Raw genomic sequence first — 144,179 nt, 5'->3', positions numbered from 1 at the left:
TTCCATGGTGCTAGCATATTATTTGAGTCATCATTCCTCATTATTTGCTTGTGATTTATTCTATATTATTTGGCACTTATATCTTATTCTCACTAAAGGATTGCTTGCATGTTTACTTTAATACTTTCTATGCCTTATTTACCATGCATGCTATGTGTTTGTGAAAAGGCCCGTATGGCATCATGCACTTTTCTACATTATCCTACCATACTATTCCATGCATGTTTTTCACAACATTCCTTTACTGTTTTATCAATCGAATTTAATTGCCAATACAAATTATTACTTTGTTACGAAGTGGTGCTTGATCTATGCTACTCATTCCCTTGCCAGCATGCCAATAATCATCTTGCATCTACTTCCCTTTTTGTGCACCTATCCTATTTCCTTTCTTGATCTTTTCACATGTTGTCTAGACCATGTGTTTAGTTCATTCATTTTTACCGTGTACTGATTATTACCCACCCCATCTTCTCCCTTGCTATTTATCTATTTGAACTTAATTTACTTTCTCTTCCCTTTTTCAAGATGGCCACCAAGAAAGGAAAGGAGAAAGCAAATCCTAAACCCCCAGCAAGAAGAGGAACTAAAAGAGCATTAGTGGCAGAGCCCCCTTCAACCGCAATCAAGCCCTCAACAAAGAGAGTTAAGAGGATAATAAAAGTTGATGAAAAGGAGAAAGCCTTTCCCGCAAAGGACACTGCGCGATTTCCCAATCGTTACTGTGAGTAGATGTTCCCTATCCTCGCAGAAAAGAACTATAACAATGAATACCTTCTTATCCTCCCGTCCAATATTGCTTCTTTTGTTGAGCCGCAAATTGAACGAAGACAATGGGGTTTCCTACGGAGACAGTCGAGACAGGTCAATCTTTCTTGGGTGGTTGAGTTCTACTCTAACTTCTACATGCCAACCCTGCAATCTGTTTATGTCCGGCAGAAACAAGTCCCCATTACAGAAGAGGCTATTCAGCAAGCTCTGAGTCTTCCCCCTATTCCAGAAGGAATGGACGCCTTCCAAGAAGCCGCACTTAAGCGCCAGAGGTACCAATTTGACTGGGACTCCGTTCTCGGAGTTATCGCATTACCTGGCAGCCGTTGGATCTACGGATACCACCATACCCACCCTAAGGGAATATTGGCTTAAGCACTTACTTTGGAGGCTCGCGTATGGGCACAGATCATGTCCCATTACGTCTTTTCGAGCACTCACGAGTCCTCCTTCACTGCAGACATGGCCGTTCTGCTATGGTGCATTCTTACAGACCTACCTCTGAATCTCTCACACCATATCTGGAATGCTATGGGACACGTACAAATTGCGGGCAATTTACCTTTTCCCGCCTTGGTCTCCGATCTTGTCTCAGCAGCCGGAGTCTCCTACAGAGCTGGGGACACCAAGGCCATGCTTCCACGGAATGATCAGTTTGTCCCTAACGGGAAATACCTCAGACTTCCAGCAGCCACTACAAGTCTTCCTACTGCTCCAGTTGAAGATAATCATTCTTCGACCCCACAAGCACCTACAACTGATGCATTGCTCCAGCAGATAATCCAAAGGTTGGATCGGCAAGAACGCAAAGCTAAGTTGAGAGAGCGCCACAACAACCGAAGATTCAAACACCTCAGGCAGCTACTTAGAGGAGATTGCAAAGACTCAGACACCCCGGACACCACATCCTTCTCCAGCACCGGGAGCCATGACGGCCCCAACTGCGGAGACACTGCCACCTGATGACATGTCATCATATACCCATTTTCTATGCTTTTTCATACAAGAAATTGATGATTTGTGCTTAAATATTGAATGCTTTTTGTACTTAAATGATAGATTTCCTTGATCTTTTAATTTTATAAATCTTGTAGGAAATAAGAAGAAAAAGAAGCAAAGAAGCACAAAAAAAAGGAGAAAAAAAGAGCTTTGGGACACACTTTGAAGTTGGGGTACACTTTGGAGCTTTAGGCCACGCTTTTAAAAGCGTGGCCCATGACCAAATCAAGGAAGATAAGCAATCAGCGCACATTGCCCTGCCCTTGCCAAGGGCAGGGCAGAATCGTGATGCAAAATTGAGATTGGGAGCAAGAATTTGGCTAAGTCAAAATCTGGGCGCTCACAGCATGACCATGCCTACTTCAAAGGGCTATAACTTGAGCTACAGACGTCCGATTGATGTGCTTCCAGTTGCGTTGGAAAGCTGACATTCAGAGCTTTCCAACGATATATAGCAATCCATATTTGGCGTCCAATTGAGGCAGGAACAAAAGGCATCTTTAAGGGCCAAAAACAAGCGAAAATAAACTAAAGTGCCTCCATCAAGGCTCGAAGCTGGAACCTCACTCCAACACAATGTGGCGCTCAATTTTCTGCCCTGCCCTCTTGGAGAGCAGGGCAATGTCGTGCTCTTCATGGAAAATCAAGAAAAAATTTATCCTCAAGTGCTTTCACCAAGTTTCGAACCAAGCACCTAAGGGGAGTGAGGAGAGCATCATGGCACGGTCAAGGAAGTGGCGCGCGCACCAACACAATTTTGGCGCACCAAACTCTTCCTGCCCTGCCCTTGGCGCGGGCAGGGCAGCATCCTTGCGCACCAACAAGCATCCCACGCACCAAGGCCGCACCAATTTCTAGCGCCATGCATCAATTTTCTGCCCTGCCCTCCACAAGGGCAGGGCAGCCTCCTGGAAGTGTCATGGGCCAAAAATCAACCAAAATTCAATTTAATTCAATTCCTCTCCAAATTGAATCAAGGCCAACCAAACCCATTTCTCCTCAAATCCAAAGCAAGAAAAGCCCACATCATCACTCAAAGGCACATGGATCAATTAGATTAGGATTTTCATTTTAATTGTAATTTGTTTTAATTTTTCACTTTTAAAGCCTATATAAAGGCATCAATTCCGTCTCACTGGGAGAGCTCTCTTAGTTTTTCATTCTAGCTTTGGATCTTGGGTGAAGAATTGAAGAAATTCTGTTTCAATCTCACCTTGAGATCTCTTGTTTACTTTTTCTGCATAATTGAAATTCACATACTGCTTCATCTTCTCTTTAATTCTGCAATTTATTTTTTCTTCTTTCTTCTGCAAATTGTTCTCTGAATTGATCAAGGAAGGGCTTGAGATCTAGACTTGTTCTCTAGTCTCATTGATTCCCTGAGATCTTGTCTCTTTAAATTTCACAATTGAGCTGAGTTACATTCTGTGTTGCTTCTTCAAGCAATTTTTCATTTCTGTTTAAATCTACTTCACTTATTCCATCTTTTAATTCTCTGCTTGATTGCTCTTTACTTTTTCTTGTTGAAGTTTTAATTCCCAGCACCCAATCCCTTTTACTTTTCATGCAATTTAATTATTCTGCAATTATTTTAAGTGCTGCTTATTGCTTTCCTTTAAATTTCCTGCACCCAATCCCCTTTACATTTCCTGCAATTTACATTTCTTGTCATTTAAGTTTCTGCAATTTACATTGCTTGTTCTTTAAGCTTCCTGCCTATTTACATTCTGCACTTTAAGTTCATTGCTATTTACATTTTGCTGCCACAATTCTCACTTAAATGTTAGCTTGACTAAACTAATCACCCACTAAAGTTGCTTGATCCATCAATCCCTGTGGGATCGACCTCACTCTATGTGAGTTATTACTACTTGATGCGACCCGGTATATTTGCCGGTTGGATTTGTGTGTTGGAAATTCATTTTTCCACAAAAACACCATCAAGTTTTTGGCGCCGTTGCCGGGGATTGATTAGATCAACAATGATTAAGTGGGTGAGAAGTCTAGATCAAGCATTTTTTTTGTTTTTATTCTCTGTTTTAACTTGAAACCAAGGTGTTTGTGTTTTTGCCTCACTAAGAAATTCTGTCTCTGTGACATGAATTTCAATTTTCAATGGTGTTGTGTTTTGCAAAATACAAATGGAGTTCAACTCATCTTGCAGTCAAACAAAATTTTTCAGGATATCACCCACCATCACCAACCTCTAATGGTGGTTGGGGATATCACCAAGAATTAACAGATTCTGAGCACTCCAATCCATGGAGAATTGCTTCAGAGACACAAGATGAGCAAGAGAATCATATGTGACACTTCCCAGAGACACAATATGATCCAGATTTTTATGAGTCTAACAACTACTCATATTGTGACTGGGAAAGTCAAAATCAAAGAAATCTTAGCAATCCATACTGTGATGAGTTCAACAATTCTTCAAATTGTGATTCAGAGGATCTCCTTCAAAAGTCCAGAGAATTTTTTGAAAGACAAGAACAATCCTGGAAATGGCAAGAAGCTCTCTTCAAAAAATTAAATGGAGATTTAGAGAACATAGAGGAAAAGCTCATGGAGCCACCAATTCACAAGGCTCTGGATGAATACAAAACTCCAATAATCACACAGCAACCAAGTCATGGATTCAAGGAAGTGAAGGCAATTAACAAAAGCACCAAGAAGAGGATTGTGACCAAGATATCAAAGACAATATTCAAGAAAAGGTCAACTGCAAACAATCCTCCCCCTGATCAAGCAAGCAAGCTCAATCAAGCCAATTTCAAAAGAAAGCTTGCTGAGAGGAAACCAAGACAAGGGACACTAGCTGAATCTTTCCCTCCTTTGAGGTCATTCCTCTTAACAAACTGGAAGAAGAGGAAGAAAGTGAAGAACAACATGTCAAGCTAATGACACTAAAAGAGCACTTGTTGGGAGGTAACCCAACCGTAGGTATAATTTCTCTTCTCCGCTTTGTTTTCTTTCTTTACTTTGTTTAAATTCAATAAATTGGCATATGGTTACATTCTAAGTTTGGTGTTGCCATGCAACACATTTTCAATCTTTTTGGATGATTGCATCAAATCAAAAATGAAAGTGACACATCAAGATTCTAAGTTTGGTGTGCCACTTATTTTCTATGCAAATCATTCTAGCAACATCACTTGTCTGCATAATCATATTGCCTTTTGCAGTGTTATTTTTCTTCTTCTTAGTTGGATAATTTTTGTTTTCTCTTTGTTTCATTTATTTACTTATTTTTAATGCTTCTTTCATTAACTGTTTTTGTTAATACATCACCAAAACATCCTTATTCATGACAGATTCTTCACTTGGTGATTGTATTCAACAAATAACAGTTTCTTTTGTTTAGTTTTAGTTCAAATAAATTCACATATGGTTGCATTCTAAGTTTGGTGTTGCTATGCAACAAAATTTGGTTCCAATATCTATTAGATACTTGCATCAATTCCGAGTGAAAGTGTCACACTAAGTTTGGTGTGCCACTTATTCTTTATGCAAAGTATTGTGCACACCTTCTTATGCTTGCAATCAAATGTCGCTGTCTCTTGTGCCTTGATTGTTATTTTTCATTTTTGCTTGCTTAAAACACATGGGCTACTAACATTTCATTGTGTAAGACATTCATGATCCATCTTAGCCCCATAGCCATTGTTCTAATTGTTGCTTGAGGATGAGCAAGCACTCTAAGTTGGCAAGGGAAAGGGAAGAATTGGAGAAAAAGGACAATAATAATGAAGATGGACTACAAGGTTGTAAAGTTCCTTTTCCTCTCATTTATTTCCAACACTTTAAATTGCATGATTGTCTTTATATTTTCTGTATACATGTGTGGTATGACTAAGCATAGCTTGAATTTGATTTGAAATATGTTGTTGTGACATTATGACTACCAACTTGAGTTTTGTGAATTCAAAAGCAAAAAGCATCATGATCATAAACAAACAAGGAATTAAAGAAGAATTTAGCATGTGCATACAAGTATTGGAAAGCTAGTATGATTGATTGTTGCTCAATTGCATTGGATTTTATTTAATTGAAGTTTTTCATCTAGTACATTTTGTGAAATCTTTTGAAATCATGAAAACCTTGAAGAAGCAAATACAATTAAAGCAAGAAAAGAAAAAGGGAAAGAATGAGAAAGCTGAAGGCTCTGAGTACCAATGGCAATTTATTTGCTAAGTGCTTGTGGTGTTTATGTATCAAGCCAAATGCTTGAAAACAAAACACTTAGAAGTCAAGGCTAGGCTCAAGTGCAAAAGCACTCCCTCAAAGCTCAAGGCTCTGAGCATCAATGATTAGAGAGTCAAGAAAAGAAAAGAAAAAATGAGCTTAATGAAGTCCTCTAATTAAATGCTTGTGGTGCTTATGTATCAAGTGGTAATACTTGAAAACAAAGCATTTAGAAGTCGTAGCTTTGTTATTAACTCATGGGGCAAAGCACCCAAAAGAAAAAAAAAAATCAAAAGCTTGTTTCAAGGAAGAATTATAAGAAAAAGATTTCATAAAATAAGCTAGATAGAAGCATCAATCATTTACATCTCTTTTGTAATTGTAGCATGCATAGAAAACTAGCTTGCCATGAATATTGAGTTGCTATTCTTCTTACCTTGGATTGTCAATCTTTATTGCATGATTCTTTTCTTGCTTGGGGACAAGCAAGATTTAAGTTTGGTGTTGTGATGACATGTCATCATATACCCATTTTCTATGCTTTTTCATACAAGAAATTGATGATTTGTGCTTAAATATTGAATGCTTTTTGTACTTAAATGATAGATTTCCTTGATCTTTTAATTTTATAAATCTTGTAGGAAATAAGAAGAAAAAGAAGCAAAGAAGCACAAAAAAAAGGAGAAAAAAAGAGCTTTGGGACACACTTTGAAGTTGGGGTACACTTTGGAGCTTTAGGCCACGCTTTTAAAAGCGTGGCCCATGACCAAATCAAGGAAGATAAGCAATCAGCGCACATTGCCCTGCCCTTGCCAAGGGCAGGGCAGAATCGTGATGCAAAATTGAGATTGGGAGCAAGAATTTGGCTAAGTCAAAATCTGGGCGCTCACAGCATGACCATGCCTACTTCAAAGGGCTATAACTTGAGCTACAGACGTCCGATTGATGTGCTTCCAGTTGCGTTGGAAAGCTGACATTCAGAGCTTTCCAACGATATATAGCAATCCATATTTGGCGTCCAATTGAGGCAGGAACAAAAGGCATCTTTAAGGGCCAAAAACAAGCGAAAATAAACTAAAGTGCCTCCATCAAGGCTCGAAGCTGGAACCTCACTCCAACACAATGTGGCGCTCAATTTTCTGCCCTGCCCTCTTGGAGAGCAGGGCAATGTCGTGCTCTTCATGGAAAATCAAGAAAAAAATTTATCCTCAAGTGCTTTCACCAAGTTTCGAACCAAGCACCTAAGGGGAGTGAGGAGAGCATCATGGCACGGTCAAGGAAGTGGCGCGCGCACCAACACAATTTTGGCGCACCAAACTCTTCCTGCCCTGCCCTTGGCGCGGGCAGGGCAGCATCCTTGCGCACCAACAAGCATCCCACGCACCAAGGCCGCACCAATTTCTAGCGCCATGCATCAATTTTCTGCCCTGCCCTCCACAAGGGCAGGGCAGCCTCCTGGAAGTGTCATGGGCCAAAAATCAACCAAAATTCAATTTAATTCAATTCCTCTCCAAATTGAATCAAGGCCAACCAAACCCATTTCTCCTCAAATCCAAAGCAAGAAAAGCCCACATCATCACTCAAAGGCACATGGATCAATTAGATTAGGATTTTCATTTTAATTGTAATTTGTTTTAATTTTTCACTTTTAAAGCCTATATAAAGGCATCAATTCCGTCTCACTGGGAGAGCTCTCTTAGTTTTTCATTCTAGCTTTGGATCTTGGGTGAAGAATTGAAGAAATTCTGTTTCAATCTCACCTTGAGATCTCTTGTTTACTTTTTCTGCATAATTGAAATTCACATACTGCTTCATCTTCTCTTTAATTCTGCAATTTATTTTTTCTTCTTTCTTCTGCAAATTGTTCTCTGAATTGATCAAGGAAGGGCTTGAGATCTAGACTTGTTCTCTAGTCTCATTGATTCCCTGAGATCTTGTCTCTTTAAATTTCACAATTGAGCTGAGTTACATTCTGTGTTGCTTCTTCAAGCAATTTTTCATTTCTGTTTAAATCTACTTCACTTATTCCATCTTTTAATTCTCTGCTTGATTGCTCTTTACTTTTTCTTGTTGAAGTTTTAATTCCCAGCACCCAATCCCTTTTACTTTTCATGCAATTTAATTATTCTGCAATTATTTTAAGTGCTGCTTATTGCTTTCCTTTAAATTTCCTGCACCCAATCCCCTTTACATTTCCTGCAATTTACATTTCTTGTCATTTAAGTTTCTGCAATTTACATTGCTTGTTCTTTAAGCTTCCTGCCTATTTACATTCTGCACTTTAAGTTCATTGCTATTTACATTTTGCTGCCACAATTCTCACTTAAATGTTAGCTTGACTAAACTAATCACCCACTAAAGTTGCTTGATCCATCAATCCCTGTGGGATCGACCTCACTCTATATGAGTTATTACTACTTGATGCGACCCGGTATACTTGCCGGTTGGATTTGTGTGTTGGAAATTCATTTTTCCACAAAAACACCATCACCACCAGCCCACCATTGTTCTTGACAGATGGCACCGAGGACGGTGCAAAGCCTTAAGTGTGGGGAGGTCGGTCAGTATCTGACTTCCGGAGGTAAATTCTCTTCCCTAGCACCAATAATTAGGATATTTTTAGTTAGATTTTCTTTCTTTTATAGAATAGTATAATTTGCATAGGTTAGGATAGTTACATGCATGTTCTACTTGATTGAAAAGACAATAAGTTTCTTCTAAGACCTTATCTTTGGAACAAAAATTCCACTAATTTTTCAAAAAATTTTATGATAAAATTGCTTGAGTTGTATTTGGAACATGATGTTTGAGCTAAAGAACACACAACCTGGGAAAGATTTGAGCCTTTATGCATGGTTACATTATTTAACCATAATTATTTTATTCTTGTGTGTTTACTTCTCTATGACTGTAATCTATGTTTTGTCTCATCCTATATGTCCAATAGTTATTATGTTTATATGCTTGCATGTGATTGAGGCCATTATTTGTTTACACTCACTTATCCAAATTAAGCCTACCCTTTTTAATTACCTGTGTTAACCACTTTGAGCCTAAAAAAATCCCATTTGTTCTGTATTTTACCACACTACTAGCCTTAAGCGGAAAAACAATTGTATATCCCAAATTGAATCTTTGGTTAGCTCAAGATAGAATTGTGTATGCTAGTTGAGTATGGGAATTTGTGGGAACAAAAATTATTAAGGGAATGCGTCATGATAATATAATGGAAATTTGGGTACCTACTCATGTGAAGTTATAAGAATTACAAATCTATGTGCATTGATAAGCTATGTTTAATTTTTCTATATATATATATATATATATATATATATATATATATATATATATATATATATATATATATATATAAATAAATAAATAAGGGGACAAAATTACCCCGAGGTTAAATTCAGAATTCAAGGATCAATGCACATATGATAGAATCAAAATACAAAAGTGATACATGAGTATGGATTGAAAACAAGGAAATTCTGGGTAGCTAGGTATGAACTTTAAGATTACATCAAAAATATACAGGTTAGGTTGAAGCTTGGGTTAATTAAAGATTCAATTTATCAGCTCACTTAACCATATGTATACCCGTACCTATACCTTGGCCCCATTACAACTTTGAAAAGACCTCATGATGTTTGCATTGGTATATTAACTATTGTTGATTGATTAGGAGAAAAACAAAGGTTAGAAAGCATGATTAGAGAAGGATAGAGTGATTACCCTATACACTAGAGAGATTAGAGTGACATACACTACCAGTGAGGGTTCAAGGCTTGAATTTTCGTGTCCCCTGCCTTCATAGGCCATTCTCTTGCATTTTTATCTATTTTACTGTATAAAGGTAGAATTAGTGAAATTTGATTTGTAATTGTTTCGAAGAACTTATTTACTTTTGATCAAGTGGGCAAGAATCATATAGTTACATTTATTTACAAATATAGGATTGCATTGCATTTCATGAGTTTCTACATGTTCATACTTGTCTACTTTATCTCCTTCAATTAAACATGAGGACATGCTAATGTTTAAGTGCGGGGAGGTTGATAAACCACTATTTTATGATTTATATTGTGTTTAATTGTGTGGTTTTATCATGATCTTTATCCACTCTATTGCTCCTTTACTTTCAAAAACTTGTATCCCTTAAGACAAAAATATTATCCATTTAGAGATGGAGCCTCGACTGGGACTATCAACCACTCAGCCATCTCTCCAACCAAAAAGCCAATTTCTATTTTATCTTTATTCTACTGAATATTTAGCATGCATTTATATTTCCTTCATGGAATTATTACATGGTTGAAAACTGCTCCCTAGAGACTCTTTATTATGCATTTTAGTTCTCCCTTGTTCCATTCGATGCCGTGATCTGTGTGTTAAGTGTTTCAGGCTTTATAGGGCATGGATGAGTTGGAGATTGGAAGGGAAGCTAGTAAAAAAAATAGAAGGAACACAAGAAATTGAGGAGACAACCAGCGAGAAGCGACGCGGCCGCATGGCTCACGCGTTCGCGCGGTAGAGGAGAAATCGCGTCGACGCGGCCGCATGGCTCAAGCGACCGCGTGGAAAGGAACTGCATAAGTGACGCGGAGGCGTGGACGATGCGAACGCGTGGCATGAAAAGAATGCGAATGACGCGTCCGCGTGGACGACGCGATCGCGTGACATGCGCGATCTGCACAATCTGCAGAATTTGCTGGGGGGCGATTTTGGGCCCGGTTTTGACCCGGTTCTCGGCCCAGAACAGCAGACTAGAGCCAAGGAACATGCAGAAACGAAAGACACATTCATTTTACACAGTTTTGAGTTTTTAGATCTAGTTTTCACTCCTCCTCTAGGTTTTTCTTTTTAGGTTTTAGAATTTAATTTTCAATTGGTCTTAGCATTGGAACATTGAGAAGAGTTATTTCCTCATCAAGACTTCCTCATTCTAGTTCGTTCTCTTAACTTGGTTTATTTCTTCCATGTTCTTTGCTTTGTTCAATTTTGTCATTTGAATACTTTTATGATTATTTAATACAAGAATTATTTCTTTCATTTTAATCCTTTTTACATTCCAATAATCATGTCTTCTTTTAATTCCCTTTCATATGTTATGGATTTATTATTTACAATGAGCGAGTAGTTCCCCTCACTTGATGGGGAGTTGATTGAAAGGAACTCTTGAGTTGGAAGGATTGAAAGAGAATTTGTAATTGGGTTAATTGTTGGATTGCTATCTTGTCACTAACACCAATCCCTTTGAACTAAGTGGGTTGCAACTCGTGAACAGATCTATCATTCCAACTTGTTTGACTTTCCTTTACCTAGTAAAGAATAACTAAACAGAACAACCATTAATTATAAATTAATCCTAAAATCACTCCATCAATAATAGAGATTCCAACTAATCAACTCCCAGTCAAGGCTTTTATTTATATTATTCAAATTTCCTCAATTTAATTTTCCATCTACTTAACTCAACTTTTTGGAAACATCTAATTAATAAAATAGCACACTTTCCTGCAACTCGTTGGGAGACGACCTGGGATTCATACTCCCAGTAATTTTTAATTTAAATTTTTCGTGACACATTTTAAATTAATAGGCAGATTTTTGGTGAGTTAAGAACTATACTTACAACGTAACCATTTTAATAATTTTTAATTCACCAACTTCTGTGTTCCATCAGTGCCTCAAGGGATGCAATTTCCCCCACAGTTATTGGGAGCAACTCAACACTTCTTTAGAAAGCTTGAGTTACAACATGGACCAATTAAGGGTGGAACACCAAGAACACTCCATCATTCTCCATGAGATTAGAGAAGATCAAAGAGCTATGAGAGAGGAGCAACAAAGGTAAGAAAGAGACATAGAGGAGCTCAAGAGCACCATTGGTTCTTCAAGAGGAGGAACACGCCACCCTCACTAAGGTGGACTCATTCCTTAATCTCATTGTCTATTTATTTTTCTGTTTTCGACTTTATGCTGTAGGTTCTATCTATGTTTGTGTCTTCACTACATGATCTTTAGTGTCTAGTGTCTATGCCTTAAATCTATGAATAACTCCAGGAATCCTTCACCTCTCTTAAATGAAAAATATGCTTAATTACAAAAGAACAAGAAGTACTTGGATTTCAAATTTTATCTTGAAATTAGTTTAATTATTTTGATGTGGTGGCAATACTTTTTGTTCTCTGAATGAATGCTTAAACATTGCATATTTTTGATATTGTTGTTTATGAATGTTAAAGTTGTTGGCTCTTGAAAGAATAATGAACAAAGAGAAATGTTATTGATAATCTGAAAAATCATGAAATTGATTCTTGAAGCAAGAAAAAGCAGTGAAAAAAATGGCAAAAAAAGGAGTAAAGAAAAAGAAAAATCATGTAGAAAAAGCCAATAGCCCTTTAAACCAAAAGGCAAGGGTAAAAAGGATCCAAGGCTTTGAGCATTAATGGATAGGAGGGCCTAAAGGAATAAAATCCAGGCCTAAGCAGCTAAATCAAGCTGTCCCTAACCATGTGCTTGTGGCATGCAGGTCCAAGTGAAAAGCTTAAGATTGAGTGGTTAAAGTCGTGATTCAAAGCAAAAGAGTGTGCTTAAGAACTCTGGACACCTCTAACTGGGGACTTTAGCAAAGCTGAGTCACAATTTGGAAAGGTTCACCCAGTTATGTGTCTGTGGCATTTATGTATCCGGTGGTAATACTGGAAAATAAAGTGCTTAGGGTCACGGCCAAGACTCATGAAGTAGCTGTGTTCTAGAATCAACGCACTGAACTAGGAGAATCAATAACATTATCTAAAATTCTAAGTTCCTATAGATGCCAATCATTCTGAATTTCAAAGGAAAAAGTGAGATGCCAAAATTGTTGAGAAGCAAAAAGCTACAAGCCCCGCTCATCTAATTAGGACTAAGTTTCATTGATACTGTGGGATTCATTGTATATTCTCTTCTTTTTATCCTATTTTGTTTTTAATTGCTTGGGGACAAGCAACAATTTAAGTTTGGTGTTGTGATGAGCGGATAATTTATACGCTTTTTGGCACTGTTTTTATATAGTTTTTAGTATATTTTTATTAGTTTTTAAGAAAAATTCATATTTCTGGACTTTACTATGAGTTTGTGTGTTTTTCTGTGATTTCAGATATTTTCTGGCTGAAAATGAGGGACTTGAGCAAAAATCTGATTCAGAGACTAACAAAGGACTGCAGATGCTGTTGGATTCTGACCTCCCTGCACTCGAAGTGGATTTTCTGGAGCTACAGAACTTCAAATGGCGCGCTCTCAATTGCGTTGGAAAGTAGACATCCAGGGATTTCTAGCAATATATAATAGTTTATACTTTGCGCGAGTTTTGATGACGTATAATGGCGTCAAAACGCCAGCTCTCTACCCTTTTCTGGCGTGAAAATGCCAGAACTGGCATAAAAGATGGAGTTAGACGCTCAAATTGGCACCAAAGCTGGTGTTTAATGCCAATGAAGACTTCTACACGTGAAAGCTTCAATGCTCAGCCCAAGCACACACCAAGTGGGTCCGGAAGTGGATTTCTGCATCAATCACCTATTTCTGTAAACCCTAGTAGCTAGTTTCATTATAAATAGGACCTTTTACTATTGTATTTTCATCTTCGGATCATAGAGACATTCTGGATGATACATCTTCATATTTGGGGAGGCTGGCCATTCGGCCATGCCTGGACCTCCAGACTACTTATGTATTTTCAACGGTGGAGTTTCTACACACCATCGATTAAGGTTTGGAGCTCTGCTGTTCCTCGAGTATTAATGCAAAGTACTATTGTTCTTCTATTTAATTAATGCTTATTCCTATTCTAAGATACTCGCTTGCACTTCAACATGATGAATGTGATGATCCGTGACACTCATCACTATTCTCAACCTATGAACGCGTGCCTGACAACCACTTCCGTTCTACCTTAGATCGAGCGCATATCTTTTAGCCTCCATTCCGAAAGATCGGAGTCTTCGTGGTATAAGCTAGAATTATTGGCGGCCATTCCTGAGATCCGAAAAGTCTAAACCTTGTTTGTGGTATTCCGAGTAGGATCTGGGAAGGGATGAATGTGACGAGCTTTAAACTCACGAGTGTTGGGCGTAGTGACAGACGCAAAAGAATCACTGGATTCTATTCCAATATGATCGAGAACCGACAGATGATTAGCCGTGCGGTGACAACGCATTTGGACGATTTTCACTGAGAAGGCGGGAAGTAGCCATTGACAACGGTGATGCCCAACATACAGCTTGCCATGGAAAGGAGTATGAAGGATTGGATGAAGGCAGTAGGAAAGCAGAGATTCAACAGGAACAAAGCATCTCTATGCACTTATCTGAAATTCTCACCAATGAATTACATAAGTATCTCTATCTTTACTTTATGTTTTATTTCTCTTTTTAATTCTTAAAACTCCATAACCATTTGAATCCGCCTGACTGAGATTTACAAGGTGACCATAGCTTGCTTCAAGCCGACAATCTCCGTGGGATCGACCCTTACTCACGTAAGGTTTATTACTTGGACGACCCAGTGCACTTGCTAGTTAGTTGTCCGAAGTTGTGAAGAAGAGTTAAGATTACAATTGTACGACCAAGTTGTTGGTGCCATTGTGTATCACAATTTCGTGCACCACCGATCTATCCGTGCGAATATCGCAGAGGCAGTTCACGCACCATGATCCTACTCAAAACGCCACAGATAAAGTCGGATCTTCCGGATTAGAGAACGCTGCTCCTTTGATTCTAGCCTATACCACAAAGTCCCTAATTGCCCCGTACTTCAGCTGAACTGATGTCTCCAAGTACACAACGAAGTCGTGGATTAGCCGTCTAAGAGATGTATAATCAAACTTGTAGTTCACTACTATCCCATCAAGGACTCGCAATAACCCATATGAAATAGGGATAACGGTCAAGTTACACTCTCAATTCATTAGGATGAAGACCGAAGATACATCTTAGAATGGAATCAAGCATATATTGAAATAGAATAGTGATATTATTAATACAAAAGAATCAGCAGAGCTCCTAACTTTAACCTAGGATGTTAGTGACTCATACTGTACAGAAAATAATAGTGAAAGGTTCGAATGGGCAAATAAGATAAACAAGTCCTGTAGTGTGAAAATCTACTTTCTGGGCCCACTTGGTGAGTGTTTGGGCTGAGCTTGAGTGAAGCCACGAGTTGGTGCTCCCTTTGGGGCGTTGGATGCCAGCTTTGGACTCCTGAATGGGAGTTGGATGCCAGCTGCTCCCTTTTGGGCATTGGACGCCAGGAATGGGGTTGGTGGCTGGCATTGAATGCCAGTTTTGGGCCTTCATTTCCAAAGCAAAGTATAGACTATTATATATTTCTGAGAAGTCTTGAATGTTAGCTTTCCATAGCTATTGCGAGCGCGCCATTTGGAATTTTGTAGCCCCAGAAATGCTCTTTCGAGTGCATGGAGGTCAAAATCTGATAGCATTTGTAGTCCTTTCTCTGTCTCTGAATCAGACTTTGCCAAAACTCCTCAATTTCATCCAGAAAATAGTTGAAATCATTATAAAACACAACAACTCAAAGTAGATTCTCAAAATATGAATTTTGCACTAAAACCTATGAAAATAAAATAAAACTTAAACAAAATATAATAAAAACTATATGAAAATGATGCCAAAAAGTGTATAAAATATCCTCTCATCAGAATGCCAAACTTAAATTGTTGCTTGTCCCTAAACAACCAAAAACAAAGTAAGATTAAAAAGAAGAGAAGGATACAATAAATCTCAGAGTTTCCAAGGCGGTTCAGTTTCAATTAGATGAGCGGGACTAGTGGCTATTCACTGAATAGTTTTGGCATCTCACTTTCCTTTGAAGCTCAGAATAATTGGCATCTTTAGGAACTTAGAATCCAGATAATACTATTGATTCTCCTAGTTTAATTTTTTTTATTCTTGAACACAGCTGCTTTTGAATCTTCGCCGTGACCCTAAGCGCTTTGTTTTCCAGTATTACCATCGGATACATAAATGCCACAGACACTTAAATAGGTGAACCCTTTAGGATTGTGATTCAGCTTTGCTAGAATCCCCAGCCAGTGGTGTCCAGAGTTCTTAAGCACATTCTTTTGTTTTGGATTACGACTTTAACTGCTCAGTCCCAAGCTTTTCACTTGACACCTTCACACCTCAAGCATACTATAGTTAGGGAGGCAGCTCATTTGAACTGTTTAGGATAAGATTTTTCTTCTTTTAGGACCTCTTAACCATTGATGCTCAAAGCCTTGGATCCTTGCTCTTGCCTTTTGATTTAAAGAACTATTGGCTTTTTCTTTTTTTTTTCGCATATATAACATTTTTTCTTTTACTGCTTTTTGCTACTTTTTCTTACTTCAAGAATCAATTTTTTTTTGGAATTTTGAGATTCTCAATAATATTTCGTTTTTATCATCATTTTTAAGAGCCAACATTCTTAACTCCAACATCAAATATGCACTGTTCATTCATGTCAGAAAATAAAAGCAATGCCACCACATCAAATAATTGAACTATTTTTAATATATAAATCGAAATTTATTCATCTTACTTTTCTTTTTCAAATAAAATTTTTTTTCTTTTAAGTAAGGTGAGAGATGTATGGAATATTTTATAGCTTTAAGACATAAAATAAATATGATCATGCACTAGAAACAGACAATAAAAAAATACATGTAAACAGATAAATGACATAGGCAAAAAGGAAGTATGGAACGTGACTAACAAAGAGAATTCATCGTCGATCTAGATTTTCACAAAGTAGAATTCCATCGTTGAAAGTATAGTCTCGACCAACAATTAATTCCCACATCAAATGTTTTAAATTCAAATCATAATAACCGAGATCGAGAGTAATTCAACCTCGGGTCGTTCTCCCTAGGAGTTGCAATGAAACGTACATTTATTGGCTATGAGAGAGCATGGAAAATTGAGAATGCAAGAGAGCAAGAGATGTAAATAGTAAGAGAGCAAATAATCATGCAAGGAATTAAAAGAAAGCAAGTAAAGGTAATGAAAATGGAAATTAAGTGCTAAAAATGACTCTTGGTGATAATTGGGGAATTTAGGATTCCTATCCTAGTTATGGACCACAAACATGGCAATTGTGTGGAATCAATGTAAACTAGTCAATCCTCCTTGAGAATTAGTCAAAAGGGAATAATTGATCTCAATCCAAAGTCCTAATCAACTCACTAATTACTTAGTGAAAGACTAGCGTCAATAGAAACCAAACCAATTAGCCATTCCCACACAATGCAGAATGGACATCCACAACTCAATTTCACCCAAACCACACAATTTCTAAACTAAGAGTGTGAAAACTAATCATGCAAGAAATTAAATGAAAAGTAATAAAGGTCAAAGCAATAAAAGTCAAAAGCAATAGAATGCAAGGAAAGGAAACTTCAAATGCAAGAAAACAACTTGGCATGTAATTGAGAGCTAAGGTTACCTATCCCAGCCATTGACCACAAACACATGATGATTATGAAGAGTTAATCCTACTTAGTCAACCTTACATCAAATATAAGTCAAGTAGGCATATTTGATTTCAATCCCTAAGTCCTATGTCAATACTAATGGGTCACATAGAGTCAAGGGAGACCAAATCAACTAACTACTCTAATGTATCAAACAAGAATGGACATTAATAGCTCAAGTATCACCAAAGTCTTCAATTTCAAGCCAAGAGTGAAGAAAAACTAAGTAGAAACTAAGCCAAGCATTTTATCAAATACTTGGTATGCATGGGAATAAAATAATATTAAATTGCAAAGAAAATAAAAGTTAACTACCAAAAGCAAGAAAATGACAATAACAATTAAAGAAAGCATTAAATGAGCATAAAACATAAAATGCATTAATTGAAAATTAAAATAAAAAGAGTGTGCATAAACATGAAAATGAGAAAATAAAGGAAAATAACAAGAGAAATGAAGAAGAACAAAGATGCAATAACAATAAATGACAAGGAAAAGTAAATGAAAACAAGAATTAAAAGTAGAAATTACAAAAAATTAAACTAAAGAACCCTAATTCTAGAGAGAGGGGGAGCTTCTCTCTCTAAAAACTAAGAGAAAAATATGTAAAAGCTAAACCTAATTGACCTACCTTCATCCTTCTTCAATTTGGCCTTAAATAGCTTCAAAAAATGAGTTGGATTGGGTTTTGGGGGGTCCAAAAATCACTACCAGCGAGTTGCCATTAATCAGGTCACGTGCAGGGATCTGTGCGGACGCACAAACGTGTGCATCCGCACACATGCTGAATTCTGACTTGTGCGTATGCACAAGTACCTATGCATACGCACACTTAGACTTATGTCCACTATAGCAAATTGCATATCATTTTGAAGCCTCGGACGTTAGCTTTCCAATGCCATTGGAACCGCCTCATTTGGACCTCTGTAGCTCAAGTTATGACCAATTTAGTACAGAGAGGTAGGACTGGCAGCTTTCCAAATCCTTCATTTCTTGAATTCTTCCCTTTTACATGCTCATTTCCTCACTTCTTCAACCCATACTTGCCTTGGAAACCTAAAAATCACTTAACAAATACATCAAGGCACCAAATGGGATTAAAGTTAATAAAATTGACTAAATTAAGCACAAAAGAGCATGTTTTCACTTTCAAGCACAATTTAGGAAAAAATCTCAAAAGCATGCTATTTAGGTGAATAAATATGGGTTTATGTAATGGAGTCCACTAAAATCAAACTAAAATACATCGTAAAATATGGTCTCATCAATTCTCCCGCACTTAAACAATAGCATGTCCTCATGCTAAACCAACCAAAGGAGAATGCAACTACCTATATGCAAGAAACTATGCTAAATGCTATCTATCTACATCTATACTATGATTTCTAATGAAGTTGGTAAAAACAAACAAGAGAATCTCAATCAATCCATAGTAAAAACTTAGGGCCAAGATAAAGCAAATATAGTAATATGATCAATATCCAAAGATTTGATTTGAAATTTTCACAAATTAACAAGTAACTTGCAAGAAGATACAAGATAAGGGATGAAATCATAGAATTGAGCAATTGAACCCCTCACCGGATGTATATCCACTTAATTCGCTCAGTGTTTAGGGCTTAATCACTCAATTCTCCTTTAATCATGTTTTCCAAGATTTGCTAGTCATCTAACAATCAACAAATATTTGATGCATGAATGCAAATATCATGAGGACTTTTGTGGGTTATAATGAGGTTAGGGTAAGGGTAGGATTAATATGGTTAAGTGGGCTAATAGATTGAATCTTTGATTAGCTCAAGTATCCCACCTAATCCTATATCATCCTATATACATAACAAAATAATCTAACTACCCATTTATCCCCTTTTCTCACATTCATTCATGCATCCTCTTTCTAATTCAACCACATATGCATCTCTTGTTTACATTCTTATTATCATTTCTTTTCTTTTCTTTTTTTCTTTTTTTCTTTTTCTTTTTTTTTTCTATACAAAGTATATACACCAATTTTTTTTATCAACAAGAAGAGATGCATATGTTTCAAGTAATAGATGCATGAGTATTTACCCATTTTTCCAAATATTCTCAATGAACACCCAAAGTAAACTAACTACCAATGTCTTCCCACAAATTTCCTCCACACTTGATTAACACACACACACTCAAACTAAGATAATCAAAGATACAATTCATGGACATAATGGTTTTTCACTTAGGGTGAATGATATGCTTATAATGAGAACAAAGGGGGATTAAAAGGCTCAAAAGTGGTTTACAAGGGTAGATGTAAGGGTTGGCCATATGGGTGTGTGAGTTCATTTTCAAAGATGGCCTCAATCATACTAAATACATCCAAAACATCAAATATAGGACATAGAGATTAAAGCAAATCTAAGATCACAATCATAAAAAGGAGTATAACACACAAGAACAAATTTGGGGTTGAAAATGTGCAACCACACAATCAAAGCTCAAATCTCACTTGGTATTTGTTCAAGCTCTTTTATATGTTCCATATAAAAGTTACTTCAAGCAATTGATAAAATAATTTTTTTTTTCAAATCCAATCAATGGAACACCCTAAAAGAGATTTCTTGAAAATTCTTTGTTGTTTTACCAAACTTATTTACTCTACCATGCAACATGCAAAAATTTACCAAAAATAAACTATAACAAGATAAGATATATACAAGCAAACTAAACAAAGTATAATGCAATAAAACACTAACAAATATTCACAAAAACATAACTATCAAAACAAGAAATTAGTGCAAGTGTTGAGAAAGAGAGAATTTATGCCCCAAATTTGCGAATCCTCCCCTACACTTAAACGTTGCACGGTCCTCCGTGCATGCACTCAATCCGGGGGTGAAGAGATGCTCTAATAAGTGACTCCACCTTCAGCTGGTGGCCACTGGGGATTCGGGTTGCTGTAGAAAACAAGAATTGAGGAGAAGGTCATAGTAGTATGGTATGATAAAAGACAATGTGTGTATTCTAAATCCGCACACAATTTAGAACACAACACATTGGTCGGGTAAAAATGATAACCACATAAGCAAAAGAAATAGCATGGTCCTCAATCAAGTGGCCTAGGTTGCAAGCAAAGCATAAGCAAAACTTAAGGCACAAGTAACCCTAGGTAACCGCAAAAGTGAATTGAGTATATGAGGTATCGGATATTGAAATTGTGCAAGTGAAAGCTCAAAATTAATAGAAAATGGCACAATTAACAATAACCAATTCAATGATAAAAAGAGACCACTTATCCATCCTTAGGAATAATGAAATAATCACATGTATAAGGTGCTTCTTACAAAAAGTGACAAGTCTTTATAGGAATCAAGTCAAGTCGACTCAAAAATATACAAAGCATTAACAAGGAACAAATACCTTGTCATGTGATTATATTCACTTTAAGAACCATGATGACTAAGTAGTTCAACTCAATTCACTAAGGTAAAAGTGCACAATTCATGATTAAGATGCCAAATAAGGATATAGCCTAACACATATGGTAGCTACAACACATGCATTAAACTAGCAATTCAATTAGGCAATCACACAAGGACTTAATGCTTAGTGCACATATTCATTAAATCAAAATTCAAGCAAAAAGAAACCCAACAATCATCAACCAAACACTTGCAACTTATTCAGTTCATAAACAACTAAACAAAAACTAACATAATTACTAAAATAAAAAAATAAAATGCAAACAAAGCAAAGTAAAGCAAGTGGGGAAGAATGCAAAAGCAAGAGAAGAAAGGGGTGGAAGAGAGAAGAAGAGAAAAAGTAGAGAGAAGAGGAGAAAAGAAGTGTAATGGTGGGGAAACAAGGGTGTGCATATGCACAGGTGCGTGTGCGTACGCACACTAGGTGAAACAGGGGAGGTGTGCGCTCGCACAAGGTGTGCGGGTGCTCTAAACAGAGAGGGAATCAAGATGTGTGCGCACGCACAGTAGGTAAAGAAATGGAGGGTGAGCGGACGCATAAGTGTGTGCGAGCGCTCTAAACAGAGAGGAGATTAGAAGGTGTGCGTACGCACAAGCGTGTGTGCACGCACAGAACACTCTTTTTTTTCGAAAAAAATATGAAACGTCAAAATTGCTAGCTATCTCGCCATTTGTGCATACGCACACAGGTCCGTGCGCACGCACAAGATGGATAAAGAAGGGGATGCGGACGTACAAAGCATGCGGACGCCCCCAGCAGAAGAGGTGTAAGCTAGTGTGCGCATGCACAGGTGGGTGCACCGGCACAAAACACAAAAAATGGGGTTGTGTGCGTACGCACAGGTGTGTGCGCACGCACATGCTCTGTTTTTCACAAAAAATTTTAGTGCTCTAAGCACCAAACTTGATGTCCAAAATAGCATTTTTAACCCCAAAACTTATTCTACCCTAAAACTACAAGATCAATACAAAATTTCTATCAAACTAAGCTAACTAAAAGAAGCAAAAATTAAACAAACAAGTGCTCATAGAGAGGGTTAGGAAGGTGTTACCATGGTGGGGTGTCTCCCACCTAGCACTTCTATTTAGAGTCCTTAAGTTGAACTTTATTGAGAAGCTCTAACAATGCTTGGGTCTCCAAACTCTCCATTGATTGCACCAAGCTTTGATGGAGTGTCCCACAAGCCATGAGCTCCAAACAAGAAAAACAAAAAGCAAACAAGAGAAACATATTCTCAAAATCAACATATTCACAATAGCAACCAAAAAGCAAGCAATTCACATATTAATATATTTACAAAAACCAAAAACAAGCAAGCAACATAGGTACAACCAACCAAAAACAAGCTATTTACAATATTCACATATGCACAATAGCCAAAAATATACACCATTGCAACTCCCCGGTAACGGCGCCAAATTTGACAAAGAGAATTCATCGTCGATCTAGATTTTCACAAAGTAGAATTCCATCATTGAAAGTATAGTCTAGACCAACAATTAATTCCTACATCAAATGTTTTAAATTCAAATCATAATAACCGAGATCGAGAGTAATTCAACCTCGGGTCGTTCTCCCTAGGAGTTGCAATGAAATGTACATTTATTGGCTATGAGAGAGCATGGGAAATTGGGAATGCAAGAGAGCAAGAGATGTAAATAGTAAGAGAGCAAATAATCATGCAAGGAATTAAAAGCAAGCAAGTAAAGGCAATGAAAATGGAAATTAAGTGCTAAAAATGACTCTTGGTGATAATTGGGGAATTTAGGCTTCCTATCCTAGTTATGGACCACAAACATGGAAATTGTATGGAATCAATGCAAACTAGTCAATCCTCCTTGAGAATTAGTCAAAAGGGCATAATTGATCTCAATCCATAAGTCCTAATCAACTCACTAATTACTTAGTGAAAGACTAGCGTCAATAGAAACCAAACCAATTAGCCATTCCCACACAATGCGGAATGGACATCTACAACTCAATTTCACCCAAACCACACAATTTCTCAACCAAGAGTGTGAAAACTAAAGATGTAAGAAATTAAATGAAAATCAATAAAGGTCAAAGCAATAAAAGTCAAAAGCAATAGAATACAAGGAAAGGAAACTTCAAATGCAAGAAAACATCTTGGCATGTAATTGAGAGCTAAGGTTACCTATCATAGCCATTGACCACAGACACATGATGATTATGAAGAGTTAATACTACTTAGTCAACCTTACATCGAAGATAAGTCAAGTAGGCATATTTGATTTTAATCCCTAAGTCCTATGTCAACACTAATGGATCAAATAGAGTCAAGGGAGACTAAATCAACTAACTACTCTAATGTATCAAACAAGAATGGACATCAATAGCTCAAGTATCACCAAAGTCGTCAATTTCAAGTCAAGAACGAAGAAAAACTAAGTAGAAACTAAGCCAAACATTTTATCAAACACTTGGTGTGCATGAGAAAAAAATAATATTAAATTGCATAGAAAATAAAATCTAACTAACAAAAGCAAGAAAATGACAATAACAATTAAAGAAAGCATTAAATGAACATAAAACATAAATTGCATTAATTGGAAATTAAAATAACAAGAGTGTGCATAAACATGAAAATGACAAAATAAAGAAAAATAACAAGAGAAATGAAGAAGAACGAATATGCAATAACAATAAATGACAAGAAAAAGTAAATGAAAACAAGAATTAAAAGTAAAAATTACAAGAAATTAAACTAAAAAATCCTAATTCTAGAGAGAGGGGGGGAGCTTCTCTTTCTAGAAACTACGAGAAAAACATGTAAAAGCTAAACCTAATTGCCCCCTTCATCCTTCTTCAATTTGGCCTTAAATAGCTTCAAAAAATGAGTTGGATTGGGTTTTAGGGGCCCAGAAATCGCTGCCAGCGAGTTGCCATTAATGAGGTCACGTGCAGGGACCTGTGCGGACGCACAAACGTGTGCATCCGCACACATGCTGAATTTCGACTTGTGCGTACACACACTTAGACTTATGTCCACTATAGCAAATTGCATATCATTTTGAAGCCTCGGATGTTAGCTTTCCAATACCGCTGGAACCGCCTTATTTGGTCCTCTATAACTCAAGTTATGACCAATTTAGTACAGAGAGGTCAGGGTTGGTAGATTTCCAAATCCTTCATTTCTTGAAAATTTCCCTTTTACATGCTCATTTCCTCACTTCTTCAACCCATACTTGCCTTGAAAACCTAAAAATCACTTAATAAATACATCAAGGCACCAAATGGGATTAAAGTGAATAAAATTGACTAAATTAAGCACAAAAGAGCATGTTTTCACTTTCAAGCACAATTTAGGAAGAAATCTCAAAAGCATGCTATTTAGGTGAATAAATGTGGGTTTATGTGATGGAATCCACTCAAATTAAACTAAAATACATCGTAAAATATGGACTCATCAGTGACCATCTTAGTGACGGTGGCTGCTACTTCCTCTTTGGAAACCAATTAAGCACTTGATGTCTTCTATGTCACACCCCTGTCTCTGTTGTTCTTCTCTCATGGCTCTTTGATCTTCTCTTATTTCATGGAGGATGGTGGAATGCTCTTGATGTCCCACCCTCAGCTGATCCATGTTGGAGCTTAATTCTCCTAGAGAAGTATGAAATTTGTCCCAGTATCCTTGGAGAGGAAAATGCATCCCTTGAGGCATCTCAGGAATCTTTTGTTGAGGCATCTCTACATGCTCTTATTGAGATGCATGCGTAGGCTCTCTTATTTGCTCCATGTTTTTTTTAGTGATGAGCTTGTCCTCCTCAATGGAGATGTCTCCTTCTATGAAAATTTTAACTAAATTGCATAAGTGACATATAAGGTGGGGAAAAGCCAACCTTGCTAAGGTGGAAGGATTTTAAGCTTTCTTGTACAATTCCTGAGGTATTACCTCATGTACCTCCACCTCACTTCCAATCATGATGCAATGAATCATGATGGCTCTATCAATGGTCACTTCTAATCAATTACTAGTAGGGATTATAGAGCGTTGGATAAATTCCAACTATCCTCTAGCTACAGGCTTGAGGTCAAGCCTTTTTAGTTGGACAGGCTTGCCTTGAGCATCCCCTCTTCCACTGAGCTCCTTCCACACAAATGTCTGAAAGAACTTGATCCAGTCTTTGATCAAAATTGACTCTTCTAGTGTAAGGATGTGGGTCTTCTTGCATTATTGGCAAATGGAGCGCCATCCTTACACTTTCCGGGCTGAAATCTAAAGGTCGCCCTTGGACCAGGTTCTCCAATTTTTGGGGCTTGTGTCAAAACTTGTATCATGATGTTTAGTGACCCATGCATTGGTATAGAACTCTTGGACCATTGAGATTCCAACTTCCGGGATAGAATTGGTTAGAACTTCCCAACCCCTTCTCCGGATTTCTCGTCGGATCTCTGAGTACTCATTCTTTTTTAGCCTAAAGGGGACTTCAATAATCACCTTTTTCTTTGCCACTACTTCATACAAGTGGTCTTGATGAGCTTTGGTAATAAATCTCTCCATCTCCCAAGGTTCAGAGGTGGAAGCAACATCTTTCCCTTTCCTCTTTCTAGAGAATTCTCCGACTTTGGGTGCCATAAGTGTGAATAAAAAGCGAAAAGCAAGGCTTTTACAACACAAAACTTAAAAGCTTTGCTCGTCTTCGAGCTAAAAAAATGGAAGAAAAGAGTAGAAGAAGAAGAGAATAGGGGAGATGGAAGGAGAGTGTTATTTGGTCAAGAGCGGGCTTTAGTGTATGGATTGTGTGTTGAAAGGGTTGGAAGAAGGGGTATTTATAAGGGTGGGATAGGGTAGGGTTCGAATGGAAGGGGGAATTGGGTGGGAAATTTTGAATTTGAAGTGGGTGGGGGGTTGGTGGGAGTTATGATAGGTTTTGGGAAGAGATATGGATATAATTGGTTGAGGGTTTATGGGGAAGAGTGTGTGGGAAAGAGTGAAAGTAAGAGAGAGAAGAAGGTGGGATAGGAGGAGATTCTGTGGGACCCACTGATCTTGAGAGGCTAGGGAATTCGAATTTTCTGTCTCTTGTGGGCGTTGAACGCCCAGCTCCTGCTCCTGGCTGGCGTTCAACGCCAGCTTCATGCTTCTCATAGGGCACTGAATGCTCATAGGAGACCTCCTTCCTGGTGTTCAACGCCAGGTCTCTGCCTCCTGGCTAGCATTCAATGCCAGCAATGCTGCTCTGCTTGGGCGTTGAACACCCATTATGGACACCCTGTGTGGCGTTCAATGCCAGATTGGCTTCTCTTCATGGGCGTTGAACGCCCATTCTGGCCCCCTTATCTGGCGTTCAATGCCAGCAAGGTACCTGCTCTAGGGTGTTTTGTTTTCGGTTCTGATTATCTCTATTTTTGTTCTAACTACTGCACATGATTACAAACTTAAAAGAAATAATTATGTAAATGAAATTGATATAACTTAAATAAACTTAAAGAAAAACAAGAGAACTCTAATTATTGATGAGTTGCCTCCTAACAAGCGCTTCTTTAACGTCACTAGCTTGAGTGTTAGCTCCCTATGGAGATGAATAAGGGCTCAAAATTTTACCCCTTACAGTGAACTTCTTGCCTGTGCTCTCATAGATGAGTTTCACATGTTCTAGAGACAGGATCTTGTTCACAGTATGCGAAATGACTGGATTATCAGTGAAGACAACTCTCATACTAGATGAGATATCTTCAGTGGGGATCTTTTTGTCCTTCCAGCCTTTAGGTACTTTCTTCTTAGTACCTTTATTCTCAGTGCTTGATGATGGCTATCCAACACCAAACGTAGAATTGGTGTTTGAGGGCTCTGTATAACTTTGCACTGAGAGAGAGGGTTGAAACACTAGGTGTTGCACAACTGTCTCTCTTTTGTAAAAGGGAGAGTTAGGGTTAGGCATCTTAAACAAGATGTGGTCCTCCCATAATTGTAGAATCAGCTCTTCCTTTGCTACATCAATGATGGCATTGGCAGTGGCTAGGAAAGGTCTTCTAAGGATGATGGATTCATCCTTGTCTTTCCCAGTATCTAAGATTATAAAATCCACAGGGATGTAAAAGTTTTCAACCTTTACTAAGACATCCTCTACTAAACCATATGCCTTTTTCATTGACTTGTCTGCATCTCTAGTGAGATTCTTGCAGCTTATACCTCAAAGATTCCCAGTCTCTCTATTACAGAGAGTGGCATGAGGTTTATGCTTGACCCTAGGTCACACAGAGCCTTTTCAAAGGTAATGGTACCTATGGTGCAAGGAATCAGGAAGCGTCCGGGATCCGGCAGCTTCTGAGGTAGTTTCTGTTGAACCAAGGTATTGAGGTCCTTGGTGAGCACTAAGCGTTCTTCCTTCAATGTCTCTATTTCAAAGAACTTGGCATTTAGCTTCATGAGGACTCCTAAGTACCGAGTAACTTGCTCTTTCCTAGTTTCCTCTTCCTCATCAGAGGAGGAGTGATCCCCATAATCCACGATTTGCAACAAGGCATTCAAGGGAACTTCTATAGTTTTCTCATGATCCTTAGTTACCTTCAGTTCTTCAATAGGGGAATTTTTAGTGGGCATCAGCTGCCCCATTACTGGCGTTCAACACTAGCTTTTGTGCCACTTTGGGCGTTGAATGCCCAGTAAGGGCTCCCTTACTGGTGTTCAATGCTAGGGATGGCTCCTCTTTGGGCATTGAACGCTCAGTAAGGACTTCCTTACTAGCGTTCAATGCTAGTGATGTCTCTTCATTGGGCGTTGAATGCCCAGTTAGGACTTCCTTACTGGCATTCAATGCCAGATTATCCCTTTCAGATTCGGCATCAACTTCTACAGTGATGGCCTTGCATTCTTCCCTTGTGTTTACTTCAGTGTTACTTGGGAGAGTGTTAGGAGGGGTCTCAAGGATTCTCTTACTCAGTTGACCAACTTGTACCTTCAGACTTCTGATGGAGGACTTAGTTTCTGTTATGAAACTTTGAGTGGTCTTAGAGAGTTCACAAATTATGGTTGCTAAGTTAGAGAGGCTTTGCTTAGAAGTCTCCATATTTTGATGAGAAGATGGGAATGGTTGATTACTATTAAACCTATTTTGGTTTCTTCCACCTTGGTTATTATTGAAGCCTTGCTGAGGCTTCTGTTGATCTCTCCATGAAAGGTTAAGATGATTTATGCATGAGAAGTTGTAGGTATTTCCATAGGGTTCTCCCATGTAATTCACCTCTTCCATCATGGGTTGATCTAGATTATAGGTATCTCCATCATAGGAGGTGTCTTGAGTGCTGCCTGCTGTAGCTTGCATTCTAGTCAAATACTGAGAGATCATATTGACTTGTTGGGTCAAGATCTTATTCTGAGCCAGTATGACATTCAGAGTGTCAACTTCTATGACTCCTTTCTTCTAAGCTACCCCATTGTTCATAGGATTTCTCTCAGAAATATACATGAATGTGTTGTTTGGAACCATTTCAATGAGTTTTTGTGCCTCTTCAGGAATCTTCTTCAAGTGGAGTGATCCACCAGGAGAATGGTCCAATGACATCTTAGACATCTTAGATAGACCATCATAGAAGATGCCTAGGATACCCCATTCTAAGAGTTTGTTAGGAGGACATCTCTTGATCAGTTGCTTGTATCTTTTCCAAGCTTCATAGAGGGACTCACCCTCTTTTTGTCTGAAGGTTTGAACATCCACCCTAAGTTTGCTCATTTTCTGAGGTGGAAAGAACTTGGCCAAGAAAATATTGATTTACTTTTCCCAAGAGTCTAGACTTTTCTTAGGTTGAGAATCCAACCATATCCTAGCTTTGTCTCTAACAGCAAAGGGGATAAGCATAAGCCTGTAGACCTTAGGATCCATTCCATTGGATCTTCAAGTTGAAGTCCATAAAATTTGCAATTCTGTTGCATTAGAGAAACTAACTGAGGCTTAAGCTCAAAGTTATTTGCTCTAATGGCAGGTATGGAGATACTTCTTCCATAAAAGTCACCAAGAACCTTCCTTGCATCTCCTCCATCATTCGGATTGGCTACCATGTTTGTATTTTCAGTTTCTTGATCGAAAAGTTCTGTGAGGTCTCTTCTGGAGTGTTGTGCTTTAACTTGTTGTAAACGCTTCCTTAGAGCCCTCTCAGGTTCAGGATCAGGATTAAAGAGCGGTTTTTTTTATCTTTGTTCCTGCTCATAAATAAGAAAAAAAAGAACAAGAAAAAAAGAGAATAGGAGTTTCTATGTCAAAGGATAGAGAACTCCTTGTGAGATGTGAAGAAGAAAGAAGAATGAAGATAGGGTAATGAGAAGAAGAATTCGAATTAAGGGGTAGAAGAATTCAAAAATTTAAGAAGTAAAAAAAGGAAACTAGAATTAAAATATTTTAATTTTTTTAATTATTAATTGAATTAAAAAATTTAAAAATTAAGTGTGTTTTTCGAAAAAGAAGGAAGAGAAAATTTTGAAATTGAAAAAGTTTCAAATTTAAAAGAAAAGAAAGTAAGTTAGGTAAGTTTTAAAATTAAAAGAGAAAGATAGGGTATGAAAGAATCAAATTAAAAGAAATATGTGATAAGATTTGAAAAGTTCTTACCTCTTTCTCTTTCTCTTTCTTGAAAATAGAAGATAGAATAATTAGTTAGGAAGTTTTGAAAAAGAGGAAAGAGAAAACAAGTAACTAATTAAGAAAGATTTAAAAATAAGATAAGATAGGAGATTTGAAAAAGATTTGATTTTAAAAATTTTAAATTTAAAATTGGAAAGGAAAAGTCAACAAGATAAGACAATAATTGAAAAGATTTGAAAAAGATTTGATTTTGAATTTTGAAATTGAAACAAGATGAGATAAAGATTTGAAAATAAGTTGAAAAGATAAGATATGGTGAAGATTTTGAAAATATTTGAATTTGAAATTTAAAGAAAGATAAACCAAAGATAAGATAAAGATTTGAATTTTAAAATTTTAAAAGAAAAATAAGATAGGAAAGGATCAAATTAAAAGAAAAGATTTGAAAAGATTTAAAAAGATAAGATTTGAAATTTGACTTTACTAACCAGAAAACACCAAAATAAAAAAAAAAGAAAGGAAGATTTTCGAAATTTTTTAATAAAGATGAAAAATATATTTTTTATTTTTCGAATTAATGAAGAAAGAGAAAAACAACCAAAAAATACCAAACTTAAAATTTTTAGATCAAAGACACTAACTTTTTTGAAATTTTAAAGAAAAACAACCAAAAGACACCAAACTTAAAAATTTTAAGATCAAAACAAGAAAAGAAACAAGAACAACTTGAATACCAAGAAGAACACTCAAGATCAAATTAAGAAAATAAAGAACACACAAAGGACACCAAACTTAAGAAATGACACTAGACTCAAACAAAAGACAGAGAAAAGATGGATTTTGAAAATGTTTCTGAAAAAGAAAACAAAAGACACAAACAAAAGTAAAAAGCACCTAATCTAAGCAACAAGATAATCCGGTAGTTTGTCAAACTCGAACAATCCCCAACAACGGTGCCAAAAACTTGGTGCACAAAATTGACTCCGCAATATTCGCACAGATAGACCGGCAAGTGCACCAGGTTGTCCAAGTAATACCTCAAGTGAGTGAGGGTCGATCCCTGATGTGGGAATTTTATCAGTAAAGAATGTCTCAATGAAATCTCGTTGCAAGTATAGTTCTAAACCAACAAACAATCCTCAGATCAAAATTTAATTTGTTTGTCACAAGTATAAACCCCAATAAAAATAACCGAAGTATTTAAAGCTCGGGTCATCTCTCAAGGAATTGCAGGGGAGTGTTCATGTTATTGGTTATGGGTTGTATATTTCGGGGTTTTGAATAATGAACATGAAAAATAAATCACAAGAAAGTAAATGGAACTTAAATGGTAAAAAGGTCATGGCAAGGGGTTGATGGTTAAGGATCTCTATCCTTGTTACTAACCACAACATGATAATTGCAAGGATCAATCCCATTGAGTCATCCTCTAACAAGTGGGAAAAAGTCAAATGAGCTTTATCAATCCTAATCCACAAGTCCTAGTCACCTCACTAATTAACTTAGTAGAAGCTAGAGTCAATGGACACCAATCATCAATCATTTGGACATTAGCAACTCAAGTTCACCTAAGTTACCATCCCAAGCCAAGAACACAAAAATCTACTGTAACATCCTTCCAAGCATTTTGTCAAACACTTGGAAGGTATAAAAGAAAAGCATGGTAAAATTGTAAGAAATGTAAATTTACAACTACCAATTGCAAGGAAATTAGCACAACAACTCAAATCAACAACAAAGGAACATAAAACATAAATTGCATTAAAAGGAAATCAAAGTAACAAGAGCGCATAAATATAAAGGAGGCATAAAAAGGAAAATTAACAAGAGAATTGAGAAGAGTAAAGGTATAAGAACAAGAAATTGTAAGGAAGACAAGATGAAAACAAGAAATTAAACCTAGATCTAAGAGAATTTAACCTAATCCTAACCTAATTCTAGAGAGAAGAGAGAGATTCTCTCTCTAGAAACATACTAAAGGCTCATCATAACTACCCTAAGTGCTCCCCCTTTGACCCATCTTGAATTCTGCATGAAATAGTCTCAAGAATTAGTTGGATTTAGGCCTGGGAAGCTTAGAAATCGCCCCCAGCGTTTTCACTTTAATGAGGTCACGTGCAAGCAGCGACGCGTACGCAAGGGTCACGCATACGCGTCGCTTGGTATTTTCTTTCCACGCGTGTGTGTTGCCATGCGACTTCATCTCCACGTGCGCGCGTCTGTCACGTGTGTGCGTCGATGTATGCACTCCAAATCCTTGATTTTCCATGAATTCTCCACTTTGCATGCTTTTCTCTTCATTCCTTTGATCCATTCCTAGCCCTTTTCATCATGAATTCACTAACAAACACATCAAGGCATCTAGTAGAATCAAAGGTGGATTAAAATTAGCAAATTAAAGGCCTAAAAAGCATGTTTTTACACTTAAGCGCAAATTAAGGGAGAATTACAAAACCATGCTATTTCATTGAATAAATGTGGAAAAAGTTGATAAAATCCTCTAAATTAAGCACAAGATAAATGGTGGACGAAATTGTTATTCATGTGTTATTCCATTTTGCAAAATTCATTGCTTTTCATTCCCTGGTAATGGCGCCAAAAATATGATGCCAATACCGTGGTTCACAACTTCGTTCAACTTAACCAACAAGTGTACTGGGTCATCCAAGTAATACCTTACGCGAGTAAGGGTCGATCCCACAGAGATTGTTGATATGAAGCAAGCTATGGTCACCTTGTAAATCTCAGTTAGGCAGATTAAATTGTTTTATGGGTTTCGAATAATTAATAATAAATAGAAAATAAAAAGGGATAGAAATACTTATGTAAATCAATAGTGGGAATTTCAGATAGGCGTATGGAGATGCTGTGTTCCTCTTGAAACTCTACTTCACTACTCACTCTTCCTTCAATCCTTCTTACTCCTTTCCATGGCAAGCTGTATGTAGGGCATCACCGTTGTCAATGGCTACATCCCATCCTCTCAGTGAAAATGGTCCTATGCTCTGTCACGGCACGGCTAATCATCTGTCGGTTCTCAATCAGGTTGGAATAGAATCCCTTGATTCTTTTGCGTTTGTCATCACGCCCAGCCTTCAGGAGTTTGAAGCTCGTCACAGTCATTCAATCCCAGAATCCTACTCGGAATACCATAGACAAGGTTTAGACTTTCCGGATCCTCATGAATGCCGCCATCTATCTAGCTTATACCACGAAGATTCTGTTGGGGAATCTAAGAGATATGCGCCCGGCCTAAGGTAGAACGGAAGTGGTTGTCAATCACGCGCGTTCATAGGTGAGAATGATGATGAGTGTCACAGATCATCACATTCATCAAAGTGTTGTGCAACGTATATCTTGGAATAAGAATAAAAGATAATTGAATAAAAAGTAATAGTAATTGTATTGAAACTTGAGGTACAGTAGAGCTCCACACCCTTAATCTATGGTGTGCGAAAACTCCACCGTTGAAAATACATAAGTGAAAGGTTCAGGCATGGCCGAATGGCCAGCCCCCCAAAAAGTGATCAATAGTCTCTTAAGATGAAGAATAAAACAAAATTGAGACCAAAGATGAAACGTGGTCAAAAGACGACTAATACACTAGTAAAAAGTCTTATTTATACTAAACTAGCTACTAGGGTTTACATGAGTAAGTAATTGATGCATAAATCCACTTTCAGGGCCCACTTGGTGTATGTTTGGGCTGATCTTGATCTATCCATGAGCTGAGGCTTTTATTGGAGTTGAACTCCAAGTTATGACGTGTTTTGGGCGTTCAACTCCGGATCATGACGTTTTTCTGGCGTTTAACTCCAGACAGTAGCATGTACTTGGCGTTCAACGCCAAGTTACATCATCAATTTCCGAATAAAGTATGGACTATTATATATTTCTAGAAAGATCTGGATGTCTATTTTCCAACGCCGTTGAGAGCGCGCCAATTGGAGTTCTGTAGCTCCAGAAAATCCATTTTGAGTGCAGGGAGGTTAGATTCCAACAACATCAGCAGTCCTTTTGTCAGCCTTTTTCAGAGTTTTGCTCAAGTCCCTCAATTTCAGCCAGAAATTACCTGAAATCACAGAAAAACACACAAACTCATAGTAAAGTCCATAAATGTGAATTTAACATAAAAACTAATGAAAACATCCCTAAAAGTAGCTTGAACTTACTAAAAACTACCTAAAAACAATGCCAAAAAGCGTATAAATTATCCGCTCATCAATAAACCCTAAAAAATGGGGTTTATCAACCTCCCCACACTTAAACCAAGCATTTCCTCATGCTAGAATCAAGAAGGAAACAAGGGGTATTAACATTTATTCAATGCAAATATATTATCTAAATGCAACTACCTAAATACATGCAATTACTTGGTCAAAATAAATAAATTCCCAAGAAAACATACACAAGTATAGGGGCTAAAGCAATGGCAATCAAATCAAACTCACAATTAAATTGAGTTATTAAGAGATTTTCCAAACTTGCAAGAAAAGGGGTGATCATGGTGGAAACATGTAATTGAGCAATCAAACCCTCACCGGATGTGTATCCGCTCTAGTCACTCAAGTGTATATGGTTGATTCACTCAATTCTTCCCTAATCATGCTTTCTAAGATTTGTTTTTCATCTAACAATTGACAATTATTCAATGCATGCATACAATTTTCATGAGGTCTTTCCATAAGGTTGTAATGGGGCTAGGGTCAAGGTAAGAATGCATATGGTCAAGTGAGCTTGAGATTTGAATCTTTGATTAACTTAAAATTTCCACCTAACCTATGACAACCTATACAATTTACATGCTAACCTAACTACCCATTCTTCACTTTTTCACACACTCATGCATTCTCTTTTATCACAACCCATATGCATTGATTATTATTGAACTTTACTTTGGGATATTTTGTCCCATTCTTTATTGCATTTTTTCTATATATTTTTGTCTCTTTTTCTATTTTTTTCTTTTTATTTTTCTTTTGCTATATATTTTTCTTTATTCTGTATTTTTTTTTTTGCAATAAAGTATATACAAGAGTATCAATGTATATGGTTTAAACATAGTTAATACATGAGTATGTATGGTGCACGAAATTGTGATCATCAATGGCGCCATCAACATGGTACGCTTAATTGCAATCTCAACTCTTTATCACAACTTCGCACAACTAACCAGCAAGTGCACTGGGTCGTCCAAGTAATAAACCTTATGCGAGTAAGGGTCGATCCCACATAGATTGTTGGTATGAAGCAAGCTATGGTCATCTTGTAAATCTCAGTCAGGCGGATTCAAATGGTTATGGAGGATTAATGATTAAAAGATAAATAAAACATAAAATAAAGAAAGAGATACTTATGTAATTCATTGGTGAGAATTTCAGATAAGCGTATGGAGATGCTTTATCCCTTCCGTCTCTCTGCTTTCCTACTGTCTTTATCCAATCCTTCTTACTCCTTTCCATGGCAAGCTGTATGTTGGGCATCACCGTTGTCAATGGCTACAGTCCCGTCCTCTCAGTGAAAATGTTCAACGCGCCCTGTCACAGCACGTCTATTCATCTGTCGGTTCTCGATCATATCGGAATAGAATCCAGTGATTCTTTTGCGTCTGTCACTAATGCCCCACAATCGCGAGTTTGAAGCTCGTCACAGTCATTCAATCCCTGAATCCTACTCAGAATACCACAGACAAGGTTTAGACCTTCCGGATTCTCAAGAATGGCCGCCAATGGATTCTAGCTTATACCACGAAGATTCTGATTAAGGAATCCAAGAGATAAACATTCAAGCCTTGTTTGCATGTAAAACGGAGGTGGTTGTCAGGCATGCGTTCATAAGTGAGAATGATGATGAGCGTCACATAATCATCACATTCATCATGTTCTTGGGTGCGAATGAATATCTTAGAACAAGAATAAGCTGAATTGAATAGAAAATAGTAGTAATTGCATTAATACTCGAGGTACAGCAGAGCTCCACACCTTAATCTGTGGTGTGTAGAAACTCCACCATTGAAAATACATAAGTGATAATGGTGATCATTGGCTTCGGCCCAGAGAGGGAACCAGAAGAACCAAGATGAAAATACAATAGCAAAAGGTCTTATTTATAGAGAACTAGTAGCTTAGGGTTTACAGAAATGAGTAAATGACATAAAAATCCACTTACGGGCCCACTTGGTGTGTGCTTGGGCTGAGCATTGAAGCTTCTATGTGTAGAGACTTTTCTTGGAGTTAAATGCCAGCTTTTGTGCCAGTTTGGGCGTTTAACTCCCACTTCTGTGCCAGTTCCGGCGTTAAACGCCGGGAATTCTTGAGCTGATTTGGAACGCCGGTTTGGGCCATCAAATCTTGGGCAAAGTATGAACTATTATATATTTCTGGAAAGCCCTGAATGTCTAGTTTCCAACGAAATTGAGAGCGCACCAATTGGGCTTTTGTAACTCCAGAAAATCCACTTTGAATGTAGAGAGGTCAGAATCCAACAGCATCTGCAGTCCTTTTTCAGCCTCTGAATCAGATTTTTGCTCAGGTCCCTCAATTTCAGCCAGAAAATACCTGAAATCACAGAAAAACACACAAACTCATAGTAAAGTCCAGAAAAGTAAATTTTAAATAAAAACTAATAAAAATATAATAAAAACTAACTAAAACATACTAAAAACATACTAAAAACAATGCCAGAAAGCGTATAAATTATCTGCTCATCACAATACCAAACTTAAATTGTTGCTTGTCCCCAAGCAACTGAAAATCAAATAGGATAAAAAGAAGAGAATATACTATGGACTCCAAATTATCAATGAAACTTAGCTCCAATTAGATGAGCGGGACTAGTAGCTTTTTGCCTCTGAACAGTTTTGGCATCTCACTTTATCCTTTGAAGTTTAGAATGATTGGCATCTATAGGAACTCGGAATTCAGATAGTGTTATTGATTCTCCTAGTTAAGTATGTTGATTCTTGAACACAGCTACTTTATGAGTCTTGGCCGTGGCCCAAAGCACTCTGTTTTCCAGTATTACCACCGGATACATGCCACAGACACATAACTGGGTGAACCTTTTCAGATTGTGACTCAGCTTTGCTAGAGTCCCCAATTAGAGGTGTCCAGGGTTCTTAAGCACACTCTTTTTGCCTTGGATCATGACTTTAACCGCTCAGTCTCAAGTTTTCACTTGACACCTTCACGCCACAAGCACATGGTTAGGGACAGCTTGGTTTAGCCGCTTAGGCCAGGATATTATTCCTGTAGGCCCTCCTATCCACTGATGCTCAAAGCCTTGGATCCTTTTTATTACCCTTGCCTTTTGGTTTAAAGGGCTATTGGCTTTTTCTGCTTGCTTTTTTTTTTGAATTCACTGCTTTTTCTTGCTTCAAGAATCATTTTTATGATTTTTCAGATCCTCAATAACATGTCTCCTTTTTCATCATTCTTTCAAGAGCCAACAATTTTAACATTCATGAACAACAAATTCAAAAGACATATGCACTGTTCAAGCATACATTCAGAAAATAAAAAGTATTGTCACCATATCAAATAACTAAACCAGTTTCAAAGATGAATTCGAAATCATGTACTTCTTGTTCTTTTGTAATTAAAACATTTTTCATTTAAGAAAGGTGATGGATTCATAGGACATTCATAACTTTAAGGCATAGATACTAAGACACTAATGATCATAAGACATAAACATAGATAAACATAAGCATAAAAATTTGAAAAACAGAAGAATAAAGAACAAGGAGATTAAAGAACGGGTCCACCTTAGTGATGGCGGCTTGTTCTTCCTCTTGAAGATCTTATGGAGTGCTTGAGCTCCTCAATGTCTCTTCCTTGCCTTTGTTGCTCCTCTCTCATGATTCTTTGGTCTTCTCTAATTTCATGGAGGAGGATGGAATGTTCTTGGTGCTCCACCCTTAGTTGTCCCATGTTGGAACTCAATTCTCCTAGGGAGGTGTTGATTTGCTCCCAATAGTTTTGTGGAGGAAAGTGCATCCCTTGAGGCATCTCAGGGATTTCATGATGAGGAATCTCCTCATGTCCATGAGTGGGATCTCTTGTTTGCTCCATCCTCTTCTTAGTGATGGGCTTGTCCTCATCAATGAGGATGTCTCCCTCTATGTTAATTCCAACTGAATTACAGAGGTGACAAATGAGATGAGGGAAGGCTAACCTTGCCAAGGTAGAGGACTTGTCCGCCACCTTATAAAGTTCTTGGGATATAACCTCATGAACTTCTACTTCCTCTCCAATCATGATGCTATGAATCATGATAGCCCGGTCTATAGTAACTTCAGACCGGTTGCTAGTGGGAATGATTGAGCGTTGGATAAACTCCAACCATCCCCTAGCCACGGGCTTGAGGTCATGCCTTCTCAGTTGAACTGGCTTCCCTCTTGAATCTCTCTTCCATTGAGCGCCCTCTTCACAAATGTCTATGAGGACTTGGTCCAACCTTTGATCAAAGTTGACCCTTCTAGTGTAGGGGTGTTCATCTCCTTGCATCATGGGCAAGTTGAATGCCAACCATACATTTTCCGGACTAAAATCTAAGCATTTCCCTCGAACCATTGTAAGCCAATTCTTTGGGTCCGGGTTCACACTTTGATCATGGTTCTTGGTGATCCATGCATTGGCATAGAATTCTTGAACCATTAAGATTCCGACTTGTTGAATGGGGTTGGTAAGAACTTCCTAACCTCTTCTTTGGATCTCATGTCGGATCTCCAGATATTCACTCTTTTTGAGTTTGAAAGGGACCTCGGGGATCACCTTCTTCATGGCCACAACTTCATAGAAGTGGTCTTGATGCACCCTTGAGATGAATCTCTCTATCTTCCATTACTCAGAGGTGGAAGCTTTTGCCTTCCCTTTTCTCTTTCTAGAGGTTTCTCCGGCCTTAGGTGCCATAAATGGTTATGGAAAAACAAAAAGTAACTTTTTTACCACACCAAACTTAGAAGGTTTGCTCGTCCTCGAGCAAAAGAAGAAAAAAGAGAGTAGAAGAAGAAGAAATAGAGGAGATGGAGGGGGGCTTTGTGTTTTGGTCAAGGGAGAGAAGTAGTGTGTATGATGTGTGAAAATGAAGGGGTGAAGATGGGTTTATATAGGGGTGGGGAGAGGGGTAGGGTTCGGTCATGTATGGGTGGGTTTGGGAGGGAAGGTGGTTTGAATTTGGATGGTGGGATAGGTGGGGTTCCTGTGGGGTCCACAGATCCTGAGGTGTCAAGGATAGCTCATCCCTGCACCAAGTAGTGTGCAAAACATCCTTTCTGCCAATCCTGGCGTTAAACACCGGGCTGCTGCCCTTTTCTGGCATTTAACACCAGCTGCTTGCCCATTCCTGGCGTTAAACGCCAGTCTGGTGCCTCTTTCTGGCGTTAAACGCCCAGAATGGTGCCAGACTAGGCGTTAAACGCCCATTATGCTATCTTCACTGGCGTTTAAACGCCAGCAAGTTTTCCTCCAAGGTGTGCTATTTTTCTTTCTATTTTTTTCATTCTGTTTTTGCTTTTTCAATTGATTTTGTGACTTCACATGATCATCAACTTACAGATAACATAAAATAACAAAGGAAAATAGAGAAATATAACATTGGGTTGCCTCCCAACAAGCGCTTCTTTAATGTCAGTAGCTTGACAGTGGGCTCTCATGGAGCCTCACAGATGTTCAGAGCAATGTTGGAACATCCCAACACCAAATTTAGAGTTTGAATGTGGGGGTTCAACACCAAACTTAGAATTTGGTTGTTGCCTTCCAACACCAAACTTAGAGTTTGACTGTGGGGGCTCTGTTTGACTCTGTTTTGAGAGAAGCTCTTCATACTTCCTCTCCATGGTTATAGAGGGATATCCTTGAGCCTTAAATACAAAGGATTCTTCATTCACTTGAATGATCAATTCTCCTCTGTCAACATCAATCACAGCCTTTGCTGTGGCTAGGAAGGGTCTGCCAAGGATGATGGATTCATCCATGCACTTCCCAGTCTCTAGGACTATGAAATCAGCAGGGATGTAATGGTCTTCAATCTTTACCAGAACATCCTCTACAAGTCCATAAGCTTGTTTTCTTGAATTGTCTGCCATCTCTAGTGAGATTCTTACAGCTTGTACCTCAAAGATCCCTAGCTTCTCCATTACAGAGAGAGGCATGAGGTTTATGCTTGACCCTAGGTCACACAGAGCCTTCTCGAAAGTCATGGTGCCTATGGTACAAGGTATTGAAAACTTTCTAGGATCTTGTCTCTTTTGAGGTAATTTCTGCCTAGACAAGTCATCCAGTTCTTTGGTGAGCAAAGGAGGTTCGTTCTCCCAAGTCTCATTACCAAATAACTTGTCATTTAGCTTCATGATTGCTCCAAGATATTTAGCAACTTGCTCTTCAGTGACATACTCATCCTCTTCAGAGGAGGAATACTCATCAGAGCTCATGAATGGCAGAAGTAAATCCAATGAAATCTCTATGGTCTTAGTTTGAGCCTCAGATTCCCATGGTTCCTCATTAGGGAACTCATTGGAGGCCAGTGGACGTCCATTGAGGTCTTCCTCAGTGGCGTTCACTGCCTCTTCCTCCTCTCCTAGTTCGGCCATGTTGATCATGTTAATGGCCTTGCATTCTCCTTTTGAATTCTCTTCTGTATTGCTTGGAAGAGTACTAGGAGGGAGTTCAGTAATTTTCTTGCTCAGCTGACCCACTTGTGCCTCCAAATTCCTAATGGAGGACCTTGTTTCAGTCATGAAACTTTGAGTGGTTTTGATTAGATCAGAGACCATGGTTGCTAAGTCAGAGTGGTTCTGCTTAGAATTCTCTGTCTGTTGCTGAGAAGATGATGGAAAAGGCTTGCCATTGCTAAACCTGTTTCTTCCACCATTATTATTATTGAAACCTTGTTGAGGTCTCTGTTGATCCTTCCATGAGAGATTTGGATGATTTCTCCATGAAGAATTATAGGTGTTTCCATAGTGTTCTCCCATGTAATTCACCTCTTCCATTGAAGGATTCTCAGGATCATAAGCTTCTTCTTCAGATGAAGCGTCCTTAGTACTGCCTGGTACATTTTGCAATCCAGACAGACTTTGAGAAATCAAATTGACTTGCTGAGTCAATATTTTATTCTGAGCCAGTATGGCATTCAGAGTATCAATCTTAAGAACTCCTTTCTTCTGATTTGTCCCATTGTTCACAGGATTCCTTTCAGAAGTGTACATGAATTGGTTATTTGTAACCATCTCAATGAGCTCTTGAGCTTCTGTAGGCGTCTTCTTTAGATGAAGAGATCCTTCAGCAGAGCTATCCAAAGACATCTTGGACAGTTCAGACAGACCATCATAGAAAATACCTATGATGCTCCATTCAGAAAGCATGTCAGAGGGGCACTTTCTGATTAATGGTTTGTATCTTTTCCAAGCTTCATAGAGGGATTCTCCATCCTTCTGTCTGAAGGTTTGGACTTCCACTCTAAGCTTACTCAATTTTTGAGGTGGAAAGAACTTTGCCAAGAAGGCATTGACTAGCTTTTCCCAAGAGTTCAGGCTTTCTTTAGGTTTTGAGTCCAACCATATTCTAGCTCTGTCTCTTACAGCAAAAGGGAATAGCATAAGTCTGTAGACCTCAGGATCAACCCCATTGGTCTTGACAGTGTCACAGATTTTCAAGAATTTAGCTAAAAACTGATGAGGATCTTCCAATGGAAGTCCATGGAACTTGCAATTCTGTTGTATTAGAGAAACTAATTGAGGCTTAAGCTCAAAGTTGTTTGCTCCAATGGCAGGGATAGAGATGCTTCTCCCATAGAAGTCGGGAATAGGTGCAGTAAAGTCACCCAGCACCTTTGGTGCACGAAATTGCAATAACACTTTTGCAATCCCGCACAACTAACCAGCAAGTGCACTGGGTCGTCCAAGTAATACCTTGCGTGAGCAAGGGTCGATCCCACGGAGATTGTCGGCTTGAAGCAAGCTATGGTTATCTTGTAAATCTTAGTCAGGATATCAGAAATTATCAGGATTGATTGTAAAAAGCAAAAGAACATGAAAAAGGTACTTGTTTTGCAGTAATGGAGAATAGGCTGAGGCTTTGGAGATGCTCCATCTTCCGAATCTCTGCTTTCCTACTGTCTTCTTCATCAAACACGCAAGGCTCCTTCCATGGCAAGCTGTATGTAGGGTTTCACCATTGTTAGTGGCTACCTCCCATCCTCTCAGTGAAAATACGTCCCTGATACTCTGTCACAGCATAGGCTAATCATCTGTCGGTTCTCAATCAGGCCGGAATAGAATCCAGTGATTCTTTTGTGTCTGTCACTAACGCCCCGCCTTCAGGAGTTTGAAGCACGTCACAGTCATCCAGTCATTGAATCCTACTCAGAATACCACAGACAAGGTTTAGACCTTCCGGATTCTCTTGAATGCCGCCATCAGTTCTAGCTTATACCACGAAGATTCCGATTAAAGAACCCAAGAGATATCTACTTAATCTAAGATAGAACGGAGGTGGTTGTTAGTCACACGTTCATAGTTGAGAATATGATGAGTGTCACGGATCATCACATTCATCCGGGTTAAGAACAAGTGATATCTTAGAATGGAAGCAAGCATGATTGAATAAGAAACAGTAGTAATTGCATTAATCCATCAAGACACAGCAGAGCTCCTCACCCCCAACCATGGGGTTTAGAGGCTCATGCTGTGGAAGGTACACAATGAAACGTCTAAAATGTTATGAGGTCATAAGGTGCGGATACAATGTCAAAAGATCCTATTAATAGTAAACTAGTATCCTAAGGTTTACAGAAATGAGTAAATTACAGAAAAATCCACTTCCGGGCCCACTTGGTGTGTGCTTGGGCTGAGCAATGAAGAATTTTCGTGTAGAGACCTTTTCTGGAGTTAAACGCCAGCTTTCATGCCAGTTTGGGCGTTTAACTCCAAGTTTTATGCCAGTTCCGGCGTTTAACGCTGGAATTTCTGTAGGTGACTTTGAGCGCCAGTTTGGGCCATCAAATCTTGGGCAAAGTTTGGACTATTATATATTTCTGGAAAGCCCAGGATGTCTACTTTCCAATGCCGTTGAGAGCGCACCAATTGGGCTTCTGTAGCTCCAGAAAATCCAGTTCGAGTGCAGGGAGGTCAGAATCCAACAGCATCTGTAGTCCTTTTCAGTCTCTGGATCAGATTTTTGCTCAGAACCTTCAATTTCAGTCAGAAAATACCTGAAATCACAGAAAAACACACAAACTCATAGTAAAGTCCAGAAAAGTGAATTTTAACTAAAAACTAATAAAAATATAATAAAAACTAACTAAAAGATACCAAAAACATACTAAAAATAATGCCAAAAAGCGTATAAATTATCCGCTCATCACAACACCAAACTTAAATTGTTGCTTGTCCCCAAGCAACTGAAAATCAAAATAGGATAAAAAGAAGAGAATATACTATAGATCCCAAAATATCAAAGAAACATAGCTCCAATTAGATGAGCGGGACTAGTAGCTTTTTGCCTCCGAACAGTTTTGGCATCTCACTCTATCCTTTGAAGTTCAGAATGATTGGCATCTATGAGAACTCAGAACTCAGATAGTGTTATTGATTCTCCTAGTTAAGTATAATGATTCTTGAACATAGCTAGTGTATGAGTCTTGGCTGTGGCTCAAAGCACTCTGTCTTCTAGTATTACCACCGGATACATTCATGCCACAGACACATAATTGGGTGAACCTTTTTAGATTGTGACTTAGCTTTGCTAAAGTCCCTAATTAGAGGTGTCCAGGGTTCTTAAGCACACTCTTATTGCTTTGGATCACAACTTTATTTCTTTCTTTTTCTCTTTTTTTTTTCGAAATTTTTTTTTTCACTGCTTTTTCTTGCTTCAAGAATCAATTTGATGATTTTTCAGATCCTCAATAACAGTTCTCTTTTTCCTCATTCTTTCAAGAGCCAACAATTTTAACATTCTCAAAGCAACAAGTTCAAAAGACATATGCACTGTTCAAGCATTCATTCAGAAAACAAAAAGTATTGTCACCACATCAAACTAATTCAACTAGTTTCAGAGATAAATTTCGAAATCCTGTACTTCTTGTTCTTTTGTGATTAAAGCATTTTTCTTTTAAGAGAGGTGATGGATTCATAGGACATTCATAGCTTTAAGGCATAAACTTAAATTTTATTAATTATGAATTAAGAAAATGACTCAGAAATTAAATATAAGATGAAACTAAAAATAAAAAAAAAAACAAAATAAAAAAAACGAAAAAGAATAGGCTCCTAATGATAGGGGTTTTCACAGAGTTAGGACTCAACAACCTTGATTTTGAGAAGTGGATGCTCCCTCAGCTTGAGAGGAGAGCTTTTGGCGTTTCATCTCTTGGAGTTCACGCCCCTGCTTCTCTTGTTCCTTCCATTGACTTCTTGGTGATTGGATGTTCAATGGGTATGAATTCATCTGCTTCCATCTTCACCCCAGCCTCTTTACAGAGCAAGGAGATCAAGCTTGGGTAAGCCAATTTGGCTTCAGTGGAATTCTTATTTGCAATTGTGTAGATCTCACAAGCAATCACATGATGCACCTCCACTTCTCTTCCAAGCATAATGCAATGAATCATCACTGCTCTCTTGATGGTGACCTCAGAACGGTTGCTAGTGGGCAATATGGAATGCCCAATAAAGTCTAGCCAACCTCTTGCAATTGGTTTGAGGTCTCCCCTCTTGAGTTGGTTTGGGACACCCTTAGAATTGGTTATCCACTTAGTTCCAGGGAGGCATATGTCCTCTAGAACTTGATCCAACCCTTTATCTACTCTCACCATCCTCCTATTAAAGGAGTCAGGATCATCTTGCAGTTGAGGTAACTTGAAGATTTCTCTTATTTTGTCCAGATGAAAGTACATAACTTTCCCTCTGACCATAGTTCTGTAGGTATGGTAAGCGGTTCCAGTCATTCTCTGCTTATCTGTCAGCCACAGATTTGAGTAGAATTCCTGAACCATGTTCCTTCCAACCTTTGTCTCAGGATTGGTTAGAACTTCCCATCCTCTGTTTTGAATTTGCTCTTGGATCCCCGGATATTCATCTTCTTTCAGATCAAATTTAACTTCCGGGATCACTGACCTCAGACCCATTATTTTGTGATAATGGTCTTCATGTTCTTTAGTTAAGAACTTCTCTTGATTCCAAAGATTCTTTGGATTATTCTCTTTCTTGCCTCTTAAATTGGTTTGTTTTCCTTTAGGAGCCATGATATTGATGAATCTTGGCTTAGTGATCACGGAAAAGCACACCAAACTTAGAGGTTTGCTTGTCCTCAAGCAAAAGAAAAGAAAGAAGAGAGAGAGAGAAGGAGGAAATTCGAATGGTGTGGGTAAAGGGGGTTCCAAACGTGGATTTATAAGGGGAGGGAGAAGAGATTTCGAAAAAAAATAAGAATTTGAAAGAAAATTTGAGAAGATATGGAGAGAAATTGAGAAAAGGGTGAGTTTTTGAAGAAGATTTGGGATTAATTTGAAATAGATTTGAAGAATGGTTTTGATTTGTGGAGATTTGAAAGTGAATGATGAAAGGTTGAAGTGCATTTATGTAGAAGAGTATGGTTAAAAAGAGGAAAGTTTGAAAAAAATTGAGTTGAAAACAAAAATGTGGTCCCCCCACCTTTCTGGCGTTAAACGCCCAGAATGGCACCCATTCTGGCGTTTAACGCCCATTTGCTACCCTTTTTGGGCGTTTAACGCCCAGCCAGGTGCCCTGGCTGGCGTTAAACGCCAGAAATCCTTTGTCACTGGGCGTTTTTTCAAAACGCCCAGGATGCTGCACACCTGGCGTTAAACGCCCAGAATGGTGCCCATTCTGGCGTTTAACGCCCAAAATGGCACCATTCCTGGCGTTTTTTCGCCAGTAAGCTCATTTTCTCTGCTTTTTGAGCTGAATCCTTCTGTAACTCTGTGAATTCCTTCATTTTTGATACTTGCCTCTGTAAGAACTAATCATATACCTTCCTAATGACTGGGTTGCCTCCCAGCAAGCGCTTCTTTACTGTCTTTTAGCTGGACTTCTGCTAAGAATCACTCAAGTCTCAGTCTTGAGCATTCCTGCTCAAAATTGCTTTCAAGATAGTGCTTGATTCTCTGTCCATTAACAATGAACTTCTTGTCAGAATCAATATCCTGAAGCTCAACATATCCATATGGTGATACTCCTGTAATCACATACGGACCCCTCCACCGGGATTTGAGTTTTCCTGGAAACAATTTGAGCCTGGAGTTGAAGAGCAGAACTCTTTGTCCTGGCTCAAAGACTCTGGTTGACAATCTCTTGTCATGCCACTTCTTTGCCTTTTCCTTATAAATTTTTGCATTTTCAAAGGCATTGAGTCTGAACTCCTCTAGCTCATTTAGCTGGAGCAGTCTTTTCTCACCAGCTAACTGAGCATCCATGTTTAGGAATCTGGTTGCCCAGTAGGCTTTATGTTCCAGTTCCACAGGCAAATGACAGGCCTTCCCATACACCAGTTGGTATGGAGAGGTGCCTATAGGAGTCTTGAATGCTGTTCTGTATGCCCACAGAGCATCATCCAAGCTCTTTGCCCAATCCTTTCTCCGAGCCATCACAGTCCGTTCTAGGATTCTTTTTAGCTCTCTGTTAGAGACTTCAGCTTGCCCATTTGTCTGTGGATGATATGGAGTTGCCACTTTATGGCTAATTCCATATCTGACCATAGCAGAGTATAGCTGTTTATTGCAGAAATGAGTGCCCCCGTCACTGATTAGCACTCTGGGAACACCAAACCTGCTGAAAATGTTTTTCTGGAGGAATTTCAGCACGGTCTTAGTATCATTAGTGGGTGTAGCAATTGCTTCTACCCACTTAGATACATAGTCCACTGCCACCAGAATGTAAGTGTTTGAGTATGATGGTGGGAATGGCCCCATGAAGTCAATTCCCCATACATCAAACAATTCTATCTCTAATATCCCTTGTTGAGGCATGGCATATCCGTGAGGCAGGTTACCAGCTCTTTGGCAACTGTCACAATTACGCACAAACTCTCGGGAATCTTTATAGAGAGTAGGCCAGTAGAATCCACACTGGAGGACTTTAGTGGCTGTTCGCTCACTTCCAAAATGTCCTCCATAATGTGATCCATGGCAATGCCATAGGATCTTTTGTGCTTCTTCTCTGGGTACACATCTGCGGATCACTCCGTCAGCACATCTCTTAAAGAGGTATGGTTCATCCCAGAGGTAGTACTTGGCATCTGAAATTAATTTCTTTCTTTGCACATTGCTGTACTCCTTGGGTATGAACCTCACAGCTTTATAATTTGCAATATCTGTAAACCATGGAGCTTCCTGAATGGCAAAGAGTTGCTCATCTGGGAAAGTCTCAGAGATCTCAGTAGAAGGGAGGGACGCCCCAGCTACTGGTTCTATTCGGGACAGATGATCAGCTACTTGATTTTCTGTCCCTTTTCTGTCTCTTATTTCTATATCAAACTCTTGCAGAAGCAACACCCATCTGATAAGCCTGGGTTTTGAATCCTGCTTTGTGAGTAAGTATTTAAGAGCAGCATGGTCAGTGTACACAATCACCTTTGATCCCACTAGGTAAGATCTAAACTTGTCAATGGCGTAAACCACTGCAAGTAACTCTTTCTCTGTGGTTGTGTAGTTCTTTTGCGCGTCATTTAGAACACGGCTGGCATAATAAATGACGTGCAAGAGCTTGTTATGCCTCTGTCCCAACACTGCACCAATGGCATGATCACTGGCATCACACATTAATTCAAATGGCAATGTCCAATCTGGTGCAGAGATAACTGGTGCTGTGACCAGCTTAGCTTTCAGGGTCTCAAATGCCTGCAGACACTCATTATCAAAGATAAATGGAGTGTCAGCAGCTAGCAGATTACTCAAAGGTTTGGCAATTTTTGAAAAATCCTTTATAAACCTTCTGTAGAATCCTGCATGCCCAAGAAAGCTTCTGATTGCCTTAACATTGGCAGGTGGTGGTAATTTTTCAATTACCTCTACCTTTGCCTTATCCACCTCTATTCCCCTGCTTGAAATTTTGTGCCCAAGGACAATTCCTTCAGTCACCATAAAGTGACATTTCTCCCAGTTTAAAACCAGGTTAGTCTCTTGGCATCTTTTTAGGACAAGTGATAGGTGGTTAAGACAGGAGCTGAATGAGTCTCCATATACTGAAAAGTCATCCATGAAGACTTCCAGAAATTTCTCTACCATATCTGAGAAGATAGAGAGCATGCACCTCTGAAAGGTTGCAGGTGCATTGCACAGACCAAAAGGCATTCTCCTATAGGCAAACACGCCAGAAGGGCAAGTAAATGCTGTTTTCTCTTGGTCTTGGGGATCTACTGCAATCTGGTTGTAGCCTGAATAGCCATCCAAAAAGCAGTAATAGTCATGACCAGCTAGTCTTTCTAGCATTTGGTCTATGAATGGTAAAGGAAAATGATCCTTTCTGGTGGCTGTATTGAGCCTTCTGTAGTCAATACACATACGCCACCCTGTGACTGTCCTTGTAGGAACCAGTTCATTTTTTTCATTATGAACCACTGTCATGCCTCCCTTTTTGGGAACAACTTGGACAGGGCTCACCCAGGGGCTATCAGAGATAGGATAAATAATCCCAGCCTCTAATAATTTAGTGACCTCTTTCTGCACCACCTCCTTCATGGCTGGATTTAGCCGCCTCTGTGGTTGGACCACTGCTTTGGCGTTATCCTCCAATAAGATCTTGTGCATGCATCTAGCTGGGCTAATGCCCTTAAGATCACTTATGGACCACCCAAGAGCTGTCTTGTGCGTCCTTAGCACTTGAATCAGTGCTTCCTCTTCCTGTGGATCTAAAGCAGAGTTTATAATCACTGGAAAAGTGTCACCCTCTCCTAGAAATGCATATTTCAGAGATGGTGGTAGAGGTTTGAGTTCAGGTTTGGGTGGTTTATCCTCCTCCTGAGGAATTTTCGAAAATTCCTTTACTTCCTCTAGTTCTTCTTGATCAGGTTGAGCATCTTTGAAGATGTCCTCAAGCTCTGATTCTAGGCTTTCAGTCATATTGATTTCTTCTACAAGAGAATCAATAATGTCAACGTCCATGCAGTCATCTGGTGTGTCTGGATGCTGCATAGCTTTCACAGCATTCAACTTGAACTCATCCTCATTGACTCTCAGGGTTACTTCCCCTTTGTGTACATCAATGAGAGTTCGTCCAGTTGCTAGGAAAGGTCTTCCTAGAATGAGAGTTGCACTTTTGTGCTCCTCCATTTCCAGCACCACAAAGTCAGTTGGAAAGGCAAATGGCCCCACCTTGACAATCATGTCCTCTATTATGCCTGATGGGTGTTTAATGGAGCCATCAGCAAGTTGGAGGCATATCCTAGTTGGTTTGACTTCTCCAGCCAACCCAAGCTTTCTGATAGTGGATGCAGGTATTAGATTGATGCTTGCTCCAAGATCACATAGAGCTGTCTTGGTGCAAACACCTTCTAGTGTGCATGGTATCATAAAGCTTCCAGGATCTTGAAGCTTTTCTGGTAAGCTTTTCAGAATGACTACACTGCATTCTTCAGTGAGAAACACTTTTTCAGTTTCTCTCCAATCCTTCTTATGACTTAAGATCTCTTTCATGAACTTAGCATAAGAAGGTATTTGCTCAAGTGCCTCTGCAAACGGAATCTTTATTTCAAGAGTCCTTAGATAGTCTGCAAAGCGGGCAAATTGCTTATCCTGTTCCGCTTTGCAGAGTTTCTGAGGATAAGGCATCTTGGCTTGATATTCCTCAACCTTAGATGCTGCAGGTTTATTCCTTACAGAAGTGGTTGAAGAAGCCTTGTTAGAGGGATAATTATCAGCACTCTCAGGTGCCTGATCCTCCTTGGGCGTTTGGACGCCAGGAATGGGTGAAGATTGGGCGTTAAACGCCAACTTCTTCCCCTTTTCTGGCGTTTGAACGCCAGAACTGGGCAAGGAATGGGCGTTTAACGCCAACTTTCCTTCCCTTTCTGGCGTTTGAACGCCAATATTCCTCTCTGGGCTCTTACTGTCCTCAGAGGGATTTTGAACAGTGGTTTGGTTGTCCTCTGTCAATTGTTCCTTGTTTGGCTTTTTGCTCTTTTGAGCAGTGTTATTCAAGGTCTTCCCACTCCTCAATTGAACTGCTTGACACTCCTCTGTTATTTGTTTAGATATTTGCTGTTTTGCTTGATTCAACTGTAGTTCTATGCTCTTATTAGCAACTTTAGTTTCATGGAGCATCTCTTTAAATTCTGCTAACTGTTCTGTCATCAGGAGCAATTGTTGATTAAGCTCATTCATCTGTTCTTGAGGATTAGGATCAGTGACTAATGCCATGACTTCCTCTTTTGGAACGAACTCGTTGCTAGAATATAAGTATTGGTTTCTAGCAACAGTGTCTATAAGCTCTTGAGCTTCTTCAATTGTCTTCCTCATGTGTATAGATCCACCAGCTGAGTGGTCTAAAGACATCTGAGCTTTTTCTGTAAGCCCATAGTAGAAATGTCTAACTGTACCCACTCTGAAAACATTTCAGAGGGACATTTCCTTAGCATACCTCTATACCTCTCCCAGGCATTGTAAAGGGATTCATTATCCTCTTGTTTAAAGCCTTGGATGTCCAGCCTTAGCTGTGTCATCCTCTTTGGAGGGTAAAATGATTCAGGAATTTATCTGACAACTGTTTCCATGTCTTTATGCTTGCTGTAGGTTGATTATTTAACCACCTTTTAGCTTGATCTTTTACAGCAAATGAAAACAGTAACAGTCTGTAGACATCCTGATCTACCTCTTTATCATGTACTGTGTCAGCAATTTGTAAGAAGTGTGCCAGAAACTCAGTAGGTTCTTCCTGTGGAAGACCAGAATACTGGCAATTTTGCTGCACTATGATAATGAGTTGAGGGTTTAGCTCAAAGCTGCTAGCTTTGATGGGGGGTATACAGATGCTACTCCCATATGCAGCTGTAATGGGGTTAGCATAAGACCCCAGAGTCCTTTTGGACTGATTAATTCCACTTAAGTCCATGATGGACAAAAGGGAAATGATAATAATTGCAAAGAGTTGAATTTTGTTTATTTTTAAATTTTTTTTTTGAAATATCCGAAAAAAATTAAAATGAAATAAAATAAAATAAAAAAATTCGAAAATCAAAAAGGGAAATGAAATTAAAGCAAATTGAGAACTGAATCAATTAGTAAAAGAAAAGATTTTGAAAACAGCAATTAAAAAGATATGATTGAAAAATTTTTATGAAAAAGATTTGATTTTTGAAAAGAGGAAAGAGAAGAACACAAAAAGACACCAAACTTAAAATTTTTAGAAAATCAAACACACAGTTTTCGAAAATTTTTAAGGGAAACACAAAGAGGACACCAAACTTAGAATTTTTATAAACCAAAAAGGGACTAAGAACATGCAAAATTCGAAAATTAAAAGAAAAAAAAAACAAAAGCATGCAATTGACACCAAACTTAAAATATGAAACTAGACTCAACTAAAAGACTCTAAACCAACAAAAATAAAACAGTCCTAATCTAAGCAACAAGATAAGCCGTCAGTTGTCCAAGCTCAAACAATCCCCGGCAACGGCGCCAAAAACTTGGTGCACAAAATTGCAATAACACTTTTGCAATCCCGCACAACTAACCAGCAAGTGCACTGGGTCGTCCAAGTAATACCTTGCGTGAGCAAGGGTCGATCCCACGGAGATTGTCGGCTTGAAGCAAGCTATGGTTATCTTGTAAATCTTAGTCAGGATATCAGAAATTATCAGGATTGATTGTAAAAAGCAAAAGAACATGAAAAAGGTACTTGTTTTGCAGTAATGGAGAATAGGCTGAGGCTTTGGAGATGCTCCATCTTCCGAATCTCTGCTTTTCTACTGTCTTCTTCATCAAACACGCAAGGCTCCTTCCATGGCAAGCTGTATGTAGGGTTTCACCATTGTCAGTGGCTACCTCCCATCCTCTCAGTGAAAATACGTCCCTGATGCTCTGTCACAGCATAGGCTAATCATCTGTCGATTCTCAATCAGGCCGGAATAGAATCCAGTGATTCTTTTGCGTCTGTCACTAACGCCCCGCCTTCAGGAGTTTGAAGCACGTCACAGTCATCCAGTCATTGAATCCTACTCAGAATACCACAGACAAGGTTTAGACCTTCCGGATTCTCTTGAATGCCGCCATCAGTTCTAGCTTATACCACGAAGATTCCGATTAAAGAACCCAAGAGATATCTACTTAATCTAAGATAGAACGGAGGTGGTTGTCAGTCACACGTTCATAGTTGAGAATATGATGAGTGTCACGGATCATCACATTCATCCGGGTTAAGAACAAGTGATATCTTAGAATGGAAGCAAGCATGATTGAATAAGAAACAGTAGTAATTGCATTAATCCATCAAGACACAGCAGAGCTCCTCACCCCCAACCATGGGGTTTAGAGGCTCATGCTGTGGAAGGTACACAATGAAACGTCTAAAATGTTATGAGGTCATAAGGTGCGGATACAATGTCAAAAGATCCTATTAATAGTAAACTAGTATCCTAAGGTTTACAGAAATGAGTAAATTACAGAAAAATCCACTTCCGGGCCCACTTGGTGTGTGCTTGGGCTGAGCAATGAAGCATTTTCGTGTAGAGACCTTTTCTGGAGTTAAACGCCAGCTTTCATGCCAGTTTGGGCGTTTAACTCCAAGTTTTATGCCAGTTCCGGCGTTTAACACTGGAATTTCTGTAGGTGACTTTGAGCGCCAGTTTGGGCCATCAAATCTTGGGCAAAGTATGGACTATTATATATTGCTGGAAAGCCCAGGATGTCTACTTTCCAATGCCGTTGAGAGCGCGCCAATTGGGCTTCTGTAGCTCCAGAAAATCCACTTCGAGTGCAGGGAGGTCAGAATCCAACAGCATCTGTAGTCCTTTTCAGTCTCTGGATCAGATTTTTGCTCAGAACCTTCAATTTCAGTCAGAAAATACCTGAAATCACAGAAAAACACACAAACTCATAGTAAAGTCCAGAAAAGTGAATTTTAACTAAAAACTAATAAAAATATAATAAAAACTAACTAAAAGATACCAAAAACATACTAAAAATAATGCCAAAAAGCGTATAAATTATCCGCTCATCAACCTTCCTTGCATTGTTGGCATTGTTGTTGTTTTCGGCTGCCATGTCTTCTTTTTGTTTGAAGAGTTCTGTTAGGTCCTCTCCAGAGAGTTGTGCTTTAGCTTCTCTTACCTTTCGCTTTAAGGTCCTTTCAGGTTCAGGATCAGCCTCAACAAGAATGCTTTTGTCTTTGCTCCTGCTCATATGAAAGAGAAGAGAACAAGAAATTATAGAATCCTCTATGTCATAGTATAGAGATTGCTTGAGGTGTCAGAGGAAAAAAAGAATAGAAGGAGGAGGTAGAAGAATTCAAACTTATCAAGAGGGATAGAGTTCGAATTGTGCATTGAGGAGGAGTGTTAGTCCATAAATAGAAGGATGTGAGAAGAGGGGAAGAATTTTTGAAATTAAAGTAAAAGATTTTGAAGAAATTTTGAAAAACTGAAGAATGATTTTCGAAAATCAAAGTTGGGAAAGAAATAAAGTGATTTTTGAAAAAGATTTTAAAATTAGAAATAAAAAAAATCTGATTAAAAATTATTTTGAAAAAGATGTGATTAAGAAGATATGATTGAAAAGATATGATTGAAAAACAGTTTAAAAAGATTTGACTTTTAAAATTAATGACTTAGCTAACAAGAAATTTTAAAAAATATGATTCAGACATTAAACCTTTCTCAACAGAAAAGGCAACATACTTGAAATGTTTGAATCAAATCATTAATTATTAGCAAGTATTTTTGAAAAATGGAAAGAAATTGATTTTGAAAATATATGATTGAAGAGATATGATTTGAAAAAAATTTGATTTTGAAAAATTCTGAAAACTTGAAAAAAATTTGAATTAAAAACAAAATCTTCCCTCTTGTGCCATCCTGGCGTTAAACGCCTGGAATGGTATCCATTCTGGCATTTAACGCCCAAAATGCTACCCCTTTGGGCGTTAAACGCCCAGCCAGGTACCCTGGCTGGCGTTTAAACGCCATTTTTTCTTCCTCACTGGGCGTTTTGAACGCCCAGCTTTTTCTGTGTAATTCCTCTACTGTATGTTCTGAATCCTCAATTCTCTGTATTATTGACTTGAAAAGACACAAATTAAAAATTTTTTGAATTTTTAATGATGAGGAATAATCAAAATGAAACTAAGATCAAATAAACAATGCATACAAGACACCAAACTTAGAAGTTTGTATACTATTGACACTAACAGATTGAGAATGCATATGAGAAACAACAAAACACTCAAGACAAGAGAATTTAAAGATCAGAACAAGGAAATCATCAAGAACAACTTGAAGATCAATGAAGAACACAATGCATGCAATTTTTTTTTAAATTAGATGAATGCAATTGACACCAAACTTAAAATTAGACACTAGACTCAAACAAGAAACATAAAACATTTTTTTTTTATTTTAAGATTTTATAAAAAATTTTTGTATTTTTGAAAAATTTTCGAAAAGTAAAAAGCTTAAACATAAAATAAAATTACCTAATCTAAGCAACAAGATGAACTGTCAGTTGTCCAAACTCGAACAATTCCCGGCAATGGCGCCAAAAACTTGGTGCACGAAATTGTGATCATCAATGACGCCATCAACATGGTATGCTCAATTACAATCTCAACTCTTTATCACAACTTCGCACAACTAACCAGCAAGTGCACTAGGTCGTCCAAGTAATAAACCTTACGCGAGTAAGGGTCGATCCCACGGAGATTGTTAGCATGAAGCAAGCTATGGTCATCTTGTAAATCTCAGTCAGGCGGATTCAAATGGTTATGCAGGATTAATGATTAAAAGATAAATAAAACATAAAATAAAGATAGAGATACTTATGTAATTCATTGGTGAGAATTTCAGATAAGTGTATGGAGATGCTTTATCCCTTCCGTCTCTCTGCTTTCCTACTGTCTTCATCCAATCCTTCTTACTCCTTTCCATGGCAAGCTGTATGTTGGGCATCACCGTTGTCAATGGCTACAGTCCCGTCCTATCAGTGAAAATGTTCAACGCGCCCTGTCATAGTACGGCTATTCATCTGTCGGTTCTCGATCACGTCGGAATAGAATCCAGTGATTCTTTTGCGTCTGTCACTAATGCCCCACAATCGCGAGTTTGAAGCTTGTCACAGTCATTCAATCCCTGAATCCTACTCAGAATACCACAGACAAGGTTTAGACCTTCTGGATTCTCAAGAATGGCCGCCAATGGATTCTAGCTTATACCACGAAGATTCTGATTAAGGAATCCAAGAGATAAACATTCAAGCCTTGTTTGCATGTAAAACAGAGGTGGTTGTCAGGTACACGTTCATAAGTGAGAATGATGATGAGCGTCACATAATCATCACATTCATCACGTTCTTGGGTGCGAATGAATATCTTAGAACAAGAATAAGCTGAATTGAATAGAAAATAGTAGTAATTGCATTAATACTTGAGGTACAGCAGAGCTCCACACCTTAATCTGTGGTGTGTAGAAACTCCACCGTTGAAAATGCATAAGTGATAATGGTGATCATTGGCTTCGGCCCCAGAGAGGGAACCAGAAGAACCAAGATGAAAATACAATAGCAAAAGGTCTTATTTATAGAGAACTAGTAGCTTAGGGTTTACAGAAATGAGTAAATGACATAAAAATCCACTTCCGGGCCAACTTGGTGTGTGCTTGGGCTGAGCATTGAAGCTTCTATGTGTAGAGACTTTTCTTGGAGTTAAACGCCAGCTTTTGTGCCAGTTTGGGCGTTTAACTCCCACTTCTGTGCCAGTTCCGGCGTTAAACGCGGGAATTCTTGAGCTGATTTGGAACGCCAGTTTGGGCCATCAAATCTTAGGCAAAGTATAGACTATTATATATTGCTGGAAAGCCCTGGATGTCAACTTTCCAACGCAATTAAGAGCGCGCCAATTAGGCTTCTGTAGCTCCAGAAAATTTACTTCGAATGCAGGGAGGTCAGAATCCAACAGCATCTGCAGTCCTTTTTCAGCCTCTGAATCAGATTTTTGCTCAGGTCCCTCAATTTCAGCCAGAAAATACCTGAAATCACAGAAAAACACACAAACTCATAGTAAAGTCTAGAAAAGTGAATTTTAAATAAAAACTAATAAAAATATAATAAAACTAACTAAAACATACTAAAAACATACTAAAAACAATGCCAAAAAGCGTATAAATTATCCGCTCATCAATGTACTCAATTCCATGATTTTCAACAAAAGTATAAGATACACACTTTTATCTCAACCAATGTCCCAAGTTTTCCCACACTTGAATGACACACACATTCACTAACCTAAGCTAATCAAAGATCCAAATAAAGGACATTTATTGTTTTTCGCTTTAAGGCTTGTAATGTGCTAAAATTTAGAACAAGAGGGGTTAATCGTAAGCTTAAAGTTGGCTAATAATGGAAGATAAAAGGTAGGCTATTTGGGTAAGTGAGCTATTGAAGTAAATGGTTACCTTGTAGATCTTAGTTAAGCGGATAGAAAATATGATAGTTGTTGTGAAAAATGCATAAAAACAGATAAATAAATAAAACGTTACTTGATAGGTGTGAACTCATTGATGAGAGAACGGTTGAGGCTTTGGAGATGCTTCCTCTTTCTGGATCAACTTTTCTCACTGTCTACTTCAACTTATGATGATTCATTCAATGGCAGGCTGTAAATGACTAGTGCCAGGTGAGTGGTCATTAGTCTCCTCTGCTTCAGATCAAACGTCGGGTCAGCGGTCATCCAATATGAATGGGGGTGAAGCTTTAGTAGTCCATTCCCTTGGTGATCCTACTCAAAAGGCCACAGACAAGGTCGGATCTTCCAAATCAGAGAACGCTGCTCCTTTGATTCTAGCCTATACCACGAAGGGCCTAATTGCCCCGTACCTCGGCTGCACTGATGTCTCCAAGTACCCAACGAAGTTGTGGATTAGCCGTCTAAGAGATGTATAATCAAGCTTGTGGTTCAGTACTATCCTGTCAAGGACTAGCAAGAACCCATGTGAAATAGGGATAATGGTTAAGTTATACTTCCAATTCATTGGGATGATGAACGAAGATACATCTTAGAATGGAATCAAGCATAGATTAAAATAGAATAGTGATATTATGAATCCATAAAAATCAGCAGAGCTCCTTAACCTTAATCAGTATTGTGTCAGATAGGGACCCGAGATTCACTTCACAATTTTGGGGAGCTTTTTAGAAAGCATTCAGAACGTGTCTGCACATGAGTACAGCTTATCATCTTCAGATGGATGGTCAGTTGGAAAGGACTATTCACACAATGTAAGATATGTTGCGAGCATGTCCACTAGACCAGAAAGGAAGTTGGGAAAGATACCTACCGCTTATAGAATTTGCCTACAATAATAGTTTTCATGCAAGTATCGAGATGGCACCATACGAAGCACTCTATAGTCGTAAATGCCAATCACCACTATGCTGGTATGAAGGAAAAGAATCCAGTATGCTGGGACCAGAGTTAGTTCAGGTGACAACCGAGCAAACCAAGAGAATTCTGACGACTTAGAGCCGACAGAAGAGCTATGCCGATAGGAGAAGGAAACCTTTAGAGTTTAGTGAGGGTGATCATATTTTTCTTAAAGTAACACTAACCACCGGAGTGGGCCATAGTCTCAATACCAAGAAACTAAACCCTAGGTTCATAGGTCCTTTTCAGATTCTAAAAAGAATGGGATCAGTGGTTGACAAACCCCAATTTGACGATTTGTTTTGTATTGAATTTAGAGCATCTTGATAGCCTTTTGTCACATTTAGCCTAGGAATTAGCATGGTTTTGTTATCTCTCCCTTATTTGTGCTTAAGTGTAAAAACATGCTTTTTAAGCCTTATTTTGATAAATTCTATTTCCTCTTTGATTCCATAAGATGCCTTGATATGTTTGTTAGTAATCTCAGGATGAAATAGGCTAGACATGGATCAAAGGAAGCAAGGAAGGAAGCATACAAGTGGAGAGAAGCATAAAAAGTCAAAGAAGCAAAGTCAGCCAAGCACGCGCACGCGCACAAGGCGCTCGCGCGCACATTGCGAAACAGGCCAAGGACGCACACGCGTACCATGCGCGCACGCGCCGATGGTGGCACATGACCTCACTAATGAAGCACGTGCCTGGCGATTTTGGGAAGGTTTTAGCAACCAACTTTGGCGCCAAAATGCATATAAGAGCCAAGGATTGAAGGGGATTGACATAGATTGATACATTAGGACATTCACACATTCACATCCCTAGACTAAGTTTAGATAATTAGTTAGATAGTTTTAGTTTCTAGAGAGAGAAGCTCTCACTTCTCTCTAGAATTAGGATTAGGATTAGGGTTAGTTCTTAGATTTAGATTTAGATCCATCTTCTTCTACTTCTATCTTCTCAATTCCTTGTTGTTACATTCATTCTTCTTCCATTCTTTTATTGCAATTTCCTTTATGTTGTTCTTATGTTTTGTTGAAAATCTAGTATTGTTCCTTTTTACTCTCTTCCAATTCAATAAAGGTAATTCATAATGAAAGTGTTTCTTTTGATTGTTGTTGTTAATTTCTTAATAATTGTTGTTAGATTTCATTCTTGTTGTTGATTTACCATGTTTTCCTTTTATGCCTATCAAGTGTTTGATGAAATGCTTGGAAGAATGTTAGACTAGAATTTTATGTTCTTGGCTTGAGAAGGTAACTTAGGATTTCTTGAGTCACTAGTGTCTAATTGATTGCTAGTTGATAGCCATTAACTCTAGCCTTCATTAATCCAATTAGTGGAAAGCTAGGACTTATGGACTAGGATTGATATAACTCACTTGACTTTCCTTTGTTAATTGATTTAAGGATAACTAAGTGGGATTAATCCTTGCAACTACCATACTTGTGGCTAGTGATAATGATGAAGACCCTTGACAACCAAATCTTGCCAAGACCATTTTGTTAATAAAGTTTTCTTACCATTTACTATTCATGTTTCTCATCTAAAACCCCAAAATAACTCACAACCAATAACAAGAACACTACCCTGCAAGTCCTTTGAGAGACGACCCGAGGTTTAAATACTTCGGTTTATAGATTTTAGGGGTTTGTACTTGTGACAAACAAATTTTTGTATGAAAGGATTATTGTTGGTTTAGAGACTATACTTTACAACGAGATTTCATTAGTGAAATTCTAAACCGTCAAAAATTCAATCGTCAAAATGGCGCCGTTGCCGGGGACTTGCAATGGTGTTGTGTTATTGGTTATTGTACATATGTGAATATTGTGAATAGGTTTATCTTTTGTTTGTTTCTTAATTTTTGTTAGTTTTATTTTGCTCTCTCACAATGAATTCTCACTTTGGCTATGAGTTTGGCTCTAATTGTGTTGTAGGAAATGTGGACTTTAATGGCAACATGTACCATGGATGGAACCATCAAAGATGGGAGGAGCCTCAAGGAATTGATCACTCCTATTGGCAACAACCTCCGGATACTTATAGGTATAATCCCCATCCTAATGCATGTCAATTTAATGGCAATGATGACTCTTTTTGTGACGCTCCACAACCACCATCATATGCCTATGAATCTCATCCTCAACATGAACCTCAACCATTCTCACAAGCCTTTCCATACCAAGCACCTTCCTATAATCCATATCCATCATATGACCAAACCCTTATACCATACTCTTATAACCATTATGAGCAAGAATCCTTAGAACCACCACAACTCTATCAAGATTACTCCCAAGAACCACCTCAATACACACAATCTCCACAACCTTACCAAGAAAAACCACCTTCCTATTATGAACCCTCTCTCCAAAATAATGATCCTTCCTATTCACCCCAAGCCCCAATAGACGATTCTCTCACTTTGTTACTTCAAGGACAAGAAGCTGTGAAGCGGGATACATTTGAGTTTGTGACCAATTTGACCAAGGTGGTGCATACTTTAGCCTACCAATGCTTGAACACTCAAGGTGCTTCCGTAGCCCCATGTGAAAAGTCAAAAGAAGAACAAAGCATGAAGGAGAAAGTGGAAAATCCGGTGGAGAAGGAGGAGTCAAATTTTGTATTAGAACAATTGGAGAAGCCTATGATCATCGAAGAAAAGGAAGAAGTAGTTGAAGATTCAGGAGATGTTGAAAGTCCATGGGAATGCAGCATCATGGAGCACTCTTCCAAGAAGCTTGAAATTGATGTTGAGGAGGGTGCGCAACCTCCAAGGAATACCATCATTGAAGACTTAGAAGAGGCTTATCAAGAGAAGGATTCAATCATGGATGAATTTCTCTCGACAATGGAATCCTCACCCATTGGACATGAAGCTCAGATTGTAGAAGAGTGTGCACAACCTCCCAAGGAAGACGGAATTGGCATGGTGTATATTGAAATTGAAGAATATGAAGAGGTTGATCAAGAGATGAACTCATTCATCAATGAATTTTTATCCAAAATTGAATCGCCTCTCATTAGACAAGATGAAGTTCTTGAAGATAACACCAAGCCACGTAACAAAGACGATGAGGTTGAAATTAAAGGAAATTATGAAGAGGTGGAAACAATCAAAGAAGAGTACAAGGAAGTGGACCTTGCATTGTCTAAGTGTGGGGAAGCCTCTCTTCCCGAATTGCCATCCAATACAACATTTAAGTGGGTAAAATCTCTATCCCTAAGCTTTAATTTCTCACTTGAATATGGTTTGATTGAAAATGATGGTCAACTTAGAACTCTTTGTGGAATTAAAAGTAAGAATGAGTTGTGTAGTGGTTGGAAAGTAGGTGTTAAGCTCATCAAGGTCAAGGCCTCAAAGTATAGGGATGATATTGGGACAAGGATCACTTTGTATGGATCTAGAAGGAAGCATTGGTGGAATAAAGAGAATTCTTTGTGTCAATCACCTTTATGCCAACCGCTCATCCGACAAAATCATGAAACTCAACTAACGGATGGATGCGAAAATAAGATATGGGATCCCGGTTCGATATGTGAAGACCAACTAGAGGGATTCATATCTTGGGTAGAACTCTGCCCAAGTTTAATAAAAATGGTTGGAAATTCTGTCAACCAATTGAGAAGCAAATATCCTTGGAGATTCAAGGATGAGTACAAACATAAGCCACCATGACAAGGAGCTTCTCAAAATGTCCAACTTAAGGACTTAAACTAAAAGTGCTAGGTGGGAGACACCCCACCATGGTAAACTCTTTCCACTCTTCTACATTTACTTAATAAGTGATTTGAGTTACCATTGTAGGTAGATGTTTCATACAATTTGTTTGTACAACTTAATTGTTAGCTTAGTCACATGCATGTTGTGTTTAGTAGTAGATGAATAATATCAAAAATTGTATTTTTGTGAATTGTATGATGGTTGAGTGAATAAGAGTTGTGAACACTAAGGGGAGCACCCAGCAATTTGTTTTCAAAAAAAAAAAAAAGGGGGGGTGGACGCGAGCGCACCATGCACGCGCACGTCCTTGTGTGAATGCATCATGAGCCACACTCCCGAGAGTTGGGCCTCCCTTGGGCAAACATCATGCCTTGGGCCCAACACATTACACGCGGACGCGAACAACGTGCGTGCGCGCCATCTTTAAGAATATGGACATTCACGCGGACGCGCACTTGCCGCGCGCGCGTCCCTTTCGTGCTGCCACCAATCTAGGCCACGGACCCGAGAGTTGGGCGTGCCTCAAGCCCACTCTAAGCCTCAGGCCCAATCTCATGTACGCGTGCGCGCGCTGTACGCGCACGCGCCCATACCTCTTCTGCCATCCCACGCTAGAGCGCATTGCACGCTTACGCGTGGACCTCCAATTTTCTCACGACGCGCGGACGCGTACATGCCGCGTGCGCGCCGATCTGATTGCGCGAATTCCAGGCCATTCTCCAGAGAGTTAGGCCTGCGTTGGGCCAACTCTAAGCCCCTAGCCCAACTCCATGCACGCGTGCGCGCACTGTACGCGCACGGGTCCCTTCCTAAAGTGCTCATCCACGTTCAAGCGTGTTGTACGCGCACGCGTAGGTCCCAAATTTCATCAATGGGCGCGGACGCGCAAGGTGCGCGCGCGCGCCGATTCAAAAATTGGGATAACCCTAGCACGCGAGCACACTGCGCAGTCGCGCACCCCCTCAACCCCTCCAACCTCCATCTTCTTCTTCCTCCTCTCAACCTCCATACCGCCGCGGCAGCAGCGACAGCCACCACCGTCGGTCCACCATCTCCACCGCCTCCTTTCTTTTTCTCTCTCTTTTTCATCACCACTCATCACAATCTCAACACCCCCTCAACCTCCCCATTTCACCTTCTTCTTCCCCCTCTTAACCTCCATAACCGCCTCTGCTACTCCGGTGACCGCCACTAGCGGCCGCCGATCACCACCATCATTCACTTCCCCCACTCATCCTCGTTCTCTCCCTCTCCTTCACTCACTCTTTCTCTCTCCCTTCCGCCGCCGCAGCCACCGCAGCAGCCCCCACCGCCACTCTTTTCTGCCACTGCCCACCACCGCACTCTATCCTTCATTCATTCACTTCATCCTCTCTCATCCACTCTCTCTCTTTCCTCTTTCTCTTGGCTGAACCGCCACCCATCACCGCAGCCACTCACCTTCCGGCCACCGTCCACGGCGGCGCAGTTCCGGACCCTATTGCCCCTCATTCTCCCTTCCATTCTTAATATCCCTGCTCCCAGGTTCCTGCTCCATTGCTGTTATTTTTTTCTGTTTTTCCTTTTTATTACTCTGTTTTTCTGTAATTGCATGCTAGTTAGTTAGACATAGAACTTTGTATGTTAGGATAGATAGAAATAATTGCGGTTAGGTAGCTAGGGCTGGATAGAGGATTCTAGGCCTGATAAGTGCTCCGTATGTGCTTACTTGCTGTCTGGTTATTTGGATGTTGTATGCTGATTTTTGGACTATTTTTATGCATTTCTTGTTACCTGAATACTATACCACTGCTGCTGTACCTAATTGATGTTGTTTCGGTGTTAATTGTGCTAATTTGCTATCCGGGAATGTCCGATTTTAAGCCGGAATGCTGCCCGATTTTCAAGGAAATTAGTATATTTTGGTCTTTAATCCAATTTTGGGCAAAAATTCCGTTTCTCTGTGACTTCCCAGATTTGCATTATTTTCTGTGAACATGAACCACAACTCTTCTTTTCATTGCGCATCAATATCATCATATCACTAATCTACTTTTCTAACTTACTAATTTCTTTACTAACTAACTTCCACTCACCTTTAACCATTTTTAACAATTCTTTTAATCATATGATGATACTATTGCCCTGTGAATATGAGTTGTTGATTTTAATAAAGCTTGCTTTCTTGGTTTACTTGTTCACTTTTGCATATTCATTGCAACATCATGATTGTTTTTTGCCACTTGTATGCTGAACATGCTTTCTTTGTTACATGCTAAATGTTTTATATATTCTATCATATTTTTCAGGATGTCGGATAAAGGCAAAGCCATAGCCACTACCTCAAAGAAGAGAAAACACTCTACCCCCTCCATTCCTTCCATCTACAAGCATTATGCTAAGAACCCATTGAATGATGAGGAAAAAGAAAACCAGTTATTGCCTTCCACCAACCCGGACAAATTCCCCAACCTATACTGTGAGCTCCGATTTTCTAAATATCGAACTACAAAGCTAAACATTGAGAAGAAGTTACTTTTACCTAATGATGTGAGACGGTCCATTACCGGTCGGATCCTTGATTTGGGCATTGACTTTGTTGACCGGGAATTGGGTGATATCAATATATCTTGGGTGAAGGAATTCTACTGCAACTTCTTCCGGCCAACTTTAGATTCGGTTCAGGTGAGGGGTAGAGGGATTATGATTACTGAGACTGCGATTGAGGAGGCGCTACAGTGCCGCCATGTCCCCGATGAGCTGTGTGCCCATCAGCAGGCCGAGTTAGCCATACACAGCATGACTTTTGATTATGAGGCACTCAGGACTGTTATTGGGATACCAGATGCCACATGGGTTATGGATGCCAACAACACCAAGCCGAAAGGGATGCTATTTACTCATCTGACTCGTGAGGCCAAGACTTGGCAGATGATTTTCGCTTGCTATGTCCTTCCCACCACCCACTTTTCTGAGATCCCTATGGAGATGCTTCTACTGATTGGGTGTGTGATGGAAGGAAAGGAGGTCTCTTTCCCTAGGCTTATCCGACAGTGTATGTGGCGGGCGCATATTCGTGGCCTACTCCCATTTCCTACATTGGTCACGAGTATGGCGGCTCTACCTGAGGTCCCGTGGTTGGATGATGATGTGCGACCACCACCCCCTGATGCTGATGACAGGGAGGTTACTATCCCCTGGGGTGGTTGGGTGCATGAGAGGCCACTCGCTAGACGCCGTTCTCGGGCTAGAGCTGTCACCGGGACACTGGTGCACGAATTTGTAATCCGCACAACTAACCAGCAAGTGCACTGGGTCGTCCAAGTAATACCTTACGTGAGTAAGGGTCGATCCCACGGAGATTATTGGCTTGAAGCAATCAATGTTTATTTTATTGATCTTAGTCAGGAGGCCAATAGGATTTTAGTGAAATTACTGGATTTGATTATAAAAATAAAAGAGAATAATAACGTTACTTATTATGCAGTAATGAGAAATATGTTGGAGTTTTGGAGATGCTTTGTCCTTCGAACTTCAACTCTTCCTTAAAATCCTTCAACACACGAAAAGTCCCCTCCATGGCAAGCTCTATGTAGGGTGTCACCGTTGTCAATGGCTACCTCCCATCCTCTCAGTGAAAACGTTCCTATGCTCTGTCACAGCACGGCTAATCATCTGTCGGTTCTCAATCAGGTTGGAGTAGAATCCATTGATTCTTTTGCGTCTGTCACTAACGCCCAGCCTTCAGGAATTTGAAGCTCGTCACAGTCATTCAATCCCAGAATCCTACTCGGAATGCCACAGACAAGGTTTAGACCTTCCGGATTCTCATGAATGCCGCCATCAATCCGTCTTATACCACGAAGATTCTGCGTAATGAATCTAAGAGATACTCATTCAGTCTGATGTAGAACGGAGGTGATTGTCAGACACACGTTCATGGTTGGGGAAGGTGATGAGTGTCACGGATCATCACCTTCTCCATAATTAAGCGCGAATGAACATCTTAGATAAGAACAAGCGTGTTTGAATGGAAAATAACGGAATTGTATTAATTCATCGAGACGCTGCAGAGCTCCTCACCCCCAACAATGGAGTTTAGAGACTCATGCCGTCAAAAAGTATGTAATTCAGATCTGAAAATGTCATGAGGTACAAAATAAGTCTCTAAAAGTTGTTTAAATAGTAAACTAGTAGCCTAGGTTTACAGAATATGAATAAACTAAAATAATTGGTGCAGAAATCCACTTCTGGGGCCCACTTGGTGTGTGTGGGGCTGAGACTAAAGCTATCCACGAGTAGAGGCTTTTCTTGGAGTTGAACTCCAAGTTATGACGTGTTTTGGGCGTTCAATTCCGGATCATGACGTGTTTCTGGCGTTTAACTCCAGACAGCAGCATGTACTTGGCGTTCAACGCCGAGTTACGTCGTCTATCTTCACGTAAAGTATGGACTATTATATATTGCTGGAAAGCCCTGGATGTCTACTTTCCAACGCCGTTGAGAGCGCGCCAATTGGACTCCTGTAGCTCCAGAAAATCCATTTCGAGTGCAGGGAGGTCAGGATCCAACAGCATCAGCAGTCCTTTTTCAGCCTAAGTCAGATTTCTGCTCAGCTTCCTCAATTTCAGCCAGAAAATACCTGAAATCACAGAAAAATACACACTCATAGTAAAGTCCAGAAATATGATTTTTTCTTAAAAACTAATAAAATTCTATTAAAAACTAATTAAAACATACTAAAATCTACATGAAATTACCCCCAAAAAGCGTATAAAATATCCGCTCATCAGACACCTTCACCATCGGCCCCTACAGCTGCCCCATCATCCTCCACAGCAGCTCCTTCATCATCTACTGATCCTCCAGCAGCACCTGAGCCTACCTATCTCCTGGTTCAGCGTCTATTCCGGTTCTTGGAGCGTGAGAGACGCCATGTCAGACGCCGTTTAGACAGGATGGACCAGGCACTAATTTCTTTGGGCGCTGAGCTACCTCCACTTCCCGATTCTCCAGCCTCTGATGAGCAGGATCATCAGGAGGAGGATGCGGAGGCACCGGTTCAGCAGGATGCCCCTGACACTACCGAGCAGCCACAGACTCAGGAGGAGCCGGTCCCACAATCAGAGCCAGCACCTATCGTTGTACCCCCCACTGATCCTCCGGTTTAGCATCGAGGACGATGCTTGATTTTAAGTGTGGGGAGGGCACCGGTAGCATTATTTTGGGAACCGGTGAACTTTTCAGCCTAGTTATCTTATTTTGCACATTTTGTATATATTTTGATGCATTTCTAGTTTGCTTTGGATACTTTTATTGCTTATTTCGGATTTTAGATATTTTGATGTTTGGATATTTTTAGATGTTTTGATGATAGATTTCGTACTCTTAGTTGGATTTTTCTTTATACATTTTGTTTATCTTTATTTTTAGTTGTGGTTGTGATTAGAAATCATACTTTGAATTGCAAATACTTAGTCACCCCTTTTACATAAGAAATTGATTTTAAGTGAAAAAGGAAAGGGTGAACTAAGAAAAATTTTTGGATTTTTCAATCACAACAATGCTTAGTCAAACATTGGGATTTTTCAAGAAGCTTAAATAGAGGGCATCAACCCAATTGATTGAAAGAAAATTTTTGGTGAAACTTGCTTGAATCTCATACCTTGTGAAGCATGTATTGAATTGAGAACACAAGCTTGTGAGACTTGAGCCTATTGATGTGGTTACATTTTATAACCACTTATTTTCCATTCTTGTGTGAAATTGTTCTCTTTCTATGATTATAATCTTTGATTTGCTTGATTCTATATGTCCACTTATTTCTTGTATTTATGCATTTATATGATTGAGGCCATCACTTCATTAGCCACTTACCCAAATAGCCAACCCTTTTATATTCCTTTGATTAGCCAATTTTGAGCCTATGCTTAACCAACTTATTCTCAATTTAGCTCATTACAAGCCCAAGGCGGAAAACCAATGAAAAGTCCTTGTTTGGATCTTTGATTAGCCTAGGCTAGTGAGAGTGTTTATTATTCAAGTTTGGTGAGGCTTGGGAATATTGGATGGGATAAAAGGGGTAGTACACTTTCGTGTTTAGGAATTGGGCACATAATCATGTATAAATTGAATATAGAAACCTTATGCATTGATGTCCTTGTATTCAGTTTGAAGAAAAAAAAAGAGAGGAAAATATATAAAGAAAAAAATGATGAAAAGAAAAAAAAATGGAAAAAATGATGATGGAAAAGAAAAAAGAAATAAATAAAAGAACACAATAAAGAAGGGACAAAATGCCCCAAAGTGAAGTCAATAAAAAGGAATCAATGCATAGGTGTTGCGAAATTAAAAGGGAATACATGAGTATGTAAGAAAAAGTGAAGAATGGGTAGTTAGAGTAGTTTGAACTTGTATAGGTCATTATATAGTTAGGTGGGAAAGTCTATGTTAATCAAAGATTCAATCCTAGTCCACTTAACCATAAATGATCCCACCTTGACCCTAACCCCATTACAACCTAAATGAAAGACCTCATGATGAATGCATGCATGCATTGAATAAGTGTTGATTGTTAGAAGAAAATCAAATTTTGGAAAACATGATTAGAAGAGAATTGAGTGAATCAACCCTTAAACACTTGAGTGAATAGAGCGGATACACATCCGGTGAGGGTTCAAAAGTTCAATCACATGTATTCACCCATATTATCTATATTCTTGCAAGTTTGAACTCTTTTTGATGATTCAATACAATTGTGGTTTGGACTCAATTCCTATTGCCTAGCTCTTGTGCTTACACATGCTCTCTTGGGAATTGATTTGTTTGAACTAAGCACTTCCAAATGCTTTAGATAGTTGCATTTAGATAGGATTCATGTAGTTTAGTTGCATTCAAATGTCATGACCCTTAGTTCCTTCTTATTTTAGCATGAGGACATGCTAAGGCTTAAGTGTGGGGAGGTTGACAAACCCCAATTTGACGGTTTGTTTTGTATTGAATTTAGAGCATCTTGATAGCCTTTTGTCACATTTAGCCTAGGAATTAGCATGGTTTTGTTATCTCTCCCTTATTTGTGCTTAAGTGTAAAAACATGCTTTTTAAGCCTTATTTTGATAAATTCTATTTCCTCTTTGATTCCATAAGTTGCCTTGATATGTTTGTTAGTAATCTCAGGATGAAATAGGCTAGACATGGATCAAAGGAAGCAAGGAAGGAAGCATACAAGTGGAGAGAAGCATAAAAAGTCAAAGAAGCAAAGTCAGCCAAGCACGCGCACGCGCACAAGGCGCTCGCGCGCACATTGCGAAACAGGCCAAGGACGCGCACGCGTACCATGCGCGCACGCGCCGATGATGGCACATGACCTCACTAATGAAGCACATGCCTGGCGATTTTGGGAAGGTTTCAGCAACCAACTTTGGCGCCAAAATGCATATAAGAGCCAAGGATTGAAGGGGATTGACATAGATTGATACATTAGGACATTCACACATTCACATCCCTAGACTAAGTTTAGATAATTAGTTAGATAGTTTTAGTTTCTAGAGAGAGAAGCTCTCACTTCTCTCTAGAATTAGGATTAGGATTAGGGTTAGTTCTTAGATTTAGATTTAGATCCATCTTCTTCTACTTCCATCTTCTCAATTCCTTGTTGTTACATTCATTCTTCTTCCATTCTTTTATTGCAATTTCCTTTATGTTGTTCTTATGTTTTGTTGAAGATCTAGTATTGTTCCTTTTTACTCTCTTCCAATTCAATAAAGGTAATTCATAATGAAAGTGTTTCTTTTGATTGTTGTTGTTAATTTCTTAATAATTGTTGTTAGATTTCATTCTTGTTGTTGATTTACCATGTTTTTCTTTTATGCCTATCAAGTGTTTGATGAAATGCTTGGAAGAATGTTAGACTAGAATTTTATGTTCTTGGCTTGAGAAGGTAACTTAGGATTTCTTGAGTCACTAGTGTCCAATTGATTGCTAGTTGATAGCCATTAACTCTAGCCTTCATTAATCCAATTAGTGGAAAGCTAGGACTTATGGACTAGGATTGATATAACTCACTTGACTTTCCTTTGTTAATTGATTTAAGGATAACTAAGTGGGATTAATCCTTGCAACTACCATACTTGTGGCTAGTGATAATGATGAAGACCCTTGACAACCAAATCTTGCCAAGACCATTTTGTTAATAAAGTTTTCTTACCATTTACTATTCATGTTTCTCATCTAAAACCCCAAAATAACTCACAACCAATAACAAGAACACTACCCTGCAAGTCCTTTGAGAGACGACCCGAGGTTTAAATACTTCGGTTTATAGATTTTAGGGGTTTGTACTTGTGACAAACAAATTTTTGTATGAAAGGATTATTGTTGGTTTAGAGACTATACTTTACAACGAGATTTCATTAGTGAAATTCTAAACCGTCAAAAATCCAATCGTCAGTAGCCTACCAAATAGCTCTTCCCCCTTATCTATCCAATCTTCATGATTTATTCCACGTTTTCCAGCTTAGAAAATATAATCCTAATGAAAGTCATGTCCTAGAACCTAAAATAGTACAGTTATGGGATGACTCACGTTTTGAGTACCACCTGTGCAAATAGTTGACCGAAGTATCAAACAGCTGAGAGGTAAGGAGGTTGTTAGTAAAAGTTGCTTGGGGACGCGATGACATGAAAGAACACACCTGGGAGCTAGAGAGCACAATAAAGACGATTACCCACATTTATTCTCAAGTGACTAAATTTTGAGGGCAAAGTTTTCTTTAAGGAGGGTAAAATGTAAGAACTAGACTTTTAGTAAAGACTTTTTTGGTTGAAAAAAAAAACAAAAATTAAAAAGAAAAAGAGAGTTACAAGGTCAAACTTGGCTTTATGAGGGTAATTAATCTCTCTAAGTCAAATTTGACTAATGGATATTAAATACTATCTTACCATTGGCTTAGTTACCACATTAGAAATTTTTGAGCCGCAAAAACACTTTTAATAACGATTGTGCGTGCACCAAGAAAATTTCTAGTAACTGAAAATCTTAGAACTAGTGGTAAAAGTAATTTCTATTCAAGTAAATGTGTCTCTAGATTTATATTAGCTATTTCTTCATGACTTACTTCTTTAAGAATAATTATTAGCCATTAATTGTTTTACTGTCGGTAAAAGTTATCCGAACCAAATTTCTGCCTAATATTCTGGAAATGACTCCTAGAGGCCCTGAATCCTCTTGTTTGCTACCCTAGTAACTAGGCCTCACTCTCTTAGCCTCTGGGTCGAGTTTATCTCATCCTCTCACCCTTTTTTGCTGTGTTTTTAACCAGGAGTAATTAATCGTGGTTAACTACAAATAAACATGTCATTATGATGTTGACTGTGTTTCCTCGAAACCACGCCCCTTCTCTCTTGCTATCAGCCCATTTCTCTCTAATTTTATCAACCCTCTTTTACCTTATTTAATTAGGATAGACTTCAAATTTTATTTAAGACAGTTACCAAGCAAAAATTTAATAATATTTTACCATAAAGAGAGAGATAAGAACCGTAAGTGTTCTTCCAGGATTCAAACCATACAAGCACAAACTCTTGTCCGTTTTCGCCAATTTTTGCGTTTATACCTAATTTTGGCTAGGTAAACTCTTGTTATTTCTCTTTTTCTTTTTTCTTTAAAAAAATAACAGTAGCCATGATGATCCTTACTCTCCTACATGTATAGAGAACTACTCTTGAAGCACCCATGGAGCACGGCTAAGGAGTTAAGGAGTTTCGATCTCACAGTGGTTGAATTTCGACGTTTTGCAATAATTTAGGCCCAAAAACGAAACTCACCACCACCAGCTGTGTTTCTTCCCTTATATGCATATTTTCTAGAGTGAGAAAGGTTTACTAACTGAATTATATAAGAGGTAAGGATTAGGATTAGTTAGAGTATGGTTGTGCTTGTTTTCGGTGTTTATATGAGCCACTTTGTGGTAAATTTGTGCTTGTTTTGAATTTCTAAAAATTTTGTGAGCTACCACTATTTTGGCTTGATAAATATGTGTAAAATACTATTATATTGCCTCTGGATTTTGTGTGAAACCAGCTGAAAATATGGAAGCACTTGGGGTTTAAGTTTCAAACTTTAAACGTCACAAAAGGTGAAGAAAAATATAAAAATTGTACCTCTAAAATTTTCTGTTACTAAGAGTACGAAAATTATGATAGAAAAGAGTTAAAAAGTAGTTTGAAAAATAGTTTTAATCCTATGGAACTAGGTGGAAAGATAAAAAGGGTGCTATGGTCATTTTTGGATAAAAAGAGAGTTAAAAATACAATTTAAATAAAAAATAATTAAAATTCTGAATTTAGTGCCATCAGGGGTAAAATAGTAATTATATAAATTATTTGAGTCAAGATTATAATTATAAAAAAGTTTCGGGTCTAAATAAAAGCTTTAGTAAAAATTAGAAGTAAAATGGTAAAAAACGGTAACTAGAACAAGTAAATAAATTAATAAAGGGTAAATTTGGTTTTAGGTCCCTTATGGTGAAAATTGGCATTTAATAAAAATATTAGGAATAATTTTAATCATAGGCAACTATTCGGATTAATCCGGTAAAATTTTGATGCTAAATAAGGTTAAACGGTAAAACTAGAGTACTTAGGGGCATATTAGTAATTTCAGGCATAAAATCAAATTAATAATGAATAATTAAATTAATCAAGGAGAAAAGATATATTAGGAAAAATATGCAGATACAATGGTAAAATAATAATATTAGGCGTGAAAGCGTCATTAAAAACCTAATGAAAACAGTAAAAAGAAGAGTTAAATAAAAAGGACAAAATGGTAAAATATGACAAGACTGAGACATTTTAAGAAAGAGCTGAGCACAAGTTTCTATAAAAGGGAAGAGAAGTCCCTTAGAAATAAATTTTGGTTGAGAGTGCCGTAGAAGAAGAAACTGCAAACCCCAAGGTAATAAGAAGTACCCGGCAGAGCCGACTTCCATCCTGCCTGACCAGAGACTATATGAACGTGGGGATTCCCGCCATATGGACTGCTACTCACTGGGAGCTGATAAACCACATTTTTAGGGTTTATCTTGTATTGAATTTAGAGTATTTTGATAACCTTCTCTCGCATTTAGCCTATGAATTGGCATGGTTTTGTAATCTCTCCCGTATTTGTGCTTAAGTGTAAAAACATGCTTTTTAAGCCTTATTTTGATGAATTCTAATTCCTCTTTGATTCTATAAGATGCCCTGATGTGTTTGCTAGTAATTCCAGGATTGAAATAGGCTAGGCATGGATCAAAAGAAGCAAGGAAGGAAGCATACAAGTGGAGAGAAGCATAAAAAGTCAAAGAAGTGGAATCAGCCAAGCACGCGCACGCGCACAAGGTGCCCGCGCGCACATTACAGAATCGGCCAGGGACGCGCACGTGTCGCAGTCCGCACATGAATTCATTAAAAGCAACACGTGCCTGGCGATTTGGAAGGGTTTCTGAACCCATTTTGGCGCCAATTACTGATAAAAAGAAATAAAAGGATCAAGGATTGAAAGGGGAAGACATTATGATGAATTAGAAGTTAGTTACCATTAGTTTTGAGTTTTAGTTTAGTTTTAGAGAGAGAAGCTCTCACTTCTCTCTAGAATTAGGATTAGGTTTAGGTTAATCTCTCCTCTTAGATCTAGGTTTAATTCATACTTTAATTCACTTCTCCTTTATCAAGTTTTAATCTTCTCCTCTTCCTCTTTCTAGTTATGTGCTTTAATAATTGTAATTCTTCATTTTGTTTTGGATAGATTGTTGTTCCTTTGTTTTCTTTTAATAATGCAATTTGAGGTAATTCATGATAATTGTGATTTCCTTGATTGTTGTTGTTAATTCATTTCAATAATTGTTGTTAGATTTTATTCTTGTTGTTGACTTACTATGCTTTCCTTTTATGCCTTCCAAGTGTTTGATAAAATGCTTGGTTGGATTTTAGAGTAGAATTTTATGTTCTTATCTTGGAAAGGTAACTTAGGAACTTTTGAGTTACTAATGTCCCAGTAATTGATGATTGGGATCCATTGACTCTAGTTCTCACTAATTGAATTAGTGGAGAGTTAGGACTTATGGACTAGGATTGATATAGCTCATTTGACTTTCCTTTACTACTAGTTAGAGGATGATTTAATGAGATTAATCCTTGCCAATTCTCATATTGTGGTTAGTGATTAGGATAGAGATCCTTGACCACCAACCCTTGCCAAGACCTTTTTAGGCCTTAGTTTACTTTCTTGCCATTTATCTTTCATGCTTCTTATCAAAACCCCAAAAATAACTCACAACCAATAACAAGACACTTCATTGTAAATCCTAGGGAGAACGACCCGAGGTTTAAATACTTCAGTTTATAGATTTTAGGGGTTTGTACTTGTGACAAACAAATTTTTGCATGAAAGGATTTTTGATTGGTTTAGAAACTATACTTGCAACGAGACTTCAATGGTGAAATTCTATACCGTCAAAAATCTAATCATCAGGAGCACCTTGTATTTTTGGGGCATTCTTAATTAGTGCTACAATTGTATTTCGGGCACCGGTGTCCGACCGACCCAGTGAAGTAGCCATATCTGGAGTTGGGCTGGGTAATGTCGGGCTACGGGTAGTCAACCGACACATGAGCACATGACCTGCGTAGGACTAGACATACATCATACTTGGTTGCTACATTCCTTGCTTGTGTCTGCTGGTGCACGAAATTGTAAATCACACCTATCACAATTCGTACCACTAACCAGCAAGTGCACTGGGTCGTCCAAGTAATACCTTACGTGAGTAAGGGTCGATCCCAAGGTGATTGTTGGCTTGAAGCAAGCTATGGTTATTTTATTATTCTTAGTCAGGATATCAATTATAATTATCAGTTTGAATTATAAAAAATAAAAGAGCATGAAATAAATAATTGTTACTTAATAATGGAGAATATGTTGGAGTTTTGTAGATGCTTTGTTTGCTTTATTTCAGCTTTTCTCTTGTAATCCTCTTCCCACACACAAGGCTCCTTCCATGGCAAGCTATATGTAGGATGTCACCGTTGTCAATGGCTACTTCCCATCCTCTCAGTAAAAATGGTCCAAATGCTCTATCACAGCACGGCTAATCAGCTGTTGGTTCTCGATCATGTTGGAATAGAATCAGTTGATTCTTTTGCGTTTATCATCACGCCCAACACTCGCGAGTTTGAAGCTCGTCACAGTCATCCAATTCTGGAATCCTACTCGGAATACCACAGACAAGGTTTAGACTTTCCAGATTCTCATGAATGCCGCCATCAATTCCAGCTTATACCACGAAGATTCTGATTAAGGAATCTAAGCGATACTCATTCAGTCTGATGTAGAACGGAGGTGGTTGTCAGGCACACATTCATGGATTGAGGAAGGTGATGAGTGTCACGGATCATCACCTTCTTCATAGTTAAGCGCGAATGAACATCTTAGATAAGAACAAGCGTGTTTGAATGGAAAACAGAAGTAATTGCATTAATTCATCGAGTAAACTAAGATGGATAGTGCAGAGATCCACTTCTGGGGCCCACTTGGTGTGTGCTGGGGCTGAGACTTAAGCTTCTCACGTGCCTGGGCTGTTTTTGGAGTTGAACGCTAGGTTGTAACGTGTTTCTAGACTCTGGGTCGTGACGCGTTTCTGGCGCTGAACGCCAGACTGCAACATGGAACTGGCGTTGAACGCCAGTTTACGTCATCTATCTTCGCGCAAAGTATGGACTATTATATATTGCTGGAAAGCCCTGAATGTCTACTTTCCAACCCAATTAAAATCGCGCCAATTGGACTCCTGTAGCTCCAAAAAATCCATTCCGAGTGCAGAGAGGTCAGAATCCAACAACATCAGCAGTTCTTTTTCAGCCTAAATCAGGCCTAAATCAGATTTTTGCTCAGCTCCCTCAATTTCAGCTAGAAAATACCTAAAATCATAGAAAAACACACAAACTCATAGTAAAGTCCAGAAATATAATTTTTGCTTAAAAACTAATAAAATTCTATTAAAAACTAATAAAAACATGCTAAAATCTTCATGAAATTACCCCTAAAAAGCGTATAAAATATCCGCTCATCACATCACCAAATTTAAACTGTTGCTTGTCCTCAAGCAACTAGATAAATAAAATAGGATGAAAAGAAATTAAGAAGTAATAATATTTCAGAGTTTTAAGTGGAGCTCAGATTCTTATTTAGATGAGCGGGGCTAGTAGCTTTTTGACTTCCGAACAGTTTTGGTATCTCACTTTATCCTTTGAAATTTAGAATGATTGACATCCATAGGAACTCAGAATTCAGATAGTATTATTGATTCTCCTAGTGTAGTATGTTTATTCTTGAACACAGTCACTTTATGAGTCTTGGCCGTGGCCCTAAGCACTTTGTTTTCTAGTATTACCACCAGATACATAAATGCCACAGACACATAATTGGGTGAACCTTTTCAGATTGTGACTTAGCTTTGCTAAAGTCCCCAATTAGAGGTGTCCAGAGTTCTTAAGCACACTCTTTTGCCTTGGATCACGACTTTAACCACTCAGTCTCAAGCTTTTCACTTGGACCTGCATGCCACAAGCACATGGTTAGGAACAGCTTGATTTAGCCGCTTAGGCCTGGAATTACTTCCTTGGGCCCTCCTATCCACTGATGCTCAAAGCCTTGGATCCTTTTCACCCTTGCCTTTTGGTTTTAAGGGCTATTGGCTTTTTTTCTTTTTCTTGATCCAATGATTCCTTGTAATTTTTCTCTCTCTCTTTTTTTTCACTACTTTTTCTTGCTTCAAGAATCAAATTCATGATTTTTCAGATCATCAATAATATTTTTCGTGTTCCTCATTCTTTCAAGAGCCAATAATTTTAACATTCATGAAATTCAAGATAAAAAATATGCACTGTTCAAGCATTCATTCAGAAGACAAAAAGTATTGCCACCACATATAATTAATTATAATTTTTCTTATTAAGAACTCGAAAAATATAAAGTACCCCTTTATTCTAAAAATCTACTATTTTATTCATGTTTGATGATGATGAGAAAAATAAATTATAACTTAATTGAAAATAAAATCAAAATAGATATACTAATTACCACTACTCCTATATATCTTCTAAGGTAAATTCCTATAACAACAACTATCTTAGAGTTAAAGTTAAAATTAGAACTTAACAACCTGTATTTTGGGAAGTGGATGTTCCTCTGGTCTGTGGGGTGCTTGGTCCTTCAAGAATTAATTTCTGACGCTTCAGTTCCCTTAAGTCATGCCCTTGCTCCTCTTGTTCCCACGCAATTTGCAAAGCATGCTATTTTGATTATTATGTTCTTCTTTTATTTGGTCCATAGCTTCTTGCAACTTGGAAACAGATGCCTCAAGATGCTCCCTGTATTCAAATTGAGGGATTTCTGGGAGGAATTCCTGTGCTCTCCTCTTGATGGGGTCATCCTGCAACTGTTGTTTTTCCATTGATATTTAAGTGATTGGCCGCTCAACTGAGATATACTTAGTTATTCCCATCCTTACTCTGACATCTTTGCAGAGCATAGAAATTAGGCTTGGATAAGCCAACTTGGCGTCTTTGGATTTCTTGTTTGCTATTATGTAGAGTTCACACAAAATTAACTGATGAACTTCTACTTCTTTTTCCAACATAATGCAGTGAATCATCACTTCTCTTTTAATAGTGACTTTAGAACGGTTGCTAGTGGGCAATATGGAACACCCAATGAATTCCAGCCAGCCTCTGGCTACTAGTTTGAGATCTTCTCTCTTGAGTTGATTTGGGACACACGTGGTGCTGGTGGTCCACCTGACTCCAGGGATGCATATATCCTCTAGAATCTTGTCCAGGCCCTTATTTGTTCTCATCATTCTCCTATTAAAGGAGTCTGGGTCATCTTTCAACTGAGGCAGCTTAAAGATCTCCCTGATTTTGTCAAGGTGGATGTGAACAATCTTTCCTCTGACCAAGGTCCGATAGTCATAGAAGGCAGTTCCAGATATTCTCTGCCTGTCTGTTTGCCATAGATTAGCATAGAACTCCTGAACCATATTCCTTCCCAGTTTTGTTTCAGGATTAACTAGGATTTCCCTGTTCCTGTTTCGAATTTGCTCTTGGATCTCCGGATATTCATCTTCTTTCAGATCGAACTTGACTTCCGGGATCACTGACCTTAGACCCATTATTTTGTAGTAATGGTCTAAATGTTCTTTGGTTAAGAACCTCCCTTGATTCCAAAGTGGTTTTGGAATATTCTCTTTCTTGCCTCTTGGAGTGGGTTATTTTCCTTTAGGAACCATGATCTTAGTGAGTATATTTTTGTGATCACGGATAAACACACCAAACTTAGAGGTTTGCTTGTCCTCAAGCAAAAGAAAAGAAAGGAGAGGGATAGAAGGAGAGCTAATGTCAAATGGTTGATGAGAAGAGGGAGGCCGAATGTGAATTTAAAAGGGAGGGGGTGGGTTTTCGAAAATTTTAAAAAGATAAAATAGAAGATATGATTTATAAAAGATAAATATGATAATAAAAAGATATAATTTAAAATTAAAAAGTTGTGAATGATATTTGAAAAAGATAAATCTGAATTTTTAACTTGAAAAAGATTTTAAAAGATAATTGAGTTTTGAAAAATTTGAAAAAGACTTGGATTGGATTGGAAAAAGATTTGTATTTATGTATTAAGATATATTTGATATTTTTGAAAAAGGGATTTTAGAAATTAGGGTTTTTAGAAATTTTTTTTTTTTGAAATTGAAGGATGACATTTTGAACATGTTTATGCAAAAAAAATCATGAAGTGAAACATAAAAAAAAATTAGAAAATTTGTGAAGAAAAATGAATTTTACCTCCTCCCCACTATCCTGGCGTTAAACGCCAAACGCTGCATGTTTTGGGCGTTTAACGCCCAATTGCTGCTTCTCCTGGGCGTTCAACGCCCAGCTGTTGCTTCTTTCTGGTGTTGAATGCCAGGAAGTCCTTTGTCACTGGGCGTTTTTCTGATCGCCCAGGACGCTGTAATTCTGGCGTTAAATGCCCAGAAGGAGCTTCTTTCTGGCGTTCAATGCCCAGAAGATGCTTCTTTCTGGCGTTTAACGCCCAGATGGCTATCCTTACTAGCGTTGAACGCCCAGTGGATGCTTCTTTTGGGTGTTCAACGCCCAAAATATTTCTTACTAGCTTTTTCACGCCAGTGAGCTTCCAAATTCCCCTGTAACTCTGTGAACTCAAGCAATTGCTATTCTACCTTGAAGATAAATGAGATGTACCTGTAAAAATTAATTAATTAATTAATAAACTTTGTAACTGACTGGGTTGCCTCCCAGTAAGCGCTTCTTTATTGTCTTTAGCTGGACTATTACTGAGCTTTATTCAAGCCTCAGTTTTGAGCATTCTAGCTCAAAATTGCTTTCAAGATAATGTTTAACTCTCTGTCCATTAACAATGAACTTTTTGTTAGAATCATTATCCTGAAGCTCTACGTATCCATATGGTGACCCATTTGTAATCACATATGGTTCTCTCCACCGGGATTTCAATTTCCCAGGGAATAATCTGAGCCTAGAATTAAATATCAGAACTTTCTGTCCAGGCTTAAAGACTTTGGATGACAGTTTCTTATCATGCCATCTTTTTGCTTTCTCTTTGTAAATTTTTGCATTTTCGAAAGCATTGAGTCTAAGTTCCTCTATCTCATTTAACTGGAGCAAACGCTTTTCTCCAGCTAACTTGGCATCAAGGTTTAGGAATCTGGTCTCCCAGTAGGCCTTATGTTCCAGTTCCACTGGCAAGTGACATGCCTTTCCATACACAAGCTGGTATGGGGAGGTCCATATAGGGGTTTTGAATTCTGTTCTGTATGCCCTCAGAGCATCATCCAAGCTTCTTGCCAAATCCCTTCTACGGTTAATTACAGTCCATTCCAAGATTCTTTTAAGTTCTCTATTAGAGACTTCAGCTTGTCCATTTGTCTGTGGATGATATGGAGTGGCTACCCTGTGGTTAACTCCATAACGAACTAAAGCAGAGTAAAGCTGTTTATTGCAGAAATGAGTGCCCCCATCACTGATTAGTACTCTATGGGTGCCAAATCTGCTGAAGATGTGTTTCTGGAGGAATTTTAACACTGTCTTAGTGTCATTAGTGGGTGTTACAATAGCTTTCACCCATTTGGATACATAATCCACTGCCACCAGAATATAAGTGTTTGAGTATGATGGTGGGAAAGGCCCCATGAAGTCAATACCCCATACATCAAACAACTCAATCTCCAAGATCCCTTATTGAGGCAGGGCATAACTGTGAGGCAGATTACCAGATCTTTGGCAACTGTTACAATTAAGTACAAACACTCGGGAATCTTTATAGAGAGTAGGCCAGTAGAAGCCACATTGAAGGACTCTTGTGGCTGTTCTCTCACTTCCAAAATGTCCTCCATATTGTGATCCATGGCAATGCCATAGGATCTTCTGCGCTTCTTTTTTAGGCACACATCTACGGATTACTCCATCTGCACATCTCTTGAAGAGATACGGCTCATCCCAAAGATAATACTTTGCATCCGTGATCAGCTTCTTTGATTGTTGCCTACTGTATTCTTTGGGTATGAATCTCACTACCTTGTAGTTTGTAATGTCTGCAAACCATGGCACTTCCTGGATGGCAAAGAGTTGCTCATCCAGAAAGTTTTCAGAGATCTCAGTAAGAGGGAGGGACGCCCCTTCTACTGGTTCTATTCGGGACAGGTGATCTGCTACTTGATTCTCTGTCCCTTTTCTGTCTCTTATTTCTATATCAAACTCTTGCACAAGCAACACCCATCTTATGAGTCTGGGTTTTGAATCCTGCTTTGTGAGTAGGTATTTAAGAGTAGCATGGTCAGTGTACACAATCACTTTTGATCCTACTAAATAGGATCTGAACTTGTCAATGGCGTAAACCACTGCAAGTAGCTCTTTTTCTGTGGTTGTGTAGTTCTTCTATGCGTCATTTAAAACACGACTGGCATAGTAAATGACGTGCAGAAGCTTGTCATGCCTTTGTCCCAACACTGCACCAATGGCATGGTCACTGGCATCACACATCAATTCAAAAGGTAATGTCCAATCTGGTGCAGAGATGACTGGTGCTGTGACCAGCTTAGCTTTCAGAGTCTCAAACGCCTGCAGACACTCCTTATCAAAGATAAATGGCGTGTCAGCAGCTAGTAGATTACTTAGAGGTTTGGCAATTTTTGAAAAATCCTTTATAAACCTCCTATAGAATCTTGTATGCCCCAGAAAGCTTCTGATTGCCTTAACATTGGCTGGTGGTGGTAATTTTTCAATTACCTCTACCGTAGCTTAATCCACCTCTATTTCCCTGTTCGAGATTTTGTGCCCAAGGACAATTCCTTCAGTCACCATAAAGTGACATTTCTCCCAGTTTAAAACTAGGTTAGTCTCTTGGCCCCTCTTTAGAACAAGTGCTAGATGGTCAAGACAGGAGCTGAATGAGTCCCCAAATACTGAAAAGTCATCCATGAAGACTTCCAAAAATTTTTCAACCATATCAGAGAAAATTGAGAGCATGCATCTTTGAAAGGTTGCAGGTGCATTGCACAGGCCAAATGGCATCCTTCTGTATGCAAATACTCCAGATGGACATGTGAATGCCGTTTTCTCTTGATCTTGGGGATCTACTGCAATTTGATTATAACCTAAATATCCATCCAAGAAGTAGTAGTATTCATGACCTGCTAGTCTTTCTAGCATCTGGTCTATGAATGGTAAAGGAAAATGATCCTTTCTGGTAGCTGTATTGAGCCTTCTATAATCAATACACATACGCCACCCAGTAACTGTTCTTGTAGGAGCCAGTTCATTTTTTTCATTATGAAGCACTGTCATGCCACCCTTCTTAGGGATGACTTGGACAGGGCTCACCCAGGGGCTATCAGAAATAGGATAAATGATCCCAGCCTCTAGTAATTTAGTGACCTCGTTCTGCACCACTTCCTTCATGGCTGGATTCAGTCGCCTTTGTGGTTGAACCACTGGCTTGGCGTCACCTTCCACTAGAATCTTGTGCATGCATCTGGCTGGGCCAATTCCCTTAAGATCACTGATGGACCACCCAAGAGCTGTCTTGTGTGTCCTTAGCACTTGAATTAGTGCTTCCTCTTCCTGTGGCTCTAAGGTAGAGCTTATGATTACAGGAAAGGTATCACCTTCTCCCAGAAATACATATTTCAGGGATGGTGGTAATGGTTTGAGCTCGGGTTTAGGAGGTTTCTCCCCTTCCTGAGAGATTTTCAGAGGTTCTATCATTCTCTCTGATTCCTCCATATCAGGCTGAACATCTTTAAAGATATCCTCTAGCTCTGATTCGAGACTCTCAATCATATTGACCTCTTTTACCAGAGAGTCAATAATATTAACACTCATGCTGTCATTTGGGGTGTCTGGATGCTGCATAGCTTTGACAACATTCAACTTGAACTGCTCCTCATTGACTCTCAGGGTTACTTCCCCTTTTTGGACATCAATAAGGGTTCGGCTAGGAAAGGTCTTCCTAGAATGAGAGTCGCACTTTTGTGCTCCTCTATTTCCAGCACCACAAAGTCAGTAGGAAAGGCAAATGGCCCAACCTTGACAATCATGTCTTCAATCACGCCTGATGGGTATTTAATGGAGCCATTAGCAAGCTGGAGACATATCCGGGTTGGTTTGACTTCTTCAGTCAAACCAAACTTTGTGATAATAGATGCAGGTATTAGGTTGATACTTACTCCAAGATCACATAGAGCTTGCTTGGTACAAGTACCTTCTAATGTGCATGGTATCATAAAGCTTCCGGGATCTTTAAGCTTCTCAGGTAAGCTTTTCAGAATGACTGCACTGCATTCTTCAGTGAGGTAAACTTTTTCAGTTTCCCTCCAATCCTTCTTATGACTTAAGATCTCTTTCATGAACTTAGCATAAGAGGGTATTTGCTCAAGTGCCTCTGCAAATGGAATCTTTATTTCAAGAGTCCTGAGATAGTCTGCAAAGCGGGCAAATTGCTTATCCTATTCCGCTTGGCGGAGTTTCTAAGGATAAGGCATTTTGGCTTTGTATTCCTCAACCTTAGTTGCTGCAGGTTTATTGCCTACAGATGTAGGTTGAGAAGCCTTTTTAGAAGGGTTATTATCAGCACTTGTATGTGTCTGATCCCCCACTGGCATTTGAATGCTAGGTGTGGAAGCTGGAGTGGCGTTAGACGCCAACTCCTCACCTGTTTCTGGCGTCTGAACGCCAGAACTATGCTTCCTTTGGGCGTTCAACGCCAATTCCTTGCTTGTTTCTGGCGTTGAACGCCAGGACTGAACATGGTTTGGGCGTTCAGCGCCAGCTTCCCACCCATTTTTTGGCGTTTGAATGCCAGAATTATTCCTCTCTGGGCTCTTAATGTCCTCAGAGGGATTTTGGATAGTTTGCTCATTTCTTGGCTTCCTGCTATTTTGAAGTGATGTTTTTAATGTTTTTCCACTTCTTAATTGAACTGATTGGCACTCTTCTGTTATTTGTTTTGATAGCTGCTATTCTGTTTGCTTCAACTGTACTTCCATATTCATATTAGCCATTCTTATTTCTTGTAATATCTCCTTGAATTTGGCTAACTGTTTTATTAGAAAGTTTAATTGCTGATTGAATTCCGTAGCTTGTTCTGCAGGACTAAGTTTAGCAGTCACTGTTTTAGCTTCTTCTTTCATGTAAGATTCACTGCTTAGGTACAGATGCTGATTTCTGGCAACTATATCTATAAGCTCTTGAGCTTCTTCAATTGTTTTTCTCATATGTATAGATCTACCAGCTGAGTGGTCTAGAGAAATTTGAGCTCTCTCTGTAAGCCCATAATAGAAGATGTCTAACTGCACCCACTCTGAAAACATTTCAGACGGACATTTTCTTAGCATCTCTCGGTATCTCTCCCAAGCATCATAAAGAGATTCATTATCTCCTTGTTTGAAGCCTTGGATGCTCAGCCTTAGCTGTGTCATCCATTTTGGAGAAAAATAGTGATTCAGGAATTTTTCTGACAGCTGTCTCCATGTCTTTATACTGTTCTTAGGTTGGTTATTTAACCACCTCTTAGCTTGACCTTTTATAGTGAATGGAAACAGTAATAATCTGTAGACATCCTGATCTACTTCCTTATCATGTACTGTGTCAGCAATTTGTAAAAATTATGCCAGAAACTCTGTAGGTTCTTCCTGTGGAAGACCGGAATACTGGCAACTTTGCTGCACCATGATGATGAGCTGAGGATTCAGCTCAAAACTACTGACTCCGATGGAGGGTATACAGATACTACTCCCATATGAAGCAGTAGTGGGGTTAGCATATGACCCCAGAGTCCTTCTGGACTGTTCATTTCCACTTAGTTCCATGATGGAGCAAGGGAGATGATATGAATGTAGATATTATTTATTTTATTATATATAAAAATTTATTTTCGAAATAATAAAGTAAAATAAAATAAGATAAAATAAAAACAAAATAAAAATAAAAATAAAAAATTTGAAAATGTTTTATGAAGATTTTTGAAAAAAATTGAGGAGAGATAAAATGGTTAAGATATTTTTGAAAAAGATATAATAATATTTTTTTTAAAAAAATCTTAAAAGGATAAGATTTGAAAAATTTTGAAATTGAAATCTGAATTTTTATTAAAAAAATTTCGAAAAAGTAGCTTAAAAATAGTTAGAAAATATATTTTTTTGAATTTTGAATTTTATGATGAAAGAGAAAAACACACAAAAGACACAAGACTTAAAATTTTTAGATCTAATGCTCCTTGTTTTCGAAAATTTTGGAGGGAAAACACCAAGGAACACCAAACTTAAAAATTTTAAGATCAAAACATAAGGAAGACTCAAGAACACTTTGAAGATTCACAAGAACAAAAGAAAGAACACCAAACTTAAAATTTTTAGAAAACTTCAATAAAATTTTCGAAAATTATAAAACAGATTAACAAGAAAACACCAAACTTAAAATTTGGCACAAGAATTAATCAAAGAAAAATTATTTTTGAAAAAGTTTTAAAAAGAAGATACCCAATTGCCAAGAACATAAGCCAACGCTCTAGCCAACTGAGCTATAAATGTAACGTGTTTTAAAGATGTATTATTTTTATAGATAAAAATAAATAAATTTTTTTTTGAAAACTAATGTTTTGAAAAAGCACAAGAAAAACAAGAAAAGACACAAAACAAGACAAACCAAAGATCAAACAAGAAAAATTGACAAGAACAACTTGAAGATCAAGGAAAAACAAAGAACACTAATTCGAAAATTTAAAAGGATAATATAAAATATGCAATTGACACCAAACTTAGAACAAGACACTAATTCACGAAAAATTAAAAATTAATAGGGACAAGTAATATTTTCGAAAAATTTTGAAGAGAAATTAAAGGACCCAAATTTAATGACTCTATAGCATCAATACTATATTCCTAATCTAAGCAACAAAATAAACCTTTAGTTGTTCAAACTCAAGCAATCCCCGGCAACGGCACCAAAAACTTGGTGCACGAAATTGTAAATCACACCTATTACAATTCGTACCACTAACCAGCAAGTGCACTGGGTCGTCCAAGTAATACCTTACGTGAGTAAGGGTCGATCCCACGGAGATTGTTGGCTTGAAGTAAGCTATGGTTATTTTATTATTTTTAGTCAGGATATCAATTATAATTATCAGTTTGAATTATGAAAAATAAAAGAGCATGAAATAAATAATTGTTACTTAATAATGGAGAATATGTTGGAGTTTTGGAGATGCTTTGTCTGCTTTATTTCAGCTTTTCTCTTGTAATCCTCTTCCCACACGCAAGGCTCCTTCCATGGCAAGCTATATGTAGGGTGTCACCGTTGTCAATGGCTACTTCCCATCCTCTCAGTGAAAATGGTCCAAATGCTCTGTCACAGCACGGCTAATCAGCTGTTGGTTCTCGATCATGTCGGAATAGAATCTATTGATTCTTTTGCGTTTGTCATCACGCCCAACACTTGCGACTTTGAAGCTCGTCACAGTCATCCAATCCCAGAATCTTACTCAGAATACCACAGACAAGGTTTAGACTTTCCAGATTCTCATGAATGCCGCCATCAATTCCAGCTTATACCACGAAGATTCTGATTAAGGAATCTAAGCGATACTCATTCAGTCTGATGTAGAACGGAGGTGGTTGTCAGGCACACGTTCATTGATTGAGGAAGGTGATGAGTGTCACGGATCATCACCTTCTTCATAGTTAAGCGCAAATGAACATCTTAGATAAGAACAAGCGTGTTTGAATGGAAAACAGAAGTAATTGCATTAATTCATCGAGACGCTGCAGAGCTCCTCACCCTCAACAATGGAGTTTAGAGACTCATGCCGTCAAAGAGTATAAAATTCAGATCTAAAAATGTCATGAGATACAAAATAAGTCTCTAAAAGTTGTTTAAATACTAAACTAGTAACCTAGGTTTACAGAGAATGAGTAAACTAAGATGGATAGTGCGGAGATCCACTTCTGGGGCCCACTTGTTGTGTGCTGGGGGTGAGACTTAAGCTTCTCACGTGCCTGGGCTGTTTCTGGAGTTGAACACCAGGTTGTAACGTGTTTCTGGCGCTGAATGCCAGACTGCAACATGGAACTGGCGTTGAACGCCAGTTTACGTCGTCTATCTTCGCGCAAAGTATGGACTATTATATATTTGTGGAAAGCCCTGGATGTCTACTTTCCAACCCATTTAAGAGCGCGCCAATTGGACTCCTGTAGCTCCAAAAAATCCATTCCGAGTGCAGAGAGGTCAGAATCCAACAGTATCAGCAGTCCTTTTTCAGCCTAAATCAGGCCTAAATCAGATTTTTGCTCAGCTCCCTCAATTTCAACCAGAAAATACCTGAATTCACAGAAAAACACACAAACTCATAGTAAAGTCCAGAAATATGATTTTTGCTTAAAAACTGATAAAATTCTATTAAAAACTAATAAAAACATGCTAAAATCTACATGAAATTACCCCCAAAAAGCGTATAAAATATCCGCTCATCATCTGCTTACTTGTATATGTGAGTGTTATATTGTTTTATACTTGTGATTGCATCTGTTTGTATGATTGATTACTGTTGTGACTTTATAAACAATTAGACTTAGGCTGCAGACTCCCTTAGGTTTTTTACATAGTACCCTACTGGGAACCTTAGGTTCTCACCCCTTTTTCCCATGTTCACAGATGGGGACCGACGTGATCTTCTTTGAGTACCCAGCTTATGGCAGATATGTGGACCTCGCGATGGGGTGTGCGATGTTTTGGGGTAGTCTGCGTACACGCACCTACTATCTTCCCGACCGTCCTTTCTCTCACCCTCTGCTCAGCCAGGAGTTTGACCCTGACATGCCTTATAACACACTGCTATCCGAGCTTTACCCTGGTAGAGACCAGTATCCTTTTTCACCTTACACTCTGAACATGGCAGAGCCAGTTCCGGAGTCTCCAATCATTGACATACTCGAGTATCCACCATGATTCAACCCCGAAAAGGATCAAGGAGTTCCCGATGTACCTATGCACGACGCTCCACCACCGTCCCCTGTAGCTAAACTAGGATTCGAAGGGCCAGGGGTTCCTGGAAGCTCTTATTTTGCACTTTCACCCGAGTTTAGCTCAGAGGCGTGGATTGACCAGATGATGACGGATCTATACTCTAGCTCCTTTGAGACCAAAGAAGAGGACTCCACAGAAGATGCAAGCAGCAGCAACATCACCGGTACTTCAAAAGTGATTCCCTCGCTTTAACATATTGTGATAGCAGTTTTTGGAGATCTAGTATCAGCAACAGCAGCAGCATCAGCAGCATCAGCAGCAGCAGTAGTAGTAGTAGTAGTAGTAGTAGTAGTAGTAGTAGTAGTATTAGTATTAGTAGTCTTAATAATAGTGGTCCTTTCCCTTGCTCTTGAATAGTCTTTTTAGAGAGCTAGCTCTTTTTATTTATTTAATAATATAGATCGGGTCCTAGTCTATGGTGGCTCTTGTGAACCGGGGCCTGTAAGCATTAAAGATGAAGTATGTAATTAAGTATGAACTTGGGTTTTGTGATGAATTAAGCCTCCGGGCATTTCATGTATGTTATGATTATGATATGCTATGCTTTTCCATTTCTTGTATTAACTTCTTAAATTATAATTGTTCATATATGTGCGACTTGATACACGATTCTCGACTAGCGCTACAGGCTCATATGTATACATTTAATATATAGTCTAAAGTATTTACAGTCAGCTAAATAGTAGCGCATGGCTACTAGCCTTGGTCATGACAGTTTAGAAGTTGGGTCGTTATACTACGCACACACAGAAAGCCAGTGAGGGGGTGCTTCTGTGATTTCTGTAAGTGGTATGACACAAAGACATGGGAGTTGGTGGAGTGACTGGTTGTAAGAATCGCGAATTAATGAACTGATTAATTAACGTAAAATAATAATAATTTAATTATCCGGAATAGGTCCAAAATTTTAGAATATTTATTAGAAAATATAAATATGATATTTGTACTTAGTAGATTTTTCTGAGTTGGAAAATATAATTTTCTTCATAAAATTGTGTAAAAACATGTACCGGTAAATTTACCGGCAGTACTGGCTTAAATCTGCCCAGTACTGTGTAAGAGCAGTAAAAACGGTAGAAAAACTTAGGAAAATAGTTAAAGTTGAAAACCGGGTACTAATTTTAAAAGTTTGGCCCGAAATTAGACCAAACAGACCAAAAATACTAACAGGTTGGACCGGGCTAGCCCAACTTATATATAAGCTTAAATAAAGGCCATTCAGCCTCATTCTTCGTTAAACAACACACACACACCAGCAGCTGAAGTGAGGAGAAGAAGAGAGAAAAGTCACTATTCACATCCACATTCGAGCTACGGTGCTTAGATTCGCGTGCCGTCAGCAGCTACGCGAAGCTGTTGCCGAGCCCGTTACTTTCATCTAACTTTTGTTGGAAAGATTTCAAAGATTCCTCTCTGTTCAGCAGCCCTAAGAATTTCAAGTTTTTGGGGTTTTGTATTAAGTGAAATTTTGTGATTTTGAGTGTTTAGGTACACTCTAGCCCTTGATTGACGTTGGTTTTGGCTTCCAAAACTGTTGGGTAAGGTGAGTTGTTCTTGAACCTTTGTAAATTGGTTTATGGTGAGTATTAGGTTTTGATTTATGTGAAATATGTGATATTAGCATGAATATTAGAGTTTGTTGATGATTATTAATGCTTCTGGAGTTGATTGGTGGCTTGGATTATGGTTGAAAGCTTGACTTGTGCTCAACTGGGGTTTTGGTACATATTGGGAATCGGCCAAGGTATGATTTCGGTTTCCTTTATGTAGTATATAATATCATGGACACTTAGTGTTCTGAGGGTTACCTGAAACTAAAGGTCGATCTCGGATGAGATCTACTGTTATGACCGGAGCTGTCGTGTCCGACTTGTTGGCTCTGGTAGAGCTGCTGATCCTTGATCACTGGAGGGTAGTGGTACCTGCAAGAGACTCTGATGCTTAAGTTAGCACGGGCTTTAAGCAGGTTTTTTGTGTAGAATCAGAGTATGAATTATACCTGGGTGCTCCAGTGTATTTATAGTAGTGTTTGATGACTTTTCTTTGAGATAAGATAGTTATCTTATCTTATCCTTTGAGTGAAGTCATCTTATCTTTTAGGGAAACCACCCTAGCTTTCTAGGCTTTCGCTGCCTTTAGATTGGGCTGTGTTCCTTCGTTTGGGCCTACTTGGGCCTCTATGGTGATTTGGCCAAACTCTTTGAGAAGAGGTCGGTGGAGGCCTAACTTAAAGAGGTTGGTCGATCGTATCTTTGGTCGTCCTGGGTTGCATAGCTCGAACCAGGGTATGAACAGTGCCCCTACTCGAGTTCGATCTTTCTCTTGAGGTCGTGTCTTTCAGGCTTTAACCCCCTTTTTTGAGGAGTTCGTGCTCGAGCTTTTGCCTCTGGTCGATCTCCTTTCTTGCTCCTTTGAATACAAAGCGTTTCTTTTCTTTTATTTTTGTCCATAGCGCGCGTTTTTGTTTTCTTGGAAACGTGCGAGGGTTTAATGCCTATTAATTCCCTTCGCCGTTTCTTGCTTTCCCTCTTTTGCATTTAAATTTCAAAGAATCAGTTTTTTCGTTTCCACTTCTCTTTTCTCTTCACTTTCATTCCTTTACCCCCTCTATTTTTGGGTCTTGATGCTTCCCATTTTCTTTGCTTCAAACGCAGCTGTGGGCATAGATTTCGTTGTTGTTTCGGTCTTCAAGCAGTTATCGCTCTCTCTTTCTGCAGGTTGGTCTTCCTTTCTCGTATTTTGATAATCGCATGTTTTACCGTTGCATATTTTGCCATGTTTTGATTTTTATTTGAGTTTTCTTTGAGAAACTCAATTTCTTCTGCAAAAGATTGCATCTTTGTACAGCTTTCTGCTTGTCACTATTTCTATCTCTTTTCGTGGTTGCATGCCCGTGTGCAAAGTTTTGGCCTTTGCAAAATTGTTAGTAGTTTGAGGTTATAGCTTCAAAGGTAAACTGTTAGTAGGAAAGGTTGTAGCTTTGAAAACTGTTTGAAAACTGTTTATAGTTTTGATGATTTTTGTTGGTGATGATAAATTTCTTGCTTTTTGCCGGAGGAGAATCGTGTTTTCTTGTTGAGGGATGTTAGGGCATAGAATGTTGATTTCCTTCTTTCCGGGTTCTTTCCTTGTTACTGCCTCCAAAGGGTGCCCCTGGACTTTAGTGTGAGTCATGGGGTCTCCCTTTTACTGCCGTATCTAACTCTTGATGTTCTGATGTTATTGCCCGAGTTATTTCCTTATTTGCCCGAGTTGTTTAGTAGTAATCCAATTTTTCTTTTTCTTACTGTATGAATAGTTGGCCTATGTCTTCTCACAAAATATTGTTGAGATGTCTACTAAGATTCCTGACAGCATGTCAGACTGGTTGGACTCCATAGTTTTAATGTGTGTGACTGTGGCTGACCCAGAGTACTGCACGAGACTTAGGAGGTTCCATAGGATCTGTAGTAATAGGGATCAAGAGAAGAATTATGAATTAGTGTCACCTGACCCTGAGGAGAGGGTTAGTTTTCCCCCTTGACTCAGGGGGAACGACCCTTTTTCTATGCGTATGACTACTTTTTTAGTGAGCTAAACATTACCATTCCTTTTACCCCTTTTGAAACTGAAATGTTGTGGTCCTACAATGTAGCCCCTTCCCAACTCCATTCGAACTCATGGGGTTTCATAAAAATCTTCCAATTGTTGTGCCAGGAGTTGGATATCCGATCTACCCAAACTCTTTTTCTCTATCTTTTTGTGTTGACGAAACCTGGGGTAGCTAAGAAGAAAGCTTCCGGGATTTCTTTCTAAGCTACCCAAGGAAAGAAAGTTTTCTCTATGTATGATGAGTCCTTTAGGGACTTTAAAAACTACTATCTCAAGGTCCGAGTTGTTGAGGGTGTTCACCCTTTTTTCTTGGATGAAAACAATGAGTCATCCTTTCCCCTATGCTGGCAAAAGAATGTAGTAGTGGCTAGGTACTCTTGGGAAAGTCTGGATGAGGTCGAGCAGGCTTTTCTGAATGTGTTAGAGGAGAATTGGGGAGAGCCTCCTCATCTTGACACGAAGAGGTTTCTAGGAGATCCTTCCCTACTTCGCGCTGAACTGGGTAGTGGCTGTTTTCCTTTTAGCTTTTCTTTGTTTGTTTATTTTTCATTTTCTGATCTATCCCTTTCTTATTTGTAACTTGATTTTGTTGTTTTCCTTTTTCAGAGATGGTGAAGTCTACGGATTCCATGAAGACCTATCGTCGGGCTAAGAAGGCAACTACTGCTCAAAATATCTCGGCGAAGGATTCTGGGGAGGGATCTTCTCAAGTTCCTCCGAAGAAACTGACCTCGGGAACTTCTGGAATGAGGAAGGTCATTCTGACTCATCCGTTTTGTGTAGTTCCTTCTAACCCTCTCCAGCTGACTTCTGATACTACCTCTTCTCCTACTGCTAGTCCTCCTCCAAAAAAGTAGAAGACTGTTAGTCCCTATGACCTGGATGCCCCTGATTTTGATGCCATGGGATCTGTTGATAATCAGATTGCTCCTTATGGCCAACTTTCAGTGGATGATGTGTCCATCCTTCATCACTTGGATTTCATCACCAGCAATAGTATTCGGACAGCCCATATGGAGAAAGCTTTGTCCCGTATGGTCCAAGACTCTCCAGTCCATGCGACGAAAGCCTTTATGAAAGATGCTAAGTCCGAATTCAATAGAATCAAGGGTCTAAAGGACGAGCTTGACGCTAAGGTGGCCAAGTTGGAACTGGATATGGAGAGGGAGAGTTACACCCATATTTATACCGAGTTGTTAAAGACCAGGGAGAGGCTTGAGTCTGCCCATGCTGAGTATGCTGAGCTCCAGGGTCATCTGGTGTGTAGTGTGTCTGATGCTTATGAGAACCTGTTCATACCCTGGGTCAAAGCTGTCCGACCCGGGATGTTCAACAGACAAAGCGACCGACCTCTTCAGGTCAGGATGACCCAACCTGTTCTCAAAGAGCTCGGCCAAGTCACAGGAAAGCCTAATAAAGGGCCCAAACAGAGGAACACGTCCCGAATCCAAGGGCAGCCCAAAGCCCGTAGAGATAAAGGCGGTTCCCTTGAAAATAAAAGCGAAAGACATCAATAAACAAGAAAAACAAGAACCTAAATATTAACAAAAACTACCGAATAACTTAAAAGTAAGCTATTTACAATATTATCATATTTACAATAACAAAAAATATAACACCGATTGCATCATCCCCGGCAACAGCGCCAAAAGCTTGATGCGTGGGAATTACGTCGGTCGGAATTTCTCAATAGACCAAAAAAGGATATTAATGTAAATTAAAGGAAAGCAAGATCAAAACTTAGTGAAAATGCTATAAATGCTTAAAGAGCCTTGACTTGGGAATGAGAATTAAGGAATCCTATCATCTTCATAACCACAACTATAGCAACTATGATGAGTCAACCTCTCTTCGTCAACCCCTAACATCGAGGATCAAGTCAAGCAAGCATAATTGACCTTAATCCATATGTCCTAGCTAACTTACTAATTTCTTAGTAAAAAGCTAGCGTCAATGGAAACAAGAGCCAACTAACTACCCAAGAATTACCACTAAATGTCAGACATTATAACTCTAGTATCCTAGGAACTCATTTCCCAAGCCAAGGTGTGAAAATCTACTCAAAATTACCAAGTGGCATTTTCACAAAAACTTGGTGGGAATAAAACCAACACATGAGAAATTGCAAAGGAAAATGAAAACTATAACCAAACTATTCATAAAATCAACAATAAACATGCAATCAAGCAAATAGAAATCATAAAAGACAAAATTCGTCAACCAAAACTTCAAGAAACCAAAATTACATATATTAACAAAGTAACTTGAACCATAAAACAAAGTAGCAAGAGTAGTGAAATTTAAGAGGAAATTAAAGAGTACTTACAATTAGATAAGGAAAATCCAAGAGCAAAATTGAAACTATAAAATGATACAATGCACCTTAACTAAAATCCTAAGAGAGCATTTTTTACACTACACTACTCCTACTCCTTAATTATCTATGTAATGAAAATGAGGCCTCCTAAAACTAATCCTAAGCTAATCTCCCCTCCTCCTTTGATATGTGATGTTGTCCCCTTCATATAGCACTTTGATTCAGCTTCAGAAAGTAAAAAATTGGGCCAAGAGGCCCCAAAAATCGCGAGTCATGTGCTTCTTTAATGAAGTCACGCGCAGGAACTTGTGCGTACTGATAAGAGGCATTTATTGTATAGTTTGAAATCAATCAAAACAAGAATCAAATCATTGGAAGCATAGTCCAACCCAACAATGAATTCTCTTAATCAAATGTTTACAAATTCTAATTAATCGAGAGTATTTAAACCTCGGGTCGTCTCCCTAGGAGTTGCAATTAAGTGTCAATTATTGGCTATGAGGAAATGGGGGTTGGATGATAGCAATTGGCAAGAAATTAAAGGGCAATAAGGTAACTTAACATGCAAGAAATTAAATGAAGGCAAGTAAAGGCAATGAAAATAGAATTTAAAAACTAAAAGAGCTCTTGGTGAGGATTGGATAATTAGGGTTTCCTATCCTAGTAGTGGACCACAAACATGGTAATTGCGTGTGAATTAATCCCAATTAGTCAACCCTATATCGAGGATAAGTCAAAAGGGCATAATTAACCCCAATCCACAAGTCTTAGCCAACTCACTAATTAATTTAATGAAAGGCTAGCGTTAGTGGAAATCAAGTTGATTAACAACCCTCACACCATGTGGAATGGACATCCACCACTCAAGTTCACCCAACCCACTCAATTTCTCAACCAAGAGTGAGAAAAAAACTATGTAAAAACCCAACCAAGCATTTTATCAAACACTTGGTGGGTATGAAAAGAAAGCATGGTAAATGACAAGGAATAATAAATGCTACAACTACCAAGTAAGGAAAATAAAGATAGCAACTCAATAAAGTAATAAAAGAGGCATGAAACATAAAATTGCATTAAATGTAAATTAAAGTAACAAGAGTGCAAATACATAAAAGTGGCAAAAATGGAGAAAATGACAAGATAAATGATGAGCGGATAATTTATACGCTTTTTGGCATTGTTTTTAGTATGTTTTTAGTATGTTTTAGTTAGTTTTTATCATACTTTTATTAGTTTTTAGTTAAAATTTACTTTTCTGGACTTTACTATGAGTTTGTGTGTTTTTCTGTTATTTCAGGTATTTTCTGGCTGAAATTGAGGGACTTGAGCAAAAATCTGATTTAGAGGCTGAAAAGGATTGCAGATGCTGTTGGATTCTGACCTCCCTGCACTCGAAGTGAATTTTCTGGAGCTACAGAAGCCCAATTGACGCGCTCTCAATTGCGTTGGAAAGTAGACATTCTGGGCTTTCCAGCAATGTATAATAGTCCATACTTTGCCCAAGATTTGATGGCCCAAACCGGCGTTCCAAATCAGCTCAAAACTGTCCGGCATTTAACGCCGGAACTGGCACAAGAATGGGAGTTAAACGCCCAAACTGGCACAAAAGTTGGCGTTTAACTCCAAGAAAAGTCTCTACACATGAAAGCTTCAATGCTCAGTCCAAGCACACACCAAGCGGGCCCGGAAGTGGATTTTTATGTCATTTACTCATCTTTGTAAACCTTAGGCTACTAGTTCTTTATAAATAAGACCTTTTGCTATTGTATTTTCATCTTGGTTCTTCTGGTTCCCTCTCTGGGGCCGAAGCCAATGATCACTATTATCACTTATGTATTTTCAACGGTGGAGTTTCTACACACCATAGATTAAGGTGTGGAGCTCTGCTGTACCTCGAGTATTAATGCAATTACTATTGTTCTTCTATTCAATTCAGCTTGTTCTTGTTCTAAGATATCACTTGTTCCTCAACTTGATGAATGTGATGATCCGTGACACTCATCATTATTCTCACCTATGAATATGTGCCTGACAACCACCTCCGTTCTACCTTAGATTGAGTGGATATCTCTTGGATTCCTTAATCAGAATCTTTGTGGTATAAGCTAGAATTGATGGCGGCATTCAAGAGAATCCGGAAGGTCTAAACCTTGTCTGTGGTATTCTGAGTAGGATTCAAGGATTGAATGACTGTGACGAGCTTCAAACTCCTGAAGGCTGGGCGTTAGTGATAGACGCAAAAGAATCACTGGATTCTATTCCAACCTGATTGAGAACCGACAGATGATTAGCCGTGCTGTGACAGAGCGCATTGAACATTTTCACTAAGAGGATGGGACTGTAGCCATTGACAACGGTGATGCCCAACATACAGCTTGCCATGTAAAGGAGTAAGAAGGATTGGATGAAGACAGTAGGAAAGCAGAGAGACGGAAGGGACAAAGCATCTCCATTCGCTTATCTGAAATTCTCCCCAATGAATTACATAAGTATCTCTATCTTTATTTTATGCTTTATTCATAAATCATCCATAACCATTTGAATCTGCCTGACTGAGATTTACAAGATGACCATAGCTTGCTTCATACCAACAATCTCCGTGGGATCGACCCTTACTCACGTAAGGTTTATTACTTGGACGACCCAGTGCACTTGCTGGTTAGTTGTGCGAAGTTGTGATAAAGAGTTGAGATTGCAATTGAGCGTACCATGTTGATGGTGCCATTGATGATCACAATTTCGTGCACCAAGTTTTTGGCACCGTTGCCAGGGATTGTTTGAGTTTGGACAACTGACGGTTCATCTTGTTGCTTAGCTTAGGTATATTTCTTTAGAGTTCTTAAGAATGAATTCTAGTGTTTCAAGGTGATGTTCTTATCATCACCAAAGCTGATTGATTATCATCAATTTAGCTCTTGAATGCAATGTCCTGCTGAAGCTTGGCTAGCCATGTCTAATTTCTTTAGACTGAAGCTTTAGACTAACATTGCATGATTCCTGGAATTCTCATTAAGAATTTTGATATCCCTATTTTCTTTCAATTTTTGAAAAAAAATCCAAAAAAAATTACAAAATCATAAAAACAAAAAAATATTTTATGTTTCTTGTTTAGTCTAGTGTCTCATTTTATGTTTGGTGTCAATTGCATGTTTTTGTTCTTCTTGCATTTTTTCGAATTCATGCATGTGCCTTAATTAATCTTCAAGTTGTTCTTGATGATTTCCTTGTTCTGATCTTTAAATTCTCTTGTCTTGAGTGTTTTGTTGTTTCTCATATGCATTCTCATTTTGTTAGTGTCAATAGTATACAAACTTCTAAGTTTGGTGTCTTGCATGCATTGTTTATTTGATTTTAGTTGCATTTTGATTATTCCTCATTATTAAAAATCCAAAAAAAATTTTTTATTTGTGTCTTTTCAAGTCAATAATACAGAGAATTGAAGATTCAGAACATTCAGCAGAGGAATTACACAGAAAAAGCTGGGCGTTTAAAACGCCCAGTGAATAAGGAAAACTGGCGTTTAAACGCCAGCCAGAGTGCCTGGTTGGGCGTTTAACGCCCAAAAGGGGTGAATTTTGGGCGTTAAACGCCAGAATGGGCACCATTCTGGGCGTTTAACGCCAGGATGGCACAAGAGGGAAGATTTTGTTTTTAATTCAAATTTTTTTAATTAATGATTTGATTCAACATTTCAAGCATGTTGCCTTTTCTGTTGAGAAATGTTTAATGTCTGAATCATATCTTTCTTGTTTGGCAGGTTATTAATTTTTAAAATCAAATCTTTTTAAATTATTTTTCAAATCATATCTTCTCAATCATATCTTTTAATCACATCTTTTTCAAAATAGTTTTCAATCATATCTTTTTAATTTCTTATTTCAAAATCTTTTTCAAAAATCACTTGATTTCTTTTCCACTCTTAGTTTTCGAAAATCAATTAGTCCTTTTCAAAATGTTTTTAAAATCTTTTTAATTTATTTTCGAAAATTTCTTCCCCTCTTCTCACATCCTTCTATTTATGGACTAACACTCTTCCTTAATGCACAATTCGAACTCCATCTTTCTTGATAAGTTCGAATTCTTCTACCTCTTCCTTCTATTTTTCTTTTCCTCTGACACCTCAAGGAATCTCTATATTGTGACATAGAGGATCCAATATTTTCTTGTTTTCTTCTCTTTCATATGAGCAGGAGGAAAGATAAAAAGCATTCTTGTTGAGGCTGACCCTGAACCTGGAAGGACCTTGAAGCGAAAGCTAAGAGAGGCTAAGGCACAACCCTCTGTAGAGGACCTAACAGAGATCTTCAAAGAAGAAGAACCCATGGCAGCCGAAAACAACAACAATGCCAACAATGCAAGGAAGGTGCTTGGTGACTTTATTGCACCTACTCCCGACTTCTATGGGAGAAGCATCTCTATCCCTGCCATTGGAGCAAACAACTTTGAGCTTAAGCCTCAATTAGTTTCTCTAATGCAACATAATTGCAAGTTCCATGGACTTCCATTGGAAGATCCTCATCAGTTTTTAGCTGAATTCTTGCAAATCTGTGACACTGTCAAGACCAATGGGGTTGACCCTGAGGTCTACAGACTTATGCTATTCCCTTTTGCTGTAAGAGACAGAGCTAAGATATGGTTGGACTCACAACCTAAAGAAAGCCTGAACTCTTGGGAAAAGCTAGTCAATGCCTTCTTGGCAAAGTTCTTTCCACCTCAAAAATTGAGTAAGCTTAGAGTGGAAGTCCAAACCTTCAGACAGAAGGAAGGTGAATCCCTCTATGAAGCTTGGGAAAGATACAAACAATTGATCAGAAAGTGTCCCTCTGACATGCTTTTGAATGGAGCATCATAGGTATCTTCTATGATGGTCTGTTTGAACTGTCCAAGATATCATTAGACAGCTCTGCTGGAGGATCTCATCATCTGAAGAAGATGCCTGCAGAAGCTCAAGAACTCATTGAAATGGTTGCAAATAACCAATTCATGTACACTTCTGAAAGGAATCCTGTGAACAATGGGACGAATCAGAAGAAAGGAGTTCTTGAGATTGATACTCTGAATGCCATATTGGCTCAGAACAAAATATTAACTCAGCAAGTCAATATGATTTCTCAAAGTCTGTCTGGAATGCAAGCTGCACCAGGCAGTGCTAAGGACGCTTCATCTGAAGAAGAAGCTTATGATCCTGAGAACCCTTCAATGGAAGAGGTGAATTACATGGGAGAACCCTATGGAAACACCTATAATCCTTCATGGAGAAATCATCCAAATCTCTCATGGAAGGATCAACAGAGACCTCAACAAGGTTTCAACAACAATAATGGTGGAAGAAATAGGTTAGCAATGGCAAGCCTTTTCCATCATCTTCTCAGCAACAGACAGAGAATTCTAAGCAGAACCACTCTGACTTAGAAACCATGGTCTCTGATCTAATCAAAACCACTCAAAGTTTCATGACCGAAATAAGGTCTTCCATTAGGAATTTGGAGGCACAAGTGGGATAGCTGAGTAAGAAAATTTCTGAACTCCCTCCTAGTACTCTTCCAAGCAATACAGAAGAGAATCCAAAAGGAGAATGCAAGGCCATTAACATGACCCACATGGCCGAATTTAGAGAGGAGGAAGAGGCAGTGATCACCACTTAGGAAGACCTCAATGGACGTCCACTGGCCTCCAATGAGTTCCCTAATGAGGAACCATGAGAATCTGAGGCTCACACTGAGACCATAGAGATTCTATTGGATTTACTTCTGGCATTCATGAGCTCTGATGAGTATTCTTCCTCTGAAGAGGATGAAGATGTCACTGAAGAGCAAGTTGCTAAATACCTTGGAGCAATCATGAAGCTAAATGACAAGTTATTTGGTAATGAGACTTGGGAGGATGAACCCCCTTTGCTCACCAAAGAACTGGATGACTTGACTAGGTAGAGATTACCTCAAAAGAGACAGGATCCTGGGAAGTTTTTAATACCTTGTACCATAGGCACCATGACCTTTAAAAAGGCTCTGTGTGACTTAGGGTCAAGTATAAACCTCATGCCTCTCTCTGTAATGGAGAAGCTAGGGATCTTTGAGGTACAAGCTGCAAGAATCTCACTAGAGATGGTAGACAATTCAAGAAAACAAGCTTATGGACTTGTAAAGGATGTTTTGGTGAAGGTTGAAGACCATTACATCCCTGCTGATTTCATAGTCCTAGAGACTGGGAAGTGCATGGATGAATCCATCATCCTTGGCAGACCCTTCCTAGCCATAGCAAAGGCTGTGATTGATGTTGATAGAGGAGAATTGATCATTCAAGTGAATGAAGAATCCTTTGTGTTTAAAGCTCAAGGATATCCCTCTGTAACCATGGAGAGGAAGCATGAAGAGCTTCTCTCAAAACAGAGTCAAACAGAGCCCCCACAGTCAAACTCTAAGTTTGGTGTTGGGAGGCCACAACCAACTTTTAAGTTTGGTGTTGAACCCCCACATTCAAACTCTAATTTTGGTGTTGGGAGGTTCCAACATTGCTCTGAGTATCTGTGAGGCTCCATGAGAGCCCACTGTCAAGCTACTGACATTAAAGAAGCGCTTGTTGGGAGGCAACCCAATGTTATATTTATCTATTTTCCTTTGTTATTTTATGTTTTCTGTAGGTTGATGATCATGGAAAGTCACAAAATCAATTGAAAAAGCAAAAACAGAATGAAAAATAGAAAGAAAAATAGCACACCCTGGAGGAAAACCTTACTGGCGTTTAAACGCCAGTAAGGGCAGCAAATGGGCGTTTAACGCCCAGTCTGGCACCATTCTGGGCGTTTAACGCCAGAAAGGGGTAGCAGACTGGTGTTAAACGCCAGGAAAGGGCCAGAAGCTGGCGTTAAACGCCAGAAATGGGCACCAGCCCGGTGTTTAACGCCAGAATTGGCATAAAGAGCATTTTTGCTCGCTACTTGGTGCAGGGATGAATTTTCCTTGACACCTCAAGATCTGTGGATCCCACAGGATCCCCACCTGCCCCACCACTCTCTCTCTTCTTCACCCATTCACCAATCACCTCAACACCTCTTTCCCAAAACCCCTCACCTATCAAATCCTACTATTCCCTTCACCACTCACATCCATCCTTCATAAAACCCCACCTATCTCACCATTCAAATTCAAACCATTTTACCTCCCAAACCCACCCATAATGGCCGAACCCTACCCCTCTCTCCACTCCTATATAAACCCATCTTCACTCCTTCATTTTCACACAACATAAACACTACTTCTCTCCCTTGGCCGAACCACAAAGCCTCCTCTATCTCCTCCATTTCTTCTTCTTCTACTATATTCTTTCTTCTTTTGCTCGAGGACGAGCAAACTTTTTAAGTTTGGTGTGGTAAAAGCATTGCTTTTTGTTTTTCCATAACCATTTATGGCACCTAAGGCCGGAGAAACCTCTAGAAAGAGGAAAGGGAAGGCAAAAGCTTCCACCTCTGAGTCATGGGAGATTGAGAGATTCATCTCAAGGGTGCATCAAGACCACTTCTATAAAGTTGTGGCCATGAAGAAGGTGATCCCCGAGGTCCCTTTCAAACTCAAAAAGAGTGAATATCCGGAGATCCGACATGAGATTCGAAAAAGAGGTTGGGAAGTTCTTACCAACCCCATTCAACAAGTCGGAATCTTAATGGTTCAAGAGTTCTATGCCAATGCATGGATCACCAAGAACCATGATCAAAGTGTGAACCCGGACCCAAAGAATTGGCTTACAATGGTTCGGGGAAATACTTAGATTTTAGTCCGGAAAATGTAAGGTTGGCATTCAACTTGTCCATGATGCAAGGAGATGAACACCCTTACACTAGAAGGGTCAACCTTGATCAAAGGTTGGACCAAGTCCTCATAGACATTTGTGAAGAGGGCACTCAATAGAAGAGAGATTCAAGAGGGAAGCCAGTTCAACTGAGAAGGCATGACCTCAAGCCCGTGGCTAGGGGATGGTTGGAGTTTATCCAATGCTCAATCATTCCCACTAGCAACCGGTCTGAAGTTACTATAGACCGGGCCATCATGATTCATAGCATCATGATTGGAGAAGAAGTAGAAGTTCATGAGGTTATAGCCCAAGAACTTTATAAGGTGGCGGACAAGTCCTCTACCTTGGCAAGGTTAGCCTTTTCTCATCTCATTTGTCACCTCTGTTATTCGGTTGGAATTGACATAGAGGGAGACATCCTCATTGATGAGGACAAGCCCATCACTAAGAAAAGGATGGAGCAAACAAGAGATTCCACTCATCATGAAATCCCTGAGATACCTCAAGGGATGCACTTTTCTCCACAAAACTATTGGGAGCAAATCAACACCTCCCTAGGAGAATTGAGTTCCAACATGGGACAACTAAGGGTGGAGCACCAAGAACATTCCATCCTCCTCCATGAAATTAGAGAAGACCAAAGAATCATGAGAGAGGAGCAACAAAGGCAAGGAAGAGACATTGAGGAGTTCAAGCACTCCATAAGATCTTCAAGAGGAAGAACAAGCCGCCATCACTAAGGTGGACCCGTTCTTTAATTTCCTTGTTCTTTATTTTCCTATTTTTCGAATTTTTATGCTTATGTTTATCTATGTTTGTGTCTTACTACATGATCATTAGTGTTTTAGTGTCTATGCCTTAAAGTTATGAATGTCCTATGAATCCATCACCTTTCTTAAATGAAAAATGTTCTTAATTGAAAAAGAGAAGAATTGCATGAATTTTGAATTTCATAACAGATTAATTATTTTGATGTGGTGGCAATATTTTGGTTTCTGAATGTATGCTTGAGCAGTGCATATGTCTTTTGAATTTGTTGTTCATTAATGATTGGCTCTTGAAAGAATGATGAAAAAGGAGACATGTTACTGAGGATTTGAAAAATCATAAAAATGATTCTTGAAGCAAGAAAAAGCAGTAAATATTCAAAAAAAAAAACGAAAAGAAGAGAAAAAAGGAAGAGAAAGAAATAAAGTTGTGATCCAAGGCAAAAAGAGTGTGCTTAAGAACCCTGGACACCTCTAATTGGGGACTCTAGCAAAGCTGAGTCATAATCTGAAAAGGTTCACCCAGTTATGTGTCTGTGGCATGTATGTATCCGGTGGTAATATTGGAAGACAGAGTGCTTTGGGCCACGGCCAAGACTCATAAAGTAGCTGTATTAAAGAATCATCACACTTAACTAGGAGAATTAATAACACTATCTGGATTCTGAGTTCCTATAGAAGCCAATCTTTCTGAATTTCAAATGATAGAGTGAGGTGCCAAAACTGTTCAGAGGCAAAAAGCTAAAAGCCCCGCTCATCTAATTAATACTGATCTTCATAGATATTTTTGGAATTCATTGCATATTCTCTTCTTTTTATCTTATTTGATTTTCAGTTGCTTGGGGACAAGCAACAATTTAAGTTTGGTGTTGTGATGAGCGGATAATTTATACGCTTTTTGGCATTATTTTTAGTATGTTTTTAGTATGTTTTAGTTAGTTTTTATCATACTTTTATTAGTTTTTAGTTAAAATTCACTTTTCTGGACTTTACTATGAGTTTGTGGGTTTTTCTATGATTTCAGGTATTTTCTGGCTGAAATTGAGGGACCTGAGCAAAAATCTGATTTAGAGGCTGAAAAGGACTGCAGATGCTGTTGGATTCTGACCTCCCTGCACTCGAAGTGGAATTTCTGGAGCTACAGAAGCCCAATTGGCGCGTTCTCAATTGCGTTGGAAAGTAGATATCCTGGGCTTTCCAGAAATATATAATAGTTCATACTTTGCCCGAGATTTGATGGCCCAAACCGGCGTTCCAAATCATCTCAAAATTGCCCGGCGTTTAACGCTGGAACTGGCACAAGAATGGGAGTTAAACGCCCAAACTGGCACAAAAGTTGGCATTTAACTCCAAGAAAAGTCTCTACACATGAAAGCTTCAATGCTCAGCCCAAGCACACACCAAGTGGGCCCGGAAGTGGATTTTTATGTCATTTACTCATCTTTGTAAACCTTAGGCTACTAGTTCTTTATAAATAAGACCTTTTGCTATTGTATTTTCATCTTGGTTCTTCTGGTTCCCTCTCTGGGGCCGAAGCCAATGATCACTATTATCACTTATGTATTTTCAACGGTGGAGTTTCTACACACCATAGATTAAGGTGTGGAGCTCTGTTGTACCTCGAGTATTAATGCAATTACTATTGTTCTTCTATTCAATTCAGCTTGTTCTTGTTCTAAGATATCACTTGTTCCTCAACTTGATGAATGTGATGATCCGTGACACTCATCATCATTCTCACCTATGAACATGAGCCTGACAACCACCTCCGTTCTACCTTAGATTGAGTGGATATCTCTTGGATTCCTTAATCAGAATCTTCGTGGTATAAGCTAGAATTGATGGCGGCATTCAAGAGAATCCGGAAGGTCTAAACCTTGTCTGTGGTATTCTGAGTAGGATTCAAGGATTGAATGACTGTGACGAGCTTCAAACTCCTGAAGGCTGGGCGTTAGTGACAGACGCAAAAGAATCACTGGATTCTATTCCAACCTGATTGAGAACCGACAGATGATTAGCCGTGCTGTGACATAGCGCGTTGAACATTTTCACTGAGAGGACGGGACTGTAGCCATTGACAACGGTGATGCCCAACATACATCTTGCCATGGAAAGGAGTAAGAAGAATTGGAGGAAGACAGTAGGAAAGCAGAGAGACGGAAGGGACAAAGCATCTCCATTCGCTTATCTGAAATTCTCACCAATGAATTACATAAGTATCTCTATCTTTATTTTATGCTTTATTCATAAATCATCCATAACCATTTGAATCTGCCTGACTGAGATTTACAAGATGACCATAGCTTGCTTCATACCAACAATCTCCGTGGTATCGACCCTTACTCGCGTAAGGTTTATTACTTGGACGACCCAGTGCACTTGCTGGTTAGTTGTGCGAAGTTGTGATAAAGAGTTGAGATTGCAATTGAGCGTACCATGTTGATGGCGCCATTGATGATCACAATTTCGTGCATTAATATAGTAATGAAATTAAGACAATAGAACAAGGAAAGATAGAGGAAACTAGATTAAAACAATAATTAAAACAAGGAATTACAAATAATTATACTAAAAACCCTAGGTTCTAGAGAGAAGGGGGAGCTTCTCTTTCTAGAAAACTAAGCTAAAACATGTAAAAACCTAAATTTAAGTGCTCCCCCTTCATTCCTCTTCAATTTGGCTTGAAATAGCTTCAGAAATGAGTTGGATTGGGTTTTGGGGGCCCAGAAATTGCCCCCAACGGTTTCCAATTAATGAGGTCACGTGCAGAGACTTGTGCGGACACACAGATGTGTGCGTCCGCACACATGCTGAATCCTAACTTGTGCGTACGCATAAGTACCTGTGCGTACGCACACTTAAACTTATGTCCACTATAGCAAATTGCATATCATTTTGAAGTCCCGGACGTTAGCTTTCTAATGTCGCTGGCCTCATTTGGACCTCTATAGCTCAAGTTATGACCATTTTAGTACTGAGAGGTCAGGATAGACAGCTTTTCAAATCGTTCCTTTCTTGAATTCTTCCACTTTGTATGCTTTTCTTCCACTTTCTCAAGCCATTCTTGCCTTCAAAACCTTGAATCACTCAAACAAACATATCAAGGCATCAAATGGGAGAAAAGTGAATTTAAAATTGGCAATTTAAGCATGAAAATTATATTTTTTACAATTAAGCACAATTAAGAAAGAATTCACAAAATCATGCTATTTCAACGAATAAGTGCAAGAAAAGTCAATGAAATCCACCCAAATAGAGCAAATAAATATCATAAAATATGGATTCATCACATCCCCACATTTAAACAATAGCATGTCCTCATGCTATACCTAAGGAAGATGAGAAGGGGAATTAACATTTATTCAAAGCAAGAAAACTACCTATATGCAATCTACCTATATGAATGCAACCACTTAGTCAAAATAAATCAATTTCTAAGAATACATATATACACATAAGAGCTAAAGCAATTTAAATCCATAGTTGACTTGAGTTATCAGAAAGAGTTAATAACTTGCAAGATAAGCAATAATAGAAGGTGGAAACATAGAATTCGAGCAATCGAACCCCTCACCGGATGTGTTTACACTCTAATCGCTCAAGTGTTTAGGGTTGGTTCACTCATTTCTCTTCTACTTATGCTTTCTAAGATTTGTTCCTCATCTGACAATCAATAATCATTTGATGTATGCATACAAGTATCATGAGGACTTTTCATGGTTGTAATGGGGCTAGGGCAAAGGTGAGGTTATATATGGTCAAGTGAGCTTAATATTTGCATCTTTGATTAGCCTAAGCTCTCACCTAACCTTCATAATAACCTATACAATTTAAAGCAAACCTAGCTACCCATTCCTCACTTTTCCACATACTCATGCATCCTTTTTAATTCACATATCATATGCATTGTTCCTGTTATTCTACTTTGGGGCATTTTTTTCCCTTTTTATTACTTTCTTTTACTCTTCTTTTTTTTAAACTAAAATATATACAAAAAGTGTCAATGCACATGGTTTAAGCAATTCTTGCATGAGTATGTACCCAATTCCCGAGATTTTCCACAAGTATAAAAATCCACTTTTACCTCAACCAAAGTTTCCAAACTTTCCCACACTTAGATGATACACACTCTCACTAGCCTAAGCTAATCAAAGATCAAAATAAAGGACGTTTATTATTTTCCACTTTAAGGCTAATAATGTGCTAAAATTAAGAACAAGAGGGGATTAATCATAGGCTCAAAGTTGGTTAACAAGGGAAGATAAAAGGGTAGGCTTTTTGGGTAAGTGAGCTAAATGAAAAGATGGCCTCAATCATGTAAATATATATATACATCAAACAATGGACATAAAGAATCAAACAAATCCAAGATTGTAATCATAAAAAGAGAATAACACACACAAGAATGAAAATAGTGGTTATATGATGCAACCACACAATGAGGCTCAAAACTCGCATGCTTATGTGTTCTTAGCTCAAAACCATGTTCCACAATATATAAATCATGCAAGTTTCAAAGGATTTCAACTCAAATCAATTAGGATATCAATGCCCTATCAAGAATATTTTTCTTGGAAAATTTCATAAAATTAACTAAGCTTATTATATATGTATGCAAGGAAATGCAATAAACTAAGAAAAGATGCAAATAAAGCTCTAAAATATATACAACTAAGAAAGATAAAAGGTGGGAGTGTTTGGGATTAGAGTATGTCACCCAAGGTTTCCGATCGGAGACGACCTCCCCAAACTTAAAGGCTTGCACGACCCTCCATGCAATCAAAGGTGAGCAAGGGGGTATGGTGACTTCAGATTGCCATCTTCAGCGGTGGATCAATCGGTTGCAGCGTGCTCTTCCTCTCGCTTCCCTTGTCGCTTATGGTGGATCATCCATGAAAAATAAAAAAAATAGGATGATTATACAAGTAAATGCAAAAATAAGGAAGTATAGAGTATTGGAATGAGGTAGTATTCACTAGAAGGAGTGAGTGAATTAGTTTGTGACATGTAGGAAATAAGTGTGTATATTCTAAGTTGCGCGGTTTAGAACACACACACACTAGCATGGAAAGCTAGGTCACAATTACAACAAAGAAGTATGCACTTCACTCGTTCTAGTGTGCTTGAGATACTTTAAAAGACTTGTAGGTTAAGAAAAACAAACAAGCAATAAAGAAGCATAAAAGTATTCAAACAAGAATCAAGGAATTGTGAATTGTATCATGAAGCAACACCTAATTGACATAAAGTGGAAAGCATGGCAAGCCTAGTCCACAAAGCTTAAAAAGCTAAAAAATGTCATTAGGTAAGCTTATGATCCAATTTCACAATTCTTAATGTTAATGCATCAAATAGGTGATATAGATAAAAAAGCAATCATAACAAACATCATCTAACAAAAAATGCATCAACTTCCTACAAATTGCCTAATAGTAGATAATGAAATCAAATCACATGGTGGCCAAAACATGTAATTTAGAAATCCAAAAGCATTCTTAAAGGCATTACATGAGCACTTGGTATGCGCAAAATTCAACATTAATAATTCAATACCAAGCAACAATTTATGACCTCAACAAAGATATCCAACAATGATAGCAATAACAATATCAATATTCCAGCAGCAAAATCTCAACATAGTCAAACAATCAACTCAATCATCCAACACTTAGCACCAAAACAGGAAATGGAACTAATTAACTAAAGAAATAAACAACTAACAAACAAGCAAACTAACTAACTAAAGGTGAGTGTGATGGGTGGTGAATTATAGTGGTGAATGGTGGTTAGAGGAGGGAAAGAAGAGAGGAGAAGAGAAAAGAAGAGAAGAATTTGAGAGAAGAGTAGAAAAGAAGTGTAGAGGTGAGAAAACAGGGCTGTGCGTACGCACACTAGACAGAGCAGGGAAGGTGTGCGCTCGCACAGAGTGTATGAGCGCTCTGAGCAGAGAGGGTCTCAAGAGGTGTGTGTATGCACAATCGTGTGCGCACACACAGAAGACCCTTTTTTTTGTTGAGAAAAATGAAGAGTCAAAATTGCCAGCTTTCACGCCATCTGTGCGTATGCACACAGGTCCATGCGCACGCACAAGGTGTAAAAAGAGAATGGTGCGGACGCACAAGACGTGCGAACGCTCCCACCAGAAGAGGTGCAAGCTAGTGTGCGCACGCACATGTGGGTACGCACGCACAGAACACGAAAAATGGGGTTATGTGCGTACGCACAGGTGTGTGTGCACGCACATGCTCTATTTTTCCCAAAAATTTTTAGTACTCTAAGGCACCAAACTTGATATCCAAAATAGCATTTTCAACCCTACCCCAAAACATATTCTAGGCTAAAACTACAAGATCAACAAAAAAATTCTACCAAACTAAGCAAACTAAAAGAAACAAAAACTAAACAAACAAGTGCTCAAAGAGAGGGAGAGTTAGGAAGATGTTACGAAGCACTTTTGTTTAATGTCTTTAAGTTAGACAATTGGGAGAGCCTTTGCTATGGTGGCTTTTGTTTGACTTCCCCACCAATGCTTGAATTTGCAATGTCCTTTGGGATCCCAATCCTAACCATTGACGTAACAAAAGAGAACCAAAGAACAAACTATTTACATATTAACATATATAAAATAGCCAACAACAACACCATTGCAACTCCCTGGCAACGGCACCAAATTTGATAAGAGGCATTTATTGTATAGTTTGGAATCAATCAAAACAAGAATCAAATCGTTGGTAGCATAGTCCAAACCAATAATGAATTCTCTTAATCAAATGTTTACAAATTCCAATTAACCGAGAGTATTTAAACCTCGGGTCGTCTCCCTAGTAGTTGCAATTAAGTGTCAATTATTGGCTATGAGGAAATGGGGGTTGGATGATAGCAATTGGCAAGAAATTAAAGGGCAAGAAGGTAACTTAACATTTAAGAAATTAAATGAAGGCAAGTAAAGGCAATGAAAATAGAATTTAAATACTAAAAGAGCTCTTGGTGAGGATTGGGTAATTAGGGCTTGCTATCCTAGTAGTGGACCACAAACATAGTAATTGTTTGTGAATTAATCCCAATTAGTCAACCCTACATCGAGGATAAGTCAAAAGGGTATAATTAATCTCAATCCACAAGTTTTAGCCAACTCACTAATTAACTTAGTGAAAGGCTAGCGTTAGTGGAAACCAAGTTAATTAATGGTTCACGAAAATTACACTCACACTATGTAATTCCGCACAACTAACCAGCAAGTGCACTGGGTCGTCCAAGTAATACCTTACGTGAATAAAGGTTGAATCCCACGGAGATTGTTGGCTTGAAGCAAGCTATGGTTATCTTATTATTCTTAGTCAGGATACCAATAGGGTTTTTTAGTTTCAATTGTAAAAAAAGTGAAAGAGCATAAAATAAGTAATTGTTACGCAGTAATGGAGAATGTGTTGGAGTTTTGGAGATACTTTGTCTTCTGAATCTCTGCTTCCCCTCTGTCTTCTTCTTCACGCACGCAAGGTTCCTCCTATGGCAAGCTGTGTGTTGGTGGATCACCGTTGTCAATGGCTACCATCCATCTTCTCAATGAAAATGGTCCAAATGCGCTATCACCGCACGGCTAATTATCTGTCGGTTCTTGATCATGTCGGAATACGATCCATTGATCCTTTTGCGTCTGTCACTACGCCTAACACTCGCGAGTTTGAAGCTCATCACAGTCATTCAATCCCTGAATCCTACTCGGAATACCACAGACAAGGTTTAGACTTTCCGGATTCTCAAGGATGCTGCCAATAGATTCTAGCTTATACCACAAAGATTCTGATTAAGGAATCCAAGAGATATTCATTCAATTGAAGGTAGAACGGAGGTGTTTGTCAGGCATGCATTCATAGGTTGAGAATGGTGATGAGTGTCATGGATCATCACCTTCATCATGGTTAAGTACGAATGAACATCTTAAAGAGAAACAAGCATGTTTGAATAGAAAACAGAAATAATTGCATTAACTCATCGAGACGCTGCAGAGCTCCTCATCCCAACAATGGAGTTTAGAGACTCATACTGTCAAAAAGTACAAAGTTCAGATCTAAAATGTCATGAGATACAAAATAAGTCTCTAAAAGTTGTTTTTTAAACTAGTAACCTAGGTTTACAGAAAATGAGTAAACTAAGATAGATAGTGCAGAAATCCACTTCTAGGGCCCACTTGGTATGTGCTGGGGCTGAGACTTGAGCTTCTCACGTGCCTGGGCTGTTTTTGGAGTTAAACATTAGGTTGTAACCTGTTTCTGGCGTTTAACTCCAACTTGTAACCTGTTTCTGGAGTTCAACGCCAGAATGCAACATGGAACTAGCGTTAAACGCCAATTTACGTCGTTTATCTTTGCGCAAAGTATGAACTACTATATATTGCTGGAAAGCCCTAGATGTCTACTTTCCAACCCAATTGAGAGCGAGCCAATTGGACTACTGTAGCTCCAAAAAATCCATTCCAAGTGCAGAGAGGTCAGAATCCAACAGCATCAACAGTCCTTTTTCAGCCTGAATCAGAATTTTGCTCAGCTCCCTCAATTTTAGCCAGAAAATACCTGAAATCACAGAAAAACACAAAAACTCATAGTAAAGTCTAGAAATATGAATTTTGCCTAAAAACTAATAAAGATATACTAAAAACTAACTAAAACATACTAAAATCTATATGAAATTACCCCGAAAAAGCGTATAAAATATCCGCCTCATCAATTAACAACCCTCACACAATGTAGATTGGACATCCACCACTCAAGTTCACCCAAACCACTCAATTTCTCAACCAAGAGTGAGAAACAAAACTATGTAAAAACCCAACCAAGCATTTTATCAAACACTTGGTGGGTATAAAAAGAAAGCATGGTAAATGACAAGGAATAATAAATGCTACAACAACCAAGTATGGAAAATAAAGATAGCAACTCAACAAAGCAATAAAAGAGGCATGAAACATAAAATTGCATTAAATGTAAATTAAAGTAACAAGAGTGCAAATACATAAAAGTGGCAAAAATGGAGAAAATGACAAGATAAAGTAATGAAATTAAGACAATAGAACAAGAAAAGATAGAGGAAACTAGATTAAAACAAGGAATTACAAAGCAATTAAACTAAAAATCCTAGGTTCTAGAGAGAAGAGGGAGCTTCTCTCTCTAAAAAACTAAGCTAAAACATGTAAAAACCTAAATCTAAGTGCTTTCCCCCTTCATTGCTCTTCAATTTGGCTTGAAATAGCTTTAAAAGTGAGTTGGATTAGGTTTTGGAGCCCAGAAATCGCCCCTAGCAGTTTTCAATTAATGAGGTCACGTGCAGGGACCTATGCGGACGCACAGATATGTGCGTCCGCACACATGCTGAATCCTGACTTGTGTGTACGCACAAGTACCTGTGTGTATGCACACTTAGACTTATGTATACTATAGCAAATTAGATATCATTTTGAAGCCCCGAACGTTAGCTTTCTAATGTCTCTAGAACCGCCTCATTTGGACCTCTGTACCGCAAGTTATGACCATTTTAGTACCGAGAGGTCCGGATGGACAGCTTTCCAAATCATTCCTTTCTTGAATTCTTCTACTTTGTATGCTTTTCTTCCACTTTCTCAAGCCATTCTTGCCTTCAAAACCTTGAATCACTCAAATAAACATATCAAGGCATCGAATGAGAGAAAAGTGAATTTAAAATTGGCAATTTAAGCATTAAAACTATATTTTTCACAATTAAGCACAATTAAGAAAGAATTCACAAAAGCATGCTATTTTAATGGATAAGTGCAAGAAAAGTCAATGAAATCCATCTAAATAGAGCAAATAAATATCATAAAATGTGAAATCATCATGTACGTACAAAGGGTTGTGCGTAGGCACACTTGCTGATTGCTGTATTTGTGCGTACGCATAAGAGTTTGTGCATACGTACACTTGACTGTGTGATTCTCCTTTGTTTTCTTCACGTGTTCTCCCTTTTTGCATGCTTTCTTCCACTTCTACTAACCCATTCTTGCCTAGTTGACCTGAAATCACTCGCAAAATATATCACGGCATCGAATGGAATAAAAATGGAATTAAATTGCTCAATTTAAGCACAAAAAATGTATGTTTTTACATTTAGGTTCAATTTAGGGATAAAACATAAAAAGTATGCTATTTTGGTGTTTTAGAGTGAGTTTATGTGATGAAATCCATCCAATTTAAGCCAAAATTTATCGTGAAATATGGACTCATTAACCATGCCCCATGAAGTTGCAAAGTTTAGAATTAGGTTAACAAAGTTTAATTCTCCTGAGAACATGAGCACCTCCAAAACCCTAAACATTCACCACCATTGATATCTTCCAATTCCACAAGCACTGTTCGAAGCATTCAACTTTCAAATTTCAAAGGATTCAAGCATTCTAAGATTTTCAACAATCACCAATTCTAGGTTTTACTGATCTAATTTGTAGTTTAATTTGATATTTGCATGCTCAGTCCTTTAATACTCGTATCCACTAACCATGGTATTACTTGAACAATCCAGTGCACATGCCTGTATCCGTGAGCTTCACTTTTTGCTCATTATCTTCCGAAGTTTTCCTTTTCCTTTTCCAACTTACTAAAATGTTTAGTTTTAAAAAATAGCATTGGATTTCCTTCGGAGCTGCTTAAGGGAAGAAGGTCTTCTCTATCTTTGACAATTGATTCCATGATTTTATGAACTATTTTTCAAGGTCCGACGTGTGGAGGGTGTGCAACCTTTTTTCTTCAATGAGAGAGTTGAGCCCATTTTTAGCCTGTATTGGGAGGAGGTCCTCAACATTATCAAATACAAATTTAAGGATTTAGATGAAGTGAAGGAGTGTGAAGTGGCCTTGTTCTAGGAGTGTTGGGGTCGTACTTCTAATCTTGACACTAGAAAATGTTTTATAAGAAAGCCGAGCTTTGTTCTTACCAAACTAGATAGTTAGCTATTTGTTGATGAGCACTTTTTTTATTTGTGTCCGAGTTATATAACCTGGGTTTCTTTTATTGTTTTTATCTTTTGTAGCTAGGATGACCAATGGTTCAGATGCCTGATAGAGAGTTTGGCAGGCAAAGAAAAATGCAGCTACTTGGGCCATCTAGCTGAAGGAGGCCGGTAAGTTGGATGACACTTCTTCTCCTGCCAAGTCGGATTCATCCTCTTCTCAATCGGCTAGAATCGTCTTTCCTTCTTCTCCACCTTTGAATGTAGAGCCTCGACCTCGGATAATTCTACCTGTACCCCCTTTATCAACTCTAGTTCTCGGAAACAAAAAAATCCATCCTCCGAGTTCGATAGTGCTTACGACCAGGGTTTCAACACAGGAATACATCCTTCCCACCTAGTTTGATAGTTTGATAGTGCCTTTCATCTCCAAGATTGCCCTGCAGTTGTTCAGTTGGATTCAATACCTCTTTGGGTGAGCATGAATCATAGAAAATTCCTGACTTCCACTATAAAGGTGCACTTTGTGGGATTTAATTTCATCCCGTGCTGCCTTATCGTGTTAAATACTTTGGTAAGGTCGGGCAGCAGATTGATTTCTTCCTTAGTCTCTTTAAGCATGTCATCCACATTGAAATGTGTAATACCTTGATTTTTTTAATTTTAAATAATGAGTTAATTGATATTTATTTATTTGTCTAAGATTTTATTTTCAAAAAAATAATTTTACTAAAATTAATTTAACCAGACTTTTATAACTTTAGTTTGATTAATTAGAATTTTTATATAAATTTTATAAGAATTAGGCCTTTTTGCATATTTACAATTATCTTTTCACTAATTGAAAAATAATGAAAATTTGTTAATTTAATTTGAATAATTAAGATTTGGGGTTTAATACTTTAATTTTATGAACTAAAAGAAAATTAATCAAATTATCTCTAATTTTTAAATTACATTAGCTATTTGAAACTAATTAGTGAGTTTATAAAAATAGTATTCTAACAAAATAATTATATTGAATCGTATTTGGTTTTTAATTACTACCGTACCTCTAATTTTATCAAAATACATAAATTATCCCTAACTCTAATTTTGTTCTCACACACACTCACTCACTCTTCTTCTTGCCGCCACCCACACACTCAGAAAGAAGGACTAGAGATAGAAAGGGATGGAGAGCTGCGAAGGGAGAAGAAAAAGAGGGGAGGGGAAGATGCCGGTGAGGAGCACTACCGTCGTGACCGTTATTGCGGCCGTAGGCATGGAGGTTCGAAGAGAGAAAGGAGCTTATAGAGGAGAGAGAAACACGACCATGAAGGGGGGAGATCGTTCTGTCACTGTTGAAGCTTCCACAGTCGTCGTTGATGCCAATCGAAGTCGCTATCACTACTACCGTAGAACGCATGTAGAGGAGAGGAGGAGGGGATCCTTTACCACTGCCACGACCACCATTATGCTGTTGCATTGTCATCGAGCTATTGTGCAATTGTAGGAGCTACTCGGAGTTGGCATTGCTGTCACCATTGCTGTGGAAAGATGCCGTCGTCAAGCTATGCATCGTTGTTGGAGTCGTTCCTTACTAGCACTGTTGCTGGAGGTCCAGAGAGGAGGCTTGCTTAGTTCTGCCTCTGGTTTTGGTTTCTACAGTCCGCCAAAGTCACTGTTGCCATGGTCGTTGCTGTAGAAGGTGTTTGTGTTAAATGAAGCTGTCACCGTTGAGCTGGTCCATGGCTGTTGTTGGTGGAGGTGGCTGCCGGAGCTACCGTTGTGCCATCTTGCCTTGTTCTTCATGGTGTAACTGAACTAGTTTTGTCTCTTTCACTATAATAATTTGTTCAAATTTTGCTTAATACCATTTTGCATTGATTTCAATTTATGTCAGACAAACTATTGTTGTTATGATCATTGATATCCCTGTGTTATTGCCTGGAAATCATCAAAATTGATGTTGCTGTTGTGAATTAAAAATAAAAAAGGTGGGTTTGTCGTGTTTAATTTCTAAATTTTGACTAACTAGGGTAGGAGATGTAATAAAGCGCCAAAGTGGGTTCAGAATTTCACAAAATAGAATTGGCGTTGCAAGTATAATCCAAACCAACGATTGACTCTCAGTCAAAGTTTAATTTTGTTTGTCACAATACAAACCAATAATAATCGGGAGTTTCAAATCCCGGGTCATCTCCGTCAGATCATGCAACTTAGGTGCACACTTTTGGTTGTGAAAAAAGGGGGTTTTGAAGTGTAAAATGTAAAATTAAAAGATCTAAGGAATAAAGGAACTAACAAATGATCAAAAAGGAAATTAATGCAATTAAAAAGGAATTAAGATCAAAACTTAGTGAAAATGCAATAATTGTATAAAAGAGCCTTGACTTGGGAATGAGAATTAAGAAATCCTATCGTCGTCATAACCACAATTATGGCAATTACGATGAGTTAATCTCGCTTTGTCAACCCCTAACATTGAGGAGTAAGTCAAGCAAGCATAATTGACTTTAATCCATAAGTCCTAGCTAACTTACTAATTACTTAGTAAAAAGCTAGCGTCAATGGAAACAAGAATCAACTAACAACTTAAGAATTACCACTAAATATTGGACATTATGACTTTAGTATCTTAGGAACTCATTTTCCAAGCCAAGGTGTGAAAATCAACTCAAAATCGCCAAGTGACATTTTCACAAACACTTGGTGGGCATAAAACAAAACATAGAAAATCACATAGAAAAATGAAAACTATAACCAAACTATTCACAATATCAATAATAGACATTCAATCAAGCAAGTATAAATCATAAAACATCAAATTCATCAACCAAAAATTCAAGAAATCAAAATTGCATATATTAATAAAATAACTTAAACTAGAAGAAAATGTAGCAAGAGCAGTGTAATTAAAAAGAAAATTAAGGAGTACTTACAATGAAATAAGCAAAATCCAAGATCAAAGTTTCATATGAAATGATCCCCCTTGATATAGCACTCCAAATAAGCCTCAGCACTTCCAAAATTGGGCCAAGAAGCCCCAACAAATTGTGAGCCATGTGCTTCATTAATGAAGTCACGCGTTGGGACTTGTGCGTACGCATAGGAGATTGTGCGCACGCACACTTAACTGTGTGCTTCTCCTTTGTTTTCTTCTTGAAATTTCCCATTTTGCATGCTTTCTTTCACTTCTACCAAACCATCCTTGCCTAATTGACCTCAAATCACTTAACAAAATATATCACGGTATCGAATGGAATTAAAGTGGGATTAAAATAATTAATTTAAGCACAAAACACATGTTTTCATATTTAGGTTCAAATTAGAGAGAAATCACAAAAGTATGCTATTTTGGTGAATAAGTGTGTGTTTATGTGATGAAATTCATCCAATTCAAGCAAAAAGTTATTATAAAAAATCAGATAGGGATGACTGTCTCTATGGAGCTCTACCGTCTGGTGGTGGTGGGTGCTGTAGTGGCTAGTATACAATTAGATCTCGGGTCTGCTTAGCAATAACCTCCTCAGCTGCCTCCTCAGCTGTCGCCTCAGCTACCTCCTCATATGCTGCTGGCTCAGACTCAGGATCGGGCTCAGGCTCAGATGTATCTGTAGGAGGTGGACTGGGGTCTATCCCTCAAGCTTCGTCACTACCCACTGAAAATGGCACGCACTGCGGCGCTTGTTGCGGCAAACTTCCTGAATAAGGTCCTGAACTAACCTGTAAATGGGCCGTGTTGCAGGTGCAGGAGCTGAAGGTGCTGGTGGTGATGATGATGATGACGACTCCGTGTCTTCCTCTTCTTCTGTGTCGGCTCCTCCCACTCCCCGAATGGCAAAAACTTCTGGCCACTCGAAAGGTTGGACATCCGGTTGCCCGGCCTCCGCTCCACCCCAATTGCCATAGCTAATCTCATAACAAGTGATGGGAAGGAAATGTTGAACTTCTGATTTTTGTTCACATTCCACATCGACTCTCTGATCAGGGGCAGAACAGAAATCTTCTTACGCTCCAAAATGGCCCAAAGAAGCACCGCCTCTCAGACTCTGATACGGGTGGCATGAGTACTTGGCAGTAGATAATCAGTAATGATCTACTGCCAAATCCTCGCCTCAGTATGAAGATCAAAGCATGCAATACTGATGGGAACCTTCTTCTCTCCTGAGTTGCTCCCAGTGGGCCTCAGGTCGGCCAATCTTCTACAGGACGGTGTCTAGTGAGATGTTGCCCTTGATCACATCCGCCGCTATCTTTGGATATTCATCACGGATAGGCGGGGTGTGGGGAAGCTGCAGGAAGGCCTCGAACACATCAGTCGAGGTGTCTAACTGTACCCCTCGGAGAAAAATAGTCTCAGTGTCCACCTTCAGCAGATTTTCATAGAACTCTTTTACCAGGTGTTCATTAATCTCCATTGGATCAAGCTCTATGAACTTCCACTGGTAATAATCAAGCCGGCTATGTATAGTGTTTGCATATCTCTCCGGCACATTCAATTTTCTTTCATAGTGGAAGGCCTTTTTCTCCAGCTTCTTGTATTAGTTTTAGGCCTCTTCGTTTGCAAAAGTGTCCGGTTGAGCACTTGGATGAACATCGGAAGAGCCGATGATGAAGCTAGCTCCTTGCTTTTATGACACATCTTGAAAAAGAAAGACGGGATACAACTCAGAATAAAAAGGTAAGTGGCATAACAAAGCAAAAGAGGGATTTATCAAAATTCAGAATTTAGAGCCAAGAATATAAATAAATACTTAATTGAGGAAAACATTTTGAAAATGTTGTATGTTCAAGAGAAAGTAAGGTTTTCCAGAATTAAGTAGCCTAAGTAGTAAATAAAAGAATAAATGCAATTGAAGCATAACCAACTTAGGTTAGAGCAATGAAAGCAAATTGAATTAGAAAAACTTGGTTATTGCAATTGTGCAATGAAAATGCAAGATTCAACAAAAATTGGCACAAAGACAATAACCAATTCAATACTAGAAGAGTCTACTTATTCATGTCAAGATGTAGAAAATAATCACATAAACATAAGTCTTGTTCCAAAAGCGGTAAACTTGATGAAAATCAAGTTGAATTGCTCAAAAACATCAAAGAACAAGTGACTATGTATGTGATCATTCATATTCAAACCAATATGAATTAGCAATTTCATTCAACTCACTTAACTAAACATGATATGCACTTCTGAAATCACACCAAATAAATGATCAAACTTGAAATTTTAAACCAATTTGGTGTTTGAACCAAAATAATAACTAAGTGCATATGAGAATTTAGTCCCAAGCATCATCAAAAATAGCATAAAACTGCACAATCCTACATTATAGTTCCTAAGGAAAATAGAATTTAAGACAAATGCTGGCCAACCATATGAATTAAACAAAAACTTTCACTTATGCATTTCATTGAACATGTAGTGTGCATAATATGTAAACAGAGATTTCAGCTCAATTTAAGCAGCTATCAACCCAGAAAAATCAACCATGAAATGGTTTGCAATCTAATAATAGATAATTACTATTCTAGTCCAATCCTAGTTGCTAAAAATAGCATGAAAAAGCAGTTAAAATTAACTGAAGAAAGAATTTAAACAAGGGAGGGGAAATCATGGAACTTGTGTTGGTGAGAGGAAGAAGAATGGGGAGACGGGGGTGATGGTGGTGGTATTGCAACAGCACAGAACTTGCCGCTGCTAGGTCGTGGTCGGTTTGTGTCACCAGAGCTGAAGGGAACAATGACCTCGGGTGCAGGAGCAGTGAACAGGGGTATCGACAGGGCTGGGGAAAGAGAGAAGAATGCAGAGGGAAGGGGGAAAGAGGGCAGGCGACGGTGGTCATCGGAGGTTGGTGCATGAAATTACAATCACACTTTTGCAATCTCGCACAACTAACCAGCAAGTGCACTGGGTCGTCCAAGTAATACCTTACGTGAGTAAGGGTCGATCCCACGGAGATTGTCGGCTTGAAGCAAGCTATGGTTATCTTGTAACTCTTAGTCAGGAGATCAGTAATTCTCAGGTTTAATTGTGAAAAGTAGAAGAACATGAAATAAATACTTCTTTTGCAGTAATGGAGAATAGGTTGAGATTTTGGAGATGCTCTATCTTCTGAATCTCTGCTTTCTTACTGTCTTCTTCTTCAAGCACGCAAGGCTCCTTCCATGGCAAGCTGTATGTAGGGTTTCACCGTTATCAATGGCTACCTCCCATCCTCTCAGTGAAAATGTTCAATGCGCTCTGTCACAGCACGGCTATTCATCTGTCGGTTCTCAATCAGGTCGGAATAAAATCCAGTGATTCTTTTGCGTCTGTCACTAACGCCCAGCCTTCAGGAGTTTGAAGCTCGTCACAGTCATTCAATCCTTGAATCCTACTCAGAATACCACAGACATGGTTTAGACCTTCCGGATTCTCTTGAATGACGCCATCAATTCTAGCTTATACCACGAAGATTCTGATTAAGGAATCCAAGAGATATCTACTCAATCTAAGGTAGAACGGAGGTGGTTGTCAGGCACGCGTTCATAGGTGAGAATGATGATGAGTATCACGGATCATCACATTCATCAGGTTTAGGAACAAGTGATATCTTAGAATAGAAGCAAGCATGATTGAATGAAAAACAATAGTAATTGCATTAATCCATCAAGACACAGCAGAGCTCCTCACCCCCAACCATGGGGTTTAGAGACTCATGCCGTAGAAGATACAATAAGAAACGTGTAGAGTGTCATGAGGTAGAGATACAATATCAAAAGGTCCTATTAATAGTGAACTAGTAACCTAGGGTATACAGAAATGAGTAAATGACGTAAAAATCTAATTCCGGGGTCCACTTGGTGTGTGCTTGGGCTGAGCATTGAAGCTTTCATGTGTAGAGACTTTTTCTGGAGTTAAACGCCAGTTTTTGTGCCAGTTTGGGCGTTTAACTCTAATTTTTGTGTCATTTCTGGCATTAAACGCCAGGAATTCTAAAGCTGATTTGCAACGCCGGTTTGGGCCATCAAATCTCGTGCAAAGTATGGACTATTATACATTGATGGAAAGTCCAGGATGTCTACTTTTTAACGCAATTAAGAACGCGCCAATTGGGCTTCTATAGCTCCAGAAAATCCACTTCGAGTGCAGAGTGGTCAGAATCTAACAGCATCTGCAGTCCTTTTCAGCCTCTGAATCGGATTTTTGCTCAGGTCCCTCAATTTCAGCCAGAAAATACCTGAAATCACAGAAAAATACACAAACTCATAGTAAAGCCCAGAAAAGTGAATTTTAACTAAAAACTAATAAAAACATGCTAAAAACTAACTAAAATATACTGAAAACATACTAAAACAATGCCAAAAAGCGTATAAATTATCCGCTCATTATAACACCAAACTTAAATTGTTGCTTGTTCCCAAGCAACTAAAAATCAAAATAGAATAAAAAGAAGAGAATATACTATAGACTCCAAAATATCAAAGAAACTTAGCTCCAATTAGATGAGCGGGACTAGTAGCTTTTTGCTTCTGAACAGTTTTGGCATCTCACTTTATCCTTTGAAGTTTAGAATGATTGGCATCTATAGGAACTCAGAACTTAAATAGTGTTATTGATTCTCCTAGTTAAGTATGATGATTCTTGAACATAGCTACTTTATGAGTCTTGGCTGTGGCCCAAAGCACTCTGTCTTCCAGTATTACCACCGGATACATACATGCCACAGACACATGACTGGGTGAACCTTTTCAGATTGTGACTCAGCTTTGCTAGAGTCCCCAATCAGAGGTGTCCAGGGTTCTTAAGCACACTCTTTTTGCCTTGGATCACTTTAAAAAAATTTTTGACTGCTTTTTCTTGCTTCAAGAATCAATTTGATGATTTTTCAGATCTTCAATAACATTTCTCCTTTTCCATCATTCTTTCAAGAGCCAACAAGTTTAACATTCTTTAATCAACAAATTCAAAAGACATATGCACTCTTCAAGCATTCATTCAGAAAACAAAAATTATTGTCACCACATCAAACTAATTCAACTAGTTTCAGAGATGAATTTAAAATCCTGTACTTCTTGTTCTTTTGTGATTAAAGCATTTTTCATTTAAGAGAGGTGATGGATTTATAGGACATTTATAGCTTTAAGACATGAACCTTAAATTTTATTAATCATGAATTAAGAACAAGACTCAAAAATAGATATAAGATAAGACTAATAGTAATAGAAAACAAAATTTTTAAATGACTCTAAAATATACTCCTAATGATAGAGATTATCACAGAGTTAGGACTCAACAACCTTGATCTTGAGAAGTGGATGCTCCCTCAACTTGTGGGGTATTTGACCCTTCAAGGGAGAGCTTCTGGCGCTTCAGCTCCTATAGCTCACGCCCCTGCTTCTCTTGTTCCTTCAGCAATTTACAGAGCATGCAGTTTTGATTCTGCTGTTCTTCCTTAATTTGTTCCATAGCTTCTTGCAACTTGGCAACAGATGCTTCTAGGCGAGTCCAGTAGTCAATTTTAGGAAGTTCAGGGAGGAACTCCTGTGCCCTCCTTTTGATAGAGTTATCTTGCATTTGTCCTTCCATTGACTTCTTGGTGATTGGGTGCTCAATTGGGATGAATTCATCTACTCCCATCCTCACCCAAGCATCTTTACATAGCAAAGAGATTAAGCTTGGGTAAGCTAGTTTGGCTTCAGTGGAGTTCTTGTTTGCAATTGTGTAAATCTCACAAGCAATCAGATGATGAATCTCTACTTCTTTTCCCAGCATAATGCAATGAATCATCACTGCTCTCTTGATAGTAACCTCAGAACGGTTACTAGTGGGCAAGATAGAACGCCCTATGAAGTCCAACCAGCATCTTGTAACTGGTTTGAGATCTCCCCTCTTGAGTTGGTTTGGGACACCTTTTGAATTGGTCATCCACTTGGTTCCAGGGAGGCATATGTCCTCTAGAACTTGATCCAACCCCTTATCTACTCTCACCATTCTCCTATTAAAGGATTCAGGATCATCTTGTAGTTGAGGCAATTTGAAGACCTCTCTTATTTTGTCCAGATGGAAGTAAATAATTCTCCCTCTGACCATGGTTCTATAGGTATGAAAAGCAGTTCCAGTCATTCTCTGCTTATCTGTCAGCCACAAATTTGAGTAGAATTCCTGAACCATGTTTCTTCTAACCTTTGTCTCAAAGTTGGTTAGAACTTCTCATCCTCTGTTTCGAATTTGCTCTTGGATCTCCGGATATTCATCTTCTTTCAGACCAAATTTAACTTCCGGGATCACTGACCTTAGACCCATTATTTTGTGGTAATGGTCTGCATGTTCTTTGGTTAAGAACCTATCTTGACTCGAAAGATCCTTTGGAGCATTCTCTTTCTTACCTCTAGAATTGGTTTGTTTTCCTTTGGGAGCCATGATCTTGATGAGCCTTAGCTTAGTGATCACGGAAAAACACACCAAACTTAGAGGGTTGTGGTGGACGAAATTGTGATCAACAATAATGGCTCTTTGGCATGTGCCTAAAAAAAACTAACTCAGCACTTTCTTTCCACAATCTCGTTCAACTAACCAGCAAGTGTACTGGGTCGTCCAAGTAATAAACCTTACGCGAGTAAGGGTCGATCCCACAGAGATTGTTGGTATGAAAGCAAGCTATGGTCACACTGTAAATCTCAGTTAGGCAGATTAAATTGGTTTATGGTTTCGAAAATTAATAATAAAAAGAAATAATAAAAGGGATACTTATGCAGATTCATTGGTGGGAATTTCAGATAAGCGAATGGAGATACTGTATGGCTCAAGAACGCCTACTTTCCTATTGCTTCAATTCAATCCTTCTTACTCCTTTCCATGGCAAGCTGTGTATAGGGGTTCACCGTTCGACGATGGCTACTTTGTATCCTCTCTGGAAAATGGTCCTCTGCGGCTGTCACTCGCATGTCTAATCGTTTGGAGGCATCACACTGGCCGAAGGCTACATCCCATCTTCGCAGTGAAAACTACGCTCACGCGCTCTGTCACAGCACGGCTAATCACTGGTTGGTTCCCGCTCCTACTGGAATAGAATCCCTTGATTCTTTTGCATCTGTCACTAACGCCCAGCACTTGCGAGTCTGAAGCACGTCACAGTCATTCATTACCGGAATCCTACTTGGAATACCACAGACAAGGTTAGACTTTCCGGATTCCCAGGATCCTACTCGGAATACCACAGACAAGGTGAGACTTTCCAGATCCTCATAAATGCCGCCATCTATCTAGCTTATACCACGAAGATTCTGTTGGGGAATCTAAGAGATACACATTCAAGCTCTGTTGCATGTAGAACGTAGGTGGTTGTCAATCACGTGCGTTCATAGGTGAGAATGATTATGAGCGTCACATAATCATCACATTCATCATGTTTTTGGGTGCGAATGAATATCTTGGAATAAGAATAAGAGAGATTTGAATAAAAAGTAATAGTAATTGTATTAAAACTTGAGGTACAGCAGAGCTCCACACCCTTAATCTATGGTGTGCAGAAACTCCACCGTTGAAAATACATAAGTAAAAGGTTCAGGCATGGCCGAATGGCCAGCCCCCTAAAACGTGATCAATAGCCTCCTAAGATGAAGAATAAAACAAAACTGAGACCAAAGATGTCTAATACAATAGTTAAATGTTCTATTTATAATAAACTAGCTCCTAGGGTTTACATGAGTAAGTAATTGATGCATAAATCCACTTCCGGGGCCCACTTGGTGTATGCTTGGACTGAGCTTGATCAATCCACGAGCTGTGGCTTCTCTTGGAGTTGAACTCCGAGTTACGACGTGTTTTGGGCGTTCAACTCCGGATCATGACGTTTTTCTGGCGTTTAACTCCAGACTGCAGCATGTACTTGGCGTTCAACGCCAAGTTACGTCGTCAATTTCCGAATAAAGTATGGACTATTATATATTGCTGGAAAGCTCTGGATGTCTACTTTCCAACGCCATTGAGATCGTGCCATTTGGAGTTCTGTAGCTCCAGAAAATCCATTTTGAGTGCAGGGAGGTCAGATTCCAACAGCATCAGCAGTCCTTTTTGTCAGCCTTTTTCAGAGTTTTGCTCAAGTCCCTCAATTTCAGCCAGAAATTACCTGAAATCATAGAAAAACACACAAACTTATAGTAAAGTCCAGAAATGTGAATTTAACATAAAAACTAATGAAAACATCCCTAAAAGTAGCTTGATCTTACTAAAAACTACCTAAAAACAATGCCAAAAAGCGTATAAATTATCCACTCATCACAACACCAAACTTAAATTGTTGCTTGTCCCCAAGCAACTGAAAATCAAATAGGATAAAAAGAAGAGAATATACTATAAATTCCAGAATATCAATGAATATTAATTATAATTAGATGAGCGGGACTTGTAGCTTTTTGCTTCTGAACAGTTTTGGCATCTCACTTTTTCCTTTGAAGTTTAGAATGATTGGCTTCTCTAGGAATTTAGAATTTCGGATGGTGTTATTGACTTTCCTAGTTAAGCATGTTGATTCTTGAACACAGCTACTTATGACTCTTGGCTGTGGCCCTAAGCACTTTGTTTTCCAGTATTACCACCGGATACATAAATGCTACAGACACATAACTGGGTGAACCTTTTCAGATTGTGACTCAGCTTTGCTAGAGTCCCCAGTTAGTGGTGTCCAGAGCTCTTAAGCACACTCTTTTGCTTTGGATCACGACTTTAACCACTCAGTCTCAAGCTTTTCACTTGGACCTTCATGACACAAGCACATGGTTAGGGACAGCTTGATTTAGCCGCTTAGGCCTGGATTTAATTTCCTTGGGCCCTCCTATCCATTGAAGCTCAAAGCCTTGGATCCTTTTTACCCTTGCCTTTTGGTTTTAAGGGCTATTGGCTTTTTCTACTGCTCCTTCTTTTTTTTTTCGCAAGCTTCTTCTTTTTCACTGCTTTTTCTTGCTTCAAGAATCAATTTTATGATTTTTCAGATCATCAATAACATTTCTCTTTGTTCATCATTCTTTCAAGAGCCAACAGTTTTAACATTCATAAACAACAAGATCAAAAATATGCACTGTTCAAGCATTCATTGAGAAAACAAAAAGTATTGTCACCACATCAATATAATTAAATTAAATTCAAGGATAAATTCGAAATTCATGTACTTCTTGTTCTTTTGAATTAAAACATTTTTCTTTTAAGAGAGGTGAAGGATTAATGGAATTTATTCATAGCTTTAAGGCATGGTTACATACTAATGATCATGAAATAAAGACACAAAACATAGATAAACACAATATTAAAAACCGAAAAATAGAAAGAAATAAAGAACAAGGAATGAATCCACCTCTAGTGGCGTCTTCTTCTTGAAGGTCCAACAATGTCCTTAAGCTCTTCTATGTCCCTTCCTTGCCTTTGTTGCTCCTCCCTCATTGCTCTTTGATCTTCTCTTATTTCTTGGAGAATGATGGAGTGCTCATGATGTTCCACCCTTAATTGTTCCACATTGTGGCTCAAACCTTCTAAAGAAGTGTTGAGTTGCTCCCAATAGTTGTTTGGAGGAAAGTGCATCCCTTGAGGCATCTCAGGGATTTCTTGATGATGAGCTTCCTCATGCATCTCTTGAGAACCGTGAGGGGTCTCTCTTGCTTGCTCCATCCTCTTCTTGGTGATGGGCTTATCCTCTTCAATGAAGATGTCTCTTTCTATGATGACTCCAGCTGAGTAACATAGATGGCAAATAAGGTGATGAAAAGCTAGCCGTGCCATGGGTGAAGGCTTGTCGGCTATTTTGTAGATTTCATTGGAGATGACCTCATGAACTTCTACTTCCTCTCCAATCATGATGCCATGAATCATGATGGCCCGATCCACAGTAACTTCAGATCGGTTGCTAGTAGGAATGATGGAGCGTTGAATGAACTCCAACCATCCTCTAGCTATAGGCTTGAGGTCCAGTCTTCTTAGTTGGACTGGCTTGCCTTTGGAGTCTCTCTTCCATTGAGCTCCTTCCACACAAATGTCCATAAGGACTTGGTCCAACTTTTGATCAAAGTTGACCCTTCTAGTGTAGGGGCGTTCATCACCTTGCATCATGGGCAAGTGGAATGCCAACCTTACATTTTCCGGACTGAAATCCAAGTATTTCCCCCGAACCATTGTGAGATAATTCTTTGGACTCGGGTTTATACCTTGATCATGGTTCCGAGTGATCCATGCATTGGCATAGAACTCTTGAACCATTAAGATTCCGACTTGTTGCATGGGGTTGGTTAAGACTTCCCAACCTCTTCTTCGGACTTCATGTCGGATCTCCGGATACTCATTTTTCTTGAGCTTGAAAGGGACCTCAGGGATCACCTTCTTCTTTGCCACAACATCATAGAAGTGGTCTTGATGGCTCTTGGAGATGAATCTTTCCATCTCCCATGACTCAGAGGTGGAAGCTTTTGTCTTCCCTTTTCCTTTTCTAGAGGATACTCCGGCCTTAGGTGCCATTGATGGTAATGGAAAAACAAAAAGCTTATGCTTTTACCACACCAAACTTAAAATATTGCTCGCCCTCGAGCAAGAGAAGAAAGAAGAGAAGAAGAAGAAAAAGAAAATATGGTAGAGAAGGGGGAGTGATGGTTCGGCCAAGGGTGAGAAGAAGGGGTTGTGTTGTGTGAAAATGAAGTAGAATGGAAGGGTATTTATAGGGAGAGGGGGTAGTGTGTATTCGGCCATTTAGGGTGGGAATGGGTGGGAAATTGGTTTTGAATTTTTGAAGGTAGGTGGGGTTTATGGGGAAGAGTGGATGGATGTGAGTGGTGAATGGGGTAATTGGGAAGAAGAATTGAGGTGATTGGTGAAGAGTGTTGGGAAGTGTGGCATGGGGAATAGGAGAGTGTGACTAGGATTAAAAGGTAAGGTGGGAATATGTTAGGTGGGGATCCTATGGGGTCCACAGATTCTGAGGTGATCCTGTGGGGTCCACAGATCCTGAGGTGTCAAGGAATTCCATCCCTGCACCAAATAGGCATGTAAAATGCCTTCGTGCATCATTCTGGCGTTTAAACGCCCATTGGTGCACATTCTGAGCGTTCAACGCCCATGTAAAGCATGTTTCTGGCGTTGAACGCCAGTTTCATGCTTGTTACTGGCGTTCAGCGCCAGCTTTTCTTCTCTGGGCATATTCCTGGCGTTCAGCGCCAGAATGTTGCTTGTTTCTGGCGTTCAGCGCCAGAATGATGCTCTGTTCTGGCGTTGAACGCCAGCCAGATGCATCTTACTGGCGTTGAACGCCAGCCTGTGCGTCCTCCAGGGTGTGAATTTTTTCTTCTGCTGTTTTTGATTCTGTTTTTAATTTTTATGATTTTTTCGTGACTCCTCATGATCATGTACCTAATAAAACACAAAATAACAATAAAACAGAATAAAATAAAATTAGATAAATAAAATTGGGTTGCCTCCCAACAAGCGCTTCTTTAATGTCAATAGCTTGACAGTGGCTCTCATGAAGCCACAAGGTGATCAGGTCAATGTTGTATAGTTGCCAACACCAAACTTAGAGTTTGGATATGGGGTCTTAACACCAAACTTAGAGTTTGGTTGTGGCCTCACAACACCAAACTTAGAGTTTGACTGTGTGGGCTCTTCTTGACTCTGAACTGAGAGAAGCTCTTCATGCTTACTCTCTTTTGTCACAGAGGGATGGCCATGTGCCTTAAACACAAGGTAGTCCCCATTCAATTGAAGGACTAATTCACCTCTGTTGACATCTATCACAGCTCCTGCTATGGCTAGGAAAGGTCTTCCAAGGATGATGCAATCATCCTCTTCCTTCCTAGTGTCTAAGATTATGAAATCAGCAGTGATGTAAAGGCCTTCAACCTTTACTAGCACGTCCTCTACTATTCCATAGGCTTGTCTCAATGACTTGTATGCCAGTTGTAATGAGAACAAGGCAAGTTGTACCTCAATGATCCCCAGCTTCTCCATTACAGAGAGTGGCATAAGATTTATCCCTGACCCCAGATCACACAGAGCTTTTTCAAAGATCATGGTGCCTATGGTACAAGGTATTAAGAACTTGCCAGGATCTTGTTTCTTTTGAGGTAGAATTTTCTGAATCCAAGTATCCAGTTCATTAATGAGCAAGGGAGGTTCACTTTCCCAAGTCCCATTACCAAATAACTTGGCATTCAGCTTCATGATAGCTCCTAAATATTGAGCAACTTGCTCTCCAGTCACATCTTCATCCTCTTCAGAGGATGAATAGTCTTCAGAGCTCATGAATGGCAGAAGGAGAATTAATGGAATCTCTATGGTCTCTTTGTGAGCCTCAGATTCCTTTGGATCCTTAATAGGAAACTCCTTCTTGCTTGAGGGACGTCCCAGGAGGTCTTTTTCACTAGGATTTTCGTCCTCCTCCTCCCTTGTGCATTCGGCCATATTGACTATGTCAATGGCTTTGCACTCTCCTTTTGGATTCTCTTCTGTATTGCTTGGGAGAGTACTGGGAGGAGTTTCAATGACTTTCTTACTCAGCTGGCCCACTTGTGCCTCCAGATTTCTGATGGAGAATCTTGTTTCACTCATGAAACTGAAAGTGGCTTTTGACAGATCAGAGACTACATTGGCTAAATTAGAAGTGTTTTGTTCAGAATTCTCTGTCTGTTGCTGAGAAGATGATGGATATGGCTTGCTATTGCCCAGCCTATTGCGTCCACCATTGTTAAAGCCTTGTTGAGGCTTTTGTTGATCCTTCCATGAGAAATTTGGATGATTTCTCCATGATGAGTTATAGGTGTTTCCATAAGGTTCACCCATATAATTAACCTCTGCCATGGCAGGGTTCTCAGGATCATAAGCTTCTTCAGAAGCTGCCTCTCTAGTACTGTTGGATGCATGTTGCCATCCATTCAGATTTTGAGAGATCATGTTGACCTGTTGAGTCAACACTTTGTTCTGAGCCAATATGGCATTCAGAGTATCAATTTCAAGAACTCCTTTCTTTTGAGGTATCCCATTATTCACGGAATTCCTCTCAGAAGTGTACATGAATTGGTTGTTTGCAACCATGTAAATGAGTTCTTGAGCCTCTTCAGGCGTTTTCTTCAGGTGAATAGATCCACCTGCAGAATGGTCCAATGACATTTTCGAAAATTCAGAGAGACCATAATAGAATATATCTAAAATGGTCCATTCTGAAAACATGTCAGATGGACATCTTTTAGTCAGCTGCTTGTATCTTTCCCAAGCTTCATAGAGGGATTCACCATCTTTTTGTTTGAAGGTTTGAACATCCACTCTCAGCTTGCTCAGCTTTTGAGGAGGAAAGAATTTATCCAAGAAGGCAGTGACCAGCTTATCCCAGGAGTCCAGGCTATCCTTAGGTTGTGAATCCAACCATATTCTAGCTCTGTCTCTTACAGCAAAAGGGAAAAGCATGAGTCTGTAGACTTCAGGATCAACTCCATTCGTCTTTACAGTCTCACAGATCTGCAAGAACTCAGTTAAAAACTGATAAGGATCTTCAGATGGAAGTCCATAAAACTTGCAGTTTTGTTGCATTAAAGCAACTAGTTGAGGCTTAAGCTCAAAGTTATTGGCTCCAATGGCAGGAATGGAGATGCTTCTTCCATCAAACTTAGACGTTGGCTTTGTGAAGTCACCAAGCATTCTCCTTGCATTATTATTATTTTTGGCTGCCATCTCCTTCTCTTGTTCAAAAATTTCTACAAGGTTGTTTCTGGATTATTGTAATTTAGCTTCTCTTAATTTTCTCTTCAGAGTCCTTTCAGGTTCTAGATCAATTTCAACAAGAGTGCCTTTATCCTTGTTCCTGCTCATATGAAAGAGAAGAAAACAAGAAAAGAAAGAGGAATCTTCTATGTCACAGTATAGAGATTCCTTCATATTAGTAGAAGAAGAAAGGGGTAGAAGAATGAAGAAGGAGATTCGGATTTTTGGATGAAGAGAGGTGGAGGGAAGTGTTAGTAATTAAATAATTAAATAGAAGAAGAAAAGAGGAGGGAGATTTCGAAAATAATTTTGAAAAAGAGGTTAGCAATTTTCAAAAATTAGAGATAAATGTAATTGAAATTAAAATTTGAAACAATTAATTAATTAAAAAGAATTTTTGAAAAGGAGAGAGGTATTTTCGAAAATTAGAGAGGGAAAAGTAGTTAGGTGGTTTTGAAAAAGATAAGAAACAAACAAAAAGTTAGTTAGTTGATTGAAAAAGATTTGAAATCAAAATTGAAAAAAATAAGAAGATAAAAAGTTAGATAAGATATTTTGAAATCAATTTTTGAAAAAGATAAAGTTTTTGAAAAAGATAAAATAAAAGATAAAAAGATTTAGTTCAAAAAATTTTGAAATTATTTACTTCACTAACAAGAAACTACAAGATAAGATTCTAGAACTTAAAGATTGGACCTTTCTTAACAAGAAAGTAACAAACTTCAAATTTTTGAACCAATCACATTAATTATTAGTGAATTTTCGAAAATATGATGTAAAGATAAGGAAAAGATTTTGAAAATAATTTGAAAAATGTTTTTGAAATTTTCGAAAAATAGAAAAAATGAAAAAGATATGATTTTTGAAAAAGATTTTGAAAAGATAAGATTTTTAAAATTGAAATTTTTGACTTGACTTCTAAGAAACAACTAATTTTAAAAATTTTTGACCAAGTCAACCCAAAATTTCGAAAATTTGGAGGGAAATAAGGAAAAGATATTTTTTTGATTTTTGAATTTTTTAATTATGAGAGAGAAAAACAACAAAAATGCTCAATGCATGAAATTTTTAGATCAAAACCATGAATGCATGCAAGAATGCTATGAATGTCAAGATGAACACCAAGAACACTTTGAAGATCATGATGAACATCAAGAACATAATTTTGAAAAATTTTTAATGCAAAGAAAACATGCAAGACACCAAACTTAGAAATTTTTAATGCTTGGAAAATATGAATGCAAAGATGCACATGAAAAACAAGAAAAGACACAAAACAAGAAAACATCAAGATCAAACAAGAAGACTTATCAAGAACAACTTGAAGATCATGAAGAACACTTATGAATGCATGGAATTTTCGAAAAATGCAAGAAAAATTTTTAAAAGCATGCAATTGACACCAAACTTAAAAATTGTCTTAAGACTCAAACAAGAAACACAAAATATTTTTGATTTTTATGATTTTCTAATTTTTTTTAGATTTTTATTTTAATTTTTTTCGAAAAACATGGTTGGAAAAACGAAAAATAAAAGAAAAATTTTGAAAAAGATTTTTGAAAAGAAAATTACCTAATCTGAGCAACAAGATGAACCGTTAGTTGTCCATACTCGAACAATCCCCGGCAACGGCGCCAAAAACTTGGTGGACGAAATTGTGATCAACAATAATGGCTCTTTGGCATGTGCCTAAAAAAAACTAACTCAGCACTTTCTTTCCACAATCTCGTTCAACTAACCAGCAAGTGTACTGGGTCGTCCAAGTAATAAACCTTACGCAAGTAAGGGTCGATCCCACAGAGATTGTTGGTATGAAGCAAGCTATGGTCACCTTGTAAATCTCAGTTAGGCAGATTAAATTGGTTTATGGTTTCAAAAATTAATAATAAAAAGAAATAATAAAAGGGATACTTATGCAGATTCATTGGTGGGAATTTCAGATAAGCGAATGGAGATACTGTATGGCTCAAGAACGCCTACTTTCCTATTGCTTCAATTCAATCCTTCTTACTCCTTTCCATGGCAAGCTGTGTATAGGGGTTCACCGTTCAACGATGGCTACTTTGTATCCTCTCTGGAAAATGGTCCTCTGCGGCTGTCACTCGCATGGCTAATCGTCTGGAGGCATCACACTGGCCGAAGGCTACATCCCATCCTCGTAGTGAAAACTACGCTCACGCGCTCTGTCACAGCACGGCTAATCACTGGTTGGTTCCCGCTCCTACTGGAATAAAATCCCTTGATTCTTTTGCGTCTGTCACTAACGCCCAGCACTTGCGAGTCTGAAGCACGTCACAGTCATTCATTACCGGAATCCTACTTGGAATACCACAGACAAGGTTAGACTTTCCGGATTCCCAGGATCCTACTCGGAATACCACAGACAAGGTGAGACTTTCCGGATCCTCATAAATGCCGCCATCTATCTAGCTTATACCACGAAGATTCTATTGGGGAATCTAAGAGATACACATTCAAGCTCTGTTGCATGTAGAACGTAGGTGGTTGTCAATCACGTGCGTTCATAGGTGAGAATAATGATGAGCGTCACATAATCATCACATTCATCATGTTCTTGGGTGCGAATGAATATCTTGGAATAAGAATAAGAGAGATTTGAATAAAAAGTAATAGTAATTGTATTAAAACTTGAGGTACAGCAGAGCTCCACACCCTTAATCTATGGTGTGCAGAAACTCCACCGTTGAAAATACATAAGTAAAAGGTTCAGGCATGGCCGAATGGCCAGCCCCCTAAAACGTGATCAATAGCCTCCTAAGATGAAGAATAAAACAAAACTGAGACCAAAGATGTCTAATACAATAGTTAAATGTTCTATTTATAATAAACTAGCTCCTAGGGTTTACATGAGTAAGTAATTGATGCATAAATCCACTTCCGGGGCCCACTTGGTGTATGCTTGGGCTGAGCTTGATCAATCCACGAGCTGAGGCTTCTCTTGGAGTTGAACTCCGAGTTACGATGTGTTTTGGGCGTTCAACTCCGGATCATGACGTTTTTCTGGCGTTTAACTCCAGACTACAGCGTGTACTTGGCGTTCAACGCCAAGTTACGTCATCAATTTCCGAATAAAGTTTGGACTATTATATATTGCTGGAAAGCTCTGGATGTCTACTTTCCAACGCCATTGAGAGCGTGCCATTTGGAGTTCTGTAGCTCCAGAAAATCCATTTTGAGTGCAGGGAAGTCAGATTCTAACAGCATCAGCAGTCCTTTTTGTCAGCCTTTTTCAGAGTTTTGCTCAAGTCCCTCAATTTCAGCCAGAAATTACCTGAAATCACAGAAAAACACACAAACTCATAGTAAAGTCTAGAAATGTGAATTTAACATAAAAACTAATGAAAGCATCCCTAAAAGTAACTTGATCTTACTAAAAACTACCTAAAAATAATGCCAAAAAGCGTATAAATTATCCGCTCATCAGGTTGCTTGTCCTCAAGCAAAAGAAAAGAAAGAGGAGAGAGAGGAGGAGAGCAAATTCGAATGGTGGGGAAGGGGGGATGGCCGAACGTATATTTATAAGGGAGGGGGAGAGATTTCAAAAATTTTGAAGGAGATTTGAGAAGATATGGAAAGAATTTGAGAGATATTTGAGTTTTTGAAGAAGATTTGGAAAGGATTTGAAAGAGATTTGAAGAATGATTTTAATTTTGAAAATTTGAAGGTGAATGATGAAATTTTGAAATGTGTTTATGTAGAAAATTATGGATCAAAACAGGAAAGTTTGAAAAAATTTGAAGTGGAAAGCAAAATCTCTGTCCCCCACCTATCTGGCGTTAAACGCCCAGAATGGTATCCATTCTGGCGTTTAACGCCCAAATGTTGGCCATTATGAGTGTTTAACGCCCAGCCAGGTACCTTGGCTGGCGTTAAACGCCAAAAACCCCTTCATCACTGGGCGTTTTGCTAAACGCCCAAGATGCTGTACACCTGGCGTTAAACGCCCAGAATGGTGTCCGTCTGGCGTTTAACGCCCAAAATTGTACCTTTACTGGCGTTAAACACCCAGAATGGTGCCCATTCTGCCGTTTAACGCCCAGAGTACCCCTTACTGGCATTTTTTTGCCAGCAAGCTCCTTTCTCTGCTTTTTGCACTGAATCCTTCTATAACTCTGTGAATTCCTTCAATTTTGATGATCGCCCTTTGAGAATATGTATCAAACTTTTATTAAATACAACAGATAACCTGCTAATGACTGGGTTGCCTCCCACCAAGCGCTTCTTTATTGTCTTTAGCTGGACCTTTACTGAGATTCATTCAAGCCTCAGTTTTGAGCATTCTTGCTCAAAATTGCTTTCAAGATAATGTTTAATCCTCTGTCCATTAACAATGAACTTTTTGTCAGAATCAATATCCTGAAGCTCAACATATCCATATGGTGACACTTCTGTAATCACATACGGACCCCTCCACCGGGATTTAAGTTTTCCTGGGAATAGTCTGAGCCTAGAGTTGAAGAGCAGAACTTTTTGTCCTGGCTCAAAGACTCTGGATGACAACTTCTTGTCATGCCACTTCTTTGCCTTTTCCTTATAAATTTTTGCATTTTCAAAGGCATTGAGTCTAAATTCATCTAGCTCATTTAGCTAGAGTAATCTTTTTTCACCAGCTAACTTAGCATCCAGGTTTAGGAATCTGGTTGCCCAGTAGGCTTTATGTTCCAGTTCCACGGGCAGATGACAGGCCTTGCCATACACAAGTTGGTATGGAGAGGTTCCTATAGGAGTCTTGAATGCTGTTCTGTATGCCCACAGAGCATCATCCAAGCTCTTTGCCCAATCCTTTCTACGGGCAATTACAGTCCATTTTAGGATTCTTTTTAGCTCTCTGTTAGAGACTTCAGCTTGCCCATTTGTCTATGGATGATACGGAGTTGCTACTTTGTGGCTAATTCCATATCGAACCATAGCAGAGTACAGCTGTTTATTGCAGAAATGAGTGCCCCCATCACTGATTAGTACTCTGGGAACACCAAACCTGCTGAAGATGTGTTTCTGGAGGAATTTCAGCACGGTCTTAGTATCATTAGTGGGTGTAGCAATTGCTTCTACCCATTTAGATACATAGTCCACTGCCACCAGAATGTAAGTGTTTGAGTATGATGGTGGGAACGGACCCATGAAGTCAATACCCCATACATCAAATAATTCAATCTCTAGGATCCCTTGTTGAGGCATGGCGTATCCATGAGGCAAGTTACCAGCTCTTTGGCAACTGTCACAGTTACGCACAAACTCTCGGGCATCTCTATAAAGAGTAGGCCAGTAGAAGCCACATTGGAGGACCTTAGTGGTTGTTCGCTCACTTCCGAAATGTCCCCCATACTGTGATCCATGGCAATGCCACAGGATCCTTTGTGCTTCCTCTCTAGGTACACATCTGCGGATCATTCCGTCTGCACATCTCTTAAAGAGATATGGCTTATCCCATAGGTAATACTTGGCATCTGAAATTAATTTCTTTCTTTGCACCTTGCTGTATTCCTGGGGTATGAACCTCACAGCTTTATAATTTGCAATATCTGCAAACCATGGAGCTTCCTGAATGGCAAAGAGTTGCTCATCTGGGAAGGTCTCAGAGATCTCAGTAGAAGGGAGGGACGTCCCAGCTACTGGTTCTATTCGGGACAGATGGTTAGCTACTTAGTTCTCTGTCCCTTTTCTGTCTCTTATTTCTATATCAAACTCTTGCAGAAGCAGCACCCACCTTATGAGCCTGGGTTTTGAATCCTGCTTTGTGAGTAAGTATTTAAAAGTAGCATGGTCAGTGTATACAATCACTTTTGACTCTACCAAATAGGATCTAAACTTGTCAATGGCATATACCACTGCAAGTAACTCTTTTTCTGTGGTTGTGTAATTCTTCTGTGCGTCATTTAGAACACGGCTAGCATAATAAATGACGTGCAGAAGTTTGTTATGCCTCTGTCCCGATACTGCACCAATGGCATGGTCACTGGCATCACACATTAGTTCGAATGGCAATGTCCAGTCTGGTGCAGAGATGACTGGTGCTGTGACCAGCTTGGCTTTCAGGGTCTCAAATGCCTGCAAACACTGTGTGTCAAACACAAATGGTGTGTCAGCAGCTAGTAGGTTGCTTAGAGGTTTTACAATTTTTGAAAAATCCTTTATAAACCTTCTGTAGAATCCTGCATGCCCCAGAAAGCTTCTGATTGCCTTAACATTGGCAGGTGGTGGTAATTTTTCAATTACCTCTACCTTTGCTTTATCCACCTCTATTCCTTTGCTTGAAATTTTGTGCCCAAGGACAATTCATTCATTCACCATAAAATGACATTTCTCCCAATTTAAGACCAGGTTAGTCTCTTGGCACCTTTTCAGGACAAATGCTAGATGGTTAAGACAGGAGCTAAATGAGTCTCCATATACTGAGAAGTCATCCATGAAGACTTCCAGGAACTTCTCCACCATATCAGAGAAGATGGATAGCATGCATCTCTAAAAAGTTGCAGGTGCATTACACAGACCAAAAGGCATTTATCTGTAGGCAAACACGCCAGAAGGGCAAGTGAATGCTGTTTTCCCTTGGTCCTGAGCATCTACTGCAATTTGGTTGTAACCTGAGTAGCCATCCAAAAAGCAGTAATAATCATGACCAGCTAATCTTTCTAGCATTTGGTCTATGAATGGTAAAGGAAAATGATCCTTTTTGGTGGCTGAATTGAGCCTTCTGTAGTCAATACACATACACCACCCTGTAACTGTTCTTGTAGGAACCAGTTCATTCTTTTCATTATGAACCACTGTCATGCCTCCCTTCTTGGGGACAACTTGGACAGGGCTCACCTAGGGGCTATCAGAAATAGGATAAATAATCCCAGCCTCTAGTAATTTAGTGACCTCTTTCTGCACCACCTCCTTCTTGGCTAGATTTAGCCGCCTTTGTGGTTGAACCACTGGTTTGGCATTATCCTCCAATAGGATCTTGTGCATGCATCTTGCTGTGCTAATGCCCTTAAGATCACTTATGGACCACCCAAGAGCTGTCTTGTGTGTCCTTAGCACTTGAATTAGTGCTTCCTCTTCCTGTGGATTTAAAGCAGAGCTTATGATCACTGGAAAAGTGTCACCCTCTCCCAGAAATGCATACTTCAGGGATGGTGGTAGTGGTTTGAGCTCAGGTTTGGGAGGCTTATCTTCTTCTTGAGGAATTTTCAAAAATTCTTTTGTTTTCTCTGGTTTCTCCTTATCAGGCTGAACATCCTTGAAGATGTCCTCTAGCTCTGATTCTAGACTTTCAGTCATATTGATCTCTTCCACCAAAGAGTCAATAATGTCAGCGCTCATGCAGTCATTTGATGTGTTTGGATGCTGCATAGCTTTGACAGCATTCAACTTGAGCTCATCCTCATTGACTCTCAGGGTTACTTCCCCTTTTTGTACATCAATAAGAGTTCGTCCAGTTGCTAGGAAAGGTCTTCCTAGGATGAGAGTTGCACTCTTGTGCTCCTCTATTTCTGGCACTACAAAGTCAGTTGGAAAGGCGAATGGCCCAACCTTGACAATCATGTCTTCAATTATGCCTGATGGATATTTAATGGAGCCATCAGCAAGTTGGAGACATATCCGGGTTGGTTTGACTTCTTTAGTCAACCCAAGCTTTCTGATAGTGGATGCAAGTATTAGATTGATACTTGCTCCAAGGTCACATATGGCTATCTTGGTGCAAGCACCTTCTAATGTTCATGGTATCATAAAGCTTCCTGGATCTTGAAGCTTTTCTAGTAAGCTTTTCAGAATGACTGCACTGCATTCTTCAGTGAGAAACACTTTTTCAGTTTCTCTCCAATCCTTCTTATGACTTAAGATCTCTTTCATGAACTTAGCATAAGAAGGTATTTGCTCAAGTGCCTCTGCAAACGGAATCTTTATTTCAAGAGTCCTGAGATAGTCTGCAAAGCAGGCAAATTGCTTATCATGTTCCGCTTGGCGGAGTTTCTGAGGATAAGGCATCTTGGCTTTCACTACAAGAAAAAAGGCCTGTCGGCACCCTTTTTTCTTGCCACGCTTTTAAAGCGTGCCCAAAAGTGGTCTATGGGCACGCTTTTGCGAGGGTGGCCACTGATTTGGAATTTGGCCACGCTTTTTTTTGCCATGCTTAAAAAGCGTGGCCATAGAGAGAAATCGGCACGCTTTTATGAGGGTGGCTACTAATTTGTGATTTGGCCACGCTTTTTTTTGGCACGCTTCAAAAGCGTGACCATAGAGAGAAACCGGCACGCTTAAAAAGCGTGGCTAGTTAGTTTTTCAATGGTCACCTTTTTAAAACGTGCCCATATCTTATGTTTATTTGGACACCCTACAAAAGCGTACCGATAGAGTTCCCTCCTTCCAAAATTTAGTTTCCCACCCCTTTTTTTCACACCACTTTTTTTTTCTAAGTTTTATGTTTTAACCCTAGACTAGAAGTGTTGGTTTCGAAAATCACTTTTAACCCTATGTGGCCGTCACTCACCCTTCTCATATCTGCAACCCTAACTCCCTCTCCCAACAACGCCGCTGTCTCCCTTTCTCAACCCGTCACAACCCCTCCCTCCAACTCGTCGCAGCACCACCAACCATCAGCACCACTCGTCGCTCATGCCCCACGCCGCCGTCTCCCTCTCTCACGCGTGGCGCCAACCATCAGCACCACTCGTCAGCGCCACTCGTCAGTGGCAACCCGTCAGCGCCAACCGTCATTCTGCTAGTGCCGACGTCTCTGGTGTTTATAGGAAACGACCGGTGGCATCTCCATTGAGCTTGGCGTCGGATGCATCGCTGGCGTCAGCGGTAAAGATTTGATTCATGGTTTAGGGTTTCTCTGAAGTCGCTGCTTGAAAGGTTCGATTCCTTGCCCCTCGTCTTGCTTGAAACCATCGTGAAGAATTGCGAGAAGGCTTTCTCTGAAGTCGCTGCTGAGAGGGTTCTTGATGATATGGTTAGGTTAATTGACGATCCTCAAACAGTTTTAATAACCGCAACAAGGCTTTGATCATGATTGAGGCTTGAGGCGAATCCACCATCGAGCTTCATTATCTCCCTGTTTATGAAGAAACTTACAAGGTACTACTACCTTTTTTTCCTATTTCATGCATATCTGCTTCATTGTTAAGTTGATGTCAAGGGACAATTTCTGATAATCATATCATGCCTAGAAACTAGAAACTCAAAATCCTATGCTAAATTGATTGGGTTAGTTACTAGCTCTAGCTGTTGAATTTGCTAGTGTGGGTTATTGTTAGTGTTATTGTTGATTGCTTGTTTCCATTTTGTGGTTCAGAGTCTGAAATCAAGGGGTATTCAGTTCCCTGGCCGTCACAACGAGAGCTTGGCGCCTATTTTCAGTGTCTGAGGTTGAACTTGATCTTTCATGCCAGACTCAGCATGATGATATTCCTGTGCAGAGTTTTACTCCTGAACAAACTAAGGAAGCTTTTGATGTTGCTAGAAACAGCATTGAGCTTCTTTCTACTGTGTTGTCTTCTCCACAACAAGATGTATTGTAGGTAGATTTTATATATTTAGTTTGGTGTAATATTTGTTAGTATATATAGAAATATGCATGATAGTGGAAAAATATGTGCACACAGCAGGGTCCAAATTAATTAAAGGTTCCACTATGGAATTAGGTGTCTCTTGTACCTGGGTGAGTGAACAAACTCAGCTTTCATTCACGTGCCTTGTTCAAAATGTGATTTTTTTTATGCTATGGAAGCGTTATAATGTGCCTACATGATTGCATAGTTTCTGTTTTGTGAGGCTGTGTCTGTGTTCGTCTTTGGTAAGTGTATGTGTCTGTGTTCTTCTTTTTGTCAGTGGCTTTTTCTTACTATTGATTGGAACTGGTTTTTTCTCTTTTTTTTGGTGTGTCTTTCTCTGTTTGTTCTTGATTCATGTGTAGTAATTGAATTGTTCATTAGAGACTATTAATACCAAATTGTAATTGTCTCAATATGTGACTCACACTACTGTTTTGTGATTAAATTTAATCTTAGTAATTCTTATCTGATTGAGAAACAATTGTCATTGGCTTGTTTGTAGTATATATAACTATATAGCTCTTAGTTCTATGGATTAATTTGGTTGTTGGAGAAATACTAGGTGTTAATTCTAGACGTTTCATATTAGATTATTTTGGGAGTGAAGTGTTTATGGGTTGACTTTAGCTCTGTAGAGTGCATGGCTATAAAAGATTGCTCTTTTTTCCCTGTACAGTGAAGAAGAGATTGCTCTTTTTTCCTATCAACAAGGATGTCTGGGTGTGTTCCATTTGATTTTACTCATGTCTTATTTATTCAATTTTCTCATAGATTCATAAAAAAATGTCACTTTTCTCATAGATTTCATATCTGAAAACTGTCCCTGCTAATGCTTCAGGTATAGATCTCTCCTATTTCAATCTGGGTACATTCCTATCTTTCTCAAATCCATTGTTTTCAACTTCTCTTTTCTTTTTTCGTCATCGGGTTCACTTCAAAACTGGACTTTTTTTTGCCCCGTTATATGGATTCGTGTTCATTATGCTAAGAAAAACTCGTGAGTTTTCAGCTTCACAAATCTGTGTTTAAAACTTTTTTGGGAAGGGAAATGGGTGGTAATGTGGTGATTTAGCTTCATGTGTTTATAAGAGGCAAAATTTTAAGGATATTGTGGGATTTCAAATTCAGAGGGCTTTTAGTTAATCATGTTTAACATTTTCTTCTGGTTTTCAGGTAAAGAGTGTTGGTGTTCTAATCTAGCTTGGTACCAAATCCAACGCTTATGAGGTACTATTTCAGTATTTCTTGCTCCCTTCCTTTTCTTTTGGTTCATCATCTTTGTATTAGCAAAAATAGCCAGAAGAAAATGAGAGTGGAAATATTTATTTTTAAAGTCATATACCCAAAATTAGCTGGTGAATTGGTGATAGCGCTGCCATATTTATTTACTTATTTATATATAATTGATAATTGAATTTTTACCTAACAAGATTAGATTATAAGGCCCAGTTATGATTTAAGTAAGAAAACTATTGTATTCCTAGAGATTGAATTTTTCTTCGATTATTTGTATGTACTTTCTAAATAATTTTTCAAATGTTCCAATAAAAATTTGAATCAAATGCATGAGCTATTTGCCACTTATGAAGAAAATAGCTTATTTTGTCAAACTGAAATCATCTTTGGGGAGCCAAAATGTCATTTTTCCCTCTTTCAGAAGGGTCATTTTATCAAAACTTGAATTTTTTTAAGGCCAAAATGGTAGTTAGTTGATACCCTTTTTATCATACTCTTAATCTGCAGTGAAGAAGGTCCTGTTGTGGCTGCTGAGCCAGCAGCTCCTGCTGAGCATAATGTTAGTTTGCTACAGTTCCAAGTGCAAAGACTCTTGGAGAATAGGCTGGGGTAAGTCTTTGAAACTTTGTTCTGCCGTGCAAGATTGATTCGGAAGGAAAAGCTAGGAAGGTAACTGGTTGCTCCTGCGTAGTTGTGAAGGTATCATGTTTTGCTTTGCTTTTGTACAAGTTGAACCTTTTGCTAATTGCTATCGTCTCTTGCTTTATTCATTTATTATTATTATTATAGTATTTCTTAAACTATTCGTCCCTGTAGGATTTTGGAGAAGAACATGAAGCCTATAATGTTGTCCTTCAGCACGTTAAAGCTCAATGAGTAATTTCTGGAAATTTCTGTGTGTTTTATAGCATTGAAAACTATGATTTATTTATCTGTACTTGACTGAGATATTGCATTATCTTGTTCTATTTTCATTGATAAGGTGATTTGTAGTATCTGATCTATATGAAATTTGGAACTTGTAATGCTATACGCTAGGCAATTATTTGACCTCAGAAATTTTGTTTTTCTCGAGCATAAATGGATCAAGCATTGTTTTGTTTTAGCTTTATGAAATTTATGCATCCTTGCTGAGATTTTATTTTTACTTCCTTCATTACAAAGTTCACAGGAAAAAGGAGACACGGTTGATTTTTCAGGACCCTTAATATCTCAAATTCACACCGTCCATGAGATCTTAGAAAGACATGAGCGACACATACGGCGTACTGTCTGGCGATCGTGGTTTCAGAAAGGTATAACATCATTTTCAAGCTGATAGTTACAGTACAAAACTGCAGTATGTTTTGTGTAATTGTGCCTAGACTTGTTGAAATCATTATTAAATGAAGATAAAATTGTTGAGTGTGTTTTCATGGCATTTCTTTTAAACTTGTTGTTGCAGGTAAGAAGAATGGGAAGTAAAAAAACTGCATTGATAGTCATGCATGAAGAATATAAAATCCTCAAGTGCTACAAAAATGATAGAAGTTCTTCCAAGAGGGCCATCTCCTTTCTCTAAATCACAATGATGTGAGCTACAAGATTCAGCATCATGAGTTTTTGCCTATAAACTGCGAAACTCAACAATATTATGTTTGGATTGTTCATATTAATTTTTTTTTTTCTACACAAAAAATGACAGATAGAATAAGTTAATGACTTTTAATAAGTTTTATATGTATTGATATTTTTTATCCCACTGTATTTTTATAACTACTTTGGTTATAAGAGATTGATATAGCTAATTTGGTTTGAATTTTATTAATGTAATACTAATTTTCATTAGTTAATTTTTTTAAATGATATTCACATATTTTTGTCGATGTTTTTTTATTGTTTTTGGAGTGCATTAGAGTACTTTAAAAGTATAGCCAGATTTTTTTTTAATTTGATAAGGGTATAGCCACGCTTTAAAAGCGTGGCAATAGGTCTATGTTTCTTTGACTATTGGCACGCTTCAAAAGTGACACTATATCTTTTACTGTTGGCACGTTTCAAAAGCGTAGCCATATCTTTCATTTTTCGGTACGCTTTTAAAGCGTGCCGATAGGTTAATATATATCGCCACGCTTTTAAGCGTGGCAAGAGTTAAAAGCGTGGCAAAAAGGAAAGCGTACTGATAGATCTACAAAAGCGTGGCGATAGAGCAACCGGCACGCTCGCAGATGTGACCCTTTCAAAAGCGTGCCGATAGCTCAAAAAGCGTGGCGAAAAGCTGTCGGCACCCTTTTTAGCACTTTTCGGCACGCTTTAAAAGCGTGGCAGAAAGCTTATTTTCTTGTAGTGTTTATATTCTTCAACCTTAGTTGCTGCATGTTTATTCCTTACAGAGGTGGTTGGAGAAGCCTTTTTAGAGGGGTTACTATCAGCACTCTTAGGTGTCTGATTCCTCATTGACATTTGAACGCCAGGATTGGGTGAGGAATGGGCGTTTAACGCCAACTTTTCCCCCTTTTCTGGCCTTTGAACGCCAGAATTGGGCAAGGAATGGGCGTTTAACGCCAACCTTTCCCCCCTTTCTGGCGTTTGAACGCTAGGAGTTTTCCTCTCTGGGCTCTTACTGTCCTCAGAGGGATTTTGGACAGTGGTTTGGTTATCCTCTGTCAGTTGTTCCTTTCTTGGCTTTTTGCCACTTTGAGCAGTGCTATTCAATGTCTTTCCACTCCTCAGTTGAACTGCTTGGCATTCTTCTGTTATCTGTTTAGATAACTGCTGTTTTGTCTGATTCAACTGTGATTCTTTGTTCTTGTTAGCAATTTTGGTTTCTTGGAGCATCTCTTTAAATTTTGCTAACTGTTTTGTCATCAGGAGTAATTACTGATTAAGCTCAACAATCTGTTCTTGAGGATTAGGATCAGTGGCTACTGCCATAGCTTCTTCTTTTGAAGAGGACTCATTGCTAGAGTACAAATGTTGATTTCTAGCAACAGTATCTATGAGTTCTTGAGCCTCTTCAATCATTTTCCTCATGTGTATAGATCCACCAGCTGAGTGGTCTAAAGATATCTGAGCTTTTTCTGTAAGCCCATAGTAGAAGATGTCTAACTGTATCCACTCTGAAAACATTTCAGAGGGGCATTTCCTTAGCATACCTCTATACCTCTCCCAGGCATTATAAAGAGATTCATTATCCTCTTGTTTGAAGCCTTGGATGTCCAGCCTTAGCTGTGTCATCCTTTTTGGAGGGTAAAATTGATTCAGAAATTTGTCTGATAACTGTCTCCATGTTTTTATACTTGCTGTGGGAACAGTAATAATCTGTAAACATCCTGATCCACCTCCTTGTCACGTACTGTGTCAGCAATTTGTAAGAACTGTGCCAGAAACTCAGCAAGTTCTTCCTGTGGAAGACCAAAATACTGGCAATTTTGCTGCACCATGATAATGAGTTGAGGATTTAGCTCAAAGTTGCTTACTTTAATGGGAGGTATACATATGCTACTCCCATATGCAGCTGTGGTGGGGTTAGCATATGACCCCAGAGTCCTTCTGGACTACTCAATTCCACTTAGGTCCATGATGGAGAAAGGAAAATGATATAGATTCACAAGTAAAGTATAAAATATATTATTTTTTTATTTGACCGAAAATAATAAAATAAAACAAATGGAAAATAAAATCAAATTTCGAAAACTAAAAGAAAATAAGATCAAAGCAAATTGAAAATTAAATCAATTAATTAATTAAAAAGATTTTAGAATTAGCAATTGAAAAGATATGATTGAAAATTATTTTGAAAAAGATTTGATTTTTGAAATGAGGAAAGAGAAAAACAACAAAATGACACCAAACTTAAAATTTTTAGAAAATCAAACACAAATTTTTGAAAATTTAAAGGAAAACACAAAGAAGACACCAAACTTAGAATTTTTATGGATCAAGAAAGGACTAAGAACATGCGAATTCGAAAAATTAAAAGAAAACAAAAGCATGCAATTGACACCAAACTTAAAATATGAAACTAAACTCAAATAAAAGACTCTAAACCAACAAAAATAAAACAGTCCTAATCTAAGCAACAGGATAAACCGTCAGTTGTCCAAACTCGAACAATCCCCGGTAACGGCGCGAAAAACTTGGTGCACGAAATTGCAATCACACTTTTGCGGTCCCGCACAACTAACCAGCAAGTGCACTGGGTCGTCCAAGTAATACCTTACGTGAGTAAGGGTTGATCCCACGGAGATTGTCGGCTTGAAGCAAGCTATGGTTATCTTGTAACTCTTAGTCAGGAGATCAGTAATTCTCAGGTTTAATTGTGAAAAGTAGAAGAACATGAAATAAATACTTGTTTTGCAGTAATGGAGAATGATGTGTGGAAAACGATCCAGCACAAAACTCACCGGCAAGTATACCGGGTCGCATCAAGTAATAATAACTCACATGAGTGAGGTCGATCCCACAGGGATTGAAGGATTGAGCAATTTTAGTTTAGTGGTTGATTTAGTCAAGCGAATCAAGTTTTGAGTGAGTGATTTGTGTTTAACAGGAAGTAAATGACAGTAAATGTAAAGGGGGAAGGGAAAAGTGCAGTAAATTAAAGAACAGAATTGTAGATCTGCAGAATCTTAAAGAGCAAGAAAGTAAATGACTGAAACTTAAAGTGCAAGAAACTTAAAGTGCAGTAGCTTAAATGGCAAGAAAGATAAATGGCTTGAATATAAAAGTGAATTGAGGAAAGGGATTGCAAGATCTAAGTAAATTGCAGCTATTGATTTAGCAGAATTTAAATCAGAAGCAAATAGCCTTCAAACAGAAAGAAAATAAAGTGCAGTAAAGGTTCACAGAAGAACCCAAAATGAGTAGTGATCTCAGGAC

The sequence above is a fragment of the Arachis stenosperma genome, chromosome 2, assembly GCF_014773155.1.
Source record: "Arachis stenosperma cultivar V10309 chromosome 2, arast.V10309.gnm1.PFL2, whole genome shotgun sequence".
Lineage (NCBI taxonomy): Eukaryota > Viridiplantae > Streptophyta > Magnoliopsida > Fabales > Fabaceae > Arachis > Arachis stenosperma.
The sequence above is the reverse complement of the archived record's forward strand: the minus strand, read 5'-3'. Positions refer to the sequence as shown.